At 45.0% G+C, this 144179-nt stretch overlaps 3 protein-coding genes across 6 annotated transcripts in view; 1 reads left to right on the forward strand and 2 right to left on the reverse strand.

The window, feature by feature from the left end:
* Nucleotides 1-883: 883 nt before the first annotated feature.
* LOC125464436 (multidrug and toxin extrusion protein 1-like) lies at nucleotides 884-58162 on the forward strand. The gene is made up of 18 exons (XM_059655451.1): nucleotides 884-995; nucleotides 20051-20212; nucleotides 22233-22334; nucleotides 24945-25013; nucleotides 28331-28479; nucleotides 30019-30061; nucleotides 31050-31094; nucleotides 38139-38236; nucleotides 38363-38460; nucleotides 39378-39491; nucleotides 41534-41601; nucleotides 46320-46428; nucleotides 48377-48452; nucleotides 48563-48632; nucleotides 52456-52588; nucleotides 53124-53218; nucleotides 57004-57085; nucleotides 57746-58162. The coding sequence occupies exons 2-18, from the start codon at nucleotides 20057-20059 to the stop codon at nucleotides 57982-57984; spliced, it is 1746 nt and encodes a 581-aa protein (XP_059511434.1). The 5' UTR covers nucleotides 884-995; nucleotides 20051-20056; the 3' UTR covers nucleotides 57985-58162.
* An 11572-nt stretch (nucleotides 58163-69734) lies between these two features.
* On the reverse strand, nucleotides 69735-119542 carry LOC132211032 (multidrug and toxin extrusion protein 1-like). Of its 2 annotated transcripts, XM_059655449.1 has the most exons (19): nucleotides 119508-119542; nucleotides 114992-115111; nucleotides 114333-114494; nucleotides 112277-112378; nucleotides 108664-108732; nucleotides 105203-105351; nucleotides 101663-101705; nucleotides 100630-100674; nucleotides 98191-98288; nucleotides 97967-98064; nucleotides 97118-97231; nucleotides 95006-95073; nucleotides 90608-90716; nucleotides 80615-80690; nucleotides 80435-80504; nucleotides 75582-75714; nucleotides 74952-75046; nucleotides 71109-71190; nucleotides 69735-70445 (listed from the first exon to the last, which is right to left on the reverse strand). In XM_059655449.1, exons 3-19 carry the CDS (start codon nucleotides 114486-114488, stop codon nucleotides 70207-70209), a joined length of 1746 nt encoding a protein of 581 aa, XP_059511432.1. In that variant the 5' UTR covers nucleotides 114489-114494; nucleotides 114992-115111; nucleotides 119508-119542; the 3' UTR covers nucleotides 69735-70206. The 2 variants fall into 2 exon arrangements, with proteins under 2 accessions (XP_059511432.1, XP_059511433.1); XM_059655450.1 differs by lacking the exons at nucleotides 112277-112378; nucleotides 114333-114494; nucleotides 114992-115111.
* A 23846-nt stretch (nucleotides 119543-143388) lies between these two features.
* Nucleotides 143389-144179, reverse strand: part of LOC125464492 (multidrug and toxin extrusion protein 1-like) — a 36360-nt gene continuing 35569 nt past the window's right edge. For all 3 annotated transcript variants that reach the window (XM_048556858.2, XM_048556857.2, XM_048556856.2), the window contains one exon: nucleotides 143389-144179. This exon is cut by the window's right edge and continues 1005 nt beyond it. The gene's annotated coding sequence lies outside the window, so the exon portion shown is untranslated.

Consider the following 144179-nt stretch of genomic DNA (forward strand, 5'->3'; position numbering starts at 1 on the left):
ACTACACGTAAGCAGGCAGTGAGACGGAGAAGGTGTGACATGAATTCTGTCACAAAGCCAGCGCTTTGCTCTCCAGTGCAAAATTTACATTCCCCGGTTTCAAAATGGGAGCTAACTCACTCAGGCGCAGAATAGAAACATGGTCCTTTAATCTCCAAATATCCAAATGAGGTGACAATCTCTCATGAAACGTTTAAACATCTGTTCACAGTTGGTCATTGTTCGTAATTATTTTCTTTATGGTATATTTGGGAGTCAATTGGAGTTGATCAGTAGTAAAGGATTTGTGTGAATGTTGGCTGCGGGTTGTCCTTTGGTCACACTCTCTCTATTCCTGTTGTGGTGAGTAACTGTGCTCAGTCTCTCCATTGGTCACTGGGGTCTACATGTCCTTTGAGAGAATGAAGTGTACGGTCAGTCCAATGGCCAGGATCACGGGCCCTGAGAGGAAGGCTAGGCCACGGCGAATGATCAGTTGTTTTGTGGACAGGATTTCTCCGACTGAGGTAACTCCAGTGTCCGCAGTGGAAGATGTATCCATCACCCGGTCCTCCTCTGTTTGTATTTCTGACTGACAAACATTAGGAACTGGATTCACTGCCCTGTTTCTTGCGTCCACACCTGGAAAGGAAAATCACATTTCAATGTTGTGAGTCCATAACAATTCCTATTAATTGTATTGTTTAAAGGTGGGCTGGTGATCAGCCCAATAATCTCCTCCATGACTCCCAGTCATTCCCAATACCACATGATCTACATGTAGGAGAATTGTGTCAAAAATACAGGAGCCACTTTAACACCTGAAGGTGGCAGGGCAGGTGGAGAGATCAGTTAATAAAACAGTCAGTGTTTCTCAGCTTCATTACAAGAACAAGGAGGTGATGTTGGTCGTGATTTGAGCTCAGCTGGAGTATCGTGTATCGCTCTAATTGCCACACCAGAGGAAGGATGTGAACACATCGAAGAGAGTGCGAGAACAATTTACAAGAACGGCAGTGAGTAATGATGAAATTTGAAGAGCCAGCTGAGACTAAATGAGCCGAATGGCCTCCTTCAGTCCCATAATAATTCTATGATTCTGGGAAACTGTGGAAGGGCAGAACAGAGGTCACACCTCCAGTACAATGCAGCCCCCATTCCATCATTTACTGCTTTTTAAAAAGTGGCACTTGTGAACTATTACTGTTGGTGATACCACCAAACATCAAAGAGTTCAACTTTCCTGACGGAATGCTGTTCTATCTGACTATTTCATAATACATATGTTCTTGAATGTAACTTTCGCTTTCATAATTAACCGTCTAAGTGTAGCAAAATGGGCATTCATGAAGTAAATGCAGTTCAAACAAGTTCGGCATTAATTACAGTTAACATTGGGCTTGCATTCACATTTAAGTGTGAGTGGAGAAAAAGTATCAACAATAAATGACCCACCTTCAAGACTAGAATGAAGCAGACTGGAGAAAGACCAATTGTATCCATTGGAAATATATGTTACACCTTTGACCTTCAGAATGAAAGACTTACATTGACGGCCAAATTATTGGGCACATTACCTGATGAAGATGTCACAAAGATATCATGTTGCTGAAGTGATCGTGTTTCTGGGTCAAGCCTTTTTTCGAATGTTCTTTGTATAAATGCTGACAGAAGCAAACCGTTCAGTATGTATTTCATGAGGGAAGTGCATCTTTAAGATCTAAGCTGGCTTACACCTTGTGGAGGGAACCTCTGCAGTGCCCCTCACTGAGTCTTGTGGCAGAAAGAATCAACTTGAGTTGGCAGCTTGAAGAAGCTGTAGAGAAGTTATAGAAGTAATCTGGAACTAAAATCGGAGATCCACAGAAGATCTTCCATGTATCTACAAATCCAGAATGATTGAGGCAGGAGGATGGCTTGGACGGTGGTAAGGAAAAGCCAGGGAACTATGGGTCAGTGAGCCTGACATCGGTGGTGCACAAGCTGTTGGAGGGACAGAATTTACTTGTGTTTGGAAAAGCAAGGGCTGATTAGTATAGCGAACATGGATTTGTGCATAGGAAATCAGATCTCACTAACTTGATTGAGCTTTTTGAAGAAATGACAAAGAAGATTGATGAAGGCAAAATGGTGGAGGTTGTCTATGTAGGATACAGGAAGGCATTCGAGATGGTTCTGTATGGTAGCCTAGTTAGCAAGGTTAGGTCACATGGAATACAGGGACAGCTAGCCATTCAGATACAAATTGGCTTCATGGTAGCAGACAGAGGATGGTCGTGGAGGGCTGCTTTTCGGACTGGAAACCACTGACCGGGGAGCACCAAAAGGATTGGTGCGAGATCCAGTGCTTTTTCCATTTTACATGAATGGATAGTAAGTTTGAAGATGACACCAAAATTGGAGGTGTAGTGCACAGTGAGGAAGATTATCTCAGAGTACAAAGGGACCTTGATCAGATGGGCCAATGGGCTGAGGCATGTCATGTGGAGTATAATGTAGATAAATGTGAGGTGTTGCATTTTGGTTCAGCAAATCAGGGCAGAACTTATACACTAGAAGGTAAGGTCCTGGTGCTTGTTGCCAAACAAAGTGACCTTGAAGTACAGTTTCATTGTTCCTTGAAGGTGGAGTCACAGGTAGACAGGATGGTGAAGAAGGCGTTTGGTATGCTTGACTTTATTGGTCAGTGCATTGACTATAGGATTTGGGAGGCCATGGTGCAGCTGTACAGACCATTGGTGAGACACTTTTGGAATACTGTGCACAATTCTGGTCTCCCTGCCATCGGGAAGATTATGTCAAATCTGAAAGAGTTCAGAAAAGATTTACAAGCATGTTGCCAGGGTTTGGTGGATTTGAGCTACAGGGAGAGGCGAAAGCCGAGGGTCAACCTAAAAGAGGATTATAAAATCATTTGGGGGATAAATTTTCCCCAGGGTAGGGGACTCCAAAACTAAAGGGTCTCGGTTTAAGGCGGGAGAGGGAAGATTTAAAAGGGACCTACAAGGCAGATTTTTCATAGAGAGGGTGATGTGTGTATGGAATGCGCTGTGTGTATGGAAGTGGTGGAGGCTGGTACAATGACAACATTTAAAAGGCATCTAGATGAGTACATGAATAGGAAGGGTTCAGATGGATATGAGCCAAATGTTGGCTAAAGGGAAATTCAATTAATTTAGGATATCTGCTCGGCATGAATGAGCTTTCGTGCTGTACATCTCTATGATTCTATAATCCCTTTCGTGTTCCTTGGTTTTAAAACTGTGTTTTTCTGATTTCAGTCTACAATCACAAGTCTTGCACAATAAAAAGAAATATGGACTAATGCATTCAGTGTGCTGGGAATGCCTCAGATATCAGAGATAATAGGAACTGCAGATGCTAGAGAATCCAAGATAATAAAATGTGAGGCTGGATGAACACAGCAGGCTAAGCAGCATCTCAGGAGCACAAAAGCTGACGTTTCGGGCCTAGACCTCTCTGATGAAGGGTCTAGGCCCGAAACGTCAGCTTTTGTGCTCCTGAGATGCTGCTTGGCCTGCTGTGTTCATCCAGCCTCACATTTTATTACCATGCCTCAGATATCATTCTGGTGTGGAAAATTCTTCCTTTCATTTCACTCTGGAAAGGCTTCACAATCTGGAATCATTTTCCAGACGAAAGGCTTTGTCCAGGAACTGCAGAAAATGACATGGAGTGGCTTCTCCTGTTCCCTCGAACTTTCTTGAAGTCATTTCAGGAGCTGTGAAAGGCTCCTAGATTATAGCCCACTTTCAAATCTTTGTGAACTTGAAGTCAGCTTATTCTCTGCTGTTTGTTTCTGAACTCAAACCAAATCCCGTTCCCTTATCCACCCTGTGTGCACTGAACGACCGTGGCTGCCAGTCAAGCAGCATCAAGATGTTACAGTGACCATCTATATTTTGAAATCCATGACCCCAATCTGTCCCTGTCACCTCTCCAGCCTGACACCACTCCGCAGTGTCTGTGCCCCTCTCTTAACTTGAATTGCTGACTTTAATCACTCCAATAAAAATCGTCATGTCGTCAGCTGAGCCTCCTTTATGAAAAACATCTTGCAAATTCTTGTTGCAAAATGTTCAGAAGTTAAATGTTTTGGCCAAATAAAATTATGGTGCATCAAACCACCATCCAGCCCGAAATAGCTTCTCCAAGGACCGTCGTAGAATAAAGGGCTTCACGATAGGTTCTAGCAAACAATTATTCAGAAGAATTTGGAAGAGATTCTGTTGTAATGCAGCTTACTCACACAAACTCCAACTCACCCCTAAGCAGAGCACGGGCACAAGCTTCACAAAACTCCTTTAGAAACGGCGACATGCGGCATTTGACAATGACGTGCATTGATATAGTGCCTTTTACTGTAGCACAATAGATCCGAGGTATTAATCAGGCAAACACTTGTCCACAGCACGAATGCAATTTGGAAGGGAGTTCTAGGCCTTTGCTTCAGCAACAGTGAAGGAATGGGGACATAATTCCAAGTCACTGTGATGTTTAGGCTGGAGGGAAATTTGCAGATTATGATGGTCACATGAATCTGCAACCCTTCATCTTCCAGGGGGTACAGTTTGTATCTGGAATTTGTCATTTCAGGAGACTCTGTAAGTTACTGCAGTGCATCTTGCGTACAGTCAGCTCTACTTGCTGGTGGATCAGAATTAGAGCATTTATTTATTCCCAGAAGGTGGGTGTCATTGGCTAAGCCAGCATTAATGACCTATTCTTTATTGCTAAGAGGGCAGTTAAGACTGACATTTCTGAGAGTCTGGAGTCACATGTAGACCAGACCAGGTAAAGAAATTTCTCTCCAAAAAGGACAGAAGTGCTGGGATCTTTCTGACCAGCAACAATGTCATCATTGGTTTCCTAATTTTTGTTGAATGCAAATTCCACCAACTGCTGCAGTGGGGTTTGAACCTGGGTCTCCAGAACATTACCTGTGTCTCTGGATTACTGTTTGAGTGGTGATATCACTGGGCCTTCACCTCCACAAATGAAGAGAATGTTTAAGGCCATGGAAGAGTTCTATTCAAGATGGCTGCTTTATGTTGCAAGTGAGTGAGCTTCTTGAGTGCTACAATAGATGGAGATTATTCCATTGCATTCCCCACTTGTGCCTTGTAGATGATCAACACTGTTTGGGGAGTCAGGAGCTTCGTTCCCTGGGACAGAATTTCAGCCTCTGGATGTAAGTTGCTTGGCTTGCATCAACATCAAAAGAATACCTAACGATGAGGCAGTGATCATGTCAGAGTTACATCATCAAGTCAAATGAGCTGGGAGTGAGAAGAAGCTTGAACCTAGTGAGAAGAGAATGGCCCAGATCTCCTAACCAGGATCAGAAGTCCCATTTTCCTATTCTAATCATTTCTGATCCTGATTGGACAGGAGCATAGAACATAGAACAGTACAATACAGCACATGTTGTGCCGACCTATCATCCTACTCTAAGATCAATCTACCCTGCATACGCTACATTTTCTTATCCTCCATGTGCCTATCCAAGAGTCACTTAAATGTCCTGAAAGTATCTGACTCCACTACCACCACCAGCAGCACATTCCACACACCCACCACTCTCCGTGTTAAAAAACCTACCTCTGACATCTCCCCATGCCTTCCGCCAATCACCTTTAAATTATACCCTTCGTAATAGTCATTTCCGCCCTGGGAAAATGTTTCTGGCTGTCCACTCTATCTATGCCTCTCATCATCTTTTAAACCTCTGTCAGGTCACATCTCATCCTTCTTTGCTGCTATGAGAAAAGCCCTAGCTCCCTCAACCTTTCCTCATAAGACCTGCCCTCCATTCCAGGCAGCATCCTGGTAAATCTCTTCTGCACCCTCTCTAAAGCTTCCTCATCCTTCCAACAATAAGGCAACCAGAACTGAACACAATATTCCAAGTGTGGTCCAACCAGAGTTTTGAAGAGCTGCAGCATAACCTCGCGACTCTTAAACTCAATTCTCCTGCCAATGACCTCCCACAAAGTTGCCACCCAGGTGAATAAGGTTGTTAAGAAAGCATATGGTGTTTTGGCTTTCATTAACAGGGGGTTCGAGTTTAAGAGCCGTGAGGTTATGCTGCAGCTCTACAAAACCCTGTTGAGACCACACTTGGAATATTGTGTCCTGCTCTGGTTGCCCTATTATAGGAAAGATGTGGGGACTTTGGAGAGGGTGCAAGGGAGGTTTACCAGGATGCTGCCTGGACTGGAGGGCTTGTCTTACGAGGAGAGGTTGACTGAGCTCGGACTTTTCTCTCTGGAGAGAAGGAGGAAGAGAGGTGACGTGATCGAGGTGGACAAGGTAATGAGAGGCATGGATAGAGTCGACAGCCAGAGACTTTTCCCCAGGGCAGGATTGACTGCCACGAGGGGTCATAGTTTTAAGGTGTTCGGAGGAAGGTATAGAGGAGACGTCAGAGGGAGGTTCTTCACCCAGAGAGTTGTGAGCGCATGGAATAGTTTACCAGTGGTAGTCGTGGAAGCAGAGCCATTAGTGACATTGAAGCGACTGCTGGACATGCACATGGACAGCAGTGAATCGAGGGGAATGTAGGTTAGGTTATTTTATTTTTGGATTAGGATTATTCCACGGCACAACATCGTGGGCCGAAGGGCCGGTACTGTGCTGTACTTTTCTATGTTCTATGTTCTATGTAATGAAAGCCAGCACACCAAATGACTTCCTTACAACCCTATCAACTTGGGTAGCAACTTTGAGGGATCGATGGACGTGGATCCCAAGATCCCTCTGTTCCTCTACGCTACTGAGAATCCTGCCATTAACCCTGCATACTGCATTCAAATTCGACCTTTCAAAATGAATCACTTCCCACGTTTCTGGGTTGAATTCCACCTGCCGCTTCTTTGCCCAGCTCTGCATCCTGTCAATGTCCCGTTGCAACCTCCAACAGCCCTCCCCAAGATCCACAACTCCGCCGACCTTCATGTCATCGGCAAACTTACTAACCAACTCTTCCATTTCCACATCCATGTCAGTTATTAAGATCATGAAGAGCAGAGGTCGCGGATCCCTGCGGAACACCACTGGTCACCGAACTCCAGACTGAACAATTTCCATCTCCTACCACCCTCTGTTTATTATTGGACAGCCAATTCTGTATCCAGACAACCAAGTTTCCCTAAATCCCAGGCCTCCTTTCTTTCTGAATGACCCTACCATGGGGAACCATGTCAAATGCTTTTCTAAAATCCATATACACCACATCCATACCTCAACCTTCATCAATGTGTTTTGTCACATCCTGAAAGAATTCAATAAGGTTGTGAGGCATGACTTTCCCATCACAAAGCCATGCTGACCATTTCTAATCAAACTATGCTTTTCCAAATAACCATAAATACTATCTACTATCGGGCAGTTTTCTGGGTGACTGTTCGGGCTAGGTGTCTCCTCAAATGAAGCTATCTTCTCAAATGAAGAAAAGTCAAACTGGACTTAGGGTTTATAAATAAATAGTAGGAGGGTAGGTTCAGTTGCATGGAAAATTAAGGAAAAGATTAAAGGGAGAGAGGGCTGAGAAGTGAATATTGATGTTTCTTTAACAAGTAGTAAGATGGAGAGTGTGGAAACGGTCAGGAACCTAACCTCAGAAGCAGCAGATAGGGTACAACCATGAGGTGGAGGGCAGTTAATGCTGGACTGAGGGTGTGGTACTTCAATGCATGCGGTGTACAAAACAAGGTAAGTGAAGTTGTAGTGCAGTTTGGAATTAGCCGGTACGATGTGGGTATCGCAGAGACGTGGCTTCGAGGGCATCAGAGATATCCTAAATGTCCTTGGGGGTGGGGTCGCCTTGTTAGTAGGAAATGAAATTGAATCAATAGCAAGAAAAGCATCATGGATTGAGAAAGCATGGGATCTGTTTGGGTAGAGTTGGGATCAGGAAAGGCAAAAGGACCCTGGTGGGCATTAGGACAGACACCCCCCCGCCCCCCCCAAAAGCTGTAGTCAGGATGTGGGGAAGAGAATAAAACAAGAGATAGAAAAGATTTGTAAGAAAGGCTCTATTACAATAATTGTGGGGGACTTCAAAATGCAGGTGGGCTGCGAAAATCAAATTGTTTGCAGAGCCGAAGAAAGGCAATTTGCCAGGTGGGTGAGGGGTTAGCGTGCCAGCAGGTGGTTGAAGGTGCAGGGTGGCAAATGGGTGCAAGGCTGGGTTGTCAGCTTTAGCAGGTGGGTTGGGGGTTAGGATGGCAACTGAGTGTCGGTTAGGGTGGCAGTTGGGTGAGGGGCTGGGGTACCAGATAGATGAGGAACTGGGGTGGTAAATACATGAGGGGTTGAGTGGCCGAGCAGTTCAAGGCCTAGGGTGGCAGGTGAGTGAGAGGGTAATGTATCAACTAAGGGGTAGTAGCCATGCTAGGAAGTGTGGGTGGTAGTTGGGTGGTGTTGGGTGGACTCAATCAGGGGAATGAGGAGTAGGATACGGTTGGGTTGGTTTGAGATGAGGATTGTGTGTATGATGGGTGGTAAAAGGGTTTGTTGGGGTGGGGTGTTGGGTTGGGTGGGGGCTACAAATTGTTAGGTCCGGGCATGTGTTGGGAGATGCAGCGGTCATATTGGATAAGATTTGTGAAGACGGTTATGGATCAAGGAGTGTTGTTGGATCTGAGGGAGATGGGGAGTTGGGGTTGGGAGTCAGGTCAGGTCCAGCAGAGGGGGACCGTCGGGTCTAGTGCGGGGTTTGAGGGGTAGTGTTGGGGGTCAGGTTGGGTGTTGTGTTATACAATGTTGGCCCCAGGAAGTGAATGTCAGGGGACAGAGGCAGCATCGGTGCTGAGCTGCAGTGAGGGGCATGATGTGACGGTGTGGGGGCGTCATTGGTGAGTCAGGGGGAATTATCCAGGAGTAGAACCTCTTCTAATTCCTCTAACCATTTCTGGGTCACTATTGACACCGTCTGGACCATTAAACATTTCCAATGGTACCTCAGAGCTGGGGTTTTTCCCAGAAGGTTCCAAAGCGAGGATAACTGACCATTGGAAGTTTCAATTTCCAGGACAATTCCTGTGCAATCAATTGCTTCTGGATTTCTAGTTGGTCTTTACACAGGAGTGCAGTCGACGCTACTGCAAAGACTGTTTTCCCATCGGAAGATCTGGGTTTTTTGTACAGACAGATGAAGTCGTGAATAACGTGTTCTTCCAGAACATTCCATGAGCTCCATCAGCAATACTTTGGGAGACGAAACACGAGCTAACACTGAAAGTCACAATAAAATAGTGTCTTGCTCGCACCTGGCCCCTGTTCCAGGATGTTGATGGTGGATGACTGAGTGTAATTCTGTTGAGTGTCACAATGAAGACGGTTCAATTCTCTCTTGTTGGTGTGACACCTGGTTTGAGTTCTTGATCAGCCCAAGCCTAACTGTTGTGCAGATCTTTGTTCATATGGGCATGGACTGCTTTACCTTACCACCACTCAATTTGCAGTGAACCTCCTGGCCTTCTGACCTCATATTGGACGGATGATTGTTCAAGCTGGTCAGGCCTCAGATACTTCCCTGAGGAACTTTGAGACTCTTGGGGTACAACTGTAGTGTCCCTATCTCTCACTCAGTGGGCCCGGGTTCAAGTTCTAGCTGCTCCAGAGTTGTGCCATACAATTAATAATAAGCCTGAGTACGTTTGGGGCTCATGAAGCAGTGGAAGTGTCCCTGCCCCTGAGTCAGGAGGCCTCTGTTCATGTTCCATTTGCTCTAGAGGTGTGTAATACCATCTCGGAACCAGTTGATTTGGAAGTATTTGGTCTCAGGGATAACTGGGGCTGAGATAATTGACCTCCAATCCTATACAAACGCAGATCTGTCTTTGACACTGTCATCTGTACCACGTCATTTGAGTACAAGCAAATTAAAGTGCAGTTCCTTAAACATGGAAATTCCACTACACTAAACATGGAAATTCGCTAGTGTTCGTCCCTCATGTCTTTTTTATATCTCACTCCTCTCAAATTTAAAATGTGGCCCCAGTTCTGAAATCCCCCGTCCGACCACTAACCATATCTCTACTCCCACTGATCTTGTAAACTTCCATGAGGTCATGTCTCAACCTCTTACTGTACAATTGTTAGCCAAGCTTTCCTTATTACCCATAACCTCCCATATCCTAGTAAATCTCTTTGAAACCCTCTCTGACTTCAGGAGAATAGTCCATAGAATCCCTACAGTGTGGGGACAAACCCTTTGGCCCAATAAGCCCACAGTGACCCTCGTACTATCCCACCCAGATCCATCCCTCTGGGACCCACCTAATCTACACATCCCTGAACACTGTGGGTAATTTAGCATGGCCAGTCCATCTAACCTGCCCATCTTTGGACTGTGGGAGGAAACCGGAGCACCCAGAGGAAACCCACACAGACACGGGGAGAATGTGCAAACTCCACACAGACAGTCGCACGAGGGTCGAACCCTGGTGCTGTGAGATAGCAGTGTTAACCACTGAGCCATCATACCACCCTAATAATGACATCCTTCCCAGAACAGTGTGACCAGGATGTGACAGAGTACACCAGAAGGGGCCTCACCAATGTCCTGTACAACCTCAACATGACTTATATCATAACAGTTGAACCCATTTATTGATCCTAATGTCTCCTGTATAACATAGTGATGAAATTGCATTGCTTCCTATCAGTTTCCAGCTCAGTGCCTTTATCAGCTGATGAGGTGTTCCTTGTGAAAAAGCCTGGTCTTTCCCTGCTGCTCTCAATGGAAGGGCCACTAGAGCCCAGCAGTTGCTTCAGTGGCCCCAGGCTAAAGAACAGGATCATCAGCTCGGGGTCCCAGCTCATGGCCATTGTCAGTGACCCATCCTGGAAGCCCCATGTGTGTGGGGGGCATTGGGTGAGGGTGAGATTGGGCTCCAGCTTAATGCAGTTCTTGGGGAGTTCACACTTTTGGCAGTCGCTTGGCTCACACGGGAGGACGGCTCACTTGTGTGAGGCACTCGCTGGCTGGTGAGGTTCATGGAATGAGATCAACACCAACAACAACTTGCATTTATATGACATACCAATCCTGTAGAACCTCTGTTAGAGATATGCATGAGTGTCAACAGGCAATAAAACTCAACATGAAGCCAAGGAAGGAGCCATTTGGTCGGGTGACCAAGAGTTTGATGAGGTGGCAAGGTTTAAGAAAGGAGGCAGAGTTGGTGTACACAGCTGTTTAGGATGGAAATTCTCCAAGATTAGGATCCAGGGAGCTAAAGACATGACATTAATGGGTGGGTAAGGGAAGTAAGGAATATAGTGGAGAAAGACCGAATTCATAGTAGGAATGAATGAAACAAATAATTAGAGATGGACTATAGCACGTAGACTCTTCATAGTCTGTCCATCATCTCCATGGCACAAGTCAGGAGTGCGATGAAGCGCTCAAGAAGCTTGATGCCATCCAGGATAAAGTAGTGACTTGATTGTCCCCATATCCCAGATTCCTGGCCACTTCCTCATTTCTTTCCTGACCTTTTAAGTCTTTTTGCTTTTTCTTCTTGTCCTTCGTCTCTTTCCTATCGGCAGCGGCAGTGGTGGAGCCGGGGATTCCCGGTCGTGGTGGGCCCAGTGTGGGAACAAGATGGCGGTTATTTCTAGTTGTGGTGGGCCCAGTGTGTGGGGACGAGATGGCGGTAACTCCTGGTTGTGGTGGGCCCAGTGTGGGGAGTAGATGGTGGTTATTCCTTGTTGCAGTGGGCCCAGTGTGGGGACGAGATGGTGGTAACTCTGAGTTGCAGTCTGGCACAGTGTGGGGACGAGGACAGGGCAGTAGCTTCTGGTTGCTCTGGGCACAGTGTGGGGACGAGGAGGAGGCAGGAACTCCTGGTTGTGGCAGGCGCAGTGTGGGGATGAGGACTGGGGGGGTAACTCCTGGTTGCGGTAAGCCCAGTATGGGGATAGGGAGTGGGCATTAACTCCTGGTCATTGTAGGCCCAGTGTGGGGACAATGTGGGTGGTAACTCCTGGTTACAGTAGGGCCAGTGTGGGCATGGGGAGTGGGCAGTAATTGCGGTCAAAGCCTCCAGTGAGGTTGTGCTAAAACCCTTCACTGTTGACATGCCAGGGAGGTATATATTGGAAGTCCTCAAAGGTTGACTGGAGGTCAAGTTGGCAGAAGGCCTAACCAAAACTTTGCCAGTAGACAGCACTCAGGCTGGTTGTGACTGGTTCCTCCTGAACCTTTGTGATGTTTTAGAACTTGGCTTCCACTGTTCTAAGGTGGCTGATGGCTGATGGCCGCTCCTTAATTGAATTTGGCCAATTTTCTGTCAGGCCTGATTTCTCCGGCTTTGGATCAATTTTAAGTCACCACCATCCAAATCCACAACCAGTACCATGTAGAAGGACAGGGGCAGCAGCTACGTGGGGAATACCACGACCTGCAAGTTCCTCTCGCTGTTGGGTCAAAATCCTGGAATGCCCTCCATAGGACCATGTGCTCTACCTATAGCAGGTGGGCTGCTGTGGTTCAGGAAGGCAACCAGGGACAGGCAACAAATGCTGTTCCTGTCAGCAAAATCAATTACCCATGAAATAATTTTTTTTTCAATTAGCACAGATAACGTAGAGGGCCATACTTGTTGAAGGGCATACACACACACATAGGGAGAAACAAGACGATGCAAAGGATTTGAAAGGGGGGTTTAAAATCAAGGCTTTACTGAAGTGGCTGTGAATGTAGGTCATTGAGCCCAGGGATGGCGGATAAGTGAGGGCTGGTCTGAGTTCGCTCACGGCCATTCGTGTGTTTCTCATGTCTCTCCTCATGCTCCCTTCGAAACCCACGTTCGACTCCCTTGATCCTCTTCCCTTCCAACCTCTGACCACCAGAGTTCCCTCCTGGTCATTATTTCTCCTCACATTGGAAACAGTTCTCTCTCTTTGGAATCCTTTGGTCATTTAAATCTGCCATTGTCACCTTTCCCTTCAAAAGAAAATTTATATTTGACCTGACCATACTTGCAGATATATGGAAAACACAGAATTAGGGAGGCAATGGCCTGGTGATATTATTGCTGGACTGTTAATCCAGAGACCCATCTCATTCTCTGGGGGCCCAGGTTTGAATCCTGCCATGATAGATCATGCAATTTGAATTCAATTAAAAATAACTGAGGCTAAGAATCTAATAGTGACTGTGAATCCATTGTCGAATGTTGGGAAAACCCATCTGGTTCACTAAAGCCCTTTCAGGGAAGGACACTGCCATCCTTACCCGGTCCAGCCCACATGTGACTCCAGACCCACAGCAATGTGGTTGACTCTGAACAGCCCTCTGGGCAATTAGGGATGGACAATAAACGCTGCCCGGCCAGTGACACCCTCATCCAGGGAGTGAATAAAAACAATCAGCCACGGGCATTCTGGAAGCGAGGGAATGTCCAGTTTATTTTGTTAAAAAGACGAGGCACTGATAAAATAAAATAAAGAACAGCAGATGCTGGAAATCTGAAACATAAACAGAGAGAAATATATACCCAGTGCGTCTGGTCCCATCTGAGGGGAGAAAATCAGGGTTAATGTGTTGAGCCCAGTGACACATTGTCTGTATGTGAATGAGAGAAGTTAGCAGGAAGGTCGAGGAGGCACAAAGGATGACAAGAGGCATGTTAGTCTCCATTTCAATAGGTGTGTCTTGCTGCAATTCCTTACGGCTTTGGTGAGATAACATCTGGAATACTTCATAGAGCTGTGGTCTCCTTACCCAAGGAAGGATGTCGTTGCAGTCAAAGTTCATCAGACGGACCACTGGAGTAAGAAGCTCACTCTGCAAGGAGAGATTGAACACACTGGTCCTGTACTCTTATAGGGATAAGAAAAATGAAAGGTGACTTCACTGAAATGATTAAAATTCTTCAGTGGCTTGACTGGTTACGGTCTAGAACCAGGGAGGTAGTTGAGGAATAAGGAGTTGGTTGGTTGGGAGTGAGATGAGTGCTAATGCCTGTCGGAGATTTGTAATTCTTTGGAATTCTCGACTGTGGATGATCAATTACTGAGGGAATTCAGGATTCGGCACAAAGACATGAAGGGATCTGGGATCATGTGATGGAAGTGGAATTCTGTCATTCCTTCATCAAATGGTGAAGCAAGTTGGAGAGACTGTATCGCCGAGTCCCGCTCCTATTTCTGATGTCCTTGTCAGCTTTGTTCAATGAACTGCCTGGGGTACAGTTCCAGCTCTTCTAGCACTTTACCCACAAGGCCATTCTCCATGTTCGAGCGTTGACAGCAGCTACCTACAGGCCATGCAACAACAGTGAGAATCACAACGAAGCCTGGTCTTGTCCTTCCCCAATATGCATGGCCAACATGTTCCATTAGCATTAGGTGTGGGAAACACACAAACTCCCTTTAACAATTATAAACTGACCTGAGTTCAAGCTCTTCGAAGAGCCTCTAATGTCCTCTTCAAACAGGTTATTCAAATCTTCACAGTTCATTGATAAAATGTAAAGATCTCCAAAATAGTATATCGTATCAACCATGGGGTTCAACAAACTATCCTTTTCAAAGATACACACAAAATAGATAGACAGTCAGGCACACGTGCTCGAGAAAGCAAACCCCGAAAATCTTTAATAATACAGGCATAAATGAGCTGTCTTTACGTCAAGTATTTTGCAAATTCAATTTGCAAAGCAGCCAATGGTCAGCATTTGTTGATGCAAATTTTGTCAGGCTCTGTTTTGACATGGTACGTGTGTTATATGTGCCATATGTGTGACATATCATTCTGACATACCTTTCTGACAGAAGTTGTCGAAGAAAGTGCATCAGGTAAGGTTCTAACAGCCAACTATTTGAGAGCATTTGGAAAAGTACATGTTAGATTGTAACTCAGCAGCCTGAATCAAGCTCACCCTGTTACAGGAGGAACTGAGCAACAGAAGCTTCAGTCTGTCCTTGTAACAGCACTGGCCCAGGCTGTCTGTACTGAATGTGATTGTAGGAAATTTATGGCAGACTCTCCTGCCTGGCAGTTTGTTGGCAAATATATTTGGGCAGGCAAGGGTACAGTGAACTTGGTGGACACTGCATGTCAAAATGATGGCATCTCAGTGTCTCTCCATGTAGACTGTTCCCACTCGGTGTGAGATGAAACCGTATCAAATTCTCCATCGACTGTCCTGATGGCCGTTATTCTCCACAGGGTATTGGCCAAGCTGGGGTTATAAATGTTAACATTGCGCGTGAGGCTCTCTACCCTTGATTGAAAAAGGCTGTGGAATGTTTCATTCTCCAATGAGCAATTAGTGCTGGCCTTGGCAGGAACAAGCCAAATTCTTTGAATGAAGATATCTTTAAAAATTTACAGTGGCAGATGCATCTCATCTAATAATGGCAGGTCCAACGCTCAGCACTCTCTCAGTACTGTGCTAGAGGAGAGGCTGGATTATGTGATTAAGTTTCTTATTCTGTGGTTTGAACCACTGACCGAGAAAGCAGAGTTTTCCTTGAAACACCAACTGCTGCCTGATAGAAACATTAATGCCCAGTGTATGAAATATGATGTCGCTTCAGTAGATGACAGATTTCAATTAAGCACAGAAGGAGAGACAGAATCAGTATATTACTGAGTCAGAGACTGAAGGGTGATCTTATGGAGAGTGGACAGAGTCGATACCCAAGGTCTTTTCCCCAGGGTGGGGGATTCCAAAACTAGAGGGGCATAGGTTTACTGTGAGATGGGAAAGATTTAAAAGGGACAGATGGGGTGACATTTTCACACAGAGGGTGGTGCGTGTATGGAATGAGCTGCCAGAGGAAGTGGTGGAGGCTGGTACGATTACAACATTTAAAAGGCATCTGGTTAGATACACGAACAGGAAGGATTTAGAGGGACATAGATCAAATGCTGGCAAATGGAGCTTGATTAATTTCGGATATTTGGTCAGCATGGACGATTCGGGCTGAAGGGTCTGTTACTGTACTGTACAGCCCAATGACAGTCTGAAAATGAAAAGAGGTTTTGTGTGATTCAACAAATCATTCATTTTCAGACAAATAAATTCATTGAAGGGATTAGGTTAAAAGTTCGGTCAACATCGTGGGCCGAAGGGCCTGTACTGTGCTGTATTGTTCTATGTTCTAAATGAATGTCCTCCTGACACTTGAAGGGCTGCTAACTAAATAAATCGCTGCTTAGCTCACTTGGCTGGTGACTGGCCTACAATGAAAAGTGATGCCAGCAATGCGGGAACAATTCCTGCAGCAGCTGAGGTTACTATGGAATTCCCACTTCCGTGCCCTCTCGCCCTGCCTGAGGTACGGTGACTCTCAGGCGAAACAATCATCAGTCCTCTCTCTCTTTAATGAGAGATCAACCCTCTGGGATTTGTGGTGACTTTAATTCCTTGTTATCAGCAGCCAGAAACTGAATGGGACTCACTGTAATGTGACTTACGAAAGCAGTTCAGAGGCTTGCAATTCTGTGGTGAGTAACTCACCTCCTGACTCCCCAAAGTCTGCCCATCATCCGCAAGGGACCAGTCAGGAGTGAGATTCTCCCCATGTGCCCGGATGGGGGCAGGTCCAACAACATTTAGGAAACTTGACTCCATCTAGGACAGAACAGCCCCACTTGATTGACACCACATCCTCAAAAATTCACTGTCTCTCCCACCAGAATACCAGAAATGGGGTACCGCTTGCTAATTTATCATCGGATCCCTACAGTGTGGCACCAGGCCCTTCAGCCCAACAAATCCCCACTGAACCTCAGAGCATCCCACCCAGAACTATTCCCCTATAACCCACTCACCCTTGAACACCACGGGCAATTTAGCATGGCTGATCCACCTAACCTGCACATCTTTGGACTGTGGGAGGAAACCGGAGCACCCGGAGGAAACCCACGCAGATACGGGGAGAATGTGCAAACTCCACACAGACAGTTACCCCAGGGTGGAATCGAACCCGGGTCCCTGGTGCTGTGACGCAGCAGTGCGAGCCACCGAGCCACCATGCCGCCCAAATTGCAGAAATTCACCAAGGCTCCTTAGACAGTTCTTTCCAAACCATCGACCTTTACAACCTAGAGACAGCAAGAACTGCAGTTGTTGAAGTCAGAGATAACCCAGTGTGGAGCTGGAGGAACACAGCAGGCCAGGCAGCTTTTTCTGAAGAAGAATCCCGACCCGAAACTTTCCTGTTTTCTTATGCTGCCTGGCCTGCTGTGTTACTCCAGCTCCACACTTTGTTACCTCTACAATTTAGTCGGATAAGGGAACACATGGGATCAGCACCACCTGCAAGCTCTCCTCTAAGCCATAATCTCTGCAAACCTCTTCTGTTGGGTAAAGGATACAAAAGCTTAAGTACCTGTACCTTCAGATTCAAGAACAGCTTTTCCCCTGCTGTTATTAGACTTCTGAATGATACTCTCAAATTTTACATTTAATGTCAATCTCACTCATTGTGCACCTTCTTTACAGCCATAACATTGTATTCCTCGCTCTGTTCTATTACCCTAAGGCAGTTTGTATGATCTGCCTGTACTGCACGCAAAACTAAACTTTTCACTGTAACTAGGCAGATGTGACCATGATAAATCAATTAACAAAAAACTACATGAATATTAACATCTTGCCATTCCATTTAGCTACATATTGATTCCCTCATAAAATGGCATTAGCCCAGTTGAGTTTACGTGGAACCCATTGCAAACTTCCCCTTATTAGTTAGGGCATTGAGTTTAAGAGCAGGCAGGTTATGCTGGAACTGTATAAAACATTTGTTAGGTGATACCTGGAGTACTGTGTGCAAGTTCTGGAATCCACATTATAGGAGGGATGTCATAGCTCTGGAGAGGGTGCAAAGATTCACCAGGATGTTGCCTGGGCTAGAGAGTTTCATATATGAAGGGAGACTGGACAGGTGGAGTTGTTTTCCTTGGAGCAGAAGACTCTGAAAGGGGACATGATTGAGATTATATAAAATTATGAGCCATGTAGACACAGTAGATGGGAAGAAACTTTTTCCTTTTCTGGAGGGTTCAATGACTCTGGGTGTATAGATTTAAGGTAAGGGGCAGGAGGCTGAGAGAGAATGTGAAGAAAGCTTCCTTCGCTCAGAGGCTGGTGGAAATTCATTGCCTGTAAGGTTGGTGCAGGCAGAAATCCTTACCACATTTAACAAATATTTAGCTTTACACTTTCAATGCCAAAGCATATCGGTCTATGGGCCAAAAACTGGAAAATGAGGCTGACCCGGGCTTGATGGGCTGAAGGGCCATTTTCAGTGCTGTAGACCTCTATGACTCGATGTCTGTGAACCCATACAGCATGTTCCAGGTCAACTAATGGTTTTGCAAACATTTACCCATTAAATCTCAATGACTCAATTCACATCACAAAACACCAAATACTCTTTTTTTGGTGGCATCTAAAATGGTACTTCATTGCAACTTATTTGACGGTAATTGAGATGCCCTGAAGTCAGGAACACCTCATGAATATCTGAAGCATTCTTCCTTTCACGTGATCTTTGCTGTAAGGGTCTGTTGAATTGTGTTGTATTGAGAATTCTTGAAAGCAAGAAAAGCACAAAATGCAAACTACCACTGCAGACCAAGCCGGGATTTTAATTTACATGTTCTCCGCAATTTATCCATAATTATTTCATAATTATCTAGATGTGGGAGAATGCCAGGTACAGCTACACTCACCGTTTTGTTGAAATATACATCAGAATTCCAGTTGTATCAGGAAGCCAATAAAATAAAAACTACAAATATCTTGATTCATTATAATATTGTCTGCAAGTTGTCTGAAAACCTTTTTCTCATTATCTGCATGTTCACAACCCACTGGATTACAATTGATCATTTAAATTGGTTTTGTTACTTTGGAATTTCTGGGGGGAAATTGGCTACACTTCTAGAATCCCATTGTACCTACACTTCAAAATTATTTTATTGGCTGTACCTACACTTCAAAATTATTTTATTGGCCATCTCTTTTGCTTGCTCTTTGACTTTTTCATTTAATTAAATTTTAACAGAATGAACTACTTTTGAAGCATAGAATGCTGCTATAATGTGCAAACATCTAAGTAACACTTGCGAAAATACATAATGGAGAATTAATTGACGATCAGCTGTTAATTTTAAATCTGAAACAGGTAAATTTTTGCTATGCAAAGGTATGAAGGGAGATGAGCCAAAGCCAAGGATATTGAGAGAGGCGACAGATCAGCCACGATCTCATTGAATGGCAAAAGTGGGCTGAATATTCCTGTTCCCGTGTTAGTAACTGGGAATTATTAAAGGGCAAATTACTAGCCAGGTAACCAATACTTTCTCCATTTGCCTGCTTGTGTTGAAGTTGTTGAAGCATTGAGGGTAGAAGGGAATGAGTGACGTGGAGGTAAGGATGCCAGATTTTTACCTTCAGCCTTTCCCACCAACGGTATGACGTTTTTAGTCAAACCAATCTCGCGAGACAGTAAAGCAAGGAATTAAAAATTGTGCTTTCATTCCGAAAAGTGACCATTTTAGGAGATAAAGCATGAGTGCAACTGTTCAGTGTAGATCAGATCTGACAGAACTCTGAGTATTTCCTTCATTTCACTGTGTCACTTGAATGGAGACCAGAAAATCATTCAGAAAAATTCATCAGCAGCAATGGAAGATTTTCAAAAACTTAATACAACCAATGCGTGTAACAGAGATTGAACATGCTGGAAACATTCGGTAGGCCTGCCAGCAACACTGGAGAGAGAAAATGATTAATCATGTAATTAATGTGCAATTATTTACATGTAGCAATTCTGCGAAAACATTGGCTCCCAGACATGGACGTTGAAAATGCTCCAGCTCTGAAAGATCAACCACTGAAAGTCATGCAAAATTCGAGACTTGGAAATACATTTTAATTTGTCACCATATGCTGCTCTGAAAGGGAACCCCCTGAAAGGGGGGTAACATGATTGGGATGGTAGATAGAATGAGGCTGTGGAGAAGGGGATATCCAAACACCAGAAGCAAAATAGCTGCATTATTTTCCTTTTACAGCGAAGGATGGGAAAAGTGAAGAATTCAGTGGAACAGGACCCTGACAATGCTGCCCAAACATGTGGAGCCTGCAGCAACTTGCTCTTCAGAACCATTAGAGGGTGGTTCCCTATCAATTTTTGGCAGGAAGTCAAAAATATATTCAAACTGGCTGTGCCTGCGGTGAGTTTACAGCCACCTAATATCCCACTTTTTCACACTGTGCTTTCTCTGCTAAACCCGAGTATATCATCTCCTTCGCTTATGGCTCTATAAGTCATTGAGCAGAACATTTTCAGGGCTACACTGCTCCCAGTGAACTAGCCAAGGGTAGCATTTCAGTCCCTTGCTTTGTACAGATTCTCACGTCGAGTGCAATGACATTTTAAAGAGCTGATGGAGGGCAGAAGTATATGTGATCACGCGATGTAGTGAGGGGTGTGAGATCTTCAGTGGAGGAACCTGTCATCAGCCAGTGATGAAACGCTGATGACTTCCCCACAAAAGAATCTTCTTGGAGGTTACTCCTCACAGTTTGCTGCCCAAATCCCTTGCCATCAGTTACTGACAGTACAAAGGTGAAATAGAGGAATTTCAATTTCACTGATGCACATAGCATCGGGGTCACTTCACTCATCTGTGCATCATCATTATTTGTTGAGGCTAGTTTATTCAAACCACTAAGTGTATCAGAACATACATTGTTACAGGACAGTTGGAGACATTTCCCTTATTATCAAAGAAACAATTTTTATAGAATCTCTACAGCTGGAAACAGGCCCTTTGGCCCAACAAGTCCACACCGATCCTCAGAGCATCCCACCCAGAACTCTCCCCCTATAACCCTGTAACCCCATAACCCCACATAATCTACACATCCCTGATCACTATGGGCAATTTAGCATGGCCAGTCCACCGAGCCTGCACATCTAAAGGCCCACTGAATGCAAAGTTGACAACATGTATGAAAGCTAATGTGGGAGGAAACCAGAGCACCCGGAGGAAACCCACGCAGACTTGGGGAGAATGTGCAAACTCCACACAGACAGTCGCCAGAGGGTGGAATTGAACCCGGGTCCATGGTGCTGTGAAGCTGCAGTGCTAACCACTGAGCCACCGTGCTGCCCCAATATTGTAGTTCCTCTTCACTTTTCATTGAATATTCATGTTTGTGCGTGCAATGTTATATTTGCCAATCTCATGGAAACTTGTCGGCTCAGCTGCCCCTCTCTCAAAGGGATAATTGACATGTTACAGGTGAACACAAAACCCTCTGTCAGACTCATATCACTGATGCCACCTGTTAGTTGCCACATTTTCTTACCCTTTTGGCACCTACCCTAGACCCTCACCACACCCAGGCTGCCCCCACATGCCCACTCCCTCCATTTTCTCCTGCTTGCCTCACTTGTGCCTTATAGATAAATAAGGAAGACCTTTGACCTCAAGCACAACTGCACACAGCCAGGTGGTGGCGCCACCTTTCAACAAGCATCAACAGGACACCACAAAATGCATGTGTTCTGCTGACTTCATCTCAAAGACTGCGCTTTTTGAAACAAAAAGGCTGAGGCAAATGAGAATTCAGTGCTTGAAATATCAATGCTGGTGTGGGGTACATGCAATGTTATAGAGATAGCGTTGAATTAATCTTTGCAGTGCAGTTTGCCGTTCGAACTTTGCACCCTGTATAACTCAGTCACCCTGCAGACTACGTTTCCTGCTCTTGCAGGCCTCATAACAGTGCCCCATTTATACAATGCCCTTCTCTGTGCCCATATTCATAATTCCTTTCCATTCATCCATTTATCCATTATTCACTCACTCTATTTGTACAATTTGCTCACTCTATTCAGAGATACCACTTCAACAATGTGGCCCTACAGGTGGCACTGTTTCAAAGTGAAAATCCAGCGCTTTTCTTTATTTTATTACTTCTGAAACGATCATTTCTCACTTGTGCGCCCTAATTCTTGAGCTTTTTATCTGTGAATTTGCCTGCATCGATCTTACCTCTTTCCTTCGCAATCTGTAAAACTTCCGTGAAACCATTAGGAAACTGTAGCTATATTTGAGAAGGACAAAAGACAATTTGTTTCAGTAAAAAACGTTATTGACTGAATTCAAATATTCCCTAGATATAATCAATATGATCAAAATTAATTGGCTGCAAATGTTATTTTTCGTTCATTTTCTTTCATAGATTTTGTCGCAGTTGATGCTATCTCTCTTAAATATTGTTAGCATTGCATTCAGTGGACATTTAGGAAAAACTGAATTGGCTGCAGTCAGTCTTGCTGCTCTGGTGAGTTTTGTGTTGAGAATGTGTTTATTTACTAAAACAGCGATGAAATTGCATTGCTTCCTATCAGTTTCTAGCTCAGTGCCTATATCAGCTGATGAGATGTTCCTTGTGAAAAAGCCTGGTCCTTCCCTGCTGCTCTCAATGGAAGGGCCACTAGAGCCCAGCAGTTGCTTCAGTGGCCCCAGGCTAAAGAACAGGATCATCAGCTCGGGGTCCCAGCTCATTACCATTGTCAGTGACCCATCCTGGAAGCCCCATTTGTGTGGGGGGCATTGGGTGAGGGTGAGATTGGGCTCCATCTTAATGCAGTTCTCGGGGAGTTCACCCTCTGGTAGTGGCTTGGCTCACATGGGAGGACGGCTCACTCGTGCGAGGCACTCGCTGGCTGGTGAGGTTCATGGAACTAGACCAACACTGAAAACAACTTGTATTTATATAACATATTGACATCGTAATAGGTCCTAGGCAGATTTTCACGAGGGTAATCAGACAAAAAAAGGCTTTAACACTTAATCAATGTTGGAGACACTAAAGCGGTGTGTTGTTCCAGCAATATCTCTATAGCAGGAGAGACAATAAACGAGACAGAGATTTACAGTGGAAATTCTGGAGTCACGGCCACCCCATGGAAGGACAACTGCCTATAGTTTAGTGAAGGAAACGGCCTGAATTGGACAAACTCACAGATCTCAGTATGAGACAGAAAAGCATGAGAACTAGGAGCAGGAGTAGGCCATTCAGCCCGCTGAACCTGTTCTGTCAATGAATACAATCATGGCTGATCTCACCTCAGCCTGAATGCAACTTTTTTGCCAGCTACACGTAGCCCTTCAACCCATTACAAATTAAACATCTATCTCCTGCCTCCTTAACTTTATACAATGTCCCAGCATCCATCATGCTCTGGAGTAGTGAATTCCACAGATTCATGACCCTTTCAGAGAGTAATTTCTCACCATCCCAGTTTAAATCTGCCATCCCTTTTCCTCAAACTATAACCTCTCGTTCTGGAGCGCCCCACATGAAGAAACATCCTCTCCACATCTACTTTGTCAATCCCCTTTAGCACCTTATATATCTCAATTTGATCTCCTCTCTTTCTTGTAACCTCCAGACAGTATAAACTGGTCAATCTCTCCTCATAAGACAAACCTCTCATCTCTGGAATCAATCCAGTGAACCTCCTCTGAACTGACTCGAATGCAACACCAGTCCTCCTGAACTAAGGGGACCAAATCTGTCCACAATCCTCCAAGTGCAGTCCCACTAATGCCTTGGATAGTTGCAGCAACCCTTCCTCACTTTTATGCTTAATTCTGTTCGCAATAAATGGCAAAATTCCATTTTCCTTCCTTATTAACTGCTATACCTGCATACCAGTTTTCTGCGATTGATGCATAGGACCTCGATCCTTTACACCAAAGCATTCTGAAGTTTCTTTCCATCTAGATAGTAAGTTTCCTTTCCGGCCAAAGTGGGGAATCTCACATTTATCCACATTAAACTTCACCTGCCAATTTTTGGTCCATTCACCAAATCTATTCACAATCATTTGTAACTTTCTTATTTCTTCATTGCAACTTACTTTCCCCCAATTTTAGTGTTGTTTGCAAATGTGGCTGTAGTCCTTCTTTCCTTGCATCCAAGCCATCAATGTAGATTGTAAATAGTTGGGGACCCAAGGACTGAACCTTGTGGCACCCACTGAACCATGTCTTGTGAATCGGAGAAAGACTTATTTATCGCAACTCTCTGTTTTCTGTTGGTTAGATTTGTAAACGTTAAAACGAGAGGGCATCGACTCAAAATAAGGGGAAGCAGATTTAGGACAGAGTTGAGGAGGAACTTGTTCACCCAAAGGGTTGTGAATCTGTGAAATTCCCTTCCCGGTGAATCAGTTGAGTCTTCCTCATTGAATGTTTTTAAAGCAAAACATAGATAGATTTTGAACAGCCCTGAAATTAAAGTTTGTGGTGAGGGGGCGGGTAAGTGGAGCTGAGTCCATGAAAAGATCAGCCACGGTTTTATTGAATGGTGGAGCAGGCTCGAGGGGCCAGATGGCCCACTCCTGTTTCAATTTCTTATGCTCTTATGTTAGCCAATCTTCTATCCAAAATAATAAATTATCCTAACCCCATGTGATCTCACCTTATGTGGAAACCTTTTGCAATACCTTATCAAATGTCTTCTGGAAGTCCAGACATACTACATATACGGAATCTCCATTTCCCACCTTGCTTGTTAATATTCAAAGAACTCTGTCAAATTAGTCAAACATGATTTACCTTCATTAAATTTTGCCAACGCTCATGGATCTTTTGTCTTTCCAAACGCCCTCTCATTAGTTTGAGGTCGGGAAACAGAGGTTTGAGTGTGCTCACGATTAGGGGAGTTGGAAGTTTAGATTCCAGCGAGAAAAAACATTGAATCTGTTGAGTCTGAAGCAAAGTAAAGAGTATTATGAATTGGCACCTATTGAAAAAGGAGAAACAAAAAGTAAAGAATGGGCAAAAAAAAATAAAATCCTACTTACTGTTACTTTATAACTTATTTGCATTGTATGTATGACAATATTGTTAAATGCTTCCTTTTCTTTATTCTTTTGGACAGATAATTGGTGTATTAGGTATTTCGGTAGGTATTGGCCTGTGTATGGCATGTGACACCTTAATATCTCAGGTAAGTACAGCTACCTCCAGGCAATGGAAGGGATGGTGAATGCTTGTAGCTGCAATAAGTTTGTTATATCAAAGGTGAATAAATCTTCACATAATGGGAGATAAATCACCACGATCTGATCAAGTGTATCCCAGGATGTTGTGGGAGGTGAGGAAGGAAATTGTGGGGCCCCTCGCAGAAATACTTGTATCATTTATAAACAGGGAGGAGATGCCGGAGGATTGGAGGGTGGCTAATGCTGTGTCATTGTTTAAGAAAGGCTGCAAGGAGAAGTCTGAACACGATCCATCTTTGAGACTGACATGGATGGTGGGCAAGTTGTTGGAGGTGATTCTGAAAGATAGGATTTATATGCATTCGGAGAGGCACGGATTGATTCGGGATAATCAGCATGGCTTTGTGAGAGGAAAACTGTGTCTCGCAAACTTGATTGAGTTTTTTATTGAAGTAACCAAGAAGTTCAATGAGGTCAGAGCAATTAGACATTATTGACTTGGACTTCAGTAAAGCTTTTGACAAGGCATTGTATGATAGGCTAATGAGTAAAGTTGGGCCACATGGGATTCAGGGTGAGCTTGCCAATTGGATACATGTTATTTCTGGGAGGAGACAGAAGTTGGTAGTGGAGTGATAATGGGAACTGCAGATGCTGGAGAATCCAGGATAGTAAAATGTGAGGCTGGATGAACACAGCAGGCCCAGCAGCATCTCCTGAGATGTGCTCCTGAGATGCTGCTGGGCCTGCTGTGTTCATCCAGCCTCACATTTTATTATCTTCGGTGGTAGTGGAGAGTTGCTTTTCAGACCGGAGACCTGTGATCAGCCAGGATTCCACAGGGATTGGTCCTGGGTTCTCTCTTAATTGCCACTTATATAAATGATTTAGATGAGAACATAGGATGCATGGCTAGTGAGTTTGCAGATGACACCAAAGTTGGTGGTGTGGTGGGCAGTGAAGAAGGCTATCTAAGATTACAGAGAGAACTTGATCAATTGGGTCAATGGCCTGAGTAGTGGCAGATGGAGTTTAATTTGGATAAATGTGAGGTATTGCGTTTTGGTAATGCGAACAAAGAGATAACTTGCATAATTAATGGTGGGGCCCTGGGTAGTGTTGTAGAACAGAGAGACTTACAGGTTCAGGTACATATTTCATTGAAATTTATGTGCATGTTGCCAGGAAGGGTTCAGAAAGTGCTTCACCCAGTTGCCTTCATTGCTCAGATCTTTGAGTACAGGAGTTGAGGTTGTACAAGACATTGGTGAGGCCTCTTCTGGAATACAGTGTGCAGTGCTGGTCGTCTGCTTATAGGAAGGATATTATTCAACTAGGCAGGGCTCACAAAACATTTACCAGGATGTCACTAGGAATGGAAGGTTTCAGATATAAAAATAGACTGGACAGGCTAGGACTTCTTTCCCTGGAGCACAGGAGGTTGATGGGTGACCTTATTGGGGTTTCTAAAATCATGAGGACCATTGATACATTGAATAACAGGGGTATTTTCCCTTGGGTGAGGGAGTTCAAAACTAGAGGGCATATTTTTAAGGTGAGAGGAGAAAGACTTAAAAAGGACATGAGGAGCAACTTTTTTAGACAGAGAGTAGTTCGTGTGTGGAATGAACTGCCAGAGAGTGTAGTGGATGCAAATACATTTGTAATGTTTAAGACACATTTGGATAAGTTCATGAGTAGGACGTGTTTGGAGGAATATGAGCCAAGCGCAAAACACAGTGAGTAGTTTAGTTTAGGATCACGGTCAGTATGCACTGGTGGGACCAAAGGGTCTGTTTTCATCGTGTATGCATGTATGACTCAATTTGCACCTCTGGCCTTGGGATACATCATCCCCTCCATGAACATGAACAAGAAAGAGCAGGGGAACACCAAATATAATTTCTGGACTGTCCTGAATTAGTTGATTTCACCTACTGTAAGGTTGCTATACTCATCCTTAACACTGTTGATTTTAGATTAGATTCCCTACAGTGTGGAAACAGGCCCTTTGGCCCAACAAGTCCACACTGCCCCTTGAAGCATCCCACCCAGACCCACCCCCCAATAACCCACACACCCCTGAACACTACGGGCAATTTAGCATGGCTGATCCACCTAACCTGCTCATCTTTGGACTGTGGGAGGAAACCAGAGCACCCGGAGGAAACCCATGCAGACACAGGGAGAAAGTGCAAGCTCCAGACAGACGGTTGCCCGAGGCTAGAATTGCACCCGGGTCCCTGGCGCTGTGAGGCTGCAGTGCTAACCACTAAGCCACCATGCCACCACTGTTGAGCTGAGGGTACGAAAATGATCCAGCAATTTTGAACCAACAAGTAAGCATTCATCTAAGAGAGCAGCTTCGTATTTTATGCAAAATACTGGCAACAAGGCAATGCTCCATTACTACTGCAGTATTGATTGATTAATTTTATTATCTCATGGACCAAAATACAGTGAAAAGCTTTGTTTACAAGCAGTTCAGGCAGATCACAACAAGCAAAGGATGTACAGATCAAAAACACTTAGAGGCGTACAGGTTACTTTGCAGGTTAGTAATTGTTACAGATTTAAAATTTAAATTTAGAAGTGCAGAACGATTATAGGAAATGTTAGAGCCAGATCTGACCGGCATCAGCTCTTCATCACAAAATTGATCATGAAATAAGTGAAAATGTTTGAGAAATGTTCTTGAGCTTTGTTGTCTCTGCTTGTCTCAGACTACTGTGGATACTGGGACACTGAAGAAAGTTAAGGACCGTAGACAGATTTTTAATTCGTAGCAGGTTGAAGGGACATGGAGAACTGGCGGGAAAGTGGAATTGAGGTCGAGATGAGAGCAGCATGGCAGTATTGAATGGTGGAGCAAGCTTGAGGGGCTGAATGGCCTAATCCTGGTCCTAGTTCTTGTGGGAACATTGAGAAATTTTGCAAAAGATTTCCTTCGGGGCTGAGGTAGAATTCATAATGGAGCAAATGGTTTAATGGAAGATCAGGATGGACAGATCAAATTGTCTTTTAAAATTCCATGCTTTCTAATACTTGTTTCCAATTGATCTTTCTTTCCATTGTTATTGAAATGAAATGGTTCAAAAGCACTTTACATTCCTGTGGTTCTCATCTGAATGTATCTGGTTTGTTTAATCCTAACCATGAATGGAATTTAGTCATTTCGATCTAGTTAGGTGAAATGTATCTTCTAAATTTTCAGCAATATAATGTTGTTTAGTCATTGTAGAAAACAAATGGTGGCTATCAGAATGTGATGTACTGGTCAATATTGATCCAATTCTCTTTAACATTTTGTTCTGATTTCCAGACGTACGGCAGTAAGAACCTGAAGCGAATCGGGGTGATTCTCCAACGAGGGACCCTCATTCTCCTGATCGCCTGCTTTCCCTGCTGGGCTTTCTTCGTAAACACTGAGCACGTTTTATTGGCTTTGAAACAGCCTCCTCAAGTGGCCAAGTGAGAGTCTTGTTCATATTTTATGGCAAAAGAGAAACAAAATAATCACGTTTGTGTCAAAGAAAGGAGACCGACTGGTGTTTCAATCATCAAATGCATCAATGAATGCAAGTGTTATGTCAAAGGGAATGCTGGGATAGTGTTTATCATTGCCCATCTACCTTTAGTGTGGGAAGAGTGGGGGCAATCTCAGCTGGATCAGTATCAACGACAGACCATGAACAGTGAGCTCGTGAAATGGTGAGTCAACCATCTCCTTTCATCTTTCAGGCCTTTCATCTCCCTCAGCCTGCTCTGCATTCAATATAACCATGGCTGATCACCGAGCTCAATACCCTCATCCGGACGTTTCCATCCAAACCCCTCTCCCAACTATCCAATGATCCTTTCAGCTGCAAGAGCTATATCTACCTTCTTCTTGAAATTACATCATGTTTTGGCCTCAATAATTTTCAGTGGTGATGAATTCTGTTGGTTCTGGGTGAAGAAATGTCTTCCTCATCTCAGTCTTCAAATGTTTACCCCTAATCCTTAAACTACGCGCCCTGGTTCTGCATTTCCTCACAATCAGGAACATCACTCCTGCATTTCACCTGTCCAGTGAAAGAGACATACAGCATGAAAACAGGGTCTTCAGTCCAACTCGTCCATACCAACCCAATTTCTCAAACTAATCCAGTCCCACTTGCCTAGTCTTGTTAGAATTTTATAGTTTTTTATGTGTGAGATTCCGCGTCATTCATCAAAACTCCAGTGAATATATTCCTAATGATTCAATCTCTCTTCACATTTCGGTCACTCATTACAGTAGCGACTACACTTCCAAAGTACTTCTTTCGTTGTACAGTGTTATGGGACATCTGCTCGTTTGGAAAGGTCTTGTTAAATGTAAAATCTTTCCTTCTGAATTAAACAAAATCTCATCAGTTCAGAAATAAACAGGATTTCAGCAGAGTTCCTGTTTCAGTTCAATAATCCTCTCCATATGTTCTGTCTGTGTTGTTCTGTAACTCGCATCTTTCAGTTGCTTGATTTGCGCTTTGATTTCTTATTGTCACATGCACCTCATTACAGTGAAAAGATTTGTTTTGCATGCAGTACAGGCAGATCATACCATACAAACTCCATGAGAGTAATAGAACAGACCGAGGAATACAATGTTACGGCTGCAGAGAAGGTGCACAAAGAGCGAGATCGACATTAAATTTAATATTTTGAGATGTTCCTTTTGGAGTCTAACAACAACGGGGAAGAATCTGTCCCTGAATCTGATGGTACGTGTGTTTAAGCTTTAATATCTCCTGCCTGAGGGAAGAGGTTGCAATGTTTAACAGCCAGCAAGCCCTGACAGTAACATGGAGCTGCCTGATGAAAAAAGGGGAAAGTGAGTCTCAGACATTCTCTGATTCCTGTGTCTCAGAGGGACGTAGACACAAAATACCAAACACATGACTACTTCAGTTAAGTGCACCTGCAGATGCAGGCAGTGATAATCTACGGTTTCCCTGCTTTTAACAACATATTCTACTTTTCTTACAGATTAGCTCAACTCTTTGTGCTGATCGGTAGTTGCGGCCTCCCCGTAAGTTACGAACGCCTGTTCACTCTAACACACACACACGAACATAACAATGGAAGTCCTTCATTATTTGGACAGGCCAGAACAATCCAATAAGGAACATCACAATGGATCTCCCTGGATTTCGAGGGAATTTTACTGTTCATCTGATCAGGATGAAGCAAGTTATTGCAGATACTGGAATGTGAAATAAAAACAGATTTCTGGAAATACTCAATGGTTCAGACACTGTCTGTGGAGAGGAAAACAGGTTGAGCAAGTCTATGACCTTTCGCGAGTACTGCCCTCAGCCATGTAACACAAATGCGAGTCTAGATGTGGAATGAACATCCTGAGAAAGTGGTGGATGTGGGTACAATTGCAACATTTAAGAGACACTTGGATAGGTACATGAATTGGAAAGGTTAGGAGGGATTTGCGCCAGGTGGGCAGGTGAGATTAGTTTAGTTTGGAGTTACATACGGCATGGGCTGGTTGGACCGGAGGGTCTGTTTCCTTGCTGTAAAACTCTATGACTCTATAAACCCACAACCTTCTGAATCAGATAGCTATGGACAGAGTGATGACTAACATAGATGCAACATTCAGGCTTTTATGAAGTGACAATGCCGGTGTTGGACTGGAGCGGATAAGGTCGGAAGTCACACGACACCAGGTTATAGTCAAACAGGTTTAGATAAAATCACAAGCTTTTGAAGCACTGCCCCTTCATCAGATGAAGCGAATGTTGAAAGTACGCTTGAAGTTATTTCACCTGTTGAAGAAGCAGCGACCGAAAGCTTGTGATTTTAAATAAACCTGTTGGACGATAACCTGGTGTCATGTGACTTCTGACGATCGGCTTTTGGACCGTGCAAATCAGCTGCAGTCATGGTGAACAGAAACCCAGCACAGGTCTGGGTGAATCTTTTGAAAAATGTCTGAAAATCTCTTTTCAACTTCATTCCTGATACACTACCTGCTGCTAATTGCTTCCAATATTTTCTCCTAGGCAGTATTTCTTTATCAGTTGGAGCTCAGATATCTTCACAATCAGGTAATGGGCACTGAATGTTGGAGTGTGCTTGAAATTACTTCAAAACGGATGCAGTAAGACATCATTGGGAGTTAAATAAAGCAAAGAAATGTGGATGCTGAAGATCTGAAGCAAGAATAGAAATTGCTGGAGAAACTCAGCTGGTTTGGCAGTACCTGAGGAGAGAGAAACGGAGTTAATGTTTTGAGTCCAGTTCTGAAGAAGAGTCAGTGCACTTGAAACATTAACTCTGTTTCTCTCTCCACAGACATGGCCAGGCTTGCTGAGTTTCTCCAGCAATTTCTATTCTTGTATCATTGGAAGTTGTCAGTTTCATAGCTCTTATTTCGGCGATCAATTGTGAATTGGTAGAAGATTCATAATAATTCAGCAACTAATCTGGAAAAGGTGGATTGAATCAAGCATCATTCCAAAGTATGAACAGCTTAGGAACAGGACGTTCTGCCCAATAGATCCATACTGATATTTGTGCTGCACAGAATCTTATGACCACCTTTTGCGATTCCACTTGACCAACACATCCCATTATTCCTTCCTTTCGCATGTGGCCTCATCCAGCTTCTCCTTAATTGCATCTATGATGTTCACCTCAAACATTCCTTGTGGCTAAATAATGAAACTGATTCCTAAGTACAAAGAGATCTATTGGAGGTCGGTTCCATCTTCACTGCTGGGGGGGATATCGGTGGAGTTGATCGCCGACGCCCAATTTTCATGTCACTGAAATCAAAGAGACAAAGGCAGATGGTCACTGCAATGGGAGGGTGGGTGACCTGCTTTGTCAGATTCTTACCCAGACTGTGAATGTGGAAATTCCTGCAGGCTCATTCAGTTTTTGAATCTCAGTCTATGGCGACTTAGCCAAGTGGTAGGAGGTAGCATCTTAACATTGTCACTTTAATGGGGCTGCACAGTGGCTCAGCGGTTAGCAGTGCAGCCTCACAGCACCAGGGACCCGGGTTCAATTCCAGCCTCAGGTGCGTGTCTGTGTGGAGTTTGCACATTCTCCCTGTGTCTGGGTGTGTTTCCTCCCACAGTCCAAAGATGTGCAGGCTCGGTCAGGCTAAATTGCCCATTGTGTTCAGGGGTGTGTGGGCTACAGGGGAATAGGTCTGGGTGGGATGCTCTAAGGGGCAGCGTGGACTTGTTGGGCCAAAGGGCCTGTTTCCACACTGTTGGGGATCTGATCTAATCTAGTACTTTTCTTAAATTCATTTGTAGGATGTGGGCCAGCATTTATTGGCCATTCTTAATTACCCAGAAGGCAATTGAAAGTCAACCATGGGTCTGGTGGCACATATAGGTCAGACCAAGTAAGGATAGCAGATTCCTTCCCTAAAGGACATTAGTGATACGGGATAGATTTTTTTTCCTCAAAAATCAACAATGATTTCCTGGTTGCCATTAGAGTCTGAATTCCAAATTTTTATTGAATTCAAATCCCAAAATCTGACATGGTCGGATTTGAACCAAGGTCCCCAAATAATTATTAGGTCCAATGATAACGCTTGATAAATGCCAGTGATAAAGTTTGTTTGTAAGTTGTATCAATCTTTCGGTTCTTGAGAAGTCCCAAAACATTGAAAAACGAATGGAGGGAGACAGAAAAAGAGGTAACAATAGGCCGATTAGACTAACATCGATTTTTGGAAATCAAATTTGGAATCAATTCTTAAGGAAATAATAGCAGAATATTTGGAAAGTCTGAATCTAATGAAGTCGAGTCTGAAGAGTTGATGAAAGGGAAATTTATTTGAGTTTTTCGAGGAAGTCTCAACCAGAGTGAATCATAGAACCTCTACAGTCTGGAAAGAAGTGACTGTTTTTGTTGGTGCTCTTGACGTGGAGTGGGTAGGTTTCCTGGACCCATCTTCCCAAACTTAAATGAATTCTGTGTCTAACTGTGTGGAGGATCCATCTGCAGCAGCTGCTGTAGGTAATTGGGCGAACACATCAGAGGAGAGTAATTTCTCCTTCATTTTTTGAAATGTTATGGTCTGATCTGAACGCCACTGTTGGCATTCCAGTTCCATTTCTGCTCACTGATTGCCCTCACAGTGTTGATCGTTGGGGATTCAGTGATGGTAATACTACTGAATGTCAAGGGGCCAGAGTTACATTTTCTCCTGTCAGACGTGGTCATTGCCTGGCACTGTGATGCTAACTACCTGACACTTACCAGTCCAAGCCTGGACATTGTCCAGGATCTCGTTTCATTTGGACAGGGACCGCTTCAGTATCGGAGGAGCCATGAATGGTGCAGGACTTTATGCAGTCAGTGAACATCCCCACTTCTGACCTTATGATGGTGGGAAGGTCATTGATGAAGCAGCTGAAGATGGTTGGGCCAAGGACATGACCCTGAGGAACTCCTGCAATGATATTCCCCTGCAGAGATGACTGATGTCTCACACCCACACCATCTTCTCCTGCGCTAGGTAGGCCTCTAATCATGGAATCATTGAAACCCTACAGTGTGGGAGCAGGCAATTTTGCCCATCTCAGCCAGGCCCGGACCCCCTGCCTTCCCCCTGCATTACCCACGGCCATTTCACCTAACCTGCACATCTTTGGACTGTGGGAGGAAACCGGAGCACCTGGAGGAAACCCACGCAGACACGGGGAGAATGTGCAAACTCCACACAGACCGTCACCTGAGGGTGGAATTGAACAGAGTGCAGGGAATCCTCAAGGGCGAACGTGAAGAGCCAGAGGTGGTGATGCATGTCGGCACGAATGACGTCGGGAAGAAAAGGAGGGACATTCTACAGCGGGACTTCAGAGAACTCGGAAGAAGACTGAAAAGCAGGACTTCCAGGGTGATTATCCCCAGTTTGCTTCTAGTTCCTCGGGCTGGAGAGGGCAGGAACAGGGAGATAATGGACTTGAACATGTGGCTGAGGAACTGGTGTCGGAAGCAAGGATTTAAATTCTTGGATCGCTGGGCTATGTTTTGGGGTAGGGATAAATTGTACAAGAGGGACGGGTTGCACCTTAATAGTTGGGGACCAGCATTCTGGCAGGCAGGTTTGCCACTGCAACACAGGAGTGTCTAAACTAAGTAATGGGGGGGAGGGGACAAACTGGAAATTTAAGAATGATGTTAAAGGGAAAGTGAGAATAAGAGAAGTTAAGAAAGACAACAGAATCAAGCGAGCAGAAAACTCAAGAAGGAATCATACAGTATGGCCAAGTGAAATAGGGATTGATAGGAAGGGTGAGGGGAGTAACGAATTAAAAGTATTATATATGAATGCACGAAGCATAAGAAATAAGGTGGATGAGCTTGAGGCTCAGTTGGAAATTGGCAAGTACGATGTTGTGGGGATAACTGAGATGTGGCTTCAAGTGGACAGGGCCTGGGAAATGAATATTCAAGGCTATACGTGTTATCGAAAGGACAGACTGATGGGCAGGGGGTGTGGGGTGGCCCTGTTGGTGAGGAATTCAGTCCGTTGCGAGGGGGGACATAGAATCAGGAGATGTAGAGTCAGTATGGATACAGCTTAGAAATTCTAAGGGTAGAAAGACCCTAATGGGAGTTATCTACAGGCCCCCAAACAGTAGTCAGGATGTAGGGTGCAGGTTGAATCAGGAGTTGAAATTGGCCTGTCACAAAGGTGTCACTACAGTTGTTGTGGGAGATTTCAACATGCGGGTAGACTGGGAGAATCAGGATGGTACTGGACCCCAAGAAAGGGAGTTTGTGGAGGCCCTCCAAGATGGATTCTTAGAACAGCTTGTACCGGAGCCTACCAGGGAGGAGGCAATTCTGGATCTGGTGTTGTGCAAGGAACCGGATTTGATCAGGGACTCAAAGTAAAGGAGCCATTAGGAGGTAGTGACCATAATATGATAAGTTTTAATCTGCAGTTTGAGAGGGCGAAGGGAGAATCGGAAGTGTCAGTATTGCAGTTGAATAAAGGGAACTATGGAGCTATGAGGGAGGAGCTGGCCAAAGTTCAATGGTACAATACCCTCGCAGGGATGGCAGTGGAACAACAATGGCAGGTATTTCTGGATATAATGCAGAAGGTGCAGGATCAGCTCATTACAAAGAGGAATAAAGATCCTAAGGGGAGGCAGGGGCCGCCGTGGCTGACGAGGGAAGTTAAGGACTGTATAAAGATAAAAGAGACGTATAACAGAGCAAAGATGAGTGGGAAGCCGGAGGACTGGGAAGCTTTTAAAGAGCAACAAAAGATAACTAAAAAGGCAATACACAGAAAAAAAAAAGGTACGAAGGAAAACTGGCAAAAAATATAAAGGAGGATAGTACCTTTTTTAGGTGTGTGAAAAGAAAAAAAATGGTTAAGACTAAAATTAGGCCCTTAAAGGCAGAAACGGGTGAATTTATTATGGGGAACAAGGAAATGGCAGAAGAGTTGAATAGGTACTTTGGATCTGTCTTCACTAGGGAAGACACAAGCAATCTCCCAGATGCAGTAGTGGCTGAAGGACCGAGGGTAATGGATTAACTGAAGGGCATTTATATTAGGCAGGAAATGGTGTTGGCTAAACTGTTAGGTCTGAAGGCTGATAAGTCCCCGGGACCTGATGGTCTGCATCCCAGGGTACTTAAGGAGGTGGCTCTAGAAATCGTGGACGCATTAGTAAGCATTTTGCAATGTTCTATAAATTCAGGATCAGTTTCTGCGGATTGGAGGGTGGCAAATGTTGTCCCACTTTTCAAGAAAGGAGCGAGAGAGAAAATAGGGAATTATAGACCATTAGCCTGACATCAGTGGTGGGAAAGATGCTGGAGTCAATTATAAAAGATGAAATTACAACTCATTGGATAGCAGTAACAGGATAGGTCAGCGTCAGCATGGATTTACGAAGGGGAAATCGTGCTTGACTAATCTTCTGGAACTTTTTGAGGATGTAACTATGAGGATGGACAAGGGAGAGCCAGTGGATGTAGTGTACCGGGACTTTCAGAAAGCCTTTGATAAAGTCCCACGTAGGAGATTAGTGAACAACATTAGGGCACATGGTATTGGAGGCAAAATACTGACTTGGATTGAAAATTGGCTGGCTGACAGGAAGCAAAGACTAGTGATAGACGGGTCCCTTTCAGAATGGCAGGCAGTCACCAGTGGGGTTTGGTGCTGGGACCACAGCTGTTTACAATATACATTAATGATATAGATGAAGGCATTAAAAGTAATATTAGCAAATTTGCTGATTACACAAAGCTAGGTGGCAGTGTGAAATGTGAGGAGGATGTTATGAGAATACATAGACAGGCTAGGTGAATGGGCAGATGCGTGGCAGATGCAGTTTAATGTGGATAAATGTGAGATTATCCATGTTGGTGTCAAGAACAGGAAGGCAGATTAGTATCTCAATGGAGTCAAGTTAGGTAAAGGGGAAGTACAACAAGATCTAGGTGTTCTTGGACATCAGTCAATGAAAGCAAGCAATAAAGTGTGAAGCTGGATGAACACAGCAGGCCAAGCAGCATCTCAGGAGCACAAATGTGCTTGGCCTGCAGTGTTCATCCAGCTTCACACTTCATTATCTTGGATTTTCCAGCATCTGCAGTTCCCATTATCTCTGATACAATGAAAGCAAGCATGCAGGTACAGCAGGCAGTGAAGAAAGCTAATGGCATGCTGGCCTTCATGACAAAAGGAATTGAGTATAGAAGCAAAGAGATCCTTCTGCAGCTGTACAGGGCCCTGGTGAGACTGCACCTGGGCTATTGTGTGCAGTTTTGGTCTCCAAATTTGATGAAGGACATTCTTGCTATTGAAGAAGTGCAGCATAGGTTCACAAGGTCAATTCCCGGAATGGCAGGACTATCATATGTTGAAAGATTGGAGCAATTTGGCTTGTATACACTTGAGTTTAGAAGGATGAGAGGGGATCTGATTGAGACGTATAAGATTATTAAGGGGTTGGACACTCTGGAGGCAGGAAGCATGTTTCCACTGATGGGTGAGTCCAGAACCAGAGGACACAGTTTAAAAATAAGAGGTAGGCCATTTAGAACAGAGTTGAGGAAAAACTTCTTCACCCAGAGAGTGGTGGATATATGGAATGCTCTGCCCCAGAAGGCAGTGAAGGCCAAGTCTCTGGATTCTTTCAAGAAAGAGATGGATAGAGGTCTTAAAGATAGTGGAATCAAGGGTTATGGAGACAAGGCAGGAACAGGATACTGATTGTGGATGATCATCTTTTGATCATAATGAATGGTGGTGCTAGCTTGAAGGGCCGAATGGCCTACTCCTGCACCTATTGCCTATTGCCTATTGCCTATTGAACCTGGGTACCTGAGACAGCAATGCTAACCACTGAGCCGCTGTGCCGTCCAAAATCCCATGGACTCGACTTGGTTTGGCTTACATGTGACTCCAACCCCCAGCGATGTGGTCGACTCTTAACTGCCCTCTGAGCAATCAGGCATTGGCAATAAATGCTGCCGAGCCAGCAATGCCCTCATCCCATGAATGAATAAAAAAATTTTAATAAAAATAATCAATTTGCTATTCCAGACAAAAGCAATTCACCCCGATTTCCTTATTGACAGGAAAATAACCCAATTTATTGTAAACAAACTTTGTTCTTTAACAATTGGCAGAGTAAAATAAAAGATTATTAATTTACTGGAACATGATTTTCACTATAAACCATTAAAGCTCCAAATGCACGTACGCACACTCATTCATGAAGAAGACAGATGGACAACAGGTGGTTTGATGGAAAAATTACAGCTTGCAAAATGTAGACAGGGAACAAACTCCAAAGATCAATGATGTGAATCAAAAGGTGGAGAGTTATTTGCCATAGCTCTTTTGTTATTAGCAATATGGACAAGCTGTTGTCATCTGTTGTCAATACATTGTTGATAGTCGATCTTCAATTTGATAGGTTTTTATAAGGAGAACTTAGGTCTTTTCTTGTATTAGAATTCTTTCCTTCAAATTCCTTGCTGATTTTTCTCCTCAGAACATAGCCCAAGGTTATGGGTGGCTAGACCACTGACATTTCCACTCTGCCACTTCCACTAACAGCTTTATGTCTTTGTTTGTTTCTCAGGGGATCACCATACCTCAGCTTTTTGTTGGTTTCATCACCAACGTCCTCAATGTTGTCATCAACTACCTCTTCGCCTACGTGCTAAAGCTGGGAGTGGCGTAAGTAGCAAAAAGTATTGAAATTCTAAAATTTCACGTATATTCAAATCCTGTTTCTGACTAGTTAAGCAGGCAATGAGCTGGCTACTTTTGAAGTCACGCTTAACATACAAATGTGTTTTCCAGGGGCTTGGCTGCTGCCAATATTACTTCTCAGTACTGTCAAACTATTCTCCTGTTTGGATACATTCGATGGAAAAAGTTGCATCTTCAGACCTGGGCAGGTAGGTTTCAGGGAGGGTTACTTACAATTTTGGGTCATGGTTTGGAATGGGGGATTTCCTTTTGAATCCTCATTACACACTCCACAAGAGGTTTTTAACATGGAAGATCCTTTGAGATAAACAGATCAATCGCGATCAAGGTATTATTTCATTGGAGGTCGTTCAGAGAGTGTTTACGAGGATGATCCCTAAAGGAAGCATGAACAGGTTGGGACTCTACTCACAGGAGTTTAGAAGAATGAGAGGCGATCTCATTGAAATGTATGGATTCTAAAGGGACTTTGAGTGAGTAGGTGCTTAGATGATGGAAGAGTGCAGGATCAGAGGGCATTATGTCAGAAAAAATGCACCAATTTAAGAGTGAGGTGAGAGGGAATTTCCTCTCTCAGAGGGGTATGAGTCTTTGGAACTCATTGCCACAGAGGAGTGTGGGGGCAGAGTCCTTACGTACGTTTAAAGCTGAGGTTTTCCGCCACCTCCGCCTCTTCTCCTCTATCCACCTTCGGTCCACCTCCCCCTCTCTCCCTATTTATTTCAGAATCCCCTTCCCTTTCCCCATTTCTGATGATGGGTCTCGGCCTGAAATGTCAGCTTTTCTGCTGTTCAGATGCTGCTTGGCCTGCTGTGTTCATCCAGCTCTACGCTTTGTTATCTCGTAAATAGATTCTCAATCAGTCAGGAATCAAGGGCGACAGGGAAAGGGCAGGAAAGTGGATGTGAAGAATCTCAGATCAGCCATGATCCAATTTAAATGTGGAACAGGCTCACGGGATCGAACAATATTCTCCTGTTCTATTTCTCACGATCTTACTGTTCTTGTGAAGCCAGTTTGAAAGCTGAGGTGATGTGGAAACTCGAAATAAGTATCTCTCATCCTGCTTCATACAGTGATAGTAACACCATTGTTTTCTCTGTAGGTTGGTCCACTGGCTGCCTGCAGGAGTGGGGCAATTACTTACGCCTGGCAATTCCTAGTATGCTAATGATTTGTAGTGAATGGTGGGCAAATAATATTGGAACATTCCTTGTAGGTAAATAAATTATTTTACTTTCCATTATTATGACATGGGCATGAGCGTGGCATGTGTCCGTTAACAATTAACCCATATTCAATCATTCAGGAGTGAGATGAGAAGGAATTTCTTAACTCAGAGGATTATGAATCTTTGGAATTCTTTACTCCAGAGGTATGTTAAGGCTCAATCATTGAGTAAATTTAAGGCAGAGTTTAATTACATTTCTAGCGTTTAACGACAACCAGGAAAGAGAGATCATATCTGAGCGTGACATTGAGGTAGATGATTAGTTATGCCCTAATTGAACAATGAGCAGTTTTGATGGGCTGAATGGCCTAACACTACTCTTATTTTCCAATGTAGTGGGTGATCCATCTCGGCTTCCTCCTAGTTTGCTGTGTTGTTGACCTCAGGGAGTAGCGGCCTGGAGTAAACACTGCCCGTCAAGAGGAGAGGAAAATCAGAGGAAGCATCACTCTCAGACCATTCTTAGTACACCCAGGAAGAGGTTTCTGAGTGACATTGGTAGAACCTCGGAATTATGGCTGGAATCCGGCGAATCAATCAGGGGTGCAGAGACTAGCTGGGGCCAGGACACTTAACTGTGTGTGATCCCAATGGCAGCTTTTTACCGTGGGATCAACCTGTGCAATTTAGTAAGCACGTGGAATGATGGTGGGTGGAACAAATAAATAAATGATCATGTTTTTCATGTACTTTTACACATAGTGTATCATGGTGCCTGGGGGCTGCAGTTGGGTCCATAGTGATGCAGTGAAGATTGAAGGTGACGGAGGGGGTGGTCAGAGGTGATTGTGTGAGGGTGCAGGATGTTGGCTTCTGGAGCGGAGGGAGGGGGTGAGGGTTGTTGGAGGCAGCGCAGTGGCTACAGACCCCTGAAACTCTCAGACAATGAGGAGTATGCCATTGGTTTCCAGGGATGAATGTCTGATCAAGAGTCATGACACGATGATTTTCACCCCCACAATGCAACTGCATGGCTGTCATCCAGGGCGTAGTTTGCCATGCTTTTTTTTTATTCATTTGTGGGACTTGGGTGTTGCTGGCTGGCCAGCATTTCTTGCCCATCCCTAGTTGCCCTTGAGAAGGTGATGGTGAGCTGCCTTCATGAACCGCTGCAGCCCTCCTGCTGTGGCCTCCACAGTACGACAAGGGAGGGAATTCCAGGTTTTTGACCCAGCTACAGTGAAGGAACAGCGAGAGACTTCCAAGTCAGGATGGTGAGTGGCTTGGAGAGGAACCTGGACGTGATGGTGTTCTCATATATTTGCTGCCCTTGTTCTTCAGGATGGAAGTGACCGAGGGTTTGGAAGGTGCTTTCTGAGGGTCTTTGGTGAATTTCTGCAGTGCATCTTGTAGATAGTACACACTGCTGCTACTGAGTGTCGGTGGTGGAGGGGGTAGATGACTGTGGGTGCGGTGCCAGTCAAGCGGCTGCTTTGTCCTGGATGGTGTCAAGCTTCTTGGGTGTTGTTGGGGCTGTACCCATCCAGGCAAGTGGGGAGTATTCCATCACACTCCTGACTTGTGCCCTGTAGGTGGTGGACAGGCTTTGGGGTGTTAAGAGGTGAGTTACTCGCTGCAGTATTCCCAGCTTCTGGCCTGCTCTTGTAGCCACTGTGTTTATGTAATGAGTCCTGTTGAGTTTCTGGTCAATGGTAACCCACAGGATGTTGATAGTGGGGTGTTCAGTGATGGTAACACCATTGAACGTCAATGACCATGAATGCATAATTGGCTTGTCACTACTTGAATGCGAATGGCTATCTGTCCTACCTACTAGTGGAAGTGCTGTGTGACTCCAGTTCCAACATCAACAACCTCCCTGCTACTGAAAGCTCAGGCCCATGTGAGTACTCCATCCCCTCCGATGAACACAGCAAGGAAGTGATGATAGGAATGAAAGGTTAACATCAAACCAAAACAAAAACATAATAAATTTTTGTGTGTTCTGTTGAAAGAATGATATGCATTAAGTTAGTTCATCTCTTGAGTCTAATTATTTTGGATAAATATAATTTGCTCTTTGTTCACAGGATTAATCAGCGAAGTAGAAATGGGAGCACAGACTATTGTTTTACAGTTTATATTGGTACTGTACAGGGTAAGTGTGAGGATTCTGTAAACTTAAAGCATCATTAGGGCAGGATTGACTGAAGAATACCAACTGTAACTCGACAAGGCAGCTCAACTCCTCTGAGCTTTTGGGGAAATAAAACATTAACTGAAGGTTAAACTTTCTCCAATTTCACTGCACTTACAGGAAAGGACTGTTACATTCTATAGAATCTGGTCCATTACAGATAACTCACACGCAACTGAAAAGACACTGGACCTTCACTTATGCCACCCATCCATTTGTTATGTTGTTAAGTGTCATTTCAAGCGTCACTAAAATATAATCAAAGGAGGAGGCCATTCGGCTCATTTTGCCTCAATGATGTTAGTTCTTCAAACAGAGCTACCTTCTACAATATTATGAAACAAAGAACCGCCGATACTGATGATGTGAAACACCAAAAAAACCCCCACAAATTGCTGGGGAAACTCAGCAGATCTGGCAACATACGTGGAGAGAGAAACAGAGTTATTATTTTGACTCCAATGACACTTTTCCAGGACTGCTACAGGATCTCTAGAATCCCAGTTCTTTTCTTTATAATGACACAGATTTTCCTTTTTTCCTCCTGTTTAAATATTTACTCGGCTCCCTTGTAAAGGGCCTGGTCATCCCTTCCTCTGGAGCTCCCCATTCTAAAGGGAAATGTAAAATTACCACAGTCCTATGGGTGGCACGGTGGCGATAGGGTTAGCACTGCAGCCTCACAGCGCCAGGGACCCGGGTTCGATTCCAGCCTCAGAGACAATGGGAACTGCAGATGCTGGAGAATCCAAGATAACAAAGTGTGGAGCTGGGTGAACACAGCAGGCCAAGCAGCATCTCAGGAGCACAAAAGTGATGTTTCGGCCCTAGACCCTTCATCAGAGAGGGGGATGGGGGAGAGGGTTCTAGAATAAATAGGGAGAGAGGGGGAGGCAGACCGAAGATGGAGAGAAAAGAAGATAGGCGGAGAGGACAGTATAGGTGGAGAGGTAGGGAGGGGATAGGTCAGTCCAAGGAAGACTGACAGGTCAAGGAGGCAGGATGAGGTTCGTAGGTAGGGAATGGAGGTGCGGGTTGAGGTGGGAGGAAGGGATGCAGTGGGCGAAGGGGAGATTTTGAAGCTAGTGAAGTCCACATTGATACCATCAGGATGCAGGGTTCCCAAGCGGAATATGAGTTGCTGTTTCTGCAACCTTCGGGTGGCATCATTGTGACACTGCAGGAGGCCCATGATGGACATGTCGTCTGAGGAATGGGAGGGGGAGTTAAAATGGTTCGCGACTGGGAGGTGCAGTTGTTTATTGCGAACCGAGCGGAGGTGATCTGCAATGCGGTCCCCAAGCCTCCGCTTGGTTTCCCTAAAGTAGAAGAAGCCACACCGGGTGCAATGGATACAGTGTACCACATTGGCAGATGTGCAGGTGAACATCTGCTTACAATGGAAAGTCATCTTAGGGCCTGGGACGTGGGTGAGGGTGGAGGTGTGGGGGCAAGTGTAGCACTTCCTGCGGTTGCAGGGGAAGGTGCCGGGGGTGGTGGGGTTGGAGGGGAGTGTGGAGCGGACAAGCGAGTCACGAAGAGAGTGGTCTCTCCGGAAGGCAGACAAGGGTGCGGATGGAAAAATGTCTTGGGTGGTGGGGTCGGATTGTAGATGGCGGAACCCTGCAGCCCAATGGTATCAATGTGGACTTCACGAGCTTCAAAATCTCCCCTTCCCCCACCGCATCACCAAACCAGCCCAGCTCGTCCCCGCCTGCCTAATGTGTTCTTCCTCTCATCTATCCCCTCCTCCCACCTCAAGCTGCACCTCCATTCCCCCCCTACTAACCTCATCCCGCCTCCTTGATGAAGGGTCTAGGCGCGAAACGTCAGCTTTTGTGCTCCTGAGATCCTGCTTGGCTTGCTGTGTTCATCCAGCTTTACACTTTGCTATCTTCGATTCCAGCCTCAGGTGACTGTCTGTGTGGAGTTTGCACATTCTCCCCATGTCTGCGTGGCTTTCCTCCGGGTGCTCCGGTTTCCTCCCACAGTCCAAAGATGTGCAGGCTAGGTGGATCGGCTATGCTAAATTGCCCATAGTGTTCAGGGGTGTGTGGGTTATAGGGGGATGGCTCTGGGTGGGCTGTTTCAAGGGGCAGTGTGGACTTGTTGGGCCAAAGGTCCTGTTTCCATACTGTAGGGAATCGAATCTAATCTAATCTACCAGGCCATTGGGCTGCTCACTGATTGTAGAGAGACAACTGGTGGTGGTCTAACTTGAGGGTGACCACACCTCAGGCAAAGGGTGGGGGGGATGTTGAGTTCATGGAATAGAATCCCTACAGTGTGGAAACAGGCCCTTCAGCCCAACAAGTCCACACTGACCCTTGTAGCATCCCAACCAGAGCCATACACTACAACGCACCTCATCTACACATCCCAGGCAATTTAGCATGGCCAATCCACCTCACCAGCACATCTTTGGACTGTGGGAGGAAACCCACGCAGACACGGGAAGAATGTGCAAACTCCACACATACAGCCACCCGAGGCTGGAATCGAACCCAGGTCCCTGGCGCGGTGAGGCAGCAGTGCTAACCGCTGAGCCACTGTGTAACCCCAGAGAAGGGGTGTCCTTCATAGTAACATCAGCCAGTGCAGCAAAGTGGTTCAATCACCTTCGTTGGGAAAAAATTTCCAACAACTCTTTTAGCTGTGAGGAGAGGTTGGAGAAACTTGGGTTGTCCTCACTGGAACGACGGAGGTTGAGGGACGACCTGATCGAGGTCTACAAGATTGTGAAGGGCATCGACATAGTGGACAGTCAGAAGCTTTTTCCCAGGGTGGAAGAGCCAGTGACCAGGTGCCATGCATTTAAGGTGCGAGGGGCAAGGTTTCAATGTGATGTACCAGGCAGGTTTTTTACACAGAGGGTGGTGGGTGCCTGGAACTCGCTGCCGGGGGGAGGTAGTGGGAAGCAGATACGACAGTGACTTTTCAAGGGCATTTTGACAAATACCTGAATAGGATGGGAATAGAGGGATATGGTCCCCAGAAGGGTAGGGGGCTATAGTTGTGATGAGCAGGATGTCAAAACAGCTTGGAGGGCCAAAGGGCCTGTTCCTGTGATGTAATTGTCTTTGTTATTATTGTTTGTTTGTAACTCCACCTCTGTCCTTCTACTGTTAATTGGGAAAGCAGTGGCCGAGTGGTATTACCGCTGGGCTGTTAACCCGCTGACCCAAGTTCTGGGGACTTGGGTCTGAATCCTGCCATGGCAGATGGTGGAATTTGAGTTGAACAACAATCTGGAGTTCGGACCACGAATCCATTGTCGATAGTTGGAAGAATCCATCTGTTTCACTCATGCCCTTCAGGGAAGGAAACTGCCATCCTTACAAATACAGAAGTTACTGGAAAAGCTCAGCAGGTCAGGCAGCATCTGTGAAGTCAAACTAGGGTTGATGTTTCGGGCCCAGTGGCCCTTCCTCAGAACTGAGGGTCACCGGAGTCGAAGTGTTGTTAACTCAGATTATCGATTAGCATAGCGCCCTGAAAGATGTAATCTCCATTTGAGCTATAATTCAAGTACTGTTCCAGCGCACAATCAATCAATAACATTAAGGATATCGGAATATATGGAACGTCAAACGATAAATTCTTGCCAAGCTGTTAGGACTGCTGTCAGAAAGGTGGAGCACCAGTTGTAGGTTTATGGGAACAGCGTAAAGGGGAAGAAGGTAGAATCAGGTAAGATTGAGGGAAATGAATTCCAAAGGTAAGGACGTACATGGTGGAAATCAAAGTCACAAATGATTGAGTGATGAAAGTTGGGGGTGAGAAACCAGCCAGAATTACAGAGTCATAGAAGTCCACAATATGGAAACAGGTCCTCCAGCCCAGCCTGTTCATACGGCCCAGTTTTCACCATTAAACTAGTGCCATTTACCTGGGTTTGGTCCATATCTTTCCAAACTCATCCCATCCATGTAGCTGCCTAAATGTTTCTTAGATGATAAAATTGTGCTCACTTGCGTCACTACCTCTGGTAGCCTGTTCCAGACACTCGCCATTCTCTGCTTCCTCTCACCTTCAACCCATGCCCTGTAGTTGGAGAGGCCCTTCCATGGGGTAAACCTGTCAGCGATCTACTTTTCCTGAGCCCCTCATGATTTCATAAACTTCCCTGAGTCACCCGTCAGTCTCCGATGCTGCAGGAGAAATATTTCCCAGCCTGTCCAACCTGTCCTTATAACTCAAACCTTCCAGTCCAGGTCGCATCCCAGAAAAGATAACAAGGTGTGGAGCTGGATGAACACAGCAGGCCCAGCAGCATCAGAGGAGCAGGAAAGCTGACGTTTTCTCAACCTGAGGCATCAGCTTTCCTGCTCCTCTGATGCTGCTTGGCCTGCTGTGTTCATCCAGCTCTAGTAGGAGTAAGGGAGAAAAGAAGAGGATCACATGAATCGGTGACAGAAATGATGAGTGATTTTATTCTTCCAGAAACCCAGAGGATAAGGGTTGGACGGTGGTGTTTGGTGAGGTTAATTGTAAAAGCAACAGCTTCCCAGCTGAGATCAGGGTAATCCACGAAGGACAGACTCTCTCCTTCCTGCTCAGTTAGGAGAAACATTTGTTGCAGATACACTGACGGAGAAGTTACTTTCCGTAACGAATCAGGTTATGGATGACATGAGAGAATAACGTACAAGTAACTGCATTTACTCTTCCCCCTGCAGATCCCTCTGGGAATTGGGATGGCAGCAACAGTTTATGTGGGGAATGCTCTGGGAGCTGGTAACCCACAGCAGGCTGTCAATTCTGCTAAAGTTGCTGTATGCTGCGCTGGTGAGTCCAATTGTTTAATCTTAACAAATTAAGAACAAATTAATGTGGATGCTAGAGATCTGAAATAAAAAAAAGGGAGTACTGGAGAAACTCAGTAGTCTGGCAGCATCTGTGGATAGAGTTAATGTTTCAAGTTCAATCTGACCCCAATAGAAACCAAAAGAACAGCGAATGCTGTAAAAACAGAAACAGAAATTGCTGGAAAAGCTCAGCAGGTCTGGCAGCATCTGTGGAGAGCAATCAGAGTTAATGGCTCAGGTCGAGTGGCCCTTCCTCAGAACCTATATAACTCTCCATTATAGCCCTCCAATATCGCACATCTTTGGAACTTAAACTTATTGACTGGATCAAAGAGCAAAGAACAATGCAGCACAGGGACAGGCCCTTTGGCCCTCCAAGCCTATGCTGACATATTTTGCCCCTCCATTGATTTGGTCAGGTTAGGAGAGTGGGCAAAGAAGTGCGCAGGTGGAGTACAATGTGGGAAAGTGTGAGGTTACACACTTTGGTAAGAAGAATAGAAGTATGGGCTATTTTCTAAATAGGGAGAAAACGCAGATAACTGAAGTGCAAAAAGACTTGGGAGTTCTAGTGCAGGTCTTTCTCAAGGTAAACATCCAGGCCGGCAGACCTTGCTGTGGGCCTACTGAAACTGGGAGTCCCTGGCTCCACTGCCAGGCCGTGTGTCCTCACTCTGGGCCTACTGAGACCAGGAGTCCCTGGCTCCACTGCTAGGGTGGGTGTCCTTGCTCTGGGCCTACTGAACCACGACTCCCAGACTTCATTGCCAGGCCAGGTGTCCTCGCTCTGGGACTACTGAAACCATGAGTCCCTGGCTCCGCTGCCAGGCCGGGTGTCCTGTCTCTGAGCCTAATGAAACTAGGAGCTCCTGGCTCAGCTGCCACGTCGGGAGTCCACTCTCTGGACTGACTGAAATCCGGAGTCCCTGGCTCCGATCCCCGGGCAAGAGTGCACAGGCAGCCCTGCTACCTCCTCGCTGCCATTTTGGATGCCACCTCCATTCTCTGCCAGTGCGAAGGATAACAGTCGTAAATTACCGCCAGCAGGTACCCCTCCATCCTCATTTGGGTTTCCTTCACCCTAACGGGGTCAAATCAAAGAATGTCTTTCCTAACTGTAACAACAAGGGGTAGAGCTGAATGAGCACAGCAGGCCAGGCAGCATCAGAGGAGCAAGGAAGCTGACGTTTCAGGTCTGAACCCTTCTTCAGAAATGGGGGAGGAGAAGGGGACTCAGAAATAAACAGAGAGGGCGGGTGGGGCTGGGGAAGGCAGGTGGGATGGTGATAGAAGAGTATAGGTAGGCAGTGGTGGGGATAGGTCAGTGAGGTGGGAGAGAAGATGGACGGGTCGTGTCTGTTCCTACAACAACGTTTGGTGACTTGATAGAGGTGTACAAAATGATCAGAGGCATAGATAGTGTAGGCAGCCAGAGACGTTTTCCTTGACTGGAGGTAGTTTTTACGAGGGGACATAGTTTGAAAGTGAAAGGAGGTCGATATCGTGGAGATATCAGAGGTAGGTTCTTTATTCAGAGAGTGGTCGGGGCGTGGAATGCATTGCTGGAGAGGGTAGTGGAGTCAGCCTCATAAGGGCCATTTAAGCGGCTATTAGAAAGGCATATGGATGATAGTATAAGGTAGCGGTGGAGGTTAGATAGACCTTAGGTTTAGGGTAAAAGGATGCACAACATTGTGGGCCAAAGGGCCTGGACTGTGCTGTTCTGTTCTTCGTTCTATGTTCTAACAAACAGAATGCAGCTGTTCAAGAGGCACCTCACCACCAGCTTCTCCAGGCCAATTAGACATGGGCAATAAACGGCGGTCCGAAATCTTCATCCCATGATCAAACCAATGAGAAGGTATTGTTATCTGGAATGACCATTAGATTATTTGATGAGAATTATTTGTCATCTTTTATTTCCACAGGTTTCACCTCCTTCATAACTGCGGTTGTTCTCGGAGCAGCGAAGAGCAAGCTGGCCTATATCTTTACAAACGACAAGTTAGTTAGAAAACAAAACTTCTACAAACATAAAATGCATCAAGCCACATTTACACAGGCCATTCGGAGCACTGTGAAAATTCTCTAATTTAACTGTTTTAATTTTTCAGAGATATTGTCGATCTAGTGTCAGAAGTAGTTCCACTATGTGCTGCTTTCCATCTGTTTGATGCCATTGTGGTGAGTGGTTGAGTGTCCATGACCTTAGCAAAGCTCCATCCCTCTAGTGCCACCTCTTGTGTTCCTTATTTATAAATGTTACGTTCTCAATCTCAACTTTATCCACGATGTGGAGGTGCCGGTGTTGGAGTGGGGTGGACAAGGTCAGAAATCACTCGACACCAGGTTATGGTCCAACAGGTTTATTTGAAGTCACAAGCTTGAGGAGGGCTGCCTCTTTATCGGATAAATTTTATCCACCTCAATCAATAAACTCTGTCGCCTTAGATCACATTAAGGCACATCAATCCCCTGAGCCTGACCAAGCCCATCCTCGGATGTTGTGGGAGTCGAGGGAAGAAATTGCAGAGGCCCTTGTAGAGGTATTTGATTTGTCTTTAGCCACTGATGAAGTTCCTGAAGTCTGGATGGGGCTAATGTTGTTCCATTGTTTAACAAAGGAAGCAAAGACAAGCCAAGGAGCTACAGGCCCGTGAGCCTGACATCACTGGTAGGCAAGTTATTGGAGAGAATACTGAGGGACAGGATCAACCAATATCGGGATAGTCAAGGCCTGATTAGGGAGAGTCAGAATGGATTTGTGTGTGGAAAGTTATGTCTGACAAATCTTTTAGAGATTTTCAAGGATGTAACCAAAAGGGTGGATGAGGATAGGTCAGTGGGTGTTGATTATCTGGACTTTAGTGAGGCCTTTGACAAGGTTCTGCGAGGCAGGCTAGTCATGAAGGTTCGGTTGGATGGGATCCAGGGAGAGCTGGTCAACTGGATTCAAACTTGGCTCGAAGGTAGGAAGCAGAGGGTGATGGTTGAAGGTTGTTTCTCAGATTGGAGGCCTGTGGTGTGACAAAGGGGTCGGTGCGGGAACTTTGTTATTTATAGAATTGATCTGGATGTGGATGTACAAGGCATGATTAATACGTTTGCAGATGACACAAAGTTAGGAAGTATCATTGACAGCAAGGGATTTTATCAAACTTACAGAGGGATCTTGATCAGATGGGGAAGTGGGCTGAGGATCGGCAAATGCAATTCAGTACAGATAAGTGTGAGGTTTTTTGGAAAGTCAAGCCAAGGCAGGACTTCGACAGTAAATGGTAAGGCCCTGAGGAGTGTTGTGGGACAGAGGGACCGAGGAATACAAGAACATAGTTAGTTGAAAGTGGTGTCTCAGGCGGACAGGGTGGTGAAGAAGGCATTTAGCATGCTGGCCTTCATCGATCGAGCCACTGAGGAAGGGAATTGGGACGATATGTTACAGTTATTCAAGTGGTTGGTGAGGCTGCACTGGAAATATTGTGTACAGTTTCGGTCACCCTGTTAGTAGGAAAGACATAGCTAAACTGGAAAGTGTACAATGAAGATTTACGACAATGTGGCCAGGGCCAGTTGGCCTGAGTTACAGGGAGAGGTTGGCCAGGATAGAACTTTATTTCTTGGAATGTAGGTGAATGAGGGGGTGACTTTATTGAGGTGTATAAAATCATGAGAGGCATAAATAGGGTGAATGCACATGGACTTTTTCCCCAGGGATGGGGAATTGAAAACTAGAGGGCATAGGTTTAAGGTGAGAGGGGAAAGATTTAAGAAGGACCTGAGGGGAAACTTCTTCACACAGAGAGTGGTGCGTAAATGGAATGGGCTGCCAGAGAACGTGGTTCAGGCAGGTACAACAGCTACATTTAAAAAACATTTGGATAGTTACATGGACGGGAAGGGTTTAGAGGGATACGGACCAAATGCAGGCAATTGGAACGAGCTGAGTGGGCACTGTAGTCAGCACGGACCAGTTTGGGCTGAAGGGCCTGTTTCCATGCTATATTACTCAATGACTCTATGACTAAGTTGTTTCTGCATTCTGGACTCAAGGCACGACTACGATTGAGGTTGCAGTGAGATCCTGTGAAAGGATTTGGTTGCGAAGTGAGACAGTTGCTGATTACATTCAGGAACAGAGGAAACCCTCATCTCTGTGACTATCAGATGGCATTGAGGGAATGACCCTCATGCTGGGAAGGTAGGTCAAATGATTTGAAACTCTGAAGCACAACTAAAAAGAAATAAAGACGGAAAGGGGATGTATGAGAGAAAACCAAGAAAAATGATATTAAAACACACAGTGTAAGCTTCCACAGTGACATAAAAATGAAGAGAGTTGGGGAAATAAGTGTCGATCTCTTAGAGGCTCAGGCTGGGAATTGACAATGGAAAAAATGACATGGTAGAGATTTGAAACCAACAATTTGGATCTCTATTAATGCAACAAATTCAAAGAAACCTCCCCAAGATGAAGAGGAAGTGAAGAAGCAGGAGCAAAGAAAGAACTCAAAACAACCAAGAGAGACAGTAGGAACTGCCGATGCTGGAGAATCTGAGATAACAAGGTGTGGAACTGGATGAACACAGCAGGCCAAGCAGCATCAGAGGAACAGGAAAGCTGATGTTTTGGGTCTGGATCCTTCCTCAGAAATCTTTACACCTTTGTTATTAAAAACAACCAAGATGGTGAGAGACAAAGTAATGCGACTAACGGGTCCAACCACTCCCTACAAAGGACTGAGGGGAGATGCCACTTTGCAACCCCTGGACCTGATGGCCTGCATTCTACTGTCCAAAAGCAAACAGCTGCAGAGAAAGTGAATGTATTGCTTGTAACTTTCAAAACTTCCCAAGGTTCCTGTTCCGCAAGGGTCTCAATATATGACAAAACCTCAAATGTGACTACTATCCAAGACAGGAGGGAACATTAGACAGACATGTCCAGGTAAGTTTGTCTCAGGCTGAGAATGTAATAGCAGGACACTTACAAAATCGAATGACAAGATGACAGAGTCACCATGGTTTAGTGAAAGGAAAATTGTGTTTGACAAACTAAATAGATTTCTTTGAAGTTGTAAACAGTAGATAAAGGGGAAACAGTAGAGGTTGGTGCATTTGGATTTCCAATGGACATTCAATGCCGTGCCACGAGCGGGACCCGATGAGCTCAATGTTTAAATGGCTAGTCTGTTGTTCAAACCAGACTGGGCAGTTCAGGTTTGATTCTCATTTCTTTCTGAGGTCTGCCTGTGTCCTGTTTCCCAGCCATTTCCCTGATGATGGAAGGCAAAGACAAAGGAAAGCCATCACTCAAAAAAAATCCAACCTTAAGTCTTTTGGGAGAATTTGATCAATCGGTGTGCTTGAGTGTAAATTGAGAAAAGATTTTTAAGTTTTTACTATCTTTATGACAATCAGAAAACACCTTAACCGATGTGAGCTATTCCCTACATGACATGGATCACTGTGTTCACAATGCAACATATTGATTCCGAGTTATTTCAGGACAAGCTTATTCATGAGGGTTTATTTCCTGATGGCAGAAGCCACAGCGCATAGAGTCTTACAGAACATAACAGGCCCTTCGGCCCATCAAGTCTACACCCACAATAACTACCACTAAACATGCACTCATTCCAATTTCCTGCACTTGTCCCATTAACTGAAATGTTATGATATTTCAAATGTTCGACCAAATATTCTTTCAAGATTTTAAGGTTTCCGAACTCCGCTACCCTCCCCAGCAGTGCATTCTAGATTCCCAGCACCAGCTGAGTCAATACATTTTTTCGCAAATCACCTCTGAATCTCCTGCCCTTTACCCCAACCCTGTGCCTCCTCACGAAAAGGGAACAGCTATTTCCTATTCATCCTGTCGATACACCTCGTCATCTTATGGACCATATCCCCCCTCAGCCTTCTCCACTCAAAAGTAAACAATCCAAGCCTATCTAGTCTCCCTTTGTTGAAAAATTAGTGTAATATGTTGTGTTTGTCTATTTTGCAGGGTGTATGTTTTGGAGTGTTAAGAGGAGCTGGGAAGCAAAAACTAGGAGCATTCAGCAGCCTGGTTGGCTACTACCTGATTGGGTTCCCAGTCGGGATCCCTCTGATGTTTGCTGCAAAATGTGGCATATTTGGTAGGAATTTACATTGTTGTTTTTCTTGTTCTTTATCAATAATTATCACCATCCATCCGCTCCGTTATAAAGGACTGAGGATATAGTCCACCTTGCAATCTGTAGCAGAGAGTGAAGTCGGGTGGAAGTTCACCCACTGGGGTATGATGTGCGTCTAACTGGCCCTGTCTGGTTTTGGGGCCACTACCTATCAATATGCACTCTGTACCATTCGATAAAGTACCCTAATCCCATGGTCATTTCTCATCTCTGACCAGAGACACAGGAATAATGGCAGGAGGTAAGCTGAGACAAAGTTCTCGTGCAAATTCCACATTTCAAACATGGGTTATTGGATAATAACCAGGCGAGGGAACACGACGGAATTCTCCACTTCCTGAATCAAAGGGCACTGAGGCCAAAGGTGAATATGCAGTATCTTGCAGAGTGGCATCAGCCATCTGATAAATGTGAAAAGATTTCAATAAGATGAAGAAGTGGAATGAACACAGGACAGTGCTGTCCCCATTTTCACTGCACTGTTGTTATTTTACAGGTCTGTGGTATGGAATGCTCACTTCTGTGATTGGACAGTTAGTTTTCTTTCTGATAGTGTTTTACAGATTCAACTGGAATGAAGCATGCAGCGAGGTAAGAACCGATCATAGAGCACATTTGTTGCGTCATGTTTTGACTCATTTTAAAACAGTCTTCCTTTCCCCTTGTTTCCTTCATGCCATGTGTGTTCCCAGTTGACACATACCACACTGAAAAAATCTCACATATTTTACCTCTTATGATATTGCTCGAAGATGGAATCAGTCTACCCAGAATTCATTTGACAGGACTGTGTCCCTAAAGCTAACAAAACAGAGTTCGTGCTATTCAAAAAGAATAAAACAAAGTAAGCTTTATTAAGTTAATATAACAGCATCAAATGAAATGCTGGAAGCTCAGTTTGGCAATGTAATTTGTCTCCCCCCACCCCCCGCCGAACCCCTCACCCCCCCAAAGATTTTTCTATTCTTCCAAAATCTTGAACATTCATTCACCTTTCCTTGGACAAATTCAATGGCATGTTCTTGCCATCTGGAATTTACTTTAATTTGACATGACATTCCAACTATTCCTGGAGATGCAGATTTCATGGGGATCCCGCCATTAAAACGTGGCTTCAGTTTTTTTTGTGAACCTCATAATTGGGGTCTCTTCAAGTCCTGGATTTCAAGATACATTTCCTGTTTTTATCCCAGATTGCTTCTTTAACTTGTCTTCAGCTTCTTCAAGTGGGCAATTCAAGTTGATTGCTTTCTGCCACAAGATTCAGTGAGGGGCATTGCAGAGGCTCCCCCCATCAGTCAGGGGTGGCACGATAGCTCAGTGGTTAGCACTGTTGTCTCACAGTGCCAGGGATCCAGGTTCAATTCCATCCTCAGGTGACTGTCTACGTGGAATTGGGTATTCTCCCTGTGTCTGTGTGGGTTTCCTCCCGGTGCTCCGATTTCCTCCCACAATACAAAAGAAAATGTGCAGGCTAGGTGGATTGGCCGTGCTAAATTGCCTGTAGTGTTCCGGGATGTGTAGATTGGGGGCTGGGTCTGGGTGGGACACTCTGAGAGTTGGTGTGGACTTGTTGGACTGAAGGCCCTGTTTCCACACTTTAGGGATGCGATTCCATTCTAAAGTGTAAGCTAGCGCAGAGCTTAAAGGTGAATTTCCCTCATGAAATACAAACTGAACAATTTGCTTCTATCAGCATTTATACCAAGAACACTCTAAAAAAGTCTTGACCCAGAAACGTTATCTCTTCAGCAACATGATATTTTTGTGATATCTTCAAATGATAATGTGACTAATAACTTTACCATCATTGTAATCCTTTCCTTCTGAAAGTCAAAATGTATAATATACATTTCCAATGGATGAAATTTGTCTCTCTCCAATCTCCTTCACTCCATTATAGTCTTGGAAATGGGTCATTTATTATTTATGCATTTTCTCCAATAACACTTTCAGATGAAGTTCAATGTTAACTGTAGTTAATGCCAAGCTTGTTCGAACTGTATTTAATTCAGGGATGCCCAGTTTTCTACAGCTTGTAATTTAGAGTCACACAGCGCGGAAACAGATCCTTTGGCCCAATTTGTTCATGCTGACCAAGTTTCCCAACCTAATCTGGTCCCATTTCCCGCGTTTGTTCCATTTGCTCGAAACCTTTCATGAATCTGTCCAAATGCCTCTTCCACGTTGTAATTGTACGACATCTACACTTCCTTTGGCAGCTTATTCCATCTGCACATCACATCAAAGGTTGCTTCTCAGGTCCCTTTAAAATCTTACCCCTCTCACCTTAAATCTATACTCTCTGGTTTTGGACTCTCCTACCCTTGGGAAAAGACCTTAGCTCTTCACTTATCTGCACCCATCATAATTTTATAAGCATCCAGAAGATCACCCCTTAGCCACTGAGGCTCCAAGGAAAGAAGCCCCAGCCTATCCATCCTCTCCCTATAACTCAAACCCTCCAATCCTGGCAACATCCTTGAAAATCTTTTCTCTACCCTTACTATTTTGACAACGTCCTTCCTACGGCAGGGTGACCAGAATTGCACGCAGTATTCCAAACGTGGCCTCATCGATGTTTTGTACAGCCACAACATGACCTCCCAACTCCTACAGTCAATGCTTTGACCAATGAAAACAAGTGTGCCAAATGCCTTCTTCATTATCCAGTCAATCTGCAATGTCACTTTCAGGGAACTATGAACCTGCATCCTTATGTCCCTGTGTTCAACCACACACCCCAGGACTTTACCATTAACTGAATACGTCCTGCCCTAGTTTGCCTTACCAAAATGCAACCCTCTCATTTAACTAAATTAAACTCCACCTGCAACTTCTCAGCCCATTGGCTCATCTGATCAAGATTTCTTTGTAGTGTTAGGGGGATAACCATCTTCTCTGTTCACTACATCACCAATTTTGATACCATCTGCAAACTTACTAACTGTGCCTCCTATATTTTCATCCAAATCGTAGGCATGAATGACAAACAACAGTGGACCCAGCACTAATCCTTGTGGCATACTGCTGGCTCCAGTCTTCTACCACCAAACTGGTTTTGTATTCACTTGGGGCTATGTCTCCCAGTATCCCGTGTGACCTTACCTTATATGAACCAGTTTACCATGCAGGGCCATGTCGAAGACCTTGATAAAGTCCATGTAGACAATATTTACCACTGTGCTGTCATCAATCTTGTTGGTAACCTCTTCAAAAAGCACAACAGAGTTTGTGAGACGTGATCTCCCACACACAAAGCCCTGCTGACTATCCATAATCAGCCCTTGCCTTTCCAAATGCATGGGCAACCTTTCCCTCAGAATCCATTCCAACAACTTACCCACCACTGATGTTAGGCTCACTGATCTTTAGTTTCCTTGCTCCCATTGCAACTTTTCTTAAGTAATGGAAGAACATGAGCCACCCTCCAGTCTTCCGGCAGTTCATCTGTGGTTATCGAAGATATAAATATCTCAAATAACAAGGGCCTCCTCAAACTCTTCGCTAGATTCCCACAAATTTCTGGGATACACTTGATCAGGTCCAGAGGATTTATCTCCCTTTATTCATTTAAGATTTCCAGAGCCTCCTCTTCTGTAATGTACTTTTTCCAAGACATCACCATTTATTTCCTCAATTTCCCTCGCGTCCGTGTCTTTCTCCACACTGAAGTTACACTCAAGAACATATGTATTGTGAACTAGTCAGACAGAACAGCAATCTGCCAGGAAAGTTGAGCTCTTCGATGTTTGGTGGTATCACCAACAGTAATAGTTCACAAGTGCCACTTTTTAAAAAGCAGTAAATGATGGAATGGGGGCTGCATTGTACTGGAGGTGTGACCTCTGTTCTGCCCTTCCACAGTTTCCCAGAATCATAGAATTGTTCTGGCACAGAAGGAGGCCATTCGGCTCATTTAGTCTCAGCTGGCTCTTCAAATGTGCCATTCTTGTAATTTGTTCTCGCACTCTCTTCGATGTGTTCACATCCTTCCTCTGGTGTGGCAATTAGAGCGATACACGATACTCCAGCTGAGCTCAAATCACGACCAACATCACCTCCTTGTTCTTGTAATGAAGCTGAGAAACACTGACTGTTTTATTAACTGATCTCTCCACCTTCAATGATCTGTACGCCGGTACACACAAGTGCCTCTGCTCCTGCGCGCCTGTATCCTATTTTTCCTGTAGTCTTCCAATGTTTCTCCAGCAAAATGTATCAACTCACACTTTTCAGCATTGTGCCTCATCTGCCAGCTATCCCCCCACTCCACCAACTTGTCATTGCCCTTTTAGAGTTCTGCACTCACAGTTCTGCTCAAGCAACACTCCTATCCCTCCTCATCCATGATTTTCTTTGTGATTTGCTTCCAGGCTCTGGTTAATGCGGGTGTGGTGAAGAACGTGGACACCTCCCACAGTGCCTCTGGTTGTCAAACCCAGTACAGGTCAACAGGTGAAATAAAAGTTGTGCTGTCTTTCAATCATTACCCGGTTAACAAATAAGAGTGGAGTAAAAAAACTGCTCTGGTACCTCACTATTACATTATTGCAACTTGACAATTAGTTCATATAATTACCATCACTAAAAATGTGAAAAAAAGACATGTATGTGTGTACAAAGTCACAGGTCACATTACACCAGGTTATTAACCAACAGGCTTATGTGAAATCACAAGCTTTCCCCTTTGCCTGGTGACGAAGGAGCAGGGCTCCGAAAGCTTGTCATTTCAAATAAATCTGTTGGAATATCACATGCTGTTGTGTGACCTCTGACGTTGTACACCTCAGTCCCATATTAGCACCTCCACATCATTTATGTACAGCTTGATCTATTGTTAAATTCTAGATTAAAGTGGCCTCTGAGCCAATTTGAAAGGCCACACTGTGAGGAGACAATGGGGAACACTTTTTATCCTGAAATAATCAGAAGCTAGTAGTCTGAGTGTTAAAGTGGCTCCTGTATTTTTGACACAATTCTCCTACATGTAGATCATGTGGTATTGGGAATGACTGGGAGTCATGGAGGAGATTATTGGTCTGATCACCAGCCCACCTTTAAACAATACAATCAATAGGAATCATTTGATCATTTCAACGTGATTTTCCTTTCCAGATGTGGACACGAGAAACAGGGCAGTGAATCCAATTCCTGATGTTTGTCAATCGGAAATACAAACAGAGGAGGACCGGGTGATGGATACATCTTCCACTGCGGACACTGGAGTTACCACAGTCGGAGAAATCCTGTCCACAAAACAACTGATCATTCGTCGCGGCCTCACCTTCCTCTCAGGGCCCGTGATCCTGGCCATTGGACTGACCGTACACTTCATTCTCTCAAAGGACATGTAGACCCCAGTGACCAATGGAGAGACTGAGCACAGTTACTCACCACAACAGGAATAGAGAGAGTGTGACCAAAGGACAACCCGCAGCCAACATTCACACAAAAACTTTTACTACTGATCAACTCCAATTGACTCCCAAATATACCATAAAGAAAATAATTACTAACAATGACCAATTATGAACAGATGTTTAACTGTCTCATGAAGGATTGTCACCTCATTTAAATGTTTAGATATTAAAGAACGATATTTCTATTCTGAGCCTGACTGAGTTAGGTCTCATTTTGCAACCGGGGGATGTATATTTTACACTGGATGGCAGATTATTCCCACAAGGGTAGCGATCTCAGGATTACTACCTGACTCCTGTACAATATGGCATGGAACAAATAATGTTAAAAAGGTAACAGTGCAGCTCACAGGTTGCTGAGGGGGAAATGGGAATCAATTCACAGGAGACTGGACATTGCTGTACAGCTCAATGCTCGACAGTCTCACATGTATGACCTGTTAAACTTACTTCTGTAGCCAACACTTTGCATCACCCAATCACCTTGTATGTTCACAGCAGCCCCTGGTGGGACTCTGTTAGCTGATTTGACTGGATGGCTGCTCTGTGACAGAAGATGACGCCAACAGCATGGGTTCAGTTCTCATACCAGCTGAGGTTACCATGATGGGCTATGTCTCTCTACCTCTCCTCTTGCCTGAGTCATGATAACCCTCAGGTTAAGGCACCAACAGCTGTCTCTATCTGGTGACAGAACAACCCAATGCCTGGTAAATCAATGGTGACTGTACCTTTCAGAGCCCAGTTGAGTCAGAGTGAACTGTTGCCCATTGGGAAAGGCGGTGGCTGAGTGTTCCATTCCTACTGGAGGCCTGTGACCAGTGGTGTGCTGCAAAGTTTGGTACTGGGTCCACTGCTTTTTGTCATTTATCGAAATGATTAGGATGTGAATATAGGAGGAATGGTTAGTAAGTTTGCAGATAAGATCAAAATTGGAGGTGAAGAAGGTTACCTCAGAGTCTAATGAGATCTTGACCACCCGGGCCAATGGGGCAGAGGGTTGGCACATGGAGTTTAATTTAGATCAATGTGCGGTGTTGTATTTTGGTAAAGGGAACCAGGACAGGGCTTACTCAGTTCATGGTAGGACCCTGGGGAATGTTGCTGAACAAAGAGCCCATGGGTGCAGCTGCATAGTTCCTTGAAGGTAGAGTTGCAGATAGACAGGGTGGTGAAGAAGGCATTTGGCACATTTGTCTTCATTGGTCAGTGCATTGAGTTTAGGAGTTGGGAGGTAATATTGCAGCTGCAAAGGACTTTGGTTTGGCCACCTTAAGAATACGGCGTACAATTCTGGGCACCCTGCTTTAGGTAGGATTTTGTTAAACTTGAAAAGATGCAGAAAGGATTTACAGGTATGTCAGTGGAAGTGGAGGGTTTGAGCTACAGGGAGAGGCTGAATGGACTGGGGCTATTTTCCCTGGAGTATCGGAGCCTGAGGGGGTGACCTTATAGAGGTTTATAAAATCATAAGGGGCATGGATTGGGTGAATAGGCAGGTTTTTTTCCCAGGGTAGGGGAGTCCAAAACTAGAGGGCACAGGTTTAAGGTGATAGGGGAAAGATTTAAAAGGGACTGGAGCAGTAACAGAGGATGGTGTGTGCATGGAATGAGCTGCCAGAGGATGTAGTGGAGGCTGGTACAATTACAACATTTAAAAGGCATCTGGATGGGTACATGCACAGGAAGGGTATCGAGGGAAATGGGCCAAATGCTGCCAAGTGGAAGTAGGTCAGATTGAGACGACCGGTCAGCACGGACAAGAAGGACCGAAGGCTCTGTTTCCTCGCCATATGATTCTAAATGCATCTCAAAAGCTGCCTGCTCAGCCAACAGCAGTTCACGGGCTGGGAAGGAGCCATCTGCTGGAAAGGGTGAGGTGGCAGCTAGAACAACATAAACCCAGGAAAAGGCAATGAGACCAATTCCAACTGGTGAGAAAAGTGGCTTCCACTTAGTCAGCAGTGGGTTTGATGCAGAAATGTCACTCATTAAACATGGTGCCAAATAAAATTCATAGCTTCTGGACCCACAGGAAGTTAGCTGTGGCAGAGTGATTCTTTTAAGTAGTTTCTCCTGCATACCGAAGGCTGCCCCAATAAGCACAGTCGGCTGTAACATCCATCACTCTGGGGGCCTCCCCCTTGGCGCTCAGTGCCCCAGGAAAGGACCTGACATTGAATAAAATCTGCTTTTGTAAACCACCTTCCCAGCCTTTCATCTGACTAACTTGGCGAATCCACCGGGCTCGTTGGAAGCTAATCTTGGGGGCAGTTACACACTCCATATTGGAAATGTCTACCCTGGCAATCATTCAGCGAAGAAGGTCTCGCAGGCGAAGGCATTCAGCGGTCGAAGGTGCCTGAACCGTGTTGGTGCAAGAGTGTGATGCTGCTGCACAGCACTGCGACGTCGAACAGGGGGAGCACAATAGAACAACTTTCTCTGAGGGAGCTTTGCTTGAGCTTTGTTGCATCGTCTTCTACATTTTCTTGATGCTCCAATGCAAATAATAAATAAATCAGTAGTCTGACATCCACAAAACCATCGAAGTTTAGAGAAGTTACTGTGTGAAATGGGGCCTTTCAGCCCATTTAGACAGCCATGTCTATACTAGTAGATATCCCCTTCCCCATGCTCTCATCCAGCAAACACTCCAAGCTGAAAATCAACCGACCACCCGCCCTCTCCCTCCCACCTCTATGGTGGTCCACCTGACCTCCGCCTAATGAAATCTATAGTTACAATCTTAAGTCTTTTTCCACACCAAGGCTTATGTTTGTAATTAGTTTTTAGTAACATTTCCTTCATCACTGCAGCAAGCTCAAATTTAAGGTTTAAATTTTTTTGTGGAATTGACACATTTAAGGAGTGGCACTTTAATTTGCTGAATGATACGGCATGGATTGTTAATATTTGTCCCATTCACAGGGTAACACAAAAGAAAGAAACATTTGCGTTTGTATAGCAATTTATATATATGCATTTATATATTTTTACAGATGCAGGTCATCGCAAATTGGTCCAATGGACAGTCTGTTCAACATTTTGACAATCCCTCAGGACTGCATTGTTGTAGATGCAGGGCATCTCAAAGGGGAGGTGATGGCCTAGTGATCTTATCACTGGACTGTGGATTCAGAGACCCAAATAATGTTCTGGGGACTTAGGTTCGCATCCCAGCACAGCAGATGATGGAATTTGAATTCGACAAGTATCTGGAATTACAAATCTAATGACGACTGTGAATCCATTGCCAATGGTGAGGAAAAACCCATCTGCATCACTTTTGCCCTTTCAGGAGGGAAATCTGCCATCCTTACCTGGTCTGACCTACGTGTGACTCCAGGCCCACAGCAGGGTGTTTGGCTCTTAACTGCCCTCTGGGCAATGAGGGACCGACAATAGATGCTGCCCAAGCCAGTGATGCCCCTCATCCCATTCCTGAATAAAAAAAATCTGAAGTTCATCATTTGTACGAACAGTATGTTCAACACTTTGACACTCTAGTTTTGGACTCCCTCCCTGGGAAAATGATCTTGGCTATTCATTCTATCCGTGCCCCTCATGATTTTATAAACCTCCGTCATGTTTATATCTGCTGCTTCAGGAAAAATACCCCCGCCGACTGAGCCTCTCCCTCAATCTTAAACCCCGCAGTCCCAGCAACGGACATGTAAATTTTTACTGCACCCTTTCAAGTTTAACAACATCCTTCCTTGAAGCGCTATCAGAAATGTATGCAGTATTCCAGAAGTGGCCTGACCAATGTCCTGTACAGACACAACAAGATGCCCTAATTCCGATACTCAGTGTTCTGACCAATGAAAACATGCATGTCTTCTTCACCTCCCTGTCTACCTGCAACTTCATTATCAGGGAACTATGAACCCGCACCCCTGGTCTCTTTGTTTGGCAATGCTTCCCAGGGCCCTACCATTAATTGTATAAGTCCTGTCCTGGTTTGCCTTCTCAAATACAGCACCTCACATTTATCTATATTAAACTTCACCCACCACTCCTCGATCTAATGGTCAATCTGATCGAGATCCCATTGTACTCTGTGATAATCTTCTTTACTGTCAACATTGCCACTTATGTTAGTGTGGTGTGCAAACTAACTCACCAAACCACCTCTATTCATGTCTAAAACAACAAACAACAGTGGACCCAGCACTGATCCTTGTGGCACACTTCGACACTCCACCACCGACACTCAGTAGCAGCAGTGTGTACAGTCTACAAGATGCACTGCAGAAATTCACCAAAGATCCTCAGGCAGCACCTTCCAAACCAATGACCACTTCCATCTGGAAAGATAACGGCATCAGGAATATGGGACCGCCACCACCCCCAAGTTCCCCTCCAAGTCACTCACCATTCTGACTTAGAAATATATCACTGTTCCTTCACTGTTGTTGGGTCACAATCCTGCAATTCCCTCCCTAATAGCATTGTGGGTCAACCCACAGCAGGAGGACTGCAGTGGCTCAAAAAGGCAGCTCACCACCACCTTCTCAAGGGGCAACTAAGGACGGGCAAGATGCACACATCCTACAAATGAATAGGGAAAAAATCTCCTGGTCAGAGGCCTTCAGACCAGAAAGCAACTGTCCACCACCACTCTCTGTCTCGTACCTTCAAGCCAATTTTGTTTCCAAATGGCTAGCTATCCCTGTGTTCCATGTGATCTAACCTTACTAACCAGCCTACCACACAGGACCTTGTTGAACACTCTGTTGGAGTCATATAGACAATGCCCACCACTGCGTTCATCAACCCTCTTTGTCACCTCTTCAAAAAATTCAATCAATTTGGTCAGACACGATTTCCCAAACACGTGGCCAGGCTAACGATTCCTAATCAATCCTTGCCTTTCCAAATGTACGTAAATCCTATGCTTCGACATCCCCTCCAACAACGTACCCACCACTGACATAAGGTTCACTGGTCTTTGGCTCCCTGTCTTTTCTTTCCCACCTTTCTGAAATAATGGCACCAGATTAGTTATCTTTCAGTCTTCTGGCACCTCACCCATAGCTGTCAACAATACAAATATCTTATTAACTGGCCCAAATATCTCAGGAAAAAGCTTTTCCTGAGCTTCCCACAACATTTCCGGAAACACTTGATCATATCAAGGAATTTATCTACTGCTATGAATTCTATGACCCCTAGCGCCTCCTCTTCTGTTCTGTGGACTCTTTTCAAGACTTCATGATTTATTTTCTGAGTTCTCTAGTTTCCATATACTCCTCCATAGTGAAATACTGACACAAATCTTTCCTTCCAGCGTTACCTATTCTAAAAAGGTGCTGTCTCGCCTAAAGCTTTAAGTTTCGGGATGCCAGAAATTCTCAGGTACCTCCCCCATATGCCAAATGAGTAGTGTATCCACTGAGGGCATTCTAACCCGCTTTCAGTTTCTAGCAAGACTGGGTGGCAATCAGGAGGCGAAAATGTAGCTGATATTTCAACTCTCCCTGAGGCTTGGTGTATCTGGGGAATCACAGTCTATAAACCTCTCCCCTGCCAGAGATCAGTGAAACTCAGTGCAGATGGGCGACCAAATCACATTCAGATTTCATTCATTTTTCAAGAGGTGTTCAGAAACATGGTAATTTGACAGATACCGCACCTTCTACTCCATACAGATAGTTTATTTTCTGGGAGAGAGATTGTTATTATCACTATTACATGCTTGAAAAGTACATTTACAGCAAATTTATAGACATGGCTCTGTGGCAAATACCATACCAACTTTTTTTTTAATTCATGTTTAGGATACAGAGAGGCCAGTATGTACTGCCCATTCAAATTTGAACAACTAATTGCTCTTAAGGTGCTGGTGAGTCTCTATCTTCCACCTTTGTAGTTAATGTGGTATTCCCAGGCTACTAAGGAGGAGTTCCAGGATTTTTACTCAGTGACAACGTACAAGTAGGAACTTCGTGCAAAGTAGAAGCTGCTGTTTCCATGTTGTTTACAAATTAATCAGCAACCTGTGGAGATTTGAAATTCGCAGATTAACTTTTCATTGCCAAAGCGTTACTGGTTATATACTCCATGAATAATTGTGATGCTACTCAGGTATTATTTTTAATCGAAATCCTTTTATTCATTCACAGGTTGAGGACATTGCTGGCCAGGCCAACATTTATTGTCCATCCCTAATTGGCCAGAGGGCAGCTAAGAGTCAACAACATTGCCAGACCAGGTAAGGATGGCAGTTTCCTTCCCTAAAGGGCTTGAGAGAAACTGATGGGATTTTCCTGACAATCGGCAATGGATTTATAGTCATCATTAGACATTCCAGATATTTATGGAATTCAAATTCCACCAGCTGCCGTGGCAGGATTCGAACCTGGTTCCTCAGAAGAGGCCTATTAAATCACATTGCTGGTTATTTCATTCCAAGAGTGGTCATCAATGATGTCAGCACTATACACAGCCTTCATGTTAATGGTTTCCCACATCAATTCCTTTGCGATGGTATTTTAGAGCTCAGATGCACTTTTCCATGAGAAATGCAAAACAGTGTGGAGTCCTGGACAAATCCTCCATAGAATGGTGATCTTGTAGAAAATAGCCAAGAAGGACCGCGTATTGCTTTCTAAAATTTCAAAAAATACTTCATTTACAAAACATGTCATTTTATATATATAAATAGTCACAAATGCAGTTTGGTTGTGTACAATATGATGAAAATGAACAAACATTGGAGTTTGAGTCTATCCATCAAACAAACCAAAGATTCCTCTCACTTTCACAAGACGAGATTTATATGCACCGAGGCACCAGGAGGGTTCAATAAGGGAATCGACCCCAATTTACCTTTAGCAGGAAGACTTCAGACGGCGATGTTTCCACAATGTGCCTTGGTGTCAACTGCCCCAAGCTTTAGTGTTTTCCTCAGTGCATAGTCCTGGGCTGTGGAATGTGCCAGTCTGCAACACTCAGTCAAGGTCAACTCCTTCCTCTGGAAAGACCAGCAAGCTTTGGACAGGCCAACGAGCTTGGTCTTTCATGAGTTGATGGCCCTCTAGGTTCTGTCGATGTTTATCTCGGTTTTCATCTCAGGGGAACAGACCAAACAGCACAGAGCTCTGTGTCACAGAAGAGCTCTGGATGAGACTCGCCAAAAAAAAGCCACTGCACCCTCCTCCAGACTTCCTTTGCAAAGGCATATTCCAGCAGGAGATGTGTGACAGTCTCAACCCACTGCCCCCACTACCCCACCCCGGCAGCCACTTCATGGGCAGAGTGTGGTGGCACAGACCGACAGGGCATACAAGAAAGATCTCACGGGTAGCATTCCTCCTCACCACCAGCGATGTTCTGCAGCGTTGCAATTATGCACAAATGTGACAAGTATCGAACAGGACACTTCCTGACTTCAACCTCATTCCAGCCCTCATCAGAGAGCACATCAGAGCAAGAAATAGTAATGACACCCTCCTACATGGGGAAAGATAATCAATAACACTCAACTATCATCAGTCGTGTAATAAACTGCAATTATGTTTTCATAGCTGCAGCTGCGAATAGACTGGGAAAGAAGCCACATTTGTTTCTTATTTACTCACAGGATGTGGGCATCAGACTGGGCCAACAATTATTGCCCATCCCTAATTACCCAGAGAGTGGCAGCAGTTGGTTAAAAAAAAAGCAACACCATGCTTACATGATTGTGATTTAATAGTGATACAAATAAATACTCCAAAGGAAGTTTTTGCCCATTGATATTAAGCTTCAGTAATTGTTGCACATCAGTACACATTTCCTTCATGTACAATCTTTACAGAGAAACAGTGAAAATAGCCAGATCATGCCTCCAATGGAAAAAAAAGTAGACAAGGCAATTTAACACAAATGTAGCAGCGTACATCAACATTTAGATAACCTTATTTAAATGCACTGATGCAGTCTCGTTTTTTACAAATGCAGAGTTAAGGAAGCAATAACTAAATGAAAGAATACTAACATAACACCCTGAAATCTAACTGGAGTGAAGTGACAGCTTTCGCGGTGAAACAAATTTAAACATTTTCAAGAACTACAAAGCAAATCTTTTGAGAATTGCTTCAAGCCAAACACTGTGCACAGAAGAATATGAAAGATTCCTTGTATCACGGCCAAGATACAAAGAGCGACACAGAATGCAAATGTTTTCTCAGCCCTTCTTATGCCCAAATTTTTTGAAACTGAACCTCTCATTTAAAAGCCTCAAACACACAAGTGGCATGACAAATTTTCTTGAAAAGGAAAAATTCCCAAATGATTGTCCGGCCAAGACTGTTGTCCAACAATTTCCCTGATTAGATACATGTTTAGTGAAGGAATAGAATATGATGTGGTCACATAGCAACAGATGATCAAAATGCTTCTCATTGATAAAATCACAAGGGGCGTGAATAGATTGAACAGCCTAGGCCTTTTCCCTGGGGTGGGGGAAGCCCAAAACTAGGGGGCAATAGTTTGAGATGAGAGGGTAAAGATTTGAAAGGGATCTAAGGGGCAGCTTTATCATGCAGATGGTGTCGCTTGTGTGGAATATGCTGCCAGGGGAAGTGGTTGGGCCTGGTACAATTACAGCATTTAAAATGCATCTGGATGGGTATCGGGATATGGGCCAAATGTTGACAAGTGGGACTAGATTAATTTAGGATATTTGTGTCATGAATGAGTTGGACCGAAGAGCCTGTTTCCGTGCTGTATATCTCTATGACTCCATGACTGTATGACACAGAGCCATAGAGTCATATAGTGTGGAAACAGACCCTTCGGTCCAACCAGTCCATGCCGAACGTAATCCCAAACTAAACAAGTCCCATTTGCTTGTTCCTGGTCCATATCCCTCCAAACATTTCCTATCATAGTTGGAGGATTTCATACAGGCCAGAGAAGGCATCAAAATTACAGGCCAGTTAAGGTACATGAGATTTGGCAGGGTTGGATGTTGCTTTAATGCAAGGAGAAGTGGACAAACAAAACAGATGAATTTAAGTCTCTGAGTAAAACATTGCTATCACCAAGACATGGTTGAGAGGAGGCCCAATTGGCAGCTCAGTGTTCAGATCTTCAGGTGAGATAAGGAAGAGGTAAAGGAGGAGGAAATGTTACAGTTTTGATCTGGGAATCAATTACAGCTGTAAGGAGGATGCCATCTTAGAAGCTCCGTCTGGATAGAACTTAAAAACCAAAGAAGCGCCATCATGCTGTTGGGGAGTTACTATTGGTGTCCTAACAGTCCGCAAGAAATAGAAGAGCAGCTATTTAGGCAAATTTCAGACAAATGTAAGAGTAATAGGATAGTGATAGCCAAAGGAGAGGTGCTGGAGGACTGGAGGACAGCCGGTGTGGTACCAGTATTCAGGCAGAAAAGGATAAACAGGAAATTACAAGCCAGTCAGTCTAACCTCAGCGGGGAAAATGATCGGAAGTAATTCTGAAGGACAGAATTAATCTGGTAACAGGAATCACTAACAGTCAGCATGGTTTTGTTAACAGGAGGGGGTCATGAAGACCTGCAGTCGATTCTAAGCGCCTTCTCAACTGGGATAACAGTAGGGACCCCCGACTGGTAGCAGAGATAATGGGAACTGCAGATGCTGGAGAATCCAAGACAACAATCTCTCTGATGAAGGGTCTGGGCCCGAAACGTCAGCTTTTGTGCTCCTAAGATGCTGCTTGGCCTGCTGTGTTCATCCAGCCTCACATTTTGTTGTCCCCGACTGGTAGCAGTTCACTTTGACTCAACTGAGGGCTGAAAAATGTGAGATTGTATCGCCCTGTGCTGCACACAATGTCCTGTGTCCTGTGAATTGATTCCCATTTCCCCCTCAGCAATCTGTGAACCCCACGTTCACCTTCTTAACATTATTTGTTCCACGCCAAATTGCACAGGACTCAGGCAGTAATCCTGAGATCATTACCCTTGTGGGAATAACCTGCTTTCCAATTTAAATCAGCCATTCATACTCCCTCAGCAGAGCCTCTTTCCCAGTCCTACGTCTGTCATTGGCATCTACGTGGACTACAACAACTGAATCCTTCCTCTCCCAAACAAAATTCCTCTCCAGCCCAGAAGGGATGAGCTAAACTTCAGCACCAGGTCAGCAACACAGCCTTTGGGACTCTACCTTTGCTGCAAATAACAACGTCTACTCCTGGAGTCATGCTGTATATCTATTACTGCATTTCTTGTTTCACATCAACTTCCACCTCTCCCCATGGAATGGTGCCCAGGACCCACTGTGCTATGGTCAGTTTTGTACATTCTCCTGCAGCCCATGCACCCACCTACACTGGGAGCTATGTCCCATCAAATATCTATTTCTTCTGGGTCAGTGCACAGCAGCAACATCTGGACCCGGAGGTGAAGGCATTCCGATTAGCATGTGTGGGTCTTTGGAATGACCACATAGCTGCACAGCTTTGAGGGCACTTTGACCGGGAGCAGGAATCTTGTACTTGTCAGACAAGGGCAATGATTGGCAATCATCAAATGCTAAATTCTGTATCTGCAAACCCGTGCATATTTTCAGTCACATTCTGTACCACTGTTACAAAAGCTTAGACCCGACTCTCTCTCACACACTTTATGAGGCTGCTGCCCCTTCTCTCTGTTGCTCTAGTTATATGGCAGGTGATGAAATTTGACCCGATGGTACAGGCTCGCTTTCCTTTGTACTGCTGCCAGGGCCTAATAAACTGGAAATGGGATGTTAGATGCCTTCAAGGCAGAGATCGACAAATTCTTGATTTCACAAGGAATTAGGGCTACGGGGAGAGTGCAGTGAAGTGGAGTTGAAATGCCTATCAGCCATGATTTAAATGGTGGAGTGGACTTGATGGGCCAAATGGCCTTACTTCCACTCCTATGTCTTATGGCCTCTTGGAAACCATTTCTCCCACATGAGTCTTTGGGCCGCACATTCATCTCCCTAATGTCACTACCTTGCCCTTCTCTCACAAGGCCACGGCATTTTCTCTAAATGATCAGATTGCTTCTCATCCAATACTGGAAGAGTTGAAATTTCCCCAAGTTAAACCTTGAAAGTCCTAACCACAGTATGGGTTGCCTCTCCACCAACTCCATCCTTCTCAATGACAGCAGCATGGGGCTTCACAACCAAGGAAAACTGCCTGCAATACATATCCACACCATCACTAAGGCAGGTATATCCACATCTGTAACATTGGCCACACACAGTCACTGCCTCAGCCTTTCTGCAGCAAAAACCCACATCTATTCCTTTGTTACATCTGGATCCCCAATATTCCACCAATCATGAACATAAATTCAATGCAATATAGTTGCCCACACCCTCACACCAAATTCCATTTATCCATCACCCCTGTACTGACTGATCTACATTGGCTCCCAGTTGTTCAATACCTTAAATACTTCCAATGGTCATTTTCACATTGCTATAATCCTCTGAGATATCTCCACTACTTCAATTTATAACTCTTGAACATCCTTAAATTTAGCCTTGCTGCTACAAGCAAGTCACTCTCAGTGTCTGTGAAGCTCCCCCATAAGCAGATATATTCTGTGTCCTGTTTACCCTCAGTGCTGCATCAACACTGATTCTATATCTGATCGAGGGGAGTGACTTGTGGAGCAACAGGATGTGTATCCTCGCTTATTTTTGACCTGAAACTATAAGACGGTGAGATTTGGCATCTTGCTGATGACCCTAAGAGCTGCTCGCCCCCGACTGTCTGCCTTCTGTTGTATCAGCGCCATGAGAGGGCCAGGCTTGCTGACCACACATAAGCAGGCAGTGAGACGGAGAAGGTGGGACATGGATTCTGACACAAAGCCAGCGCTTTGCTCTCCAGTGCAAAATATACATTCCCCGGTTTCAAAATGGGAGCTAACTCACTCAGGCTCAGAATAGAAACATGGTCCTTTATTCTCCAAATATCCAAATGAAGTGACAATCTTTCATGAGACGGTTAAACATCTGTTCACAGTTGGTCATTGTTAGTAATTATTTTCTTTATGGTATATTTGGGAGTCAATTGGAGTTGATCAGTAGTAAAGGATTTGTGTGAATGTTGGCTGCGGGTTGTCCTTTGGTCACACTCTCTCTATTCCTGTTGTGGTGAGTAACTGTGCTCAGTCTCTCCATTGGTCACTGGGGTCTACATGTCCTTTGAGAGAATGAAGTGTACGGTCAGTCCAATGGCCAGGATCACGGGCCCTGAGAGGAAGGCTAGGCCACGGCGAATGATCAGTTGTTTTGTGGACAGGATTTCTCCGACTGAGGTAACTCCAGTGTCCGCAGTGGAAGATGTATCCATCACCCGGTCCTCCTCTGTTTGTATTTCTGACTGACAAACATTAGGAATTGGATTCACTGCCCTGTTTCTCGTGTCCACATCTGGAAAGGAAAATCACGTTGAAATGATCACATAATGATTCCTATTGATTGCATTGTTTAGAGGTGGGCTGGTGATCAGACCAATAATCTCCTCCATGACTCCCAGTCATTCCCAATACCACATGATCTACATGTAGGAGAATTGTGTCAAAAATACAGGAACCACTTTAACACTCAGACTACTAGCTTCTGATTATTTCAGGATAAAAAGTGTTCCCCATTGTCTCCTCACAGTGTGGCCTTTCAAATTGGCTCAGAGGCCACTTTAATCTAGAATTTAACAATAGATCAAGCTGTACATAAATGATGTGGAGGTGCTAATATGGGACTGAGGTGTACAACGTCAGAGGTCACACAACAGCATGTGATATTCCAACAGATTTATTTGAAATGACAAGCTTTCGGAGCCCTGCTCCTTCGTCACCAGGCAAAGGGGAAAGCTTGTGATTTCACATAAGCCTGTTGGTTAATAACCTGGTGTAATGTGACCTCTGACTTTGTACACACATACATGTCTTTTTTTCACATTTTTAGTGATGGTAATTATATGAACTAATTGTCAAGTTGCAATAATGTAATAGCGAGGTACCAGAGCAGTTTTTTTACTCCACTCTTATTTGTTAACCGGGTAATGATTGAAAGACAGCACAACTTTTATTTCACCTGTTGACCTGTACTGGGTTTGACAACCAGAGGCACTGTGGGAGGTGTCCACGTTCTTCACCACACCCGCATTAACCAGAGCCTGGAAGCAAAACACAAAGAAAATCATGGATGAGGAGGGATAGGAGTGTTGCTTGAGCAGAACTGTGAGTGCAGAACTCTAAAAGGGCAATGACAAGTTGGTGGAGTGGGGGGATAGCTGGCAGATGAGGCACAATGCTGAAAAGTGTGAGTTGATACATTTTGCTGGAGAAACATTGGAAGACTACAGGAAAAATAGGATACAGGCGCGCAGGAGCAGAGGCACTTGTGTGTACCGGCGTACAGATCATTGAAGGTGGAGAGATCAGTTAATAAAACAGTCAGTGTTCTCAGCTTCATTACAAGAACAAGGAGGTGATGTTGGTCGCGATTCGAGCTCAGCTGGAGTATCGTGTATCGCTCTAATTGCCACACCAGAGGAAGGATGTGAACACATCGAAGAGAGTGCGAGAACAAATTACAAGAATGGCACATTTGAAGAGCCAGCTCAGACTAAGTGAGCCGAATGGCCTCCTTCAGTCCCATAATAATTCTATGATTCTGGGAAACTGTGGAAGGGCAGAACAGAGGTCACACCTCCAGTACAATGCAGCCCCCATTCCATCATTTACTGCTTTTTAAAAAGTGGCACTTGTGAACTATTACTGTTGGTGATACCACCAAACATCGAAGAGCTCAACTTTCCTGGCAGATTGCTGTTCTGTCTGACTAGTTCACAATACATATGTTCTTGAGTGTAACTTCAGTGTGGAGAAAGACACGGACGCGAGGGAAATTGAGGAAATAAATGGTGATGTCTTGGAAAAAGTACATTACAGAAGAGGAGGCTCTGGAAATCTTAAATGAATAAAGGGAGATAAATCCTCTGGACCTGATCAAGTGTATCCCAGAAATTTGTGGGAATCTAGCGAAGAGTTTGAGGAGGCCCTTGTTATTTGAGATATTTATATCTTCGATAACCACAGATGAACTGCCGGAAGACTGGAGGGTGGCTCATGTTCTTCCATTACTTAAGAAAAGTTGCAATGGGAGCAAGGGAACTAAAGATCAGTGAGCCTAACATCAGTGGTGGGTAAGTTGTTGGAATGGATTCTGAGGGGAAGGTTGCCCATGCATTTGGAAAGGCAAGGGCTGATTATGGATAGTCAGCAGGGCTTTGTGTGTGGGAGACCACGTCTCACAAACTCTATTGTGCTTTTTGAAGAGGTTACCAACAAGATTGATGACAGCACAGTGGTAAATATTGTCTACATGGACTTTATCAAGGTCTTCGACATGGCCCTGCATGGTAAACTGGTTCATATAAGGTAAGGTCACACGGGATACTGGGAGACATAGCCCCAAGTGAATACAAAACCAGTTTGGTGGTAGAAGACTGGAGCCAGCAGTGTGCCACAAGGATTAGTGCTGGGTCCACTGTTGTTTGTCATTCATGCCTACGATTTGGATGAAAATATAGGAGGCACAGTTAGTAAGTTTGCAGATGGTATCAAAATTGGTGATGTAGTGAACAGAGAAGATGGTTATCCCCCTAACACTACAAAGAAATCTTGATCAGATGAGCCAATGGGCTGAGAAGTTGCAGGTGGAGTTCAATTTAGTTAAATGAGAGGGTTGCATTTTGGTAAGGCAAACTAGGGCAGGACGTATACAGTTAATGGTAAAGTCCTGGGGTGTGTGGTTGAACACAGGGACATAAGGATGCAGGTTCATAGTTCCCTGAAAGTGACATTGCAGATTGACTGGATAATGAAGAAGGCATTTGGCACACTTGTTTTCATTGGTCAAAGCATTGACTGTAGGAGATCGATGAGGCCACGTTTGGAATACTGCGTGCAATTCTGGTCACCCTGCCGTAGGAAGGACGTTGTCAAAATAGTAAGGGTAGAGAAAAGATTTTCAAGGATGTTGCCAGGATTGGAGGGTTTGAGTTATAGGGAGAGGATGGATAGGCTGGGGCTTCTTTCCTTGGAGCCTCAGTGGCTAAGGGGTGATCTTCTGGACGCTTATAAAATTATGATGGGTGCAGATAAGTGAAGAGCTAAGGTCTTTTCCCAAGGGTAGGAGAGTCCAAAACCAGAGAGTATAGATTTAAGGTGAGAGGGGTAAGATTTTAAAGGGACCTGAGAAGCAACCTTTGATGTGATGTGCAGATGGAACTAGCTGCCAAAGGAAGTGTAGATGTCGTACAATTACAACGTGGAAGAGGCATTTGGACAGATTCATGAACAGGAAAGGTTTCGAGCAAATGGAACAAACGCGGGAAATGGGACCAGATTAGGTTGGGAAACTTGGTCAGCATGAACAAATTGGGCCAAAGGATCTGTTTCCGTGCTGTGTGACTCTAAATTACAAGCTGTAGAAAACTGGGCATCCCTGAATTAAATACAGTTCGAACAAGCTTGGCATTAACTACAGTTAACATTGAACTTCATCTGAAAGTGTTATTGGAGAAAATGCATAAATAATAAATGACCCATTTCCAAGACTATAATGGAGTGAAGGAGATTGGAGAGAGACAAATTTCATCCATTGGAAATGTATATTATACATTTTGACTTTCAGAAGGAAAGGATTACAATGATGGTAAAGTTATTAGTCACATTATCATTCAAAGACATCACAAAGATATCATGTTGCTGAAGAGATAATGTTTCTGGGTCAAGACTTTTTTAGAGTGTTCTTGGTATAAATGCTGATAGAAGCAAATTGTTCAGTATGTATTTCATGAGGGAAATTCACCTTTAAGCTCTGCGCTAGCTTACACTTTAGAATGGAATCGCATCCCTAAAGTGTGGAAACAGGGCCTTCAGCCCAACAAGTCCACACCAACTCTCAGAGTGTCCCACCCAGACCCAGCCCCCAATCTACACATCCCGGAACACTACAGGCAATTTAGCACGGCCAATCCACCTAGCCTGCACATTTTCTTTTGGATTGTGGGAGGAAATCGGAGCACCCGGAGCAAACCCACACAGACACAGGGAGAATACACAATTCCACATAGACAGTCACCTGAGGATGGAATTGAACCTGGATCCCTGGCACTGTGAGACAACAGTGCTAACCACTGAGCTATCGTGCCACCCCTGACTGATGGGGGGAGCCTCTGCAATGCCCCTCACTGAGTCTTGTGGCAGAAAGCAATCAACTTGAATTGCCCACTTGAAGAAGCTGAAGAGAAGTTATAGAAGCAATCTGGGATAAAAACAGGAAATGTATCTTGAAATCCAGGACTTGAAGAGACCCCAATTATGAGGTTCACAAAAAAAAACTGAAGCCACGTTTTAATGGCAGGATCCCCATGAAATCTGCATCTCCAGGAATAGTTGGAATGTCATGTCAAATTAAAGTAAATTCCAGATGGCAAGAACATGCCATTGAATTTGTCCAAGGAAAGGTGAATGAATGTTCAAGATTTTGGAAGAATAGAAAAATCTTTGGGGGGGTGAGGGGTTCGGCGGGGGGTGGGGGGAGACAAATTACATTGCCAAACTGAGCTTCCAGCATTTCATTTGAAGCTGTTATATTAACTTAATAAAGCTTACTTTGTTTTATTCTTTTTGAATAGCACGAACTCTGTTTTGTTAGCTTTAGGGACACAGTCCTGTCAAATGAATTCTGGGTAGACTGATTCCATCTTCAAGCAATATCATAAGAGGTAAAATATGTGAGATTTTTTCAGTGTGGTATGTGTCAACTGGGAACACACATGGCATGAAGGAAACAAGGGGAAAGGAAGACTGTTTTAAAATGAGTCAAAACATGACGCAACAAATGTGCTCTATGATCGGTTCTTACCTCGCTGCATGCTTCATTCCAGTTGAATCTGTAAAACACTATCAGAAAGAAAACTAACTGTCCAATCACAGAAGTGAGCATTCCATACCACAGACCTGTAAAATAACAACAGTGCAGTGAAAATGGGGACAGCACTGTCCTGTGTTCATTCCACTTCTTCATCTTATTGAAATCTTTTCACATTTATCAGATGGCTGATGCCACTCTGCAAGATACTGCATATTCACCTTTGGCCTCAGTGCCCTTTGATTCAGGAAGTGGAGAATTCCGTCGTGTTCCCTCGCCTGGTTATTATCCAATAACCCATGTTTGAAATGTGGAATTTGCACGAGAACTTTGTCTCAGCTTACCTCCTGCCATTATTCCTGTGTCTCTGGTCAGAGATGAGAAATGACCATGGGATTAGGGTACTTTATCGAATGGTACAGAGTGCATATTGATAGGTAGTGGCCCCAAAACCAGACAGGGCCAGTTAGACGCACATCATACCCCAGTGGGTGAACTTCCACCCGACTTCACTCTCTGCTACAGATTGCAAGGTGGACTATATCCTCAGTCCTTTATAACGGAGCGGATGGATGGTGATAATTATTGATAAAGAACAAGAAAAACAACAATGTAAATTCCTACCAAATATGCCACATTTTGCAGCAAACATCAGAGGGATCCCGACTGGGAACCCAATCAGGTAGTAGCCAACCAGGCTGCTGAATGCTCCTAGTTTTTGCTTCCCAGCTCCTCTTAACACTCCAAAACATACACCCTGCAAAATATGCAAAATAGACAAACACAACATATTACACTAATTTTTCAACAAAGAGAGACTAGATAGGCTTGGATTGTTTACTTTTGAGTGGAGAAGGCTGAGGGGGGACATGGTCCATAAGATGACGAGGTGTATCGACAGGATGAATAGGAAATAGCTGCTCCCTTTTCGTGAGGAGGCACAGGGTTGGGGTAAAGGGCAGGAGATTCAGAGGTGATTTGCGAAAAAATGTATTGACTCAGCTGGTGCTGGGAATCTAGAATGCACTGCTGGGGAGGGTAGCGGAGATCGGAAACCTTAAAATCTTTAAAGAATATTTGGACGAACATTTGAAATATCATAACATTTCAGTTAATGGGACAAGTGCAGGAAATTGGAATGAGTGCATGTTTAGTGGTAGTTATTGTGGGTGTAGACTTGATGGGCCGAAGGGCCTGTTATGTTCTGTAAGACTCTATGAGCTGTGGCTTCTGCCATCAGGAAATAAACCCTCATGAATAAGCTTGTCCTGAAATAGCTCGGAATCAATATGTTGCATTGTGAACACAGTGATCCATGTCATGTAGGGAATAGCTCACATCGGTTAAGGTGTTTTCTGATTGTCATAAAGATAGTAAAAACTTAAAAATCTTTTCTCAATTTACACTCAAGCACACCGATTGATCAAATTCTCCCAAAAGACTTAAGGTTGGATTTTTTTTGAGTGATGGCTTTCCTTTGTCTTTGCCTTCCATCATCAGGGAAATGGCTGGGAAACAGGACACAGGCAGACCTCAGAAAGAAATGAGAATCAAACCTGAACTCCAACCCCACCACACCCGGGACCTTCCCCTGCAACCGCAGAAAATGCTACACTTGCCCCCACACCTCTGCCCTCACCCCTATCCCAGGCCCCAAGATGACATTCCACATTAAGCAGAGATTCACCTGCACATCTGCCAATGTGGTATACTGCATCCACTGTACCCGGTGTGGCTTCCTCTACATTGGGGAAACCAAGCGGAGGCTTGGGGACCTCTTTGCAGAACACTTCTGCTCGGTTCGCAATAAACAACTGCACCTCCCAGTCGCGAACCATTTCGACTCCCCCTCCCATTCCTCAGACGACATGTCCATCATGGGCCTCCTACAGTGCCACAATGACGCCACCCGAAGGTTGCAGGAACAGCAACTCATATTCCGCTTGGGAACCCTGCAGCCCAATGGTATCAATGTGGACTTCACCAGCTTCAAAATCTCCCCTTCCCCCACCGCATCCCAAAACCAGCCCAGTTCGTCCCCTCCCCACACTGCACCACACAACCATCCCAGCTCTTCCGCCCCACCCACTGCAACCCAAAACCAGTCCAGCCTGTCTCTGCCTCCCTAACCTGTTCTTCCTCTCACCCATCCCTTCTTCCCACCCCAAATCGCACCTCCATTTCCTACCGATTAACCTCATCCCACCTCCTTGACCTGTCCGTCTTCACTGGACTGACCTATCACCTCCCTACCTCCCCAGCTATACTCTCCTCTCCACCTGTCTTCTTTTCTCTCCATCTTCGGTCCGCCTTCCCCTCTCTCCCTATTTATTCCGGAACCCACACCCCATGCCCCTCTCTGATGAACGGTCGAGGCCTGAAATGCTAGCTTTTGTGCTCCTGAGATGCTGCTAGGCCTGCTGTGTTCACCCAGCTCCACACTTTATTATCAAACCTGAACTGCCCAGTTTGGTTTGAACAACAGACTAGCCATTTAAACATTGAGCTCATCGGGTCCCGCTCGTGGCACAGAATTGAATGTCTATTGGAAATCCAACCGACTGTTTCCCTTTTATCCACTGTTTACAACTTCAAAGAAATCTATTTAGTTTGTCAAACACAATTTTCCTTTCACTAAACCATGGTGACTCTGTCATCTTGTCATTCGATTTTGTAAGTGTCCTGCTATTACATTCTCAGCCTGAGACAAACTTACCTGGACATGTCTGTCTAATGTTCCCTCCTGTCTTGGATAGTAGTCACATTTGAGGTTTTGTCATATATTGAGACCCTTGCGGAACAGGAACCTTGGGAAGTTTTGAAAGTTACAAGCAATACATTCACTTTCTCTGCAGCTGTTTGCTTTTGAACAGTAGAATGCAGGCCATCAGGTCCAGGGGTTGCAAAGTGGCATCTCCCCTCAGTCCTTTGTAGGGAGTGGATGGACCCGTTAGTCGCATTACTTTGTCTCTCACCATCTTGGTTGTTTTTAATAACAAAGGTGTAAAGATTTCTGAGGAAGGATCCAGACCCAAAACATCAGCTTTCCTGTTCCTCTGATGCTGCTTAGCCTGCTGTGTTCATCCAGCTCCACACCTTGTTATCTCAGATTCTCCAGCATTGGCAGTTCCTACTGTCTCTCTTGGTTGTTTTGAGTTCTTTCTTTGCTCCTGCTTCTTCACTTCCTCTTTATCTTGGGGAGGTTTCTTTGAATTTGTTGCATTAATAGAGATCCAAATTGTTGGTTTCAAATCTCTACCATGTCATTTTTTCCATTGTCAATTCCCAGCCTGAGCCTCTAAGAGATCGACACTTATTTCCCCAACTCTCTTCATTTTTATGTCACTGTGGAAGCTTACACTGTGTGTTTTAATATCATTTTTCTTGGTTTTCTCTCATACATCCCCTTTCCATCTTTATTTCTTTTTAGTTGTGCTTCAGAGTTTCAAATCATTTGACCTACCTTCCCAGCATGAGGGTCATTCCCTCAATGCCATCTGATAGTCACAGAGATGAGGGTTTCCTCTGTTCCTGAATGTAATCAGCAACTGTCTCACTTCGCAACCAAATCCTTTCACAGGATCTCACTGCAACCTCAATCGTAGTCGTGCCTTGAGTCCAGAATGCAGAAACAACTTAGTCATAGAGTCATTGAGTAATATAGCATGGAAACAGGCCCTTCAGCCCAAACTGGTCCGTGCTGACTACGGTGCCCACTCAGCTCGTTCCAATTGCCTGCATTTGGTCCGTATCCCTCTAAACCCTTCCCGTCCATGTAACTATCCAAATGTTTTTTAAATGTAGCTGTTGTACCTGCCTGAACCACGTTCTCTGGCAGCCCATTCCATTTACGCACCACTCTCTGTGTGAAGAAGTTTCCCCTCAGGTCCTTCTTAAATCTTTCCCCTCTCACCTTAAACCTATGCCCTCTAGTTTTCAATTCCCCATCCCTGGGGAAAAAGTCCATGTGCATTCACCCTATTTATGCCTCTCATGATTTTATACACCTCAATAAAGTCACCCCCTCATTCACCTACATTCCAAGAAATAAAGTTCTATCCTGGCCAACCTCTCCCTGTAACTCAGGCCAACTGGCCCTGGCCACATTGTCGTAAATCTTCATTGTACACTTTCCAGTTTAGCTATGTCTTTCCTACTAACAGGGTGTCCGAAACTGTACACAATATTTCCAGTGCAGCCTCACCAACCACTTGAATAACTGTAACATATCGTCCCAATTCCCTTCCTCAGTGGCTCGATCGATGAAGGCCAGCATGCTAAATGCCTTCTTCACCACCCTGTCCGCCTGAGACACCACTTTCAACTAACTATGTTCTTGTATTCCTCGGTCCCTCTGTCCCACAACACTCCTCAGGGCCTTACCATTTACTGTCGAAGTCCTGCCTTGGCTTGACTTTCCAAAAAACCTCACACTTATCTGTACTGAATTGCATTTGCCGATCCTCAGCCCACTTCCCCATCTGATCAAGATCCCTCTGTAAGTTTGATAAAATTCCTTGCTGTCAATGATACTTCCTAATTTTGTGTCATCTGCAAACGTATTAATCATGCCTTGTACATCCACATCCAGATCAATTCTATCAATAACAAAGTTCCTGCACCGACCCCTTTGTCACACCACAGGCCTCCAATCTGAGAAACAACCTTCAACCATCACCCACTGCTTCCTACCTTCGAGCCAAGTTTGAATCCAGTTGACCAGCTCTCCCTGGATCCCATCCAACCGAACCTTCATGACTAGCCTGCCTCGCAGAACCTTGTCAAAGGCCTTACTAAAGTCCAGATAATCAACACCCACTGACCTATCCTCATCCACCCTTTTGGTTACATCCTTGAAAATCTCTAAAAGATTTGTCAGACGTAACTTTCCACACACAAATCCATTCTGACTCTCCCTAATCAGGCCTTGACTATCCAGATATTGGTTGATCCTGTCCCTCAGTATTCTCTCCAATAACTTGCCTACCAGTGATGTCAGGCTCACGGGCCTGTAGCTCCTTGGCTTGTCTTTGCTTCCTTTGTTAAACAATGGAACAACATTAGCCCCATCCAGACTTCAGGAACTTCATCAGTGGCTAAAGACAAATCAAATACCTCTGCAAGGGCCTCTGCAATTTCTTCCCTCGACTCCCACAACATCCGAGGATGGGCTTGGTCAGGCTCAGGGGATTGATGTGCCTTAATGTGATCTAAGGCGACAGAGTTTATTGATTGAGCTGGATAAAATTTATCCGATAAAGAGGCAGCCCTCCTCAAGCTTGTGACTTCAAATAAACCTGTTGGACCATAACCTGGTGTCGAGTGATTTCTGACCTTGTCCACCCCACTCCAACACCGGCACCTCCACATCGTGGATAAAGTTGAGATTGAGAACGTAACATTTATAAATAAGGAACACAAGAGGTGGCACTAGAGGGATGGAGCTTTGCTAAGGTCATGGACACTCAACTACTCACCACAATGGCTTCAAACAGATGGAAAGCAGCACATAGTGGAACTACTTCTGACACTAGATCGACAATATCTCTGAAAAATTAAAACAGTTAAATTAGAGAATTTTCACAGTGCTCCGAATGGCCTGTTTAAATGTGGCTTGATGCATTTTATGTTTGTAGAAGTTTTGTTTTCTAACTAACTTGTCGTTTGTAAAGATATAGGCCAGCTTGCTCTTCGCTGCTCCGAGAACAACCGCAATTATGAAGGAGGTGAAACCTGTGGAAATAAAAGATAACAAATAATTCTCATCAAATAATCTAATGGTCATTCCAGATAACAATACCTTCTCATTGGTTTGATCATGGGATGAGGATTTCGGACCGCCGTTTATTGCCCATGTCTAATTGGCCTGGAGAAGCTGGTGGTGAGGTGCCTCTTGAACAGCTGCATTCTGTTTGTTAGAACATAGAACGTAGAACAGAACAGCACAGTCCAGGCCCTTCGGCCCACAATGTTGTGCATCCTTTTACCCTAAACCTAAGGTCTATCTAACCTCCACCGCTACCTTATATTATCATCCATATGCCTTTCTAATAGCCGCTTAAATGGCCCTTATGAGGCTGACTCCACTACCCTCTCCAGCAATGCATTCCACGCCCCGACCACTCTCTGAATAAAGAACCTACCTCTGATATCTCCACGATATCGACCTCCTTTCACTGTCAAACTATGTCCCCTCATAAAAACTACCTCCAGTCAAGGAAAACGTCTCTGGCTGCCTGCACTATCTATGCCTCTGATCATTTTGTACACCTCTATCAAGTCACCAAGCGCTGTTGTAGGAACAGACACGACCCGTCCATCTTCTCTTCCACCTCACTGACCTATCCCCACCACTGCCTACCTATACTCTTCTATCACCATCCCACCTGCCGTCCCCAGCCCCACCCGTCCTCTCTGTTTATTTCTGAGTCCCCTTCCCCTCCCCCATTTCTGAAGAAGGGTTCAGACCTGAAACGTCAGCTTCCCTGCTCCTCTGATGCTGCCTGGCCTGCTGTGCTCATTCAGCTCTACCCCTTGTTGTTACAGTTAGGAAAGACATTCTTTGATTTGACCCCGTTAGGGTGAAGGAAACCCAAATGAGGATGGAGGGGTACCTGCTGGCGGTAATTTATGACTGTTATCCTTTGCACTGGCAGAGAATGGAGGTGGCATCCAAAATGGCAGTGAGGAGGCCGCAGGCCTGCCTGGACGCTCTTGCCCGGGGACCATCTGGTCACATCTGCTTTCTTTCTTTTTTCTTTATTTTCACTTTGCACTTTTTCTGTCATTTCTTTTCCCCTTTAGTTTCTCATTATTTTGGCGGGTTCATCGGCATCATTGGCACGACAGCGAGATCGGCCGCGCACGGAGTGGCAGCGACCTCCTGATGGTGATGGCAGTGGTGTCAGATGCGGCTCTTCCCAGAAATTAGCGGCAGCAAGGACGTCTTTCCAGCATTCGGGGCCAGCGGCAGCAACGGCAAAATTCCTCCAGTGATCAGGGCCTGGCAGCGGAGCCAGGGGCTCCCGGTTTCAGTCGGCCCAGAGCGAGGGCACACGGCCTGGCAGCGGAGCCTGGGACTCCCGGTTTCATTAGGCCCAGAGTGAGTACACACGGCCTGGCAGCGGAGCCTGGGACTCATGGTTCAGTCGGCCCAGAGCGTGGACACCCGCCTGGCAGCGGAACCAGGGACTCCCGGTTTCATTAGGCCCAGAGTGAGGACACATGGCCTGGCAGCGAAGCCTGGGACCCGTGGTTTCAGAAAGCCCAGAGTGAGGACACCCAGCCTAGCAGTGGAGCCAGGGACTCCTGGTCTCAGTAGGCCCAGAGCGAGGACACACGGCCTGGCAGTGGAGCCAGGGACTCCCAGTTTCAGTAGGCCCACAGCAAGGACTGCCGGCCTGGATGTTTACCTTGAGAAAGACCTGCACTAGAACTCCCAAGTCTTTTTGCACTTCAGAAATCTGCGTTTTCTCCCTATTCAGAAAATAGCCCATACTTCTATTCTTCTTACCAAAGTGTGTAACCTCACACTTTCCCACATTGTACTCCACCTGCGCACTTCTTTGCCCACTCTCCTAACCTGACCAAATCGATGGAGGGGCAAAATATGTCAGCATAGGCTTGGAGGGCCAAAGGGCCTGTCCCTGTGCTGCATTGTTCTTTGCTCTTTGATCCAGTCAATAAGTTTAAGTTCCAAAGATGTGCGATATTGGAGGGCTATAATGGAGAGTTATATAGGTTCTGAGGAAGGGCCACTCGACCTGAGCCATTAACTCTGATTTCTCTCCACAGATGCTGCCAGACCTGCTGAGCTTTTCCAGCAATTTCTGTTTCTGTTTTTACAGCATTCGCTGTTCTTTTGGTTTCTATTGGGGTCAGATTGAACTTGAAACATTAACTCTATCCACAGAATATCGCGCCAAAAAACTTTATTCACTAACGCGACAGACCATGAATGGACAGACACAGGACAACGAGCCACAGGCATTAGACAACAGCAAACATAGAAAACAAAAAAACTAGACCTGCAGAAAAAAACTAGTCAAGCTCACACAAAATAACAACACAGACAGCACAGAAGCATGGATAAAAAACTTATCTGACCGACCATTAACAGACACTGAAAAAGCCGTCTTAGTAAGAGGATTAAATTACAACTTCCGGGATGCGGACAAGAAAGATTTCTTAGCAGCATTTAGAAACAACAGTGAAAGACAACAAAGTCACAGAAGAAACCCAGCAAACCATCAGACAGACAGTTGCACCAACATTAAGCAGGAAAAAGGAAGAAAACACACTCAATACACAGGAAAGGAAAGCCCTAAAAGGACTCAAAAAAGATTTAAAAAAACATTGTTATCCTTCCTGCAGACAAAGGACACTTGACAGTCATCTTAAACCGAACAGACTACATTGAGAAAGCGAACGCACTGCTTGCCGATACCAACACTTACCAACAGGTGCCGATAGACCCGACCCCGCACCTAGAGAACCGAATCACAGCCTTACTCAAAAAACTTCAAAAATCTGGAGAATTAAACAAGAGAGACTTCCAAAAAATGAAACCAGATAGATCCAACACACCATGCTTCTACGGACTACCAAAAATTCACAAACCAGGAGCCCCCCTCAAACCCATAGTCTCGCTACCTGGAACATCAACCTACAGATTAGCCAAGGAACTACACAAGACTAAAACACCTAGTAGAAGACTCCCACCACTCCATCCGCTCCACCCAAGAATTCCTGAACACCATCAAAGACACCAAGATAGAAGAGGATGAAATAATGGCCTCCTTTGACGTAACAGCCCTGTTCACATCCATCAACATCAACCTGGGCAAAGAAACACTGACGACACTATTAGAAGAACCGAAGACACATACACCAGACACCACCAACCTCATCAGCAAGGACAACATCATCAAGCTAGTGGACCTATGCCTCACCACCCACTTCACTTTCAATAACAAAACCTACAGACAAACCAACGGTACACCCATGGGATCTCCGATATCAGGGTTCTTAGCAGAGGCAGTAATGCAGAGACTCGAACAAACAGCTCTGCCAATCATCCAACCCAAACTTTGGATCCGCTACGTGGATGACACCTTTGTCATCACTAAACAAAACAAATTAGAGGAAACCTTCAAGACCATCAATAATACCCTTCCTGGCATAACATTCACAAAAGAGGAGGAAAACAACAGCAAACTGCCATTCCTAGATGTCGCAGTAGAGCGAACAGCCAATGGGGAACTTCAAACCAGCGTCTACAGGAAAACAACACATACGGACCAAATACTGAACTACAGGAGCAACCATCCCAACACCCACAAACGAAGCTGCATTAGAACATTATTCCAACGAGCCACCACACACTGCAGCACAAAGGAACTACTCAGAGCAGAAGAAAATCACCTATACAGCGTATTCAAAAAGAACGGGTACCCTATGAACACAGTCCGCCGATTCCTCAGCAATAAACCCAAACAAACAGACAAAATGGGCTCAGAAACCATAACCACTCTCCCCTACATCAAAGACATTTCCGAAATGACTGCCAGACTGCTCGGACCCCTTGGCATCAGGGTAGCCCACAAACCCACCAACACACTAAAACAGCAGCTAATGAACTTAAAAGACCCTATACAGACAACAAGCAAAACAAACATCATCTACAAAATACCTTGCAAGAACTGTGACAAACACTACATTGGACAAAGTGGCAGAAAGCTAGCCACCAGGATACATGAACATCAACGAGCCACAAAACGACATGACCCACTATCACTCGTATCCTTACAGACAGATGAGGAAGGACACCACTTTGATCGGGACAACACATCCATCCTAGGACAAGCCAAACAGAGACACGCACGAGAATTCCTTGAAGCATGACATTCCAACCGGAACTCCATCAACAAACACATTGATTTGGAGCCCATCTACCATCCCCTGAGAAAAAGAACAGGAAATGACATCACCAACACAGGAAATGACATCACCATCCCAAGGAAACCGAACCAGATAAATAGAAAGCAGGACATAACACCAGCACTTCGTCAGAGGCTCACTGTTGATGTTGCCTAGAATGGTGATGAAACATCTGGGAACAAACCTTACAGCTCAGTGAACCAGCTTACATCTGGAACAAAATAAAGACCCACTCTCTTGTGGACCGAGAGGAGGAGAGTGCTGTGTTGGAGGTGAAAGGAAGATGTCAGGTTGGCTGTGCACAATTGCAACCAGTGGATCTTAATGCTGGCTTCGGCCTAACGCTGGTTCAGGGGAGCAGCCAACCTGCAACGATGGCTGCGGCAAGTGCTCGTGCCCCAGGTCAGGGGGTCCGGAACACCATCCGTGTTTCCGTAAAGAAGGTGGATGAAGGTGCACCTGTGGACCGCACCTTCTTCATGAAGAGGGTTCTGTTGGACTGTTGTGGGTTCGCTGCTGTGGACATTTACTGCCTGCAGGATTTCCCCGGAGGAGGTTTTTACGATGTGACCTTCCGGAGTGCCAAGCTTTGCGAGCGCTTCCTGGAGGTTTTCAAGGAGAAAGGAGGTGAGGGCCCCCTCTCTGTATTGACCGCTGTCCCACTGTTTGTGATGCCAGCGCAGAGGAGCCGTATGGTGACTGTACATATGTACAACCCACATGTGCCAGCAGTTGATGTCCTGACCTTCCTCGGAAGGGACGTGAAGGTGGAAGGGGACCTAACTGACACCATGGACCCCTTTGGCATCTGGACGAGTAAGAGGCAGGTCAAGGTGACGCTGAGGATGGGCGCGGACGGGATTGTCGTACACCCACCGTCCAGCTTCGTGATTGGCGGGAGCAGGGGCTACCTGACCTATGCAGGGCAACCTAAAGTCTGCCATGCCTGTGGTAGGTCAGGGCACATGGCGGCCGACTGCAAAGCCACCATCTGCAGGGAGGAGGGACACCTTGCAAAGGATTGCCCACAAGAGAAAAGCTGCAACCTTTGCAGGGAAGCGGGCCACCTCTATAGGGCATGCCCGCGGCGGGGGACCACCTACGCCCAGGTCGCCGGCAGGGGCAATGCGGGGCCAGCCCCCCCGGAGGAGAGGAAGGCAGCAGGGCCCAGCAAGGACCCCAATAATGTGCAGGAGGGCCAGGCCGTGCAGGAGGGCCTAGCCCCGCAGGATGGGCCCGAGGCCAGCAAAGCACCCCTGCGGACTCCGAACCCCCCCGACAACCCGGAGTCGATGGAGGCGGTGACAGGCGACCCAGGGGAGTGGACAACAGTCCGGAAAGCGAGGAGGAAGGTGCATCGACGGGCCCAGGAACTGCAACCATCAGGCGGGAAGAGGCAGCTACAGGGGGGCTATAAGAGCTCCTCTGACGAGGGGGATTCGGAGAGGGCCCACCCGAAGCAGAAGTTAAAGATCTCGAGGGGGAAGGAAAGCAGCACCCTGCTTCCAGGTGACGGGAGGCATCCTGAGGCTCCCTCCGACACCCAGTCAAGTGCCGCTGGAGCACTGGAGGGCCCCCCGGAACTTCCAGGCGGGAAGGAGGAAACAGCGCGTCCCCAGCCTGACCCGGAGCCGGACCCTCCTGCCTCCGCACCCCTGATGGGGGGATGCCACCCGGAAGGCAGCACGGACGGTTTCCTGAGCCCGGAGAGCGTCCAGAGTTAGCCCGGGCAATGGGCATGAAGGGACAGATGGACGGGCTAGACATTGGGCTTGGGGAGGGTACTGCGGTCACTGCCCACAATGGGGGTACGAGTTGCGAGCATTAATGTGCGCAGCGTCAAGTCAACCGCAAGATGTGTGTCCACGTTGGCCTACCTGACCACCATCAAGGCGGACCTCCTGTTTCTGCAGGAGTGCGAGATATCGCACCTCGGCAGGTACGGGAAATGGTCCGGCGCCTGGACATGTGGGCCTTCGATCTGGTCGGGGGGTAACAACTGTCAGTCCTCGGGCCCAGCTATTCTGCCGCGGGGGCACAACTTCACCATCTCTCAAGTTCAGGAGGTGGCGGGGGTCACCTCCTAGTGGCTGACATCACCTACAGGAACGCTCCCCTGTGGCTGATCAATGTGTACGCCCCAGCGGTACGGAGTGAGCGGTTGGCCGTCCTGCAGTGGCTTCCACCCCTGCTGGCTACGTCCAGGCCAGTCATCCTAGGCGGAGACTTCAACTGTATCAGCGATGCAGATGGAAGATCCAGCGTGGGGACAGCGGGTGGGGGGAGTCAACTGGACGTCACGTCCAGATTCCTGATGGGCACGGTGAAGGACGCCAAGCTGCTCGACGTCTTCAGCACCCCTGCAGACGGAGCGCAGCAGAGGTACACCTGGTCACGGCCAGACGGGTCTATCCGCTCAAGGATAGACTTCCTGTTTGTGTCACGGGCGTTCTCGGTCAGGTCCACCGACGTCGAGCCGGTGTTCTTCTCTGACCACTGCCTCCTGCTGGCCGACTGTCACTTACAGGACGACCAGCAGGCCGGCAAGGGGACGTGGAAGCTCAACAAGACTCTTTTGACCCCAGAGAACGTCGAGGAGCTTAAGAGGGAGTACGCTAGTTGGAGAACCGTGAAACCCCTCTTTGAGTCTCCGGGCGATTGGTGGGAGACAGTGAAGGAGAACATCAAGAGGTTCTTTGTCCTCAAGGGTGTTCGGAAGGCGAGAGAGAGGTGGGGAAAGCTGTCGCGACTCCAGAAAAGGGTGCAGAACCTGCCTTCTGCAGTTGATGGGGCTCAATGTCACGGAGGACCTCCACGAGGTGAGGGGCTAGCAAGCCTCGCTCTTCGCCGTGGAGGCCTCCAGGATATTCTTAAGGTCCAGGGTCCGCTCCGTGGAGCAGGACGAGACGTGCTCGTGTTTCTTCTTTCAGAAGGTGCACAAAGAGGGCTCTGTGCTTAGCTGCCTGAAGGAGGACGATGGCTCGGTGACGTCATCTCGGCCCGACATTTTGAGGATCAGCAGATCCTTCTATGCCAGACTGTACGACACAAAGCCCACGGACAGCACGGCCTCCGAGTTGTTCCTGTCATCTATCACGGAGGTCTTAGATGACAGCACGAGGGAGTGGCTGGACCGGCCGATATCCCTGGACGAGCTGACCACAGCCCTCAAGTCCTTGGAGAGGAATAAGACTCCCGGGAGCAATGGCTTACCGGTCGAGCTGTATTCCGCTCTGTGGGACCTGGTCAGCCAGGACCTGCTGGAGGTGTATGATAGTGCGCTTCGGGCAGGGGAAATGTGCAAGTCCATGAGGAAGGGCATCATCACCCTCATTTACAAGAGGAAGGGGGAGAGGGAAGAAATTAAGAATTGGCATCCCGTTTCACTATTGAACGTGGACTACAAAATCCTGGCCAAGGTCATTGCCAACCGGGTTAGGTCTGTTCTGGAGTCGGTGATTCACCCTGACCAAACCTGCGCTGTGCCAGACAGGAAGATCGCTGACAGCCTCACGCTCATCAGGGATACGATCGCCTACGTACAGGACAGGCGGGTGGACACCTGCCTCATCAGCCTGGACCAGGAGAAGGCCTTCGACAGGATCTCTCATGCTTACATGAGGGACGTCCTCTCCAAATTGGGGTTCGGTGGGTGCATCCGCAATTGGATCCGGCTGCTCTACACCAACATCGTTAGCGCAGTCTCGGTCAATGGGTGGGAATCGGACAGTTTTCCCGTCAGATCTGGAGTCAGGCAGGGCTGCCCGCTCTCTCCTGCCTTGTTCGTGTGCTGTGTGGAGCCCTTCGCCGCATCCGTCAGGAAGGACGTGAGCCTGAAGGGCGTGACTATCCCAGGCAGCGGAGGCCTTCAGGTCAAGACCTCCCTGTACATGGACGACGTCGCCGTCTTCTGCACCGATCGTCTGTCGGTGAGTAGACTATTGGACATCTGCGACCAGTTTGAACTGGCCTCGGGTGCCAAAGTCAATAGGGGTAAAAGCGAGGTCATGTTCTTCGGGAACTGGAACGACCGCTGCTTCATCCCCTTCACCGTCAGGACAGACTACCTGAAGGTGCTGAGTGTTTGGTTCGGTGGAGCTGGGGCATGCACTAAGACTTGAGAGGAGCATATCACCAAACTGAAGCAGAAGCTGGGCAGGTGGACGCTCCGGTCCCTCTCCATCGCAGGTAAGAACCTGGTTGTCAGGTGTGAGGGGCTTTCGGTACTGTTGTATGTGGCGCAGGCCTGGCCTATTCCCTGGACCTGCGCCGCTGCGGTCACCCGGACCATCTTACACTTCATTTGGGGGTCGAGGATGGACCGGGTCTGCAGGGACAACATGTACAAAGACCTGGAAAATGGGGGGAAAGGGCGTGCCGAACGCCACCCTCGCCCTGATGGCTACCTTTGTGTGCGGCTGCATCAAGCTGTGCGTAGATCCTCAGTATGCAAACACCAAGTGTCACTACTTACTGAGGTTCTACCTGTCCCCGGTGTTGCGAAGGATGGGCCTGGCCTCGTTGCCGCGGAACGCTCTGAGTAGTTGGACCGTTCTGTACCACCTGTCCTTCGTGGAGAAATTTTTGAAAGGAAACACCTTTGACCACAAGGCCGTCAGGCAGTGGTCAGCACGTAGTATCCTCAGGACCCTTCGGGAAAAGGAGAGGGTGGATCCCGTCGTGTGGTTCCCCACGCAGACTGCCAAAGTCGTTTGGCAGAATGCCCCATCGCCAGAGCTTTCAAACAAGCACAAGGACATTGCTTGGCTGGCGGTGAGAGGGGCTCTGCCAGTGAGATCCTTTATGCATGCCCGGAATCTCTGCGCCACCGCACGCTGCCCTCGAGGTGGCTGCGGGGGGGACGAGACTGTCGATCACCTCCTTCTGGAGTGTGCCTATGCGCAGGAGGTCTGGAGGGGGATGCAGTGGTATTTGTCAAGGTTCGTCCCGAGCAGCTCTGTGACGTGGGACTCCGTGCTCTACGGGCTGTTTCCCGGGACGCACACCGAGGCCAACATCAACTGCGCCTGGAGGACCATCAATGCGGTGAAAGACGCTCTTTGGTCTGCCCGCAACTTGCTGGTCTGCCAGCTGAAAGAACTGACCCCGACCCAATGTTGCAGACTGGCGCACTCCAAGGTCCAGGACTACGTGCTGAGGGACGTGCTAAAGCTTGGGGCAGCCGCCGCCAAGGCGCGGTGAGGAAAGACCACGGTATGAAACCCCTCGTCCAGAATAGAAAGAAAGGGCCCTATCTGGTAACTGGGCCCAGCTGGCGCCTTCCCCCAACTGGTCTCTGGGCTAACTGGGACTGTGCGGGGCGACGACTGCCGGGGTATTTTCTTTGCTTTGTTTTTTTCTTCCTTGTTTTGTTTTTGCCTTTAGTTGGTGTATGTACCCCCTGGGTAAGCCGGAGCGGTTTGCATGGCTGGGTAGGTGTATAAATATGTTTTTTCTTGTACATTCTATGAATAAAGTATATTTTTTCAAATAAAAAATAGTGACGAAACATCTGAAAACTAACCTTCCAGCTCAGCGAGCAAACTCACATCCAGAACCTCAACCTGAACTACAAATCTTCTCAAAACTCTCTCTATCCTCAGATGCTGCCAGACTACTGAGTTTCTCAGCACTCCTTTTTTTTTATTTCAGATCTCTAGCATCCACATTAATTTGCTCTTAATTTGTTAAGATTAAACAATTGGACTCACCAGTGCAGCATACAGCAACTTTAGCAGAATTGACAGCCTGCTGTGGGTTACCAGCTCCCAGAGCATTCCCCACATAAACTGTTGCTGCCATCCCAAATCCCAGAGGGATCTGCAGGGGGAAGAGTAAATGCAGTTACTTGTACGTTATTCTCTCATGTCATCCATAACCTGATTCGTTACGGAAAGTAACTTCTCCGTCAGTGTACCTGCAACAAATGTATCTCCTAACTGAGCAGGAAGGAGAGAGTCTGTCCTTCGTGGATTACCCTGATCTCAGCTGAGAAGCTGTTGCTTTTACAATTAACCTCACCAAACACCACTGTCCAACCCTTATCCTCTGGGCTTCTGGAAGAATAAAATCACTCATCATTTCTGTCACCGATTCATGTGATCCTCTTCTTTTCTCCCTTACTCCTACTAACAATTTTTTTTTTGACACACAGTAGAACATCTCCCCAGCTTTGTCCCTCCCTATCTCTGCATCCTTCTCCAATCCTACACCCAGCCAAGATCTGTGTGATCCTCCAATATTAATAAACCAGAAAGAGTGTAGAAAAGATTTACTCGGATGCTTCAGAGATAGTCGGAACTACAGATGCTGGAGAATCTGAGATAACAAGGTATAGAGCTGGATGAACACAGCAGGCCAAGCAGCATCAGAGAAGCAGGAATGCTGATGCCTCAGGTTGAGAAAATGTCAGCTTTCCTGCTCCTCTGATGCTGCTGGGCCCGCTGTGTTCATCCAGCTCCACACCTTGTTATCTTTTCTGGGATGCGACCTGGACTGGAAGGTTTAAGTTATAAGGACAGGTTGGGCAGGCTGGGAAATATTTCTCCTGCAGCATCGGAGACTGACGGGTGACCTCAGGGAAGTTTATGAAATCATGAGGGGCTCAGGAAAAGTAGATCGCTGACAGGTTTACCCCATGGAAGGGCCCTCTCCAACTACAGGGCATGGGTTGAAGGTGAGAGGGAGCAGAGAATGGCGAGTGTCTGGAACAGGCTACCAGAGGTAGTGGCGGAAGTGAGTACAATTTTATCATCTAAGAAACATTTAGGCAGCTACATGGATGGGATGAGTTTGGAAAGATATGGACCAAACCCAGGTAAATGGCACTAGTTTAATGGTGAAAACTGGGCAGTATGAACAGGTTGGGCTGGAGGACCTGTTTCCATATTGTGGACTTCTCTGACTCTGTAATTCTGGCTGGTTTCTCACCCCCAACTTTCATCACTCAATCATTTGTGACTTTGATTTCCACCATGTACGTCCTTACCTTTGGAATTCATTTCCCTCAATCTTACCTGATTCTACCTTCTTCCCCTTTACGCTGTTCCCATAAACCTACAACTGGTGCTCCACCTTTCTGACAGCAGTCCTAACAGCTTGGCAAGAATTTATCGTTTGACGTTCCATATATTCCGATATTCTTAATGTTATTGATTGATCGTGCGCTGGAACAGTACTTGAATTATAGCTCAAATGGAGATTACATCTTTCAGGGCGCTATGCTAATCGATAATCTGAGTTAACAACACTTCGACTCCGGTGACCCTCAGTTCTGAGGAAGGGCCACTGGGCCCGAAACGTCAACTCTAGTTTGTCTTCACAGATGCTGCCTGACCTGCTGAGCTTTTCCAGTAACTTCTGTATTTGTAAGGATGGCAGTTTCCTTCCCTGAAGGGCATGAGTGAAACAGATGGATTCTTCCAACTATCGACAATGGATTCGTGGTCCGAACTCCAGATTGTTGTTCAACTCAAATTCTACCATCTGCCATGGCAGGATTCAGACCCAAGTCCCCAGAACTTGGGTCAGCGGGTTAACAGCCCAGCGGTAATACCACTCGGCCACTGCTTTCCCAATTAACAGTAGAAGGACAGAGGTGGAGTTACAAACAAACAATAATAACAAAGACAATTACATCACAGGAACAGGCCCTTTGGCCCTCCAAGCTGTTTTGACATCCTGCCCATCACAACTATAGCCCCCTACCCTTCCGGGGACCATATCCCTCTATTCCCATCCTATTCAGGTATTTGTCAAAATGCCCTTGAAAAGTCACTGTCGTACCTGCTTCCCACTACCTCCCCCGGCAGCGAGTTCCAGGCACCCACCACCCTCTGTGTAAAAAACCTGCTTGGTACATCACATTTAGTTAGCACTGCTGCCTCACCAAGCCAGGGACCTGGGTTTGATTCCAGGCTCGGGCGGCTGTCTGTGTGGAGTTTGCACACTCTCCCCTTGTCTGCATGGGTTTCCTCCCACAGTCCAAAGATGTGCTGGTGAGGTGGATTGGCCATGCTAAATTGCCTGGGATGTGTAGATTAGGTGGGTTATAGGGGTATGGTGCTGGTTGGGATGCTACAAGGGTCAGTGTAGACTTGTTGGGCTGAAGGGCCTGTTTCCACACTGTAGGGATTCTATTCCATGAACTCAACATCCCCCCCACCCTTTGCCTGAGGTGTGGTGACCCTCAAGTTAGACCACCACCAGTTGTCTCTCTACAATCAGTGAGCAGCCCAATGGCCTGGTAGGACTGTGGTAATTTTACATTTCCCTCTAGAATGGGGAGCTCCAGAGGAAGGGATGACCAGGCCCTTTACAAGGGAGTCGAGTAAATATTTAAAAAGGAGGAACAAATGTAAAACTGTGTCATCATAAAGAAAAGAACTGGGATTCTAGAGATCCTGTAGCAGTCCTGGAAAAGTGTCATTGGAGTCAAAATAATAACTCTGTTTCTCTCTCCACGTATGGACTTCAGCAAGGCATTTGATAAGGTTCCCCACAGCAGGCTCATTTATAAAGTCAGGAGGTATGGGATACAGGGTGATTTGGCTGTCTGGATTCAGAAGTGGTTGGCTGATAGGAGGCAGAGAGTGGTTGTAGATGGTAAGTATTCTGCCTGGAGGTCAGTGCTGAGTGGTGTCCCGCAGGGCTCTGTTCTTGGGTCTCTGCTCTTTGCAGTTTTTATAAATGACTTGGATGAGGAGGTTGAGGGGTGGGTTAGTATGTTTGCTGATGACACAAAGGTTGGAGGTGCCGTTGATAGTATCGAGGGCTATTGCAGGCTTCAGTGGGACATTGACAGAATGCAGAGCTGGGCTGAGAAATAGCAGATGGAGTTCAACCTGGATAAATGCGAGGTGATGCATTTTGGAAGGTCAAACTTAAATGCTGAATATAGGATTAAAGGCAGGTTTTTCGGCAGCATGGAGGAACAGCGGGATCTTGGTGTTCAAGTGCATAGATCCCTCAAAGTTGCCACCCAAATGGATAAGGTTCTTAAGAAAGCATATGGTGTTTTGGCTTTCATTAACAGGGGGATCGAGTTTAAGAGCCGCAAGATTTTGCTGCAGCTCTACAAAACCCTGGTGAGACCACACTTGGAATATTGTGTCCAGTTCTGGTCGCCCTATTACAGGAAAGATGTGGAGGCTTTGGAGAGGGTGCAAAGGAAGTTTACCAGGATGCTGCCTGGACTGGAGGGCTTGTCTTACAAGGAGAGGCTGTCTGAGCTCGGACTTTTCTCTCTGGAGAGAAGGAGGAAGAGAGGTGACCTGATCGAGGTGTACAAGGCAATGGGAGGCCTGGATAGAGTTGAGAGCCAGAGACTTTTCCCCAGGGCAGGATTGACTGCCACGAGGGGTCATAGTTTTAAGGTGTTAGGAGGAAGGTATAGAGGAGACGTCAGAGGGAGGTTCTTCACCCAGAGAGTTGTGAGCGCATGGAATAGTTTACCAGTGGTAGTCGTGGAAGCAGAGTCATTAGTGACATTTAAGCGACTGCTGGACATGCACATGGACAGCAGTGAATTGAGGGGAATGTAGGTTAGGTTATTTTATTTTTGGATGAGGATTATTCCACGGCACAACATTGTGGGCCGAAGGGCCTGTACTGTGCTGTACTTTTCTATGTTGCATGTTCTATGTATGTTGCCAGATCTGCTGAGTTTCCCCAGCAATTTGTGGGGGGATTTTTTTGGTGTTTCACATCTCCAGGATCTGCAGTTCTTTGTTTCATAATATGGTAGAAGGTAGTTCTGTTTGAAGAACTAACATCATTGAGGCAAAATGAGCCGAATGGCCTCCTCCTTTGATTATATTTTAGTGATGCTTGAAATGACACTTAACAACATAACAAATGGATGGGTGGCATAAGTGAAGGTCCAGTGTCTTTTCAGTTGAGTGTGAGTTATCTGTAATGGACCAGATTCTGTAGAATGTAACAGTCCTTTCCTGTAAGTGCAGTGAAATTGGAGAAAGTTTAGCCTTCAGTTAATGTTTTATTTCCCCAAAAGCTCAGAGGAGTTGAGCTGCCTTGTCGAGTTACAGTTGGTATTCTTCAGTCAATCCTGCCCTAATGATGCTTTAAGTTTACAGAATCCTCACACTTACCCTGTACAGTACCAATATAAACTGTAAAACAATAGTCTGTGCTCCCAGTTCTACTTCGCTGATTAATCCTGTGAACAAAGAGCAAATTATATTTACCCAAAATAATTAGACTCAAGAGATGAACTAACTTAATGCATATCATTCTTTCCACAGAACACACAAAAATTTATTATGTTTTTGTTTTGGTTTGATGTTAACCTTTCATTCCTATCATCACTTCCTTGCTGTGTTCATTGGAGGGGATGGAGTACTCACATGGGCCTGAGCTTTCAGTAGCAGGGAGGTTGTTGATGTTGGAACTGGAGTCACGCAGCACTTCCACTAGTAGGTAGGACAGATAGCCATTCGCATTCAAGTAGTGACAAGCCAATTATGCATTCATGGTCATTGATGTTCAATGGTGTTACCATCACTGAACCCCCTACTATCAACATCCTCTGGGTTACCATTGACCAGAAACTCAACGGGACTCATTACATAAACACAGTGGCTACAAGAGCAGGCCAGAAGCTGGGAATACTGCAGCGAGTAACTCACCTCTTAACACCCCAAAGCCTGTCCACCACCTACAGGGCACAAGTCAGGAGTGTGATGGAATACTCCCCACTTGCCTGGATGGGTACAGCCCCAACAACACCCAAGAAGCTTGACACCATCCAGGACAAAGCAGCCGCTTGATTGGCACCGCACCCACAGTCGTCCACCCCCTCCACCACCGACACTCAGTAGCAGCAGTGTGTACTATCTACAAGATGCTCTGCAGAAATTCACCAAAGACCCTAAGACAGCACCTTCCAAACCCTCGGTCACTTCCATCCTGAAGAACAAGGGCAGCAAATATATGAGAACACCATCACGTCCAGGTTCCTCTCCAAGCCACTCACCATCCTGACTTGGAAGTCTCTCGCTGTTCCTTCACTGTAGCTGGGTCAAAAACCTGGAATTCCCTCCCTTGTCGTACTGTGGAGGCCACAGCAGGAGGGCTGCAGCGGTTCATGAAGGCAGCTCACCATCACCTTCTCAAGGGCAACTAGGGATGGGCAAGAAATGCTGGCCAGCCAGCAACACCCACGTCCCACAAATGAATAAAAAAATAAGCATGGCAAACTACGCCCTGGATGACAGCCATGCAGTTGCATTGTGGGGGTGAAAATCATCGTGTCATGACTCTTGATCAGACATTCATCCCTGGAAACCAATGGCATACTCCTCATTGTCTGAGAGTTTCAGGGGTCTGTAGCCACTGCGCTGCCTCCAACAACCCTCACCCCCTCCCTCCGCTCCAGAAGCCAACATCCTGCACCCTCACACAATCACCTCTGACCACCCCCTCCGTCACCTTCAATCTTCACTGCATCACTATGGACCCAACTGCAACCCCCAGGCACCATGATACACTATGTGTAAAAGTACATGAAAAACATGATCATTTATTTATTTGTTCCACCCACCATCATTCCACGTGCTTACTAAATTGCACAGGTTGATCCCACGGTAAAAAGCTGCCATTGGGATCACACACAGTTAAGTGTCCTGGCCCCAGCTAGTCTCTGCACCCCTGATTGATTCGCCGGATTCCAGCCATAATTCCGAGGTTCTACCAATGTCACTCAGAAACCTCTTCCTGGGTGTACTAAGAATGGTCTGAGAGTGATGCTTCCTCTGATTTTCCTCTCCTCTTGATGGGCAGTGTTTACTCCAGGCCGCTACTCCCTGAGGTCAACAACACAGCAAACTAGGAGGAAGCCGAGATGGATCACCCACTACATTGGAAAATAAGAGTAGTGTTAGGCCATTCAGCCCATCAAAACTGCTCATTGTTCAGTTAGGGCATAACTAATCATCTACCTCCATGTCACGCTCAGATATGATCTCTCTTTCCTGGTTGTCGTTAAATGCTAGAAATGTAATTAAACTCTGCCTTAAATTTACTCAAATGATTGAGCCTTAACATATCTCTGGAGTAAAGAATTCCAAAGATTCATAATCCTCTGAGTTAAGAAATTCCTTCTCATCTCACTCCTGAATGATTGAATATGGGTTAATTATTAACGGACACATGCCACGCTCATGCCCATGTCATAATAATGGAAAGTAAAATAATTTATTTACCTACAAGGAATGTTCCAATATCATATGCCCACCATTCACTACAAATCATTAGCATACTAGGAATTGCCAGGCGTAAGTAATTGCCCCACTCCTGCAGGCAGCCAGTGGACCAACCTACAGAGAAAACAATGGTGTTACTAACACTGTATAAACCCTAACCCTAACCCTATCAGCCATGATTAAATGGCGGAGTGGACCCGATGGGCCGAATAGCCTTACCTCCACGTCTTTGTCTTATGGTGTTATGGTCTTAGGATGAGAGATACTTATTTCTAGCTTCCACATCACCTCAGCTTTCAAACTTGCTCAAGAAGGCCCGTAAGACCATGAGAAATAGGAACAGGAGAAGATTGTTCGATCCCGCGAGCCTGTTCCACAGTTAAATTGGATCACGGCTGATCTGAGATTCTTCACATCCACTTTTCTGTCCTTTCCCTATAGCCCTTGATTCCTGTCTGATCGAGAATCTGAAATTCCCTTTAACCTCATTCCTAAATTGGTGCATTTTTTCTGACATAATGCCCTCTGATCCTACACTCTTCCATCATCTGAGCACTGACTCACTCAAAGTCCCTTTAGAATCCATACATTTCAATGAGATCGCCTCTCATTCTTCTAAACTCCTGTGAGTAGAGTCCCAACCTGTTCATGCTTCCTTTAGGGATCATCCTCATGAACACTCTCTGAACCATCTCCAATGAAATAATGCCTTGATCGCAATTGATCTGTTTATCTCAAAGGATCTTCCATATTAAAAACCTCTTGTGGAGTGTATAATGAGGATTCAAAAAGAAATCCCCCAATCCACACCATGACCCAAAATTGTAAGTAACCCTCCCTGAAACCTACCTGCCCAGGTCTGAACATGCAACTTTTTCCATCGAATGTATCCAAACAGGAGAATAGTTTGACAGTACTGAGAAGTAATATTGGCAGCAGCCAAGCCCCTGGAAAACACATTTGTGTGTTAAGCGTGACTTCAAAAGTAGCCAGCTCATTGCCTGCTTAACTAGTCAGAAACAGGATTTGAATATACGTGAAATTTTAGAATTTCAATACTTTTTGCTACTTACGCCACTCCCAGCTTTAGCACGTAGGCGAAGAGGTAGTTGATGACAACATTGAGGACGTTGGTGATGAAACCAACAAAAAGCTGAGGTATGGTGATCCCCTGCGAAACAAACAAAGACATAAAGCTGTTAGTGGAAGTGGCAGAGTGGAAATGTCAGTGGTCTAGTCACCCATAACCTTGGGCTATGTTCTGAGGAGAAAAATAAGCAAGGAATTTGAAGGAAAGAATTCTAATACAAGAAAAGACCTAAGTTCTCCTTATAAAAACCTATCAAATTGAAGATCGACTATCAACAATGTATTGACAACAGATGACAACAGCTTGTCCATATTGCTAATAACAAAAGAGCTATGGCAAATAACTCTCCACCTTTTGATTCACATCATTGATCTTTGGAGTTTGTTCCCTGTCTACATTTTGCAAGCTGTAATTTTTCCATCAAACCACCTGTTGTCCATCTGTCTTCTTCATGAATGAGTGTGTGTATGTGTATTTGGAGCTTTAATGGTTTATAGTGAAAATCATGTTCCAGTAAATTAATAATCTTTTATTTTACTCTGCCAATTGTTAAAGAATAAAGTTTGTTTACAATAAATTGGGTTATTTTCCTGTCAATAAGGAAATCGGGGTGAATTGCTTTTGTCCGGAATAGCAAATTGATTATTTTTATTAAAATTTTTTTATTCATTCATGGGATGAGGGCATTGCTGGCTCAGCAGCATTTATTGCCAATGCCTGATTGCTCAGAGGGCAGTTAAGAGTCGACCACATCGCTGGGGGTTGGAGTCACATGTAAGCCAAACCAAGTCGAGTCCATGGGATTTTGGACGGCACAGTGGCTCAGTGGTTAGCATTGCTGTCTCTGGTACCCAGGTTCAATTCCACCCTCGGATTGTCTGCATGGAGTTTACACATTCTCCCTACGTCTGCGTGGCATTCTTCTGGGTGCACTGGTTTCCTCCCACAGTCCAAAGTTGTGCAGGTTAGGTGAACTGGCCGTGGGTAAAATTGAATTCAATAAAAATTTGGAATTAAGAATCTGATGGTGGCCAAGAGACCATTGTTGATTTTTGAGGAAAAAAATCTATCTGGTATCACTAATGTCCTTCAGGGAAAGGAATCTGCCATCCTTGCTTGGTCTGACCTATATGTGCCACCAGACCCAATTGCCTTCTGGGTAATTAAGAATGGCCAATAAATGCTGGCCCACATCCTACAAATGAATTTAAGAAAAGTATTAGATTAGATTAGATACCCTACAGTGTGGAAACAGGCCCTTTGGCCCAACAAGTCCACACTGCCCCTTAGAGCATCCCCCCAGACCTATTCCCCTGCAGCCCACACATCCCTGAACACTACAGGCAATTTAGCATGGCCGATCCACCTAGCCTGCACATCTTTTGACTGTGGGAGGAAACACACGCACACACGGGAAGAATGTGGAAAATCCACACAGACAGGCACCTGAGGCTGGAATTGAACCCGGGTCCCTGGTGCTGTGAGGCTGCACTGCTAACCGCTGAGCCACTGTGCAGCCCCATTAAAGTGACAATGTTAAGATGCTACCTCCTACCACTTGGCTAATTCGCCATAGACTGAGATTCAAAAACTGAATGAGCCTGCAGGAATTTCCACATTCACAGTCTGGGTAAGAATCTGACAAAGCAGGTCACCCACCCTCCCATTGCAGTGACTATCTGCCTTTGTCTCTTTGATTTCAGTGACATGAAAATTGGGCGTCGGCGATCAACTCCACCGATATCCCCCCCAGCAGTGAAGATGGAACCGACCTCCAATAGATCCCTTTGTACTTAGGAATCAGTTTCATTATTTAGCCACAAGGAATGTTTGAGGTGAACATCATAGATGCAATTAAGGAGAAGCTGGATGAGGCCACATGCGAAAGGAAGGAATAATGGGATGTGTTGGTCAAGTGGAATCGCAAAAGGTGGTCATAAGATTCTGTGCAGCACAAATATCAGTATGGATCTATTGGGCAGAACGTCCTGTTCCTAAGCTGTTCATACTGTGGAATGATGCTTGATTAATTCCACCTTTTCCAGATTAGTTGCTGAATTATTATGAATCTTCTACCAATTCACAATTGATCGCCGAAATAAGAGCTATGAAACTGACAACTTCCAACGATACAAGAATAGAAATTGCTGGAGAAACTCAACAAGCATGGCCATGTCTGTGGAGAGAGAAACAGAGTTAATGTTTCAAGTGCACTGACTCTTCTTCAGAACTGGACTCAAAACATTAACTCAGTTTCTCTCTCCTCAGGTACTGCCAGACCAGCTGAGTTTCTCCAGCAATTTCTATTCTTGCTTCAGATCTTCAGCATCCACATTTCTTTGCTTTATTTAACTCCCAATGATGTCTTATTGCATCCGTTTGAAGTAATTTCAAGCACACTCCAACATTCAGTGCCCATTACCTGATTGTGAAGATATCTGAGCTCCAACTGATAAAGAAATACTGCCTAGGAGAAAATATTGGAAGCAATTAGCAGCAGGTAGTGTATCAGGAATGAAGTTGAAAAGAGATTTTCAGACATTTTTCAAAAGATTCACCCAGACCTGTGCTGGGTTTCTGTTCACCATGACTGCAGCTGACTTGCACAGTCCAAAAGCCGATCGTCAGAAGTCACATGACACCAAGTTATCGTCCAACAGGTTTATTTGAAATCACAAGCTTTCGGTCGCTGCTTCTTCATCAGGTGAAATAACTTCAAGCATACTTTCAACGTTCGCTTCATCTGATGAAGGAGCAGTGCTTCAAAAGCTTGTGATTTTATCTAAACCTGTTTGACTATAACCTGGTGTCGTGTGACTTCTGACCTTATCTACTCCAGTCCAACACCGGCATTGTCACTTCATAAAAGCCTGAATGTTGCATCTATGTTAGTCATCACTCTGTCCATAGCTACCTGATTCAGAAGGTTGTGGGTTTATAGAGTCATAGAGTTTTACAGCAAGGAAACAGACCCTCCGGTCCAACCAGCCCATGCCGTATGTAACTCCAAACTAAACTAATCTCACCTGCCCACCTGGCGCAAATCCCTCCTAACCTTTCCAATTCATGTACCTATCCAAGCGTCTCTTAAATGTGGCAATTGTACCCACATCCACCACTTTCTCAGGATGTTCATTCCACATCTAGACTCGCATTTGTGTTACATGGCTGAGGGCAGTACTCGCGAAAGGTCATAGACTTGCTCAACCTGTTTTCCTCTCCACAGACAGTGTCTGAACCATTGAGTATTTCCAGAAATCTGTTTTTATTTCACATTCCAGTATCTGCAATAACTTGCTTCATCCTGATCAGATGAACAGTAAAATTCCCTCGAAATCCAGGGAGATCCATTGTGATGTTCCTTATTGGATTGTTCTGGCCTGTCCAAATAATGAAGGACTTCCATTGTTATGTTCGTGTGTGTGTGTTAGAGTGAACAGGCATTCGTAACTTACAGGGAGGCCGCAACTACCGATCAGCACAAAGAGTTGAGCTAATCTGTAAGAAAAGTAGAATATGTTGTTAAAAGCAGGGAAACCGTAGATTATCACTGCCTGCATCTGCAGGTGCACTTAACTGAAGTAGTCATGTGTTTGGTATTTTGTGTCTACGTCCCTCTGAGACACAGGAATCAGAGAATGTCTGAGACTCACTTTCCCCTTTTTTCATCAGGCAGCTCCATGTTACTGTCAGGGCTTGCTGGCTGTTAAACATTGCAACCTCTTCCCTCAGGCAGGAGATATTAAAGCTTAAACACACGTACCATCAGATTCAGGGACAGATTCTTCCCCGTTGTTGTTAGACTCCAAAAGGAACATCTCAAAATATTAAATTTAATGTCGATCTCGCTCTTTGTGCACCTTCTCTGCAGCCGTAACATTGTATTCCTCGGTCTGTTCTATTACTCTCATGGAGTTTGTATGGTATGATCTGCCTGTACTGCATGCAAAACAAATCTTTTCACTGTAATGAGGTGCATGTGACAATAAGAAATCAAAGCGCAAATCAAGCAACTGAAAGATGCGAGTTACAGAACAACACAGACAGGACATATGGAGAGGATTATTGAACTGAAACAGGAACTCTGCTGAAATCCTGTTTATTTCTGAACTGATGAGATTTTGTTTAATTCAGAAGGAAAGATTTTACATTTAACAAGACCTTTCCAAACGAGCAGATGTCCCATAACACTGTACAACGAAAGAAGTACTTTGGAAGTGTAGTCGCTACTGTAATGAGTGACCGAAATGTGAAGAGAGATTGAATCATTAGGAATATATTCACTGGAGTTTTGATGAATGACGCGGAATCTCACACACAAAAAACTATAAAATTCTAACAAGACTAGGCAAGTGGGACTGGATTAGTTTGAGAAATTGGGTTGGTATGGACGAGTTGGACTGAAGACCCTGTTTTCATGCTGTATGTCTCTTTCACTGGACAGGTGAAATGCAGGAGTGATGTTCCTGATTGTGAGGAAATGCAGAACCAGGGCGCGTAGTTTAAGGATTAGGGGTAAACATTTGAAGACTGAGATGAGGAGACATTTCTTCACCCAGAACCAACAGAATTCATCACCACTGAAAGTTATTGAGGCCAAAACATGATGTAATTTCAAGAAGAAGGTAGATATAGCTCTTGCAGCTGAAAGGATCATTGGATAGTTGGGGGAGGGGGTTGTAGGGAAACGTCTGGATGAGGGTATTGAGCTCGGTGACCAGCCACAGTTATATTGAATGCAGAGCAGGCTGAAGGAGCTGAAAGGCCTACTCCTCCTCCCATCTTCTGTGTTTCAATGTTAATGTAGGAAACACAGCAGCCAGCCTGCACATGGCAAGCTTCCACAAACACATTGTGATAAGGTTCCAGATGTGCTTTTTTAAGTGACATCGATTGGAATAAATATCTGCAAGAGCACTGCAAAGAACTCCCCTTCCCTGTGAAATAGTGCATTACAATGATTTGCATCTGCCCAGCAGACAGGTAGAGTGTTGGCTTAATGTCTTATAAGAAAGGCCCTCTACCTGCAGCAATGTGGTCTTCTCTCAGCGCTGCACTGGTCTTCCTGTTCAGTACTTGGAGTGGGACTTGAACTCTAAATATTGTGATGCAACGGCAAAAATGCTACCGACTGAGGCACACTGGCCTATCTGCTTCTTTATCTACCTTCCATCATCGCCTCCCCACCCCCGCTCTACCTATTTCAGAATCCCCTTCTGGAAAAGGGTCCAGGTCCAAAACATCAGCTTTCCTGCTGCTCTGATGCTGCCTGGCCTGTGTGTTCACCCAGCTGTAGGCCAAAAGCAAGGTGGCTGTTGTTTGAAAGGGAGATGCAACGGGCTTATCCCACTGGTCATTGCCCAACCTCAGAGCTGCATTTTCTGGGTTTGACGGGTTACTGGAGAAATGGTAGACACCCTACTGCACCATCATTAACCGTTTAATATGATTCAATGGCTATGGGAAAATGCTGGGAGGTGGTGTTAAGGATTATCAGATTAGCCTTGATCTCATTGAATGATGGAGCAGACTTGATGGGCAAAATGGCCTGCTTCTGCCCCTATGAATTATGATTTCAGTCTTATGGAGCCCTTTCATTGCATTATTTTCCCTTTTAAAATTTAAAATCATTCCAATTCTATTATGGGCCAGACCAGACACCCTCAAAATATTATAAGAAGGGAGCCTAGACTCTAACTTTGTCTTATTTTAAAGGTGATCGGAAGTGCCTACTCCAGATGCAATGCAACTAGTCAAACAACTCACTACTAAGCAAAACATAATTTATTTAAACACTATTGTTAAGATGTAACAAAAAAAAGAGGAATTTAGAATAACTTACCTTTCTTGGAACACTTAACCAAAAAAAAATACAATACCTATAGCAACATCCCATAAATACCCCTTTGGTAAAAAGGCAAGTTCAGACACAGATTCTTACATGCAGTTCTCCAGCCCTGGAGGAAACAACATCAAGAAAGACTTCAGCAAAAGTAGCAGCTAGGAATCATTTACTGTGGCTGCCAACTCTTCTGGGACCCCAAACACCTTCTGACTGTGTCTGTGTGAGCTGGCCACACCCATTCAGTCTGTTAAAAAAAAATCCAAAACCTCCTAAACTGATTACTTAAGCCGCCTTCAGTGGCCATTTCAGTACCTCATAAAAACACCAGGACAAAATAATCTCTTAAAGTGACAGCTTGTCACAATTCCCATCAAGCGAACCAGGAGGCAGCATGTGATTGGTAGATATTCCCTGCCAATGCTGTTCCTAACTGGATTGCTTTTCCAAAGAACGAGCCAGGACCTTTTCCGAAATGATCCACAAATAGGGTGGCAAGGTGGCTCAGTGGTTAGCACTGCTGCCTCACAGAGCCAGGCATACGGGTCTGATTCCAGCCTCCGGCAACTTGTGGAGTTTGCATGTTCTGTCTGTGTGTCTGTGGGTTTTCTCTGGATACCACAGTTTCCTGCCACAGTCCAAAGATGTGCAGCTTAGGTGGATTGGCCATGCTAAATTGCCCGTAGTGTGCAGAGATGTGCAGGCTGGTTGGTTTAGCCATGGGAAATACAGGGATACAGGGATAGGTGGGTCTGGGTGGGATGTTATGCTTCGGAGGGTTGGTGTGGACTCAGTGGGTTGAATGGCCTACTTCCACACTGTAGGGATTCAATGTAATACATGCTGATATTCTCTAACTATGGTACTGTTTCAGGTGACTGTCAGAATGTCCACAGCAAGATGGTTGACTCACCATTTCATGAGCTCACTGTTCATGGTCTGTCGTTGATACTGATCCAGCTGAGATTGCCCCCACTCTTCCCACACTAAAGGTAGATGGGCAATGATAAACACTATCCCAGCATTCCCTTTGACACAACACTTGCTTTCATTGATGCATTTGATGATTGAAACACCAGTCGGTCTCCTTTCTTTGACACAAACGTGATTATTTTGTTTCTCTTTTGCCATAAAATATGAACAAGACTCTCACTTGGCCACTTGAGGAGGCTGTTTCAAAGCCAATAAAACGTGCTCAGTGTTTACGAAGAAAGCCCAGCAGGGAAAGCAGGCGATCAGGAGAATGAGGGTCCCTCGTTGGAGAATCACCCCGATTCGCTTCAGGTTCTTACTGCCGTACGTCTGGAAATCAGAACAAAATGTTAAAGAGAATTGGATCAATATTGACCAGAACATCACATTCTGATAGCCACCATTTGTTTTCTACAATGACTAAACAACATTATATTGCTGAAAATTTAGAAGATACATTTCACCTAACTAGATCGAAATGACTAAATTCCATTCATGGTTAGGATTAAACAATCCAGATACATTCAGATGAGAACCACAGGAATGTAAAGTGCTTTTGAACCATTTCATTTCAATAACAATGGAAAGAAAGATCAATTGGAAACAAGTATTAGAAAGCTTGGAATTTTAAAAGACAATTTGATCTGTCCATCCTGATCTTCCATTAAACCATTTGCTCCATTATGAATTCTACCTCAGCCCCGAAGGAAATCTTTTGCAAAATTTCTCAATGTTCCCACAAGAACTAGGACCAGGATTAGGCCATTCAGCCCCTCAAGCTTGCTCCACCATTCAATACTGCCATGCTGCTCTCATCTCGGCATCAACTCCACGTTCCCGCCAGTTCTCCATGTCCCTTCAACCTGCTACGAATTAAAAATCTGTCTACGGTCCTTAACTTTCTTCAGTGTCCCAGTATCCACAGTAGTCTGAGACAAGCAGAGACAACAAAGCTCAAGAACATTTCTCAAACATTTTCACTTATTTCATGATCAATTTTGTGATGAAGAGCTGATGCCGGTCAGATCTGGCTCTAACATTTCCTATAATCGTTCTGCACTTCTAAATTTAAATTCTAAATCTGTAACAATTACTAACCTGCAAAGTAACCTGTACGCCTCTAAGTGTTTTTGATCTGTACATCCTTTGCTTGTTGTGATCTGCCTGAACTGTTTGTTAACAAAGCTTTTCACTGTATTTTGGTCCATGAGATAATAAAATTAATCAATCAATACTGCAGTAGTAATGGAGCATTGACTTGTTGCCAGTATTTTGCATAAAATACGAAGCTGCTCTCTTAGATGAATGCTTACTTGTTGGTTCAAAATTGCTGGATCATTTTCGTACCCTCAGCTCAACAGTGGTGGCACGGTGGCTCAGTGATTAGCACTGCAGCCTCACAGCACCAGGGACCCGGGTTCGATTCCACCCTCGGGCGACTGTCTATGTAGAGTTTGCACATTCTCCCCGTGTCTGCGTGGGTTTCCTCCGGGTGCTCTGGTTTCCTCCCACAGTCCAAAGATGTGCAGGTTAGGTGGATCAGCCATGCTAAATTGCCCGTAGTGTTCAGGGAGGTGTGGATTATTGGGGGGTGGGTCTGGGTGGGATGCTTCAAGGGGCAGTGTGGACTTGTTGGGCCTAAGGGCCTGTTTCCACACTGTAGGGAATCTAATCTAATATCAACAGTGTTAAGGATGAGTATAGCAACCTTACAGTAGGTGAAATCAACTAATTCAGGACAGTCCAGAAATTATATTTAGTGTTCCCCTGCTCTTTCTTGTTCATATTCATGGAGGGGATGATGTATCCCAAGGCCAGAGGTGCAAATTGAGTCATACATTCATACACGATGGAAACAGACCCTTCGGTCCCACCAGTGCATACTGACCGTGATCCTAAACTAAACTACTCACTGTGTTTTGCGCTTGGCTCATATTCCTCCAAACACGTCCTACTCATGAACTTATCCAAATGTGTTTTAAACATTACAAATGTATTTGCATCCACTACACTCTCTGGCAGTTCATTCCACACATGAACTACTCTCTGTCTAAAAAAGTTGCTCCTCATGTCCTTTTTAAGTCTTTCTCCTCTCACCTTAAAAATATGCCCTCTAGTTTTGAACTCCCTCACCCAAGGGAAAATACCCCTGTTATTCAATGTATCTATGGCCCTCATGATTTTAGAAACCCCAATAAGGTCACCCATCAACCTCCTGTGCTCCAGGGAAAGAAGTCCTAGCCTGTCCAGTCTATTTTTATATCTGAAACCTTCCATTCCTAGTGACATCCTGGTAAATGTTTTGTGAGCCCTGCCTAGTTGAATAATATCCTTCCTATAAGGAGACGACCAGCACTGCACGCTGTATTCCAGAAGAGGCCTCACCAATGTCTTGTACAACCTCAACTCCTGTACTCAAAGATCTGAGCAATGAAGGCAACTGGGCGAAGCACTTTCTGAACCCTTCCTGGCAACATGCACATAAATTTCAATGAAATATGTACCTGAACCTGTAAGTCTCTCTGTTCTACAACACTACCCAGGGCCCCACCATTAATTATGCAAGTTATCTCTTTGTTCGCATTACCAAAACGCAATACCTCACATTTATCCAAATTAAACTCCATCTGCCACTACTCAGGCCATTGACCCAATTGATCAAGTTCTCTCTGTAATCTTAGATAACCTTCTTCACTGCCCACCACACCACCAACTTTGGTGTCATCTGCAAACTCACTAGCCATGCATCCTATGTTCTCATCTAAATCATTTATATAAGTGGCAATTAAGAGAGAACCCAGGACCAATCCCTGTGGAATCCTGGCTGATCACAGGTCTCCGGTCTGAAAAGCAACTCTCCACTACCACCGAAGATAATAAAATGTGAGGCTGGATGAACACAGCAGGCCCAGCAGCATCTCAGGAGCACATCTCAGGAGATGCTGCTGGGCCTGCTGTGTTCATCCAGCCTCACATTTTATTATCCTGGATTCTCCAGCATCTGCAGTTCCCACTCCACTACCAACTTCTGTCTCCTCCCAGAAATAACATGTATCCAATTGGCAAGCTCACCCTGAATCCCGTGTGGCCCAACTTTACTCATTAGCCTATCATACAATGCCTTGTCAAAAGCTTTACTGAAGTCCAAGTCAATAATGTCTAATTGCTCTGACCTCATCAAACCTCTTGGTTACTTCATTAAAAAAACTCAATCAAGTTTGCGAGACACAGTTTTCCTCTCACAAAGCCATGCTGATTATCCCAAATCAATCCGTGCCTCTCCGAATGCATATAAATCCTATCTTTCAGAATCACCTCCAACAACTTGCCCACCATCCATGTCAGTCTCAAAGATGGATCGTGTTCAGGCTTCTCCTTGCAGCCTTTCTTAAACAATGACACAGCATTAGCCACCCTCCAATCCTCCAGCATCTCCTCCCTGTTTATAAATGATACAAGTATTTCTGCGAGGGGCCCCACAATTTCCTTCCTCACCTCCCACAACATCCTGGGATACACTTGATCAGATCGTGGCGATTTATCTCCCATTATGTGAAGATTTATTCACCTTTGATATAACAAACTTATTGCAGCTACAAGCATTCACCATCCCTTCCATTGCCTGGAGGTAGCTGTACTTACCTGAGATATTAAGGTGTCACATGCCATACACAGGCCAATACCTACCGAGATACCTAATACACCAATTATCTGTCCAAAAGAATAAAGAAAAGGAAGCATTTAACAATATTGTCATACATACAATGCAAATAAGTTATAAAGTAACAGTAAGTAGGATTTTATTTTTTTTTTGCCCATTCTTTACTTTTTGTTTCTCTTTTTTCAATAGGTGCCAATTCATAATACTCTTTACTTTGCTTCAGACTCAACAGATTCAATATTTTTTCTAGCTGGAATCCAAACTTCCAACTCCCCTAATTACGAGCACACTCAAAACTCTGTTTCTCGACCTCAAACGTACCCCACGTTCCATGACTTTGTTCCCTTGGCCTCCATTGGCTCCCAAATCCAATCTATGCCTCAAAGTTAGAATTCTTATTTGTCAGTTCTATCCCGACAACACTTAAACTAAACTAAATATTTCAGGGCCAAGTCGTTGGGAAATTAGAAAATCAGAGTGAAAGGCCAAGGCAGCTCAGTGATGAGGCTGACTGTTACCAGGAGAGAAAAGGAAGGGGCAGAATGTATACATGTTATATTGCATCAAGGAATCATAAAAGAGTCAGGACATTTGATGAGACAGCAAACCTAAAGGCTTTGTATTTGAATGCATGAAGCCTTCAGGACAAAATTAGTGAGTTAACCAGGCAAATTCAGACAAACGTGAATGATTTGCTCGTGATCACTGAGACATGGTTGCAGGGAGACCAGGTTTGGGAATTGAATGTCAAGTGTACTCAGTGTTTCAGAGAGATAGACAGGAAGGAAAGGGAGGTGATGTAGCTTTGTTAGTAAAGGACGAAATCAGTATTGTAGTGAAAAATGTCAACAGCACCGAAGATCAAGATATAGAATCAGTCTGGATAAAATAACAAATAGCAAGGGAAAGAGGGAGTATTCTATAAGTCCTCAAACATAGTCCAACAGGGGCATAGTAGAAACCAGGAAATGCTATGGGCTTGTAAGGAAGATGCAGCAGAAATCATGGCTGATTGTAATACGTCGACTGGATTAATCAAATTGACAAGGGGAGCCTCAAAGGAGAAAGTATTATTGAATGTATTAGACATTGTTTCTTGTAGCAATATGTTGTGCAACAAATCAGGCAAGATTGGAAAAATGATAATATAATTCCCTTTCAAAAAGGGAGGGAGGTAGAAAGTAAGAAACTATAGACCAGTTAGTTTAGCATTTCTCATTGGAAAATTATTAAAATACATTTTTAAGAAACTAATGAGAGGACATTTGGAAAGACAAAAGATCCATGAGCGTTGGCAAAATTTAATGAAGGTAAATCATGTTTGACTAATTTGACAGAGTTCTTTGAATATTAACAAGCAAGGTGGGAAATGGAGATTCCGTATATGTAGTATGTCTGGACTTCCAGAAGACATTTGATAAGGTATTGCAAAAGGTTTCCACATAAGGTGAGATCACATGGGGTTAGGATAATTTATTATTTTGGATAGAAGATTGGCTAACATAAGAGCATAAGAAATTGAAACAGGAGTGGGCCATCCGGCCCCTCGAGCCTGCTCCACCATTCAATAAAACCGTGGCTGATCTTTTCATGGACTCAGCTCCACTTACCCGCCCCCTCACCACAAACTTTAATTTCAGGGCTGTTCAAAATCTATCTATGTTTTGCTTTAAAAACATTCAATGAGGAAGACTCAACTGCTTCACCGGGAAGGGAATTTCACAGATTCACAACCCTTTGGGTGAAGAAGCTCCTCCTCAACTCTGTCCTAAATCTGCTTCCCCTTATTTTGAGTCGATGCCCTCTCGTTTTAACGTTCAAAAATCTAACCAACAGAGAATAGAGAGTTGCGATAATTAAGTCTTTTTCCGATTCACAAGACATGGTTCAGTGGGTGCCACAACGTTCAGTCCTTGGGTCCCCAACTATTTACAATCTACATTGATGGCTTGGATGCAAGGAAAGAAGGACTACAGCCACATTTGCAAACAACACTAAAATTGGGGGAAAGTAAGTTGCAATGAAGAAATAAGAAAGTTACAAATGATTGTGAATAGATTTGGTGAATGGACCAAAAATTGGCAGGTGAAGTTTAATGTGGATAAATGTGAGATTCCCCACTTTGGCCAGAAAGGAAACTTACTATCTAGATGGAAAGAAACTTCAGAATGCTTTGGTGGAAAGGATCGAGGTCCTATGCATCAATCGCAGAAAACTGGTATGCAGGTATAGCAGTTAATAAGGAAGGAAAATGGAATTTTGCCATTTATCGCGAACAGAATTAAGCATAAAAGTGGGGAAGTGTTGCTGCAACTATCCAAGGCATTAGTGGGACTGCACTTGGAGGATTGTGGACAGATTTGGTCCCCTTAGTTCAGGAGGACTGGTTTTGCATTCGAGTCAGTTCAGAGGAGGTTCACTGGATTGATTCCAGAGATGAGGGGTTTGTCTTATGAGGAGAGATTGACCAGTTTATACTGTCTGGAGGTTACAAGAAAGAGAGTAGATCAAATTGAGATATATAAGGTGCTAAAGGGGATTGACAAAGTAGATGTGGAGAGGATGTTTCTTCATGTGGGGCGCTCCAGAATGAGAGGTTATAGTTTGAGGAAAAGGGATGGCAGATTTAAACTGGGATGGTGAGAAATTACTCTCTGAAAGGGTCATGAATCTGTGGAATTCACTACTCCAGAGCATGATGGATGCTGGGACATTGAATAAAGTTAAGGAGGCAGGAGATAGATGTTTAATTTGTAATGGGTTGAAGGGCTACGTGTAGCTGGCAAAAAAGTTGCATTCAGGCTGAGGTGAGATCAGCCATGATTGTATTCAGTGACAGAACAGGTTCAGCGGGCTGAATGGCCTACTCCTGCTCCTAGTTCTCATGCTTTTCTGTCTCATACTGAGATCTGTGAGTTTGTCCAATTCAGGCCGTTTCCTTCACTAAACTATAGGCAGTTGTCCTTTCATGGGGTGGCCGTGACTCCAGAATTTCCACTGTAAATCTCTGTCTCGTCTACTGTCTCTCCTGCTATAGAGATATTGCTGGAACAACACACCGCTTTAGTGTCTCCAACATTGATTAAGTGTTAAAGCTTTTTTTTGTCTGATTACCCTCGTGAAAATCTGCCTAGGATCTATTACGATGTCAATATGTTATATATATACAAGTTGTTTCCGGTGTTGGTCTAGTTCCATGAACCTCACCAGCCAGCGAGTGCCTCACACGAGTGAGCAGTCCTCCCATGTAAGCCAAGCCACTGCCAGAGGGTGAACTCCCCAAGAACTGCATTAAGACGGAGCCCAATCTCACCATCACCCAATGCCCCCCACACAAATGGGGCTTCCAGGATGGCACTGACAATGGTGATGAGCTGGGAGCCCGAGCTGATGATCCTGTTCTTTAGCCTGGGGCCACTGAAGCAACTGCTGGGCTCTAGTGGCCCTTCCATTGAGAGCAGCAGGGAAGGACCAGGCTTTTTCACAAGGAACATCTCATCAGCTGATATAGGCACTGAGCTCGAAACTGATAGGAAGCAATGCAATTTCATCGCTGTTTTAGTCAATAAACACATTCTCAACGCAAAAACTCACCACAAAAGCAAGACTGACTGCAGCCAATTCAGTTTTTCCTAAATGTCCACTGAATGCAAAGTTAACAATAGTTATGAGAGCGACCATCAGCCTTGAAAAAACCTATGAAAGAAAATGAATGAGCAATAACGTTTTTTACTGAAACAAATTGTCTTTTGTCCTTCTCAAATATAGCTACAGTTTCCTAATGGTTTCACTGAAGTTTTACAGATTGCGAAGGAAAGCGGTAAGGTCGATGCAGGCAAATTCACAGATAAAAAGCTCAAGAATTAGGGCGCACAAGTGAGAAATGATCGTTTTAGAAGTAATAAAATAAAGAAAAGCGCTGGATTTTCACTTTGAAACAGTGCCACCTGTAGGGCCACATTGTTGAAGTGGTATCTCTGAATAGAGTGAGCAAATTGTACAAATAGAGTGAGTGAATAATGGATAAATGGATGAATGGAAAGGGATTATGAATATGGGCACAGAGAAGGGCATTGTATAAATGGGGCACTGTTATGAGGCCTGCAAGAGCAGGAAACGTAGTCTGCAGGGTGACTGAGTTATACAGGGTGAAAAGTTCGAACGGCAAACTGCACTGCAAAGATTAATTCAACGCTATCTCTATAACATTGCATGTACCCCACACCAGCATTGATATTTCAAGCACTGAATTCTCATTTGCCTCAGCCTTTTTGTTTCAAAAAGCGCAGTCTTTGAGATGAAGTCAGCAGAACACATGCATTTTGTGGTGTCCTGTTGATGCTTGTTGAAAGGTGGCGCCACCACCTGGCTGTGTGCAGTTGTGCTTGAGGTCAAAGGTCTTCCTTATTTATCTATAAGGCACAAGTGAGGCAAGCAGGAGAAAATGGAGGGAGTGGGCATGTGGGGGCAGCCTGGGTGTGGTGAGGGTCTAGGGTAGGTGCCAAAAGGGTAAGAAAATGTGGCAACTAACAGGTGGCATCAGTGATATGAGTCTGACAGAGGGTTTTGTGTTCACCTGTAACATGTCAATTATCCCTTTGAGAGAGGGGCAGCTGAGCCGACAAGTTTCCATGAGATTGGCAAATATAACATTGCACGCACAAACATGAATATTCAATGAAAAGTGAAGAGGAACTACAATATTGGGGCAGCACGGTGGCTCAGTGGTTAGCACTGCAGCTTCACAGCACCAGGGACCCGGGTTTGATTCCAGCCTCAGGCGACTGTCTGTGTGGAGTTTGCACATTCTCCCCATGTCTGCGTGGGTTTCCTCTGGGTGCTCTGGTTTCCTCCCACATTAGCTTTCATACATGTTGTCAGCTTTGCATTCAGTGGGCCTTTAGATGTGCAGGCTCGGTGGACTGGCCATGCTAAATTGCCCATAGTGATCAGGGATGTGTAGATTATGTTGGGTTGTGGGGTTATAGGTTTATAGGGGGAGAGTTCTGGTTGGGATGCTCTGAGGATCGGTGTGGACTTGTTGGGCCAAAGGGCCTGTTTCCAGCTGTAGGGATTCTATAAAAATTGTTCCTTTGATAATAAGGGAAATGTCTCCAACTGCCCTGTAACCATGTATGTTCTGATACACTTAGTGGTTTGAATAAACTAGCCTCAACAAATAATGATGATGCACAGATGAGTGAAGTGACCCCGATGTTATGTGCATCAGTGAAATTGAAATTCCTCTATTTCACCTTTGTACTGTCAGTAACTGATGGCAAGGGATTTGGGCAGCAAACTGTGAGGAGCAACCTCCAAGAAGGTTCTTTTGTGGGGAACTCATCAGCGTTTCATCACTGGCTGATGACAGGTTCCTCCACTGAAGATCTCACACCCCTCACTACATCGCGTGATCACATATACTTCTGCCCTCCAACAGCTCTTTAAAATGTCATTGCACTCGACGTGAGAATCTGTGCAAAGCAAGGAACTGAAATGCTACCCTTGGCTAGTTCACTGGGAGCAGTGTAGCCCTGAAAATGTTCTGCTCAATGACTTATAGAGCCATAAGCGAAGGAGATGATATACTCGGGTTTAGCAGAGAAAGCACAGTGTGAAAAAGTGGGATATTAGGTGGCTGTAAACTCACCACAGGCACAGCCAGTTTGAATATATTTTTGACTTCCTGCCAAAAATTGATAGGGAACCACTGCCTAATGGTTCTGAAGAGCAAGTTGCTGCAGGATCCACATGTTTGGGCAGCATTGTCAGGGTTCTGTTCCACTGAATTCTTCACTTTTCCCATCCTTCGCTGTAAAAGGAAAATAATTCAGCTATTTTACTTCTGGGGTTTGGATATCCCCTTCCCCACAGCCTCATTCTATCTACCATCCCAAGCATGTTACCCCCCTTTCAGGGGATTCCCTTTCAGAGCAGCATGGTCACTTTTCGGAATGAAAGGACAATTTTTAATTCCTTGCTTTACTGTCTCGCGAGATTGGTTTGACTAAAAACGTCATGCCGTTGGTGGGAAAGGCTGAAGGTAAAAATCTGGCATCCTCACCTCCACGTCACTCATTCCCTTCTACCCTCAATGCTTCAACAACTTCAACACAAGCAGGCAAATGGAGAAAGTATTGGTTACCTGGCTAGTAATTTGCCCTTTAATAATTACCAGTTACTAACACGGGAACAGGAATATTCAGCCCACTTTTGCCATTCAATGAGATCGTGGCTGATCTGTCACCTCTCTCAATATCCTTGGTTTTGGCTCATCTCCCTTCATACCTTTGCATAGCAAAAATTTACCTGTTTCAGATTTAAAATTAACAGCCGATCGTCAATTAATTCTCCATTATGTATTTTCGCAAGTGTTACTTAGATGTTTGCACATTATAGCAGCGTTCTATGCTTCAAAAGTAGTTCATTCTGTTAAAATTTAATTAAATGAAAAAGTCAAAGAGCAAGCAAAAGAGATGGCCAATAAAATAATTTTGAAGTGTAGGTACAGCCAATAAAATAATTTTGAAGTGTAGGTACAATGGGATTCTAGAAGTGTAGCCAATTTCCCCCCAGAAATTCCAAAGTAACAAAACCAATTTAAATGATCAATTGTAATCCAGTGGGTTGTGAACATGCAGATAATGAGAAAAAGGTTTTCAGACAACTTGCAGACAATATTATAATGAATCAAGATATTTGTAGTTCTTATTTTATTGGCTTCCTGATACAACTGGAATTCTGATGTATATTTCAACAAAACGGTGAGTGTAGCTGTACCTGGCATTCTCCCACATCTAGATAATTATGAAATAATTATGGATAAATTGCGGAGAACATGTAAATTAAAATCCTGGCTTGGTCTGCAGTGGTAGTTTGCATTTTGTGCTTTTCTTGCTTTTGAGAATTCTCAATACAACACAATTCAACAGACCCTTACAGCAAAGATCACGTGAAAGGAAGAATGCTTCAGATATTCATGAGGTGTTCCTGACTTCAGGGCATCTCATTTACCGTCAAATAAGTTGCAATGAAGTACCAAGATAATAAAATGTGAGGCTGGATGAACACAGCAGGCCAAGCAGCATCTCAGGAGCTTTTGTGCTCCTGAGATGCTGCTTGGCCTGCTGTGTTCATCCAGCCTCACATTTTATTATCTTGGAATCTCCAGCATCTGCAGTTCCCATTATATCTGCAATGAAGTACCATTTTAGATGCCACCAAAAAAAGAGCATCTGGTGTTTTGTGACGTGAATTGAGTCATTGAGATTTAATGGGTAAATGTTTGCAAAACTATTAGTTGACCTGGAACATGCTGTATGGGTTCACAGACATCGAGTCATAGAGGTCTACAGCAATGAAAATGGCCCTTCAGCCCATCAAGCCCGAGTCAGCCTCATTTTCCAGTTTTTGGCCCATAGACCGATATGCTTTGGCATTGAAAGTGTAAAGCTAAATATTTGTTAAATGTGGTAAGGATTTCTGCCTGCACCAACCTTACAGGCAATGAATTTCCACCAGCCTCTGAGTGAAGGAAGCCTTCCTCACATTCTCTCTCAGCCTCCTGCCCCTTACCTTAAATCTATACACCCAGAGTCATTGAACCCTCCAGAAAAGGAAAAAGTTTCTTCCCATCTACTGTGTCTACATGGCTCATAATTTTATATAATCTCAATCATGTCCCCTTTCAGAGTCTTCTGCTCCAAGGAAAACAACTCCATCTGTCCAGTCTCTCTTCATATATGAAACTCTCCAGCCCAGGCAACATCCTGGTGAATCTTTGCACCCTCTCCAGAGCTATGACATCCCTCCTATAATGTGGATTCCAGAACTTGCACACAGTACTCCAGGTATAACCTAACAAATGTTTTATACAGTTCCAGCATAACCTGCCTGCTCTTAAACTCAATGCCCTAACTAATAAGGGGAAGTTTGCAATGGGTTCCACGTAAACTCAACTGGACTAATGCCATTTCATGAGATAATCAATGCGTAGCTAAATGGAATGGCAAGATGTTAATATTCATGTAGTTTTTTGTTAATTGATTTATTATGGTCACATCTGCCTAGTTACAGTAAAAAGTTTAGTTTTGCGTGCAGTACAGGCAGATCATACAAACTGCCTTAGAGTAATAGAACAGAGCGAGGAATACAATGTTATGGCTGTAAAGAAGGTGCACAATGAGTGAGATTGACATTAAATGTAAAATTTGAGAGTACCATTCAGAAGTCTAATAACAGCAGGGGAAAAGCTGTTCTTGAATCTGAAGGTACAGGTACTTAAGCTTTTGTATCCTTTACCCAACAGAAGAGGTTTGCAGAGATTATGGCTTCGAGGAGAATTTGCAGGTGGTGGTGATCCCATGTGTTCCCTTATCCGACTAAGTTGTAGAGATAACAAAGTGTGGAGCTGGAGTAACACAGCAGGCCAGGCAGCATAAGAAAACAGGAAAGTTTCTGGTCAGGACTCTGCTTCAGAAAAAGCTGCCTGGCCTGCTGTGTTCCTCCAGCTCCATACTGGGTTATCTCTGACTCCAACAACTGCAGTTCTTGCTGTCTCTAGGTTGTAAAGGTCGATGGTTTGGAAAGAACTGTCTAAGGAGCCTTGGTGAATTTCTGCAATTTGGGCAGCACGGTGGCTCGGTGGCTCGCACTGCTGCGTCACAGCACCAGGGACCCGGGTTCGATTCCACCCTGGGGTAACTGTCTGTGTGGAGTTTGCACATTCTCCCCGTGTCTGCGTGGGTTTCCTCCGGGTGCTCCGGTTTCCTCCCACAGTCCAAAGATGTACAGGTTAGGTGGATCGGCCGTGCTAAATTGCCCGTGGTGTTCAGGGGTGAGTGGGTTATAGGGGAATAGTTCTGGGTGGGATGCTCTGAGGTTCAGTGGGGATTTGTTGGGCTGAAGGGCCTGGTGCCACACTGTAGGGATCCGATGATAAATTAGCAAGCGGTACCGCATTTCTGGTATTCTGGTGGGAGAGACAGTGAATTTTTGAGGATGTGGTGTCAATCAAGTGGGGCTGTTCTGTCCTAGATGGAGTCAAGTTTTCTAAATGTTGTTGGAGCTGCCCCCATCCGGGCACATGGGGAGAATCTCACTCCTGACTGGTCCTTTGCAGACGATGGGCAGACTTTGGGGTGTCAGGAGGTGAGTTACTCACCACAGAATTGCAAACCTCTGAACTGCTTTCGTAGTCACATTATTAAAACAGTGAGTCCCATTCAGTTTCTGGCTGCTGATAACGCGGAATTAAAGTCACCACAAATCCCAGAGGGTTGATCTCTCATTAAAGAGAGAGAGGACTGATGATAGTTTCGCCTGAGAGTCACCGTACCTCAGGCAAGGCGAGAGGGCACGGAAGTGGGAATTCCATAGTAACCTCAGCTGCTCCAGGAATTGTTCCCGCATTGCTGGCATCACTTTTCATTGTAGGCCAGTCACCAGCCAAGTGAGCTAAGCAGCGATTTATTTAGTTAGCAGCCCTTCAAGTGTCAGGAGGACATTCATTTAGAACATAGAACAATACAGCACAGTACAGGCCCTTCGGCCCACGATGTTGACCGAACTTTTACCCTAATCCCTTCAATGAATTTATTTGTCTGAAAATGAATGATTTGTTGAATCACACAAAACCTCTTTTCATTTTCAGACTGTCATTGGGCTGTACAGTACAGTAACAGACCCTTCAGCCCGAATCGTCCATGCTGACCAAATATCTGAAATTAGTCAAGCTCCATTTGCCAGCATTTGGTCTATGTCCCTCTAAATCCTTCCTGTTCGTGTATGTAACCAGATGCCTTTTAAATGTTGTAACTGTACCAGCCTCCACCACTTCCTCTGGCAGCTCATTCCATACACGCACCACCCTCTGTGTGAAAATGTCACCCCATCTGTCCCTTTTAAATCTTTCCCATCCCACAGTAAACCTATGCCCCTCTAGTTTTGGAATCCCCTACCCTGGGGAAAAGACCTTGGGTATCGACTCTGTCCACTCTCCATAAGATCACCCCTCAGCCTCTGACACAGTAATATACTGATTCTGTCTCTCCTTCTGTGCTTAATTGAAATCTGTCATCTACTGAAGCGACATCATATTTCATACACTGGGCATTAATGTTTCTATCAGGCAGCAGTTGGTGTTTCAAGGAAAACTCTGCTTTCTCGGTCAGTGGTTCAAACCACAGAATAAGAAACTTAATCACATAATCCAGCCTCTCCTCTAGCACAGTACTGAGAGAGTGCTGAGTGTTGGACCTGCCATTATTAGATGAGATGCATCTGCCACTGTAAATTTTTAAAGATATCTTCATTCAAAGAATTTGGCTTGTTCCTGCCAAGGCCAGCACTAATTGCTCATTGGAGAATGAAACATCCCACTGCCTTTTTCAATCAAGGGTAGAGAACCTCACACGCAACGTTAACATTTATAACCCCAGCTTGGCCAATACCCTGCGGAGAATAACGGCCATCAGGACAGTCGATGGAGAATTTGATACGGTTTCATCTCACACCGAGTGGGAACAGTCTACATGGAGAGACACTGAGATGCCATCATTTTGACATGCAGTGTCCACCAAGTTCACTGTACCCTTGCCTGCCCAAATATATTTGCCAACAAACTGCCAGGCAGGAGAGTCTGCCATAAATTTCCTACAATCACATTCAGTACAGACAGCCTGGGCCAGTGCTGTTACAAGGACAGACTGAAGCTTCTGTTGCTCAGTTCCTCCTGTAACAGGGTGAGCTTGATTCAGGCTGCTGAGTTACAGTCTAACATGTACTTTTCCAAATGCTCTCAAATAGTTGGCTGTTAGAACCTTACCTGATGCACTTTCTTCGACAACTTCTGTCAGAAAGGTTTCTGAATGATATGTCACAGTTCGACACATATAACACACGTACCATGCCAAAACTGAGCCTGACAAAATTTGCATCAACAAATGCTGACCATTGGCTGCTTGCAAATTGAATTTGCAAAATACTTTACATAAAGACAGCTCATTTATGCTTGTATTATGAAAGATTTTCGGGTTTGCTTTCTCGAGCACGTGTGCTTGACTGTCTATCTATTTTGTCTGTATCTTTGAAAAGGATAGTTTTTTGAACCCCATGGTTGATACGATATACTATTTTGGAGATCTTTACACTTTATCAATGAACTGTGAAGATTTGAATAACCTGCTTGAAGAGGACATTAGAGGCTCTTCGAAGAGCTTGAACTCAGGTCAGTTTATAATTGTTAAAGGGAGTTTGTGTGTTTCCCACACCTAATGCTAATGGAACATGTTGGCCATGCATATTGGGGAAGGACAAGACCAGGCTTCGTTGTGATTCTCACTGTTGTTGCATGGCCTGTAGGTAGCTGCTGTCAACGCTCGAACATGGAGAATGGCCTTGTGGGTAAAGTGCTAGAAGAGCTGGAACTGTACCCCAGGCAGTTCATTGAAGCAAGCTGACAAGGGCATCAGAAATAGGCGCGGGACTCGGCGATACAGTCTCTCCAACTTGCTTCACCATTTCATGAAGGAATGACAGAATTCCACTTCCATCACATGATCCCAGATCCCTTCATGTCTTTGTGCCGAATCCTGAATTCCCTCAGTAATTGATCATCCACAGTCGAGAATTCCAAAGAATTACAAATCTCCGACTGGCATTAGCACTCATCTCACTCCCAACCAACCAACTCCTTATTCCTCAACTATCTCCCTGGTTCTAGACCGTAACCAGTCAAGCCACTGAAGAATTTTAATCATTTCAGTGAAGTCACCTTTCATTTTTCTTATCCCTATAAGAGTACAGGACCAGTGTGTTCAATCTCTCCTTGCAGAGTGAGCTTCTTACTCCAGTGGTCCGTCTGATGAACTTTGACTGCAACGACATCCTTCCTTGGGTAAGTAGACCACAGCTCTATGAAGCATTCCAGATGTTATCTCACCAAAGCCGTAAGGAATTGCAGCAAGACACACCTATTGAAATGGAGACTAACATGCCTCTTGTCATCCTTTGTGCCTCCTCGACCTTCCTGCTAACTTTCTCTCATTCACATACAGACAATGTGTCACTGGGCTCAACACATTAACCCTGATTTTCTCTCTTCAGATGGGACCAGACGCACTGGGTATATATTTCTCTCTGTTTATGTTTCAGATTTCCAGCATCTGCTGTTCTTTATTTTATTTTATCAGTGCCTCGTCTTTTTAACAAAATAAACTGGGCATTCCCTCGCTTCCAGAATGCCCGTGGCTGATTGTTTTTATTCACTCCCTGGATGAGGGTGTCACTGGCCGGGCAGCGTTTATTGTCCATCCCGAATTGCCCAGAGGGCTGTTCAGAGTCAACCACATTGCTGTGGGTCTGGAGTCACAGGTGGGCCAGGTAAGGATGGCAGTGTCCTTCCCTGAAAGGGCTTTAGTGAACCAGATGGGTTTTCCCAACATTCGACAATGGATTCACAGTCACTATTAGATTCTTAGCCTCAGTTATTTTTAATTGAATTCAAATTGCATGATCTATCATGGCAGGATTCAAACCTGGGTCCCCAGAGAATGAGATGGGTCTCTGGATTAACAGTCCAGCAATAATACCACCAGGCCATTGCCTCCCTAATTCTGTGTTTTCCATATATCTGCAAGTATGGTCAGGTCAAATATAAATTTTCTTTTGAAGGGAAAGGTGACAATGGCAGATTTAAATGACCAAAGGATTCCAAAGAGAGAGAACTGTTTCCAATATGAGGAGACATAATGACCAGGAGGGAACTCTGGTGGTCAGAGGTTGGAAGGGAAGAAGATTAAGGGAGCCGAACGTGGGTTTCGAAGGGAGCATGAGGAGAGACATGAGAAACACACGAATGGCCGTGAGCGAACTCAGACCAGCCCTCACTTATCCACCATCCCTGGGCTCAATGGCCTACATTCACAGCCACTTCAGTAAAGTCTTGATTTTAAACCTCCCTTTCAAATCCTTTGCATCGTCTTGTTTCTCCCTATGTGTGTGTGTATGCCCTTCAACACGTATGGCCCTCTACGTTATCTGTGCTAATTGAAAAAAATTATTTCATGGGTAATTGATTTTGCTGACAGGAACAGCATTTGTTGCCTGTCCCTGGTTGCCTTCCTGAACCACAGCAGCCCACCTGCTATAGGTAGAGCACATGGTCCTATGGAGGGCATTCCAGGATTTTGACCCAACAGCGAGATATTTTGAAGTCAGGATGGTGAGTGGCTTGGAGAGGAACCTGCAGTTCGTGGTATTCCCCATGTAGCTGCTGCCTCTGTCCTTCCACATGGTACTGGTTGTGGATTTGGACGGTGGTGACTTAAAATTGATCCAAAGCCAGAGAAATCAGGCCTAACAGAAAATTGGCCAAATTCAATTAAGAAGCGGCCATCAGCCATCAGCCACCTTAGAACAGTGGAAGCCAAGTTCTAAAACATCACAAAGGTTCAGGAGGAACCAGTCACAACCAGCCTGAGTGCTGTCTACTGGCAAAGTTTTAGTTAGGCCTTCTGCCAACTTGACCTCCAGACAACCTTTGAGGACTTCCAATTTACACCTCCCTGGCATGTCAACAGTGAAGGGTTTTTAGCACAACCTCACTGGAGGCTTTGGCCACAGCTCATGACCCCATTGGCCAAAGGTCACAGAACATTCTGGAACGTCCATGTCAAAGGGGATAAGAACATTTACCTGGATGCCACACCCTCAGTAAAGACTAGACTTGGCTCAGCAGCAGAGCTTTTATTATCTGGATGAAAAGAGAGACAGAGAGACAGAGCGAGTGCACCTGGCTCAAGCCTGGGGCTCATTGTGGGTAATATCCTTTCTCAGACAGGTGGAGCTAGCTAAAGAGTAAATATTATGGAAATTCAGGAAATGCTCAAATCGTGTTTCTAATAAGGAATCTTTTGTTAATAAAATCGTGTCGAAACACAAAGCAAATTATGTCACATTGATCGCTTCACTGACAAAAGCACTCAGAGGAAGTGTTTTTAATCCATAAACTGGTTAAGATGTCCAAACCACAGATAAGACCCTTAGTGAATTTCTACCATGCATCTTGTAGCTGGTACACACTGTAGCTACAGAGCATTGGCAGTGGTTGGAGTGGAAGTCTGTGGATGTGGTGCCAATCAAGCGGCTGCTTTGTCTTGTGTGGGGCCAAGCTTCTTGGGTGTTGTTGGGGCTGCACCCATCCAGGCAAGTGAGGCGTATTCCATCTCACAAATGATTGCCTTTTCTGCAAAGTTCCCTCAAAGTTGCATGTCTGCCATTCACGGCATTGTCTGGAAGTCGCTGCCATGCATGGAACCTGAGGATCTGTGAAAAAGAAAAATAAGTTAACAGGAATGTGCCCTTCACTGACCTTCACTGCAATGATGCTACCCAACCATTGTCAACAATAGGCATAGGAACTCGCAAACAAATTACGTTCTGTACTTCCGCATCACGTGTTCGCCATGAGATAGAGTCATAGAGCTGTACAGCACAGAAACAGACCCTTCAGTCCATCTCGTCCATGCCAACTAGGTATCCAAAATAAATCTAGTCACATTTGCCAGCATTTGACCCATATCCCTCTAAACCCTTCCTATTCATGTACCCATCCAGATGCCTTTTAAATGCTGTAACTGTACCAGCCTCCACCACTTCCTCTGGCAGCTTGTTCCATAAACACCACCCTCTGTGTGAAAATGTTGCCCTCAGGTCCCTTTTTAAATCTTTCCCCTCCCACCTTAAACCTATGCCCCTCTAGTTTCGGACTCCCCCACCCAGGGGGAAACGACCTTGACTATTCACCCTATCCATGCCCCTCATGATTTTGTAAACCTCAGTAAGGTCATCTTTCAGCCTCCTACGCTCCAAGGAAAACAGCTCCAGCCTATCCAACCCCTCCCTGTAGCTCAAACCCTCCAAACCTGACAACATCCTTGTAAATCTTTTCCAAACTCTTTCAAGTTTCACTACATCCTTCCTGTAGCAAGGAGACCAGAATTGCACACAGTAATCCAAAAGTGGCCTAACCAGAGCCCTGTACAACTGCGAACCTATACTCAGTGCACTGACCAATAAAAGCAAGTGTATCGAGCACCTTCTTCACTATCCTTCCTACTTGTGACTCCATTTTCAAGAAAATTTGAACCTGCACTCCAAGGTGCCTTTGGCAACAACGCTCTCCAGGGCCTTCCCATTAAGTGTATAAATCCTGCCCTGATTTGCCTTTCCAAACTGCAGCACCTCACATTTAACAAAATTAAATTCCATCTGCCAGTCCTCAGCCCATTGGCCCATTTGATCAAGATCCTGTTGGATATTCCAGATTCAGCATGTAAAGTAATCATGAGGTGATTTCTTCAGAAAAGTAAGCAAATAGGAATAGAAGCAGGCCATTTGGCCCTTCCAGCATGCTTCACCATTCTCTATGATCATGGCTGATCACCCACCTCAGTACCTTGTACCCACTTTTGTCCCATAGTCTTTTGATCTCCTCAGCTCTCAGAATTAGATCCAACTTCAACTTGAAAACATTCAATGTTTTGGCTCCGACATCCGCCTACGCCGAGAATTCCACAGCCTCACCGCTCTCATTTCCCCTCATCTATGGCCTCCTCATATCCTGAGACTGTGACGCCTGGCTCTGGGCTCCTTGGGCTTTGGGAATCCTGTGTTTACTCCGTCTAATCTGTCAGAATTTTATAGATTTCTATGAGAGACACAGCCCCCGTGCACCCCCCCCCCCCCCCACCTCCACCTCCCATTCTTCTAAACTTCTGTGAATACGGTATTAACATATTTAGTCTGTTTTCTTACATCAGTTCTCCTTTCCAGAGAATCAGTCTGGTAAGCCTTCCTTCCATAGCCTCTAACAGGGAGACCCAAACTGCACATTATATTCCAGGTACAGCCTCACCGAGGCCCTATATACCCTGTTCCTGTACGCAAATCTTCTCACCATGGAGGCTAATATAGCATTTGCCTTCTTTACTCCCTGCTGCACCTGCATGCCTACTCTCAGTGACTAGTGCACAAAGACACCAAGATCTCATTGTACCTCCAGCAAATGGGCTGAGTGGCCTCCTTCTTTGATTACATTCTGATGACTCTTCAAGCGTATGGGTATCAGCTTAACAACTGGGTGATTGGAATGATTGAAGGCACGACGTGACGGTCTGGTCAGTTGAGTTTGGGTTTAACGGACCAGATGATGTAGAATTGAACAGTCCTTCCCTGTGAGTGCTTTGAATAAAGGAGAAAGTTCGTCTTTATTTAATGGTTTTTTCCAAAAAACGAAGAGTGATTTAATCCCTGCGCCCTGTGAAAGTTGCTATTCTACAATCAGGCATACATTAGGGATGTGAGGAGCATACTTCATAGTGAGACATCCAGTGGTCGCAGCAAGCATTATATAAATGCGAGGCTTTGTGTTAGGACAGAATCTTTATCCTTATCCAATGTACCACTACTAATATCTGACAAAAACAATGGTTTGGGCTCAGAGTTCACCTTCATTAATTAACCCTGTGAACTGGAAAGTAAATTAATTCTCGCTAAACCCAATCGATTATTAAATGAGAAAAATATCATATGTGGTATCAACCTCTCAACAAATCTCAAACGAGTTTTCAGAGATTTATTTTGGGATTTGGGTGCTAGCATGGAATTGGCTTTCCCATCTGAGAGGCTGGAGGAGCGTGTAACAGTTGTAGAGATGTCTACAGTCAGAAACCTCTTCCAGGCTGGATGAAGAATGGTGTAAGGGTGAAGTTCCCTCTGATTTTCATAATCTCTGGGTCTCCATACCCTGTGGCAGCCCATCTGAGACCAGCAACATCTAGAACTGACCCTCACTTTCTGGTGCCAGTTGCTAAACCAGATAGAATCCCTACAGTGTGGAAGAGACCATTCAGTCCAATTTGACCACACCAAACCTCCGAAGAGCATACACCCCAGACCCACCCACCTCCCTGTCCTATCGCTGTAACCCTGTACTTCCTATGGCTAATCCACTCAACCTACACATCCTTGGACACTGTGGGCATTTTTTTCTATTAATTAGTGGGATATGGACCTCGCCGGCTGGACCAGTATTTCTTGCCTGTCCCTCGTTGCCCTTGAGAAGGTGGGGGTGAGCTGCCTTCTTGAACCGCTGCAGACCATCTGCTGTGGGTTGACCCACAATTCCCTTATGGAAGGAATTCTAGGATTCTGACACAATGACAGTGAAGGAACGGTGATATATTTCCCAGTCAGGATGCTGAGTGACTTGGAGGGGAGCTTGAAGGTGGTGGTGTTCCCATATATCTACTGCTCTTGTCATTCAAATGGAAGTGGTCGTGGCTTTGGAAGGTGCTGCCTGAGGATCTTTGGTGAGTTTCTGCAGTGCATCTTGTAGATGGTACACACTGCCGCTACTGAGCATTGGTGGCGGGGGGAGTGCATGCTTGTGGATGTAGTTGCAACCAAGTGGGCTGCTTTGTCCTGGATGGTGTCAAGCTTCTTGAGTGTTGTGGGGGCTGCGCTCATCCAGGCAAGTGGAGAGTGTTCCATCACACTCCTGACCTGTGCCTTGTCAGTGGTAGACAGGTTTTGGGGAGTTGAGAGGTGAGTTACTCGTCACAATATTACTAACATCTGACCTGTTGTTGTAGCCACTGTGATTATGTAGTTGAGCCCAGTAGAGTTTCTAGTCAATGATAACCCCAGGATGTTGACAGTGGGGAATTCAGTGATGGTTACATTATTGAATGTCAAGGGGCGGTGGATAAATTGACTCTTATCGGTGATGGTCATAGCCTGGCATTTGTGTGGCATGAATATCAGTTGCCACTTGTTAGTTCAAGCCTGGATATTGTCCAGATGTTGTTCTATTTGAACATGGACTGCTTCAGTATCTGAGGCATCATGAATGGCGTTGAGCATTGTGCAATCATTGGTAAACATCCACACTTCTGACCTTATGATGGAGGGAAGGTCATTGATGAAGCAACTGAAAGTGGTTGGGCCAAGGACACACTCAGTCAAATGCAGCCTTGATATCAAGGGCTGTCACTCTCACCTCACCTGTAGAATTCAGCTCTTTGGTCCATGTGTGAACCAAGGCTACAATGAGGTCAGGAGCTGAGTGACCCTGGAGGAACTCAAACTGGGCGTCATTGAGCCAGTTATTTCTGAGTAAGTACTGTTTGATAGCTCTGTTGATAACACCTTCTATCACTTTACTGATGAGCAAGAGGAGCCTGATGGGCCGGTAATTGGCCAGGTTGGATCTGTCCAGCTTTTTGTTTACAGGACATACTTGGGCAATTTTCCATGTTGCCGGGTAAATACCAGTGTTGTATCTGTACTGGAATAGCTTGGCTAGGAGAGCGGCAAGTTCTGGAGCACAAGTCTTCAGGGATATTGCCGGAATGTTGTCAGGGCCCATAGCCTTTGCAGTATTCAGTGTGTCCAACTGTTTCTTGATATCACATAGAGTGAATCGAATTGGCTGAAAATTGGCATCTGTGACGCTGGGGCCAATGGAGGAGGCCGAGATGGATCATCCATTCAGCACTTCTGGCTGAGAATTGCTGCAAATGCTTCAGCCTTATCTTTCACACTGATGTGCTGGGCTCTTCTATCATTGAGGATGCCCACCCATCATTCACGACTTGATGTGGCAGGGCTGCAGAGCTTAGATCTGATCCGTCGGTTGTGGGATCACATAGCTCTGTCTATCACTTGCTGCTTTCACTGTTTGGCATACAAGTAATCCTGTTTGGTGGCTCTACGATCTTCAAGTATGCCTGGTGCTGCTCCTGGAATGCTCTCCTGCACCCTCCATTGAACCAGAGCGGATCCCCTGGCTTGATGGTAATTGCTGGGTGGGGGACACACTGGGCCACGAGGTTACAGATTGTGTTGGAGTGCAATTCTGCTGCTGTTAATAGTCCACAGCGCCCCATGGATGCCCAGTCTTGAGTTGCTAATCTGTGCGAAGTCTGTTCTATTTAGCATGGTGATAGTGCCACACAACATGATAGAGGTTATTCTCAATGTGAAAATGGGACTTGGTCTCCACAAGGACTGTGCAATGGTCACTCTTACTGATACTGTCATGGACAGATGCAGCCCTCCATTCAGAAAAGCACCCATCCACTGCCAGCCTCTGTCTTCTGTAACTGAGCCAGTTTTTTATCCATCTTGCAAGCTCACCTCTGAACCCGTGCGACTTTACCTTCTGTATCAGCCTGCCATGAGAAGCCTTGTCAAAGGCCTTAGTGAAGTCCATGTAGACAATAGCCACTGCCAATCATTGATCATCTTTGTCACTTCGTCAAAAAACTCAATCAAGACACGACCTTCCCTTCACAAAATCACGTTGCTACTCACTAATACTCCCACTTACTTCCAAGTGGGAGTAAATCCTGTTTCAAAGAATCCTCTCCAATAATTTCCCTACCACTGACATAAAGCTCACCAGCCTGTAAGTAGCTGTCACCCTTCTTAAAACAAAGGAATAACATTGGCTATTCTCCAATCCTCTGGGACCTCCCCAGTAGCCAGTGAGGATACAAAGATTGCTGTCAAGGCCCCAGTAATTTCCTCCCTTGCCCCTCTCAGTATTCTGGGGTATATCCCATCAGGACCGGGGGACTTGTCTAACTTGATGTTTTTCAAGACCCCCAACACCTCCTCCTTTTTGATCACAACATGACCCAAACTATCTATACACCCTTCTCCCGACTAATCATTCACAAAGTCCTTCTCTATGGAGAATACTGACACAAAGTGCTCATTTAATACCTCGCCCACTTCCTCTGGCTCCACACATAAATTCCCTTCCCTGCCCCTGAGTGGGCCAAACCTCTCCCTGGTTACCCTCTTGCTCTTTATGTACGTATAAAAAGCCTTGGGATTTTCCTTAATCCTGTTGGCCAATGACTTTTCATGACCCATTTTATCCCTCCTGACTCCTTGCTTAAGTTTCTTTCTACATTCCTTGTATTCCTCCCTTGCTCCGTGTGTTCACAGCCTCCTAGCCTTGACAAATGCTGCCTTTTTCGTTTTGACTAGACTTACAAGATCTCTCGATACCCAAGGTTCCCTAAACTTGCCGTACTTATCCTTCACCCTTACAGGAACATGCCTGAGTTCCAAGTAATTTGAAAGCCTCCCACATACCAGACGTTGATTTTCCCTCAAACATCTACCACCAATCTACATTCTTCAGCTCCTGCCAGAAGGGTAGGCGGTTTTAGTCGTGATGGTCAACATGTCAGTGCAGGCTTGGAGGGTCGGAGGGCCTGTTCTTGGGCTGTAATTTGCTTTGTTCTTTGTTTGTTCAACTGCAGCTCGCAGATCAGTAAGGATGAGGTCAAGATTGCTCTTCCCCCTTGTTGACTCCCTCACCATCTGCCGCAGACCCAGTCTAGCAGCTATGTCCTCTAGGAACTGACCAGCTCGATCAGTAGTACTGCTGCTGAGCATCTCTCGGTGGTGGACATTGAAATCCCCCACCAAGAATACATTCTGTGCCCATGCCAACCTCAGTGCTTCCCCCAAATGTTGTTCAACATGGAGGAGTACTGATTTGTCACCTGATGGAGGACCATATATAGTAATCAGCAAGAGATTTCCTTACCCATCTTTAACCTGAAGCTATGAGTATTTCATGGGGTCCAGAGTCAATGTTGAGGGCTCTCAGAGCAACTTCCTCCCGACTGTATCCCACTGTGTCACCACTTCTGCTGGGTCTGTCCTGCCGGTGGGACAAGATTGAGCTTGAATGTTGGGAATATACAAGGGGACGGATACATTGGGGCTCAGAGATCACAAAGGCTCATTGGAACTGCAAGAGATCACAGACCTATGATGCAAATGGGTGGATCTGCACGGCTGTGAAGATTTGCAGCATTCTTGGGTTCTGTGTGATGAGGCTTCATTATTGCTGTTTGTAAACTAAAGCGCTAAAGTGGAAGTACCATGCATAGGTTGGGTCTCTACTCATTGGAGTTTATCAGAATGATACAGACAGCATGGAAACAGAGCTTTTGGTAAAACTTGTCCATATTGACCAGACATCCCAATATGACCCTAGTCCCATTTACCAACATTTGGCCCAAATCCCTCTAAACTCCTATTCATATACCCCACCAGATACCTTTTTAAATGTTGTAATTACATCCACCTCTACCACTTCCCTGGCAATGGCACAGTGGCTTAGCACCGCTGCCTCACGGTGCCAAGGACCTGGGTTCATTTCAACTTGGGGGGAGGCGATGGCCTAGTGGTATTATTGCTGGACTGTTAATCCAGAGACCCAGATAATTTTCTGGGGACCTGGGTTCGAATCCTGTCGAGGCAGATGGTGTATTTGAATTCAATAAAATATCTGGAATTAAGAGCCCAATGATGACTATGAATCGATTACCGATTGTTGGAAAAATCCATTTGGTTCACTAATGCCCTTTAGGGAAGGAAACTGCCATCCTCACCTGGTCTGGTCTATATGTGACACCAGACCCACAGTAATGTAGCAGACTCTTAACTGCCCTCTGGGCAATTAGGAATGGGCAATAAATGCTGCCTGGCCAGTGACATCCTCATCCCATAAATGAATAAAGGAAAAAGAAATTCCACCCTCGGGCAACTGTCTGTGTGGAGTTTGACCATTCTCCCCATGTCTTCATGCGTTTCCTCCGGGTGCTCCAGTTTCCTCCCACAGTCCAAAGATGTATGGGTTAGGTGAATTGATCATATTAAATTCCCCGTAGTGCCCAGGGATGTGCAGGCTAGGTGCAGCCCTGACAAATGTGAGCTTAGGAGGTGGGTCAGTGTGGGATGCTCTTCAGTGGATTGATGTGGGCTTGATGGGCTGAATGGCCTCCTTCCATGCTGTACAGGGTTCTAAGATTCTATGTCTCCAAATTTGGCTGTGTGTTGAGTTTTACTGTCTGATGAAGCTCCTGCGAATCTCAGTGAGCCTGTTTTGTACACATGCGCTGTATAAATTCAGCCAAGAAAGCGCACCAACACCTCTACTTTCTCAGTAAATTCGGCATGTCCGCAAGGACTACTGCCAATTTTTACAGATGCACGATAGTGAACATCCTATCCGGATGGATCACAGCATGGCACGGTAACTGCTCTGTCCAAGGCTGCAAGGAATTACAGAGAGTTGTGAACACAGCCCGGTCGATCATGAAAACCAATGTAGGTGAGGAGGTATGGAGGACAGATAGGTCAAGGGGGCGGGATGTCCTACTAACCTCATCCCGCCCCCTTGACCTGTCCTTCCTCCCTGGACTGACCTATCCTCTCTCTACTCCCCACCTATACTCACCTTTACTGGCTCCATCCCCGCCTCTTTGACCTGTCGGTCTCCTCTCCACCTATCTATTCCTCTATCCATCTTCTATGCACCTCCCCCTCTCTCCCTATTTATTTCAGAACCCCCATTCCCCCACCCCATTTCTGAGGAAGGGTCTAGGCCCGAAACGTCAGCCTTCCTGCTCCTCTGATGCTGCTTGGCCTGCTGTGTTCATCCAGGTCTACACCTTGTTATCTCAGATTCTCCAGCAGCGGCAGTTCCTACTATTCCACCCATTGACTCCATCTACACTTCCCTTGGGAAATCTGCCAATATAAACAAAGCCCCCTCCTACCCCAGTTAAACTCTCTGTCACCCTCTTCCATTGGGCAGAAGGTACAAAAGTTTCAAAACACATACCAGCAGATTCAAGAACAGCTTCTTCCCCGCTGTTATCAGACTTTTGAATGGACCTTTCATATATTAGAGTTGATCTTTCTCTGCACCTTCCCTGTAGCGGTAACACTACATTCTGCACTCTGTTCTATTACCCTGATTTGTTCAGATAGCACACAAAACAATACTTTTCACTATATCTCAGTGACAATAATAAATCAAATCAAATCAAGCTGTTGGTGTCAATAGAGTCTATCTCACCAGCCAGCGAGTGCCCTCCACGAGTGAACCGTCCTCCCATGTGAGCCAAGTGACTGCCAGGGAGTGAACTCCCCATGAAATACATTAAGATGGAGCCCAATTTCACCCTCACCCATTGACCCCCACACACATGGGACTTCCAGGATGGGTCACTGACAATGGTGATGAGCTGGGACCCTAAGCTGATGATCCTGTTCTTTAGCCTGGGGCCACTGAAGCAACTGTTGGGCTCTAGTGGCCCTTCCATTGAGTGCAGCAGGGAAAGACCAGGCTTTTTCACAAGGAACATCTCATCAGCTGATAAAGGCACTGAGCTCGAAACTGATAGAAAGCAATGCAATTTCATCGCTGTTTTATGCAGGTGAAATTAGGATCAACAAATTTGAACATTCTTAACATGAACTCACCACTATGGCAAGACTGACTGCACCCAATTCAATTTTATTTAAATATCCACAGAATACAGAGCTTATAATAGTTATGAGAATTACCATCAGCTGTGACAATAAATGCACAAGGAAAATGAATGAGAAATAATATTTACAGTCAATTAATTTTGGCCAAACTCCTTTTACACATATGAAGAAACAAATGAGACCTATATTTCAGACTTGAAACAAGTGTCTTTCTCAAAAGGTGATACTATTTACTAAATGATTTCATTGAGGTTTTAAGGATAATGAAGGAAAAGTGACAACATTGACTCAAGCAATTCATTTGCCCATGAGGAGCCTAAACATCAAGGGAAGCAAATTGGGAGTAATGGCTGTTGAAGTTCTGAAACAAAGTCAAGCAGAAAATTCTCGCCTTCAAGTTAATGAAACTGGGGATTAAGATAGCAGGCAAGGTCAATGAAGTGATTTTTTTCTGAAACAAAGTTAATTAAATGAATTGCAGTGAATGAAATTTGATTGACGGGAAGTAAATGAATAAATTGGTATTTGAAGGGAATTATTTAAAGAGGTGCAGTGAAAAGAATTGCGTAAATGAGTTCATTGAACGAAATGATACAAGTGGGTTTGATGGACCATTAGACACATTTCTGGAGTAGATGGAGTGTGAAGGACACAGTGAGATTTCAGATGGGTGCAAACTCACCATTTACCAATCAGGAAATCTCGTTCACTTCCTGCAAACACTTGTTTCAAGTCTGAAATAAAGGCTTTGTTTGTTTCTTTATATATATATAAAAAGAGTTGGACCAAAATTAATTCCCTGATTTTTCTCAGGAATATGTTCAATTTCTGTGGGCAGAAATTGCCAGAGGTTAGTTGCACTGAATTCTCCACTTTTCCAATTCTTCTCTCGATTAGGAAAAATAAACTCCCTTTTTAATATCCCCTCCCACACAGTCTGATGCCACCATCCTAACCAAGAAATCCCACATCATAGGGTTCGTCTATTCCCTAACACCCAGTGTCTTCTAATCTGATCATTTTTTTGACAATACCATGACTTTCAGAGGTGTATTTTGAAGAGAAGTTTTACACCAGAGGTACGAACTGTCTATTGAAATCCCATAGAATAAACAACTTGAGGCCTTGGAATTTTTTTTCTAAGGTTAGAACATTAGAAGCAGCCTGCATGGGTGGGGTCAAGCTCCCACGGAACCAGGATTTTTAGCTTTCGTTTTTGATAACAGTTATTGGGGTCTTGAAGCTCTCTCAGTTACAGCTAAAATCTGGGACTTTCTTCTTGCTGCTGGACTCGCACATGAGGCAATCTATTTTACTGAATTTGTCTTTGTCAAGGATATGTTTATGGGATGTTACTACATTTGAGTAGTTACTGTTCAGTAGTAAAATAATCTTTTATTCTGTTAAGTTTTCCAGTAGAGTCAAGTTATTCCAATTTCTTCTTTCTTTTGCAGCATTTTAACTATTGTGTATGAATAAAGTGTGCTTTGATTCAAATCTGGTAGTTTAACCAATCAAATTACATTCCGAACACAATGCCTGGTACTTGCCTTTACAATAAGAGAAGCTTAGGATTTAGGCTACCTTCGTAACATGTTGTGAGGGGGTTTGGTCTGGTCCTTAACAGTTTCAATTTTAAATATATTCCTACATCTAGAAGACGATGTTTCAGAACTCCTGCTATTGACATACATCTTCTGCCCTTGTCTTTCTCAGTTGTACAGGTTATGAGTTTAGAAGGTGCTGTTGAAGAAGCCTTGGTGTGTTATTACAGTGTATCTTCTAGATGGTACACATGGCTGTTGCTGTTAAGCAGTGGTGAAGTGTATGAATATTGAAGGTAGTGGATGGGTGTGAATCAAGCAGCTGCTTTGTTCTGGATGGTACCCAGCCCATTGGGTGATTTTGGCACCAGCTAGGAAGGATTTTTTTTTTTAAAAAGCATATTCTCTATTTCAGAACTCTGAGATGCAGAGGGATCTGGACATCTTAGTGGATGAATTACAAAAGGTTAGTGTTCAGGTACAGCAAGTAGAATATTGTTATTAAAAGATGATGTTGAGAAGCCAGGACAAAGGACATGTGCGTTGAATGCTTGTGATTTGAATTAAACCTGTTGGACTATAACATGGTGTCGTCTGACTTCTAAATTTATTGAAATAAAATAAAGAATTGTAGTTTCTAGAGATCTGAAACACACAAAACAGAAATAGCTTGTGAAATTCAGTATGTTTGGCAGCATCTGTGGAGAGAAAACAAAGTTAACATTTCTGAAGAAGGGTTGCTTGATTCAAAATTTTAACACTGCTTGAGAACATAGAACATAGAACAATACAGCGCAGAACAGGCCCTTTGGCCCTCGGTGTTGCACTGACCTGTGAACTAATCTAAGCCCATCCCCCTACACTATCCCATCATCATCCATATGCTTATCCAATGACTGTTTAAATGCCCCTGATGTGGCTGAGTTAACTACACTGGCAGGCAGGGCGTTCCACGCCTTTACCACTCTCTGAGTAAAGAACCTGCCTCTGACATCTGTCTTAAATCTATCACCCCTCAATTTGTAGCTATGCCCCCTTGTGTAAGCTGAAGTCATCATCCTCGGAAAAAGACTCTCACTGTCCACCCTATCTAATCCTCTGATTATCTTATATGTCTCTATTAAATCCCCTCTTAGACTTCCTCTCCCCAATGAGAACAGACCCAAGTCCCTCAGCTTTTCTTCATAGGGCCTTCGCTCCAGACCAGGCAACATCCTGGTAAATCTCCTCTGCACCTCTTCCAATGCTTCCACATCCTTCCTGTAATGGGGCGACCAGAACTGCACACAATATTCAGAGATCTATTCTTGCTGCATCTCCCTCCAATTGATACCATTTTATAGAGCATGGGAAGAGGGTATGTTTCTCAAGCCTATGTTTTCTGTTCTCTTTCTGACCAACACAAGATGAAATGCTTCAACTACTTCTCTCGTTTTAGTGACGTTTAAACACTGTGCTACTGAGCAACCATGTATTCATTTGTTGTTTTACATAATTCTACGCACAAATGAGTTCTGTTTACTTCAGTTTTCTTTTTGAAATTCATATTTGATTTTGTGCCAAACGTTATTTTGAAGCCAAAAGCAAACATGACATCTGGTGTCATTTTGTACCTTTTTGCTAGTTTTTCCTTGGGCTAGAAGAGAGTCAGAAAGTGGCCTATCTGTCCACCCACCTCAGACCTAGACATGAGGCACCACCAGCTACATTATTCCCCCAAGGGGCGCAGTGGATAAATCAGGACAATGCTGGTATGTGGGAAGATTCTGACTGGCTTATGGACTTGCTGGTGTTAGATCTGCATGAGATAGTTGGAATACGATATATTAATCACTGGGGGGGAAGGTACGTTGGGGGGAAGGTATGTCCAGTAACCATCTGAACCAGTCTATCATCCTGGTCGCATACCCTAACTTGTCCCATTCCCCTGTCACCCTTTTGCTCACTCACACATACTGTGGGTCAATGTTCATCTGATTTCACCACCATGAAGTGCCTTGAGATGGTAAAGACAAATGAATACATGATGAACAACAGGACCCCAGGAATGTTGGTGTATATGTGCACTGGTCCCTTAAAGGTGGCAGGACTGGTAGCTAAAGTGGTTAAGAAATCAGAGGGGCTTCTTGCTTTTATTCAATCAGGCATAGAGTTTAAGAGCCGGTAGGTTATGCTAGAACTGTATAGAAAGTTGGTTAGGCCACAGCTAGAGTATTGTGTGCAATTCTGGAATTCACACTCTCGGAGGGATGTGATAGCACTGGACAGGGTGCACAGGAGATTGACCAGGACCTAGGGCTGGAGAGTTTCAGTTGCAAAGAGAGATTGAAGAGACTGGGATTGCTTTCCTTGGAACAGAGGAGACCGAGAGGGACATGATTGAGGAAAATTCCAGAACCAAGAGGTTATGGTGAAGCTGTACAAAACGCTGGTGCGGCCGCACTTGGAGTATTGTGTACAGTTCTGGTCACCGCATTATAAGAAGGATGTGGAAGCTTTGGAAAGGGTGCAGAGGAGATTTACTAGGATGTTGCCTGGTATGGAGGGAAGGTCTTACGAGGAAAGGCTGAGGGACTTGAGGCTGTTTTCATTAGAGAGAAGAAGGTTGAGAGGTTACTTAATTGAAACATATAAAATAATCAGAGGGTTAGATAGGGTGGATAGGGAGAGCCTTTTTCCTAGGATGGTGACGGCGAGCACGAGGGGGCATAGCTTTAAATTGAGGGGTGAAAGATATAGGACAGATGTCAGAGGTAGTTTCTTTACTCAGAGAGTAGTAAGGGAATGGAACGCTTTGCCTGCAACGGTGGTAGATTCGCCAACTTTAGGTACATTTAAGTCGTCATTGGATAAGCATATGGATGTACATGGAATAGTGTAGGTTAGATGGGCTTGAGATCGGTATGACAGGTCAGCACAACGTCGAGGACTGAAGGGCCTGTACTGTTCTGTAATGTTCTATGTTCTAAAATATAATTATAAGGAGCATAGATAGGGTAGACAGGTAGAAACTTTTCTGGTTGAGGGAGGTATCAGTGCCTGAGGGGGGATAGATTTAAGGGAAGGGAAGGAGGTTTAGAAGCGATATGAGAAAACACTTGTTCATTCAGAGGGTAGTGGGAATCTGGAGCTCACTGCTCATATGGGTGGTAGAGGTCGAAACCTTCATAACTTTTGAAGTCAATGTCCAGGTCCTTCATTTTGCTGATATTGAGGGAGAGATTGTTGTTTTTACACCACGTCACTGGGAATTCAATCTCTTTCCTCATCGTTGTCGGAGATTCAATCCACTATGGTGGTGTCATCAGCGAATCTGTAAATGGAGGCAGAGCTGAATTTGGCCGCACAGTTGTGCGTGTATAAGGAGTTAGTAAGAGCCGGGTATGCAGCCTTGCAGGACATCAGTATTGAAGATTATCTTGTCGCCAATCTTTACTGATTGCACTCTACAGATCAGGAGGTTGAGGATCCAGTTGCCGGGGGGAAAGCAGAGCCCTACATCTCAGAGTTTGGAGATGAATTTGGTTGGAATTCTGGTGTTGAAGGTGGAGCTGAAGTCTATAAATAGGAATCTGATATAGGTGTCCTTGTTGTCTAGATGTTCCGGGGAGGCCCTATTGTGACGATAGGTGAATTGTAGTGGATTAATGCCATCTGGGAGCCTGGGGTTGACGTGTGCCATTGCTAACCTCCCGAAGCATTTCATAATGATGGGTGTCAGGGTCCGTGGGTGGCATGTTGCCTGATTTTTCTTTGGCACTGGGACAATAGTGGTCTTCTTGAAGCAAATGGGAACCTCACATCGCAGTGAGGAGAGATTAAAGATACTTGTGAGTACTCCTGCCAGCTGGACCTGAGTGCACAGCTTAGGGCACCAGTCGGGCCAGTTGCTTTCCGTGGGTCCATTCTCAAGAAATGGGTGCAGGTGCACTCGAGGCTGGGGGAGGCAGGTGACATCACTTACACTGATCTCTGGGGAAGGACACACTATTGTCAGTGATCCGACTCAATCTTGTTTTGTAGCCTGTTATATCATGTAAGCCTCACCACAGTCAACATGTTCATGTGCTTAGTCTGGGAGTCTAGTTTGGATTGGCACGGTCCCTTGGCATCCATGGTGGCAATGCAACGATCGTACCTAAAGTCTCAATTATGCAATACACGTTTCTCAGTCTCACAGCAGAACCAAGAGCCCTGTAAAACAAGTGTAAGAGTGTTTCATAAAGAACCATGGCTGATACCTGCAATTAACATAGAAAACAACTGATGCTGTCTCAGGGATAGCTATCAGGGCACAGTAAGAGCGAGAGTTAGAGTCTGACAGACGGGGAGAAAGAGAAAGATGTGATAGGTACATTTCTGCAATTTCAACGTCAATGTAATCAGATTCAAAACCTGACTTCTAACTGGAGGTATTGGTGTAGTCCTGCTACAGGAAAAATAAAAAGTGAAACTTCAAAGGGTTCAGAAAAGATTTACAAGGATGTTGCCAGGGTTGGAGGGTTTGAGCTACAGGGAGAGACTGAATAGGCTGGGGCTGTTTGCCCTGGACCATCAGAGGGGTGACCTTAAGGGATTTATAAAATCAGTTGGGGCATGGATAGGTGAATGGCAGGGATCTTTTTCCCCAGGGAATTCTTATCAGTTATAAGATGATTGGGTCAACATGTCAGAGAAGACAGGGAACATAGAACATAGAACTGTACAGCACAGTACAGACCCTTCGGCCCTATTATGCTACTAAGATCAATCTACCCTGCATACCCTACATTTTACTATCCTCCATGTGCCTATCCAAGAGTCACTTAAAAGTCCCTAATGTATCTGACTCCACTACCACGACCAGCAGCACATTCCACACACCCACCACACTGTGTAAAAAAACCTACCTCTGACATCTCCCCATGCCTTCCGCCAATCACCTTAAAATTATGCCCCTTCGTAATAGTCATTTCCACCCTGGGAAAAATGTTTCTGGCTATCCACTCTATCTATGCCTCTCATAATCTTGTCAACCTCTATCAAGTCACCTCTCATCCTTCTTTGCTGCAATGAGAAAAGTTCTAGCTCCCTCAATCTTTGCTCATAAGACCTGCTCTCCATTCCAGGCAGCATCCTGGTAAATCTCCTCTGCACCCTCTCCCTAGCTTCCACATCCTTCCTGTAATGAGGTGACCAGAACTGAACACAGTATTCCAAGTGTGGTCTAAGCAGACTTTTACAGAGCTGCAGCATAACCTCACTGCTCTTAAACTCAATCCCCCTGCCAATGAAAACCAACACACCATATGCCTTCTTAACAACCCTATCAACTCGGGTCACAACTTTGAGGGAACTATGGACATGGACCCCAAGATCCCTCTGTTCTTCCACACTGCCGAGAATCCTGCCATTAATCCTGTATTCTGCATTCAAATTCGACCTTCCAAAATGAATCACTTCACACTTTCCTGGACTGAATTCCATCTGCCACTTCTTTGCCCAGCTCTGCATCCTGTCAATGTCCCGTTGCAACCTACAACAGCCCTCCACACTGTCCACAACTCCACCAACCTTCGTGTCATCAGCAAACTTATTAATCCACCCTTCCATTTGCACATCCAAGTCATTTATAAACATCACAAAGAGCAGACGTCCCAGAACAGATCCCTGCAGAACACCACTGGTCACCGAGCTCCAGGCTGAATATTTTCCATCGACTACCACCCTCTGACTTCTATTGGACAGCCAATTCTGTATCCAGTCAGCCAAATTTCCCTGAATCCCATGCCTCCTTTCTTTCTGAATTGGCCTACCATGGGATACCTTATCAAACGCCTTGCTAAAATCCACATACACCACATCCACTGCTCTACCCTCATTGATGAGTTTTGTCACATCCTGAAAGAATTCGATAAGGCTTGTAAGGCATGGCCTGGCCCTCACAAAGCCACGCTAACTGCACTTTTCCAAATAATCATAAATACTATCTCTCAGAATACTCTCCAATAATTTGCCCACCACATAAATAAGACCGACTGGTCTGTAATTTCCAGGATTATCCCTCTTCCCTTTCTTGAACAAGGGAATGACATTTGCCACCCTCTAATCTTCTGGCACTACTCCAGTGGACAGTGAAGGTACAAAGATCATTGCCAAAGGGCAGCAATCTCTTCTCTCACTTCGTATAGTTACCTTGAGTATATCCCATCTGGCCCAGGGAACTTATCTAGCCTCATGTTTTTCAAAATTTCTAGCACATCCTCCTTCTTAACATCAACCTGCTTGAGCATATCTGCCTGTTTCATGCTGTCCTCACAAACATCAAGATCCCTCTCGCTGATGAATACTGAAGTAAAGTATTCATTAAGAACCTCCCCTACCTCCTCTGACTCCGCACATAAAAGTTTCCTCCTCTATCCCTGGTTGGCCCTACCCTCACTCTGGCCATCCTCTTGTCCCCCACATAAGTATAGAAGGCCTTGGGGGTTGCCTTGATCCTACCCACCAAGGTCTTTTCATACCCCCTTCTAGCTCTCCTAAATCCATTCTTCAGTTCCTTCCTGGCTACCTTGTAAACCTCTAAAGTCCTGTCCGATCCTTGTTTCCTTAACCTTAAGTAAGCTTCTTCACAAGGAGCTGTACAATTTTGCTGATTGTTTTGACCTGATGGCAATAGAAAATGCTTCCCAGTGAGGGGTAAGTAGCTATTCTGCTGTAGTTGCTGTACAAACTTAACCTTTTAAAATGTTTGTAAAGCACCTATTGCATGAAAGCAGCTGTGTCACTACTTATATCAAAAACCTAAAACAGTTCATTTTTTAAAATCCACAGTTAACATACAAACATTGAAACGTTCTTCTGCCTTGATCTCCTTCCTGAAGTCTCAGCATCTCATACCCAAACCTGCAACACATCCCTTTTCCCTGCACTCCTGTGCTCACAGATCCACATTGCGAACCCATATTTTATTTGATTAAACAACTGCGAAGTGCCTTAAAATGGATTCCTACATGAAAGGCACTATATAAATGCAGATTATTACCATACACTACCAGTACTGAAAGGCTGGATCAGCGTCTTTACAAAAATGCTGTGCAGCTTCTACTGTTAATGCCTCTGTTTCACGATGAATATAATTTGTGTATGTCAACTGCATCATTACAGTACCTTCCAAATCCTTCTAAGCTATTGTTTGTTAGAGCATTACCTCAAGCTCTTTGTACCAGGACTGCTATTGGAAAGGTTTTTAGATGATATGTTGTGGTTGGATTCAAAAACCACAACAATTGCATCAAAATAACGAACTTGACTAAATTTGCAATAAATTCCGACAACAGGTGCTTTTGCAAATTAAGTTTTCAATATGCTTCACATAAAGATGAGTTTATTCAGCTGTCACATGGATAGCATTTCTGTCGGACTAAAGAGGAGTTTGACCACACAGTCAGAGTGGTTTCAAAGATAATGCAGAGCACATGACATATGCTCAAATGAGAAAAATGCCAATTCCCAAAGACCAGAATAATGTTTTTGAGATACATAATAACACAAGGCATTGTGGTGGACCCCAGAAAGATTAGGGCCATCAGTTTGAGTTTCCATAAGCAAAGTACATCGACAAAGTGCAATGCTTCCTAGAATTGGCACATCAAGTTCTGAAAAAGAGTCATACTGGACTCAAAGTATTAATTTTATTTTGCTCTGCAAAAATGCAACTAGACATGCTGAGTTTCTGAGTTTGCACCCAGCATCCTGCTCTTAACGGAGTTTACTCCTGACCTGGTGCTGACTTTAACCTGGACGGTAACTACACCTCATTTGAGGGACAAGACTGAGAAGGCAAAACTCACACGCAGGAACTGTCGGCACCGATCTGCATCACAAATCAGCCATCCAGCCAACTGAACTAACTGATAACCCCAGCCCACCATGCCAAAAGCTTAAAATCTCAGGTAGCTTTCTCCCCAGAGGTGGGTCTGGGGGGTTAGGCTTAGGATGGTGCTCCAATGTTGGGGGTAGTACAGAAGAGCTGCAACCTCATTTAGAAATGACCTCTGGCAGGATCAGGATATCGGTTGAATTTAAAACTAATAGGAGAGGATTCAATTCCACAACTTGCATTTGGAAACCTTATAACAAGTGCCTAGTTTCTGGTGGATAGCTAGATAGATAAAGCACAGAAAAAGACATCCAAGCTGGAGAAACCTACAAACAACCTCAACTACCAGTCCCTTTCTAACCCCAGGTCAATGCTTTTTTTGTCCCCCTTTTATTCCTGGATGGGATGAGGGTATCGCCGGCGAGACACCATTTATTGTCCATCCTTAATTGCCCAGAGGACATTTCAGAGTCAACCACATTGCTGGGGGTCTGGAGTCACATGTAGGCCAGACGAGGTAAGGATGGCAGTTTCCTTCCCTAAAAGGACATTAGTGAATCAGATCTTTTTTTTCTCTCCGAACTCATGATCATCATTAGATTCTTAATTCCAGATATTGTATTGAATTCAAATTCCACCATCTGCCGTGGGGGGATTTGTACCTGCATCGCCCGAATGTTAGCCGGCTCTCTGGATTAACAGTCTAGCGACAATACCACTCGGCCATCGCCTCCCTCTAATTGCTGTGCAATCTCTTGTGATGCATCACATGCAATTATACAAAGGCGGTTTCAGATTCTTCATTCTGAAGAAGGGCTACCAGACCTGAAACATTAATGCTGCGTTCTCTCCCCACAGATGCTGCCAGGCCCTGCTGTAAATGGAGACATCTCATGAACCCAACCTCAAGATTTTTAACTTCAGAATGATTTAGGAAGTCCCTGAGCCCAATTGCAAATCCATTTCTATATCACTTACCATCATTGTTTTTTTCTTCATGGTTGTGGGGCCCTCAGGTACTTTCATACATGAAAAGGTGCTACACAACTGGAATTCATTCTTGCGATTGAACTAGGCGGCCACTTTGTGGAGACCGAGGCAGTTATCTACTTCCATTTTGTTTCTGGATGGTCAGCCACATCCTTAAAACCAGCTCCATGGTGAAGGTTCTATCCCTCCAGGAAAGCGCGACGGTCTAGTGGTACTATTGTGCAATGATTACCTGAGTAAATGTTCTCGGGGCCCAGCTTCAAGTACCACCATGGCAGATGGTGGAATCTGAATTCAAATTTTTTAAAAATGGAATTAAGAGTCTAATGGTGACCATAAATTAGAAGCTAGCCTAATGCCAAGCGTGTTACTATTGTCATAAAAAACCACCAGCTTCGCTAATGCCCTCTAGAGCAGGAAACCTGTCATCCTTACCAGGTTTGGCCTACATATGTCATGAGACTGGAAAACACGGTGGTTAGCACTGCTGAGTCACGGTGCCAGGGATATGGGTTTGATTCCACCCTCAGTGCCATTCTCCCCGTGTCTCCATCGGTTTCCTCCCACAGTCCAAGTAGGTACAGGTGAGACGGACTGACCATGCTAAATTTCCCTGTAGTGTCCAGGGATGTGTGGGTTAGGTGCAGAAAACAGAAGGTTATAGGAACAGGACAGGGGGTGTTGGGTCTGGGTGGGATGCTCTTCAGAGGGTTGGTGCTGAATCGATGGGCTGAATAGCCTCCTTCCTCACTGTAGGAATTCTAGACTGGACTTGTAGCAGCATGTGTCACTTCCTGTCCCCCATACTTCCACTGTTTCGAATTTCCTCTGGACAATCAAATATTTTCTGACCAATAAGTGAACAGAGAACCAGTAAGCCTTTCAGAGCACTGCAAACTGTACAATCAACCATTGGGTAGGAGTTCAACATCACTCTACTGGTTCAAGGTCAATGTTCAATTTATTTTTCTTCAGCACACCGTGGACTCAATATAATCATACTCCCTCTGAATATGCCCGAACATATTAGTTAGCAGCAAATTTGGAGACAGAACAATTTTTACTCTTCAGTTTATTGGTTGAATACACAAATATCCCTAACACGTTAAATATAAACTAACTACACGCATAACTGAGAGAAGAAAATCCGATACAAACTACAGGAAGAGGGAAAGCTGACTGGGTACTGCCATGCATTAATCACCTGTCTTTCATCTCAGGCGCTTGAACTCAAATCCAACACAGAATAGACTCACAGAGTTGTACAGCACAGAAACAGGCCCTTTGAACCAACTTATCCATGCCGACCAGATATCCTAATAAATCTAGTCCCATTTACCAGCATCTGGCTCATATCCCTCTAACTCTTCCCATTCATATACCAATCCAGATGCCTTTTAAATGTTGTAATTGTACCAGCATCCACCACTTCCTCTGGCAGCTCATTCCATACACGCACCACCCTCTGCATCAAAAAGTTGCCCCTTAGGTTCCTTTTAAATGTCGCTACTCTCCACTTAAACCTATGCCCTCTAGTTTCTGACTCCCTCACACCAGGGATTGCTAGAGAAACTCAGTGGGCCTGGCAGCGTCTGTGGAGAGGGGAGGCAGAGTTAATGTTGCAAGTCCAGTGACCCTTTTGAAAGTTTTGCCGTTTTTCTCTCCACAGATGCTGTGCTTCACCAGCACTCCATTTTTGTCTATTCACCCTATCCATGCCCCTCATGAGCTC

Source organism: Stegostoma tigrinum, chromosome 27, assembly GCF_030684315.1.
Source record: "Stegostoma tigrinum isolate sSteTig4 chromosome 27, sSteTig4.hap1, whole genome shotgun sequence".
NCBI classification, from domain to species: domain Eukaryota; kingdom Metazoa; phylum Chordata; class Chondrichthyes; order Orectolobiformes; family Stegostomatidae; genus Stegostoma; species Stegostoma tigrinum.

Excerpts from the sequence above, each read along its gene's own strand:
- LOC125464436 (XM_059655451.1), top strand. The coding sequence starts at position 20,057 with ATGGGAAAAGTGAAGAATTCAGTGGAACAGGACCCTGACAATGCTGCC. Across the intron at positions 25,014-28,330 it reads GTGACACCTTAATATCTCAG|ACGTACGGCAGTAAGAACCT; the intron begins GTAAGTACAGCT and ends TCTGATTTCCAG. Across the intron at positions 30,062-31,049 it reads TCGGTAGTTGCGGCCTCCCC|GCAGTATTTCTTTATCAGTT; the intron begins GTAAGTTACGAA and ends ATTTTCTCCTAG.
- LOC132211032 (XM_059655449.1), bottom strand. The coding sequence starts at position 114,488 with ATGGGAAAAGTGAAGAATTCAGTGGAACAGAACCCTGACAATGCTGCC. Across the intron at positions 95,074-97,117 it reads TATTGGAACATTCCTTGTAG|GATTAATCAGCGAAGTAGAA; the intron begins GTAAATAAATTA and ends CTTTGTTCACAG. Across the intron at positions 90,717-95,005 it reads TTATATTGGTACTGTACAGG|ATCCCTCTGGGATTTGGGAT; the intron begins GTAAGTGTGAGG and ends TTCCCCCTGCAG.